The sequence below is a fragment of the Saimiri boliviensis genome, chromosome X (genome assembly GCF_048565385.1).
Source record: "Saimiri boliviensis isolate mSaiBol1 chromosome X, mSaiBol1.pri, whole genome shotgun sequence".
Classification (NCBI taxonomy): Eukaryota; Metazoa; Chordata; class Mammalia; order Primates; family Cebidae; genus Saimiri; species Saimiri boliviensis.
In genome coordinates, this window is record NC_133470.1 from 81,121,264 (window position 1) to 81,265,442 (window position 144,179).

Sequence of the window (144,179 nt, forward strand, 5' to 3'; positions counted from 1 at the left end):
CTCCGGATGTCTAAATTCTAGAATTGTAGAATCATAAGATGTCTGATTCCGAGAATCTGAAAATGTGTGTGTTCTAGAATTGTAGAATGTTAAATTTCCAGAATCTAACGATGTCTGAATTCTAGAATTTTAGCAGGTGTATATTCTAGAATCTTGGAATCCATGCATTCTAGAATCTTAAACGGGTCTGCATTCTACAATGTAAAAATGTCGAAATCCTAGAATCATAACATGTATGAATCCTAGATTCCTAGAATATATGAATTCAAGAATCTGCAAATAGTGTGAATTCTAGAATCCTAGAAGTTCTGAATTCTAGGATCATAAGATGTCTGAATGTGGGAATCATCGAATGTCTGAATGCAAGACTCCTAAAATGTGTGTTGTAGAGGGTCTCAATTCTAGAATCCAACAATGGCTGAATTCTAGAATTTCAGAATGTCTGAATTCTAGAAACAGAAAATGTCTGAATTCTAGAATCATAGAATGTCTGAATTCTAGTATCCTATCATGTATAAATTCTAGAATCCTAACAAGACCTGAATTCTAGAATTTTAGAATGTATGTATTCTAGTGTCTTAAATATGTCTAAATCCTAGAATCCTAGAATGCATGAATTCTACCATTGTAAAAACGTCTGAATTTTGGAATCCTAGAAAGAATGGCTTCTAGGATGTTAAGAAGGCGTGTATTCTAGAATTCTGGAATGTGTGACTTTTATAATTTGAGAATGCATGAATTCCAGAATCCTAGAATGTGTGAGTTCTAGATTCCAAGAATGTATGAATTATAGAATCCCAAATATTTCTGAAATCTAGAATCATCGAATGTCAGATTTCTGGAATCATAAAGGGTCTGAATTCTAGAATCCAAAAATGAAAGGATTGTAGAATCATAAAACGCTGGAATTCCAGAATCTGCACATGTCCAAATTACAGAATTGTAAAACGATAAAACATCTGAATTCTAGAATCAGAAAATGTGTGAGTTCTAGAATTGTAGACAGTTAGAATTCTAGAATCCAAAGATGTCTCAATTCTAGAATTTTAGTATGTGTGAATTCCAGAATCTCGGAATGTATGCATTCTAGAATCTTCAACAGGTCTGAATTCTCCAATGTGAAAATGTCGAAAACCTAGACTCAGCAGATGTCTGAATTATGGATTCCTAGAATGTATGGACTCTAGAATCTTTAAAAGGTCCGAATTCTAGAATCTTCCAATGTCTGAATTCTAGAATCCTAAAACGTCTGAATTCTAGAATCCTAAAATGTCTGAATTCTAGAGTCATAAAATGTTAGAATTCTAGAGTCTCCGGACGTCTAATTTCCGGAATGGTAGAATCAAGAAACGTCTGAGTTCTGGAATCTTAGGACAGTGTGAATTCCAGAATCCCGGAAGGTACGATTCCATGAATCATAGGATATCTGAATGCGAGATTCACAGAATGTCTGAACGCAAGACTACTAAAATGTGTGTTGCAGAATGTCTCCGTTCCAGAAACCCACGATGTCTGAATTCTAGAATTTTAGAACGTCTGAATGCCAGAAACAATGTCTGAATTCTAGACTCACAGAATGGGTGAATTCCAGTATCCCATAATGTATGCATTCTAGAATCCTAACAAGATCTGGGTTCCAGAATTTTAGAATGTATGAATTCTAGAATCTTAAATGTGTCCAAATCCTAGAATCCTAGAATCCTAGAATGTATGAATTCAAGAACTTTAAGAAGGCCTGAATTTTAGAATCCTCGAAAGAATGGATTCCACAATGTTAGAAAGGTGTGTACCCTAGAATTGTAGAATGCATAAAATTTGCAAGTTTAGAACGTATGGATTCCAGAATGCCCAAAAGTATGAATTCTAGAATCCTAACTAGGTCTGAATTCTAGAATCTTAGAATGTATGAATTCTAGAATCCTAAATAGATCTGAATTCTAGAATCTTTTAATGCATGAGTTCTAGAATGAACAAAGTCTGAATTCTGGAATCCTAAAGAGGTCTGAATTCTAGAATCCGAGAAGGTGTGAATTCTAGAATCACCAAATACATGAATTTTAGAATTTTTAAATGCGAGAATGGTATAAATGAAGAAATTCGGAATTCCAGAATTCAAGCAATGTGGAAATTGTAGAATTATAGTATGTCCGAATCCTAGAACCTTAAAAAGTCTGAATTTTAGAATCCTAGAACGTAGGCATTCTAGAATTTTAGAGTGTATGAATTCTAGAATCTTAAACTGGTCTAAATTCCGGAATCTTAGCATGTATGAGTTCTAGAATCCTAAAAAGGTCCGGATTCTAGAATCCTTGAATGAATTAATTCTAGAATCCTATAAAGGTTTGAATTCTGGAATCCTAGAATGTATGAATTCTAGAACCCCAACCTGTATGAATTCCAGAATCCTAGAAGGTACGCATTCTAGAATCCTAAGACAGGATTGAACTTTAGAATCCTGGAATGTGTGAAATTCTGGAAACACAAAATATCTGAGTTCTAGAATTGTAGAAAGTCTGAAATCTGGACTCCAACCATATCTGAATTCTAGAGCTTTAGAATATCTGAATTCTAGAATCACAAAATGTCTAAATTCTAGAATACAGGAACGTTTGAAATTGGGAATTATCATATAGGATGAGTTCCAGAATCCTAGAAGAGATGAATTGTAGAATCATAAGGTCTATGAATGGAAGAATGATAGAATGTCTGAATACTAGAATCCTGAAATGTATGAATTCTAGAATCTTAAAAAGGTCTGAATTCTATAGTGCTAAACTCTATGAATCCTAAAATCATAAAATGTCTGAATTCTAGAATATGAGGATGTCCATATTCTAGAATTCTACAATGATAAAATGTCTCAATTCTAAAACCCTAAAAAATGTTAGTCCTAGAATTGTGGAAAGTCTTAATTTTAGAATCCAACGATGATGTCTGAATTCTAGAATTTTACAGTGACTGAATTCTAGCATCAAGAAATATCTGAATTCTAGAATGCTAGAAAGTGTGAATTCTGGAATCCTACAAGGCACACATTCTAGAATCCTAAAGAAGTCTGAATTCTAGCATCTTTAAAACGTCTAACCTCTAAAATCGTAGAATGTATAAATTTCTGAATCCTAAAAAGTCTGTATTCTAGAATTCCGGAATGTATGAATTCTAGAATCATAAAATGCCTCAATTCTAGAATCCGAAAAATGTATGAATTGTGGAATCGTTAAAATGTCAAAATTTTCGAATTCTAAAATGTGTGAATTCTACCATGGAAGAAATGCTGAATTCTAGAATGCAAGCATGTCGGAACTGTCGAATGGTAGTATGTCTGAATTCTAGGACCCTAAAAAGTCTTAGTTCTAGAATCCTAAAATGAATGAATGCTAGAATCCCAGGGTGTATGAATTCTAGAATCTGAAAAAGGTCTCAATTCCAGAATATAAGAATACATGAATTCTAGAATACTAGAAAAGTCTGAAATCTAGAATCCTAGAATGAATGAACTCCAGAATCCTCTAAAGGTCTGAATTCTGGAATTCCAGAATCCTAGAATGTATGATTTCCAGAAACCTAAAAAGTAGGAAACCTAGGTCCCTAGAATATATGAATTCTGGCATCCAAAAAAAGATCCGGATTTCAGAATCTTCAAATGCATGAATTCTAGAATCCTAAAATGTCTGAATTCTAGAACCAAAAAAAAAAAAAAAAAGGTGAGAATTTAGAAGTTCCGGATGTCTAAATTCTAGAATTGTAGAATCATAACACGTCTGAATTCGAGAATCTGAAAATGTGTGTGTTCTAGAATTGTAGAATGTTAAATTTCCAGAATCCAACGATGTCTGAATTCTAGAATTTTAGCAGGTTTGAATTCTAGAATCTTGGAATGTATGCATTCTAGAATCTTAAACGGCTCTGAATTCTACAATGTAAAAATGTCAAAATCCTAGAATCATAACATGACTGAATCATAGATTCCTTGAATGTATGAATTCTAGAATCTGTAAATAGTGCAAATTCTAGAATCCTAGAAGGTCTGAATTCTAGGATGATAAGATGTCTGAATATGGGAATCATGGAATGTCTGAATGCAAGATTCCTAAAATGTGTGTTGCAGAGGGTCTCAATTCTAGAATCCAACAATGGCTGAATTCCAGAATTTCAGAATGTCTGAATTCTAGAAACATAAAATGTCTGAATTCTAGAATCATAGCATATGTGAATTCTAGTATCCTATCATGTATAAATTCTAGAATCCTAACAAGGCCTGAATTCTAGAATTTTAGAATGTATGTATTCTAGAGTCTTAAATATGTCTATATCCTAGAATCCTAGAACGCATAAATTCTACCATTGTAAAAACGTCTGAATTTTGGAATCCTAGAAAGAATGGCTTCTACAATGTTAAGAAGGCATGTATTCTAGAATTCTGGAATGTGTGACTTTTTTAATTTGAGAATGCATGAATTCCAGAATCCTAGAATGTATGAATTCTAGATTTCAAGAGTGTATGAATTCTAGAATCCCAAATATTTCTGAAATCTAGAATCATCGAATGTCAGATTTCTAGAATCATAAAGGGTCTGAACTCTAGAATCCAAAAATGAATGGAATCTAGAATCATAAAACGCTGGAATCCTGAATCTGCACATGTCCAAATTACAGAATTGTAAAACGATAAGACATCTGAATTCTAGAATCAGAAAATGTATGAGTTCTAGAATTGTAGACAGATACAATTCTAGAATCCAAAGATGTCTCAATTCTAGAATTTTAGTATGTGTGAATTCCAGAATCTCGGAATGTATGCATTCTAGTATCTTCAACAGGTCTGAATTCTCCAATGTGAAAATGTCGAAAACCTAGACTCAGAAGATGTCTGAATTATGGATTCCTAGAATGTATGGACTCTAGAATCTTTAAAAGGTCCGAATTCTAGAATCTTCCAGTGTCTGAATTCTAGAATCCTAAAACGTCTGAGTTCTAGATTCCCAAAATGTCTGAATTCTAGAGTCATAAAATTTTAGAATTCTAGAGTCTCCGGATGTATAATTTCCGGAATGGTAGAATCAAAAAACGTCTGAGTTCTGGAATCTTAGGACAGTGTGAATTCCAAAATCCCGGAAGGAACGATTCCATGAATCATAGGATATCTGAATGAGAGATTCACGGAATGTCTGAACACAAGGTGACTAAAATGTGTGTTGCAGAACGTCTCTGTTCCAGAAACCCACAATGTCTGAATTCTAGAATTTTAGAACGTCTGAATGCCAGAAACAATGTCTGAATTCTAGATTCACAGAATGCGTGAATTCCAGTATCCCATAATGTATGCATTCTAGAATGCTAACAAGATGTGGGTTCCAGAATTTTAGAATGTACGAATTCTAGAATCTTTAATGTGTCCAAATCCTAGAATCCCAGAACCTTAGAATGTATGAATTCAAGAAATTTAAGAAGGCCTGAATTTTAGAATCCTCGAAAAAATGGATTCCACAATGTTAAAAAGGTGTGTACTCCAGAATTGTAGAATGCATGAAATTTGCAAGTTTAGAAAGTATGGATTCCAGAATGCCCAAAAGTATGAATTCTAGAATCCTAACTAGGTCTGAATTCCAGAATCTTAGAGTGTATGATTTCTAGAATCCTAAATAGATCCGAATTCTAGAATCTTTGAATGCATGAGTTCTAGAAGGATAAAAAGTCTGAATTCTGGAATCCTAAAGAGGTCTGAATTCTAGAATCCGAGAAGGTGTGAATTCTAGAATCACCACATACATGAATTTTAGAATTTTTGAATGCGAGAATGGTATAAATGAAGAAATTCGGAATTCCAGAATTCAAGCAATGTGGAAATTGTAGAATTATAGTATGTCCGAATCCTAGAACCTTAAAAAGTCTGAATTTTAGAATCGTAGAACGTAGGAATTCTAGAATTTTAGAGTGCATGATTTCGAGAATCTTAAACTGGTCTAAATTCCGGAATCTTAGCATGTATGAGTTCTAGAATACTAAAAAGGTCCGAATTCTAGAATCCTAGAATGTATGAATTCTAGAATCCTATACAGGTCTGAATTCTGGAATCCTAGAATGTATGAATTCTAAAAGCCTAACCTATATGAATTCTAGAATCCTAGAAGGTACGCATTCTAGAATCCTAAGACAGGATTGGACTTTAGAATCCTGGAATGTGTGAATTTCTGGAATCCCAAAATGTCTGTGTTCTAGAATTGTAGAAAGTCTGAAATCTGTACTCCAACCATATCTGAATTCTAGAGCTTTAGAATATCTGAATTCTAGAATCACAAAATGTCTAAATTCTAGAATACGAGAACGGTTGAATTCGGGAATTACAATAAAGGTTGTATTCCAGAATCCTAGAACAGATGAACTTTAGAATCATAAGGTCTATGAATGGAAGAATGATAGAATGTCTGAATACTAGAATCCTGAAATGTATGAATTCTAGAATCTTAAAAAGGTCTGAATTCTACAGTTCTGAACTGTATGAATCCTAAAATCATAAAATGTCTGAATTCTAGAATATGAGGATGTCCATATTCTAGAATTCTACAATGATAAAATGTCTCAATTCTAAAACCCTAAAAAGTGTTAGTCCTAGAATTGTGGAAAGTGTTAATTTTAGAATCCAACGATGATGTCTGAATTCTAGAATTTTAGAATGACTGAATACTAGCATCAAGAAATGTCTGAATTCTAGAATCCTAGAACGTGTGAATTCTGGAATCCTACAAGGCACACATTCTAGAATCCTAAAGAAGTCTGAATTCTAGCATCTTCAAAACGTCTAAACTCCAGAACCTAGAATGTATAAATTTCCGAATCCTAAAATGTCTGTATTCTAGAATCCCAGAATGTATGAATTCTAGAATCATAAAATGCCTCAATTCTAGAATCCGAAAATGTATGAATTGTGGAATCGTTAAAATGTCAAAATTTTCGAATTCTAAAATGTGTGAATTCTACCATGGAAGAAAGGCTGAATTCTAGAATGCAAGCATGTCGGAACTATCGAATGGTAGTATATCTGAATTCTAGGACCATAAAAAGTCTTAGTTCTAGAATCCTAAAATGAATGAATTCTAGAATCCTAGGGTGTATGAATTCTAGAATCTGAAAAAGGTCTCAATTCCAGAATCTTAGAATGCATGAACTCTAGAATACTAGAAAAGTCTGAATTCTAGAATCCAAGAATGTATGATTTCCAGAATCCTAAAAAGTATGAATTTTAGGTGCCTATAATGTATGAATTCTGGCATCCAAAAAAGATCCGGATTTTGGAATCTTCGAATTCATGAATTCTAGAATCCTAAAATGTCTGAATTCTAAAATTTAAAAAAAAAATGTGAGAATTCTAGAAGCTCCGGATGTCTAAATTCTAGAATTGTAGAATCATAAGATGTCTGATTCCGAGAATCTGAAAATGTGTGTGTTCTAGAATTGTAGAATGTTAAATTTCCAGAATCTAACGATGTCTGAATTCTAGAATTTTAGCAGGTGTATATTCTAGAATCTTGGAATCCATGCATTCTAGAATCTTAAACGGGTCTGCATTCTACAATGTAAAAATGTCGAAATCCTAGAATCATAACATGTATGAATCCTAGATTCCTAGAATATATGAATTCAAGAATCTGCAAATAGTGCGAATTCTAGAATCCTAGAAGGTCTGAATTCTAGGATCATAAGATGTCTGAATGTGGGAATCATCGAATGTCTGAATGCAAGACTCCTAAAATGTGTGTTGTAGAGGGTCTCAATTCTAGAATCCAACAATGGCTGAATTCTAGAATTTCAGAATGTCTGAATTCTAGAAACAGAAAATGTCTGAATTCTAGAATCATAGAATGTCTGAATTCTAGTATCCTATCATGTATAAATTCTAGAATCCTAACAAGACCTGAATTCTAGAATTTTAGAATGTATGTATTCTAGTGTCTTAAATATGTCTAAATCCTAGAATCCTAGAATGCATGAATTCTACCATTGTAAAAACGTCTGAATTTTGGAATCCTAGAAAGAATGGCTTCTACGATGTTAAGAAGGCGTGTATTCTAGAATTCTGGAATGTGTGACTTTTATAATTTGAGAATGCATGAATTCCAGAATCCTAGAATGTGTGAGTTCTAGATTCCAAGAATGTATGAATTATAGAATCCCAAATATTTCTGAAATCTAGAATCATCGAATGTCAGATTTCTGGAATCATAAAGGGTCTGAATTCTAGAATCCAAAAATGAAAGGATTGTAGAATCATAAAACGCTGGAATTCCAGAATCTGCACATGTCCAAATTACAGAATTGTAAAACGATAAAACATCTGAATTCTAGAATCAGAAAATGTGTGAGTTCTAGAATTGTAGACAGTTAGAATTCTAGAATCCAAAGATGTCTCAATTCTAGAATTTTAGTATGTGTGAATTCCAGAATCTCGGAATGTATGCATTCTAGAATCTTCAACAGGTCTGAATTCTCCAATGTGAAAATGTCGAAAACCTAGACTCAGCAGATGTCTGAATTATGGATTCCTAGAATGTATGGACTCTAGAATCTTTAAAAGGTCCGAATTCTAGAATCTTCCAATGTCTGAATTCTAGAATCCTAAAACGTCTGAATTCTAGAATCCTAAAATGTCTGAATTCTAGAGTCATAAAATGTTAGAATTCTAGAGTCTCCGGACGTCTAATTTCCGGAATGGTAGAATCAAGAAACGTCTGAGTTCTGGAATCTTAGGACAGTGTGAATTCCAGAATCCCGGAAGGTACGATTCCATGAATCATAGGATATCTGAATGCGAGATTCACAGAATGTCTGAACGCAAGACTACTAAAATGTGTGTTGCAGAATGTCTCCGTTCCAGAAACCCACGATGTCTGAATTCTAGAATTTTAGAACGTCTGAATGCCAGAAACAATGTCTGAATTCTAGACTCACAGAATGGGTGAATTCCAGTATCCCATAATGTATGCATTCTAGAATCCTAACAAGATCTGGGTTCCAGAATTTTAGAATGTATGAATTCTAGAATCTTAAATGTGTCCAAATCCTAGAATCCTAGAATCCTAGAATGTATGAATTCAAGAACTTTAAGAAGGCCTGAATTTTAGAATCCTCGAAAGAATGGATTCCACAATGTTAGAAAGGTGTGTAGCCTAGAATTGTAGAATGCATAAAATTTGCAAGTTTAGAACGTATGGATTCCAGAATGCCCAAAAGTATGAATTCTAGAATCCTAACTAGGTCTGAATTCTAGAATCTTAGAATGTATGAATTCTAGAATCCTAAATAGATCTGAATTCTAGAATCTTTTAATGCATGAGTTCTAGAATGAACAAAGTCTGAATTCTGGAATCCTAAAGAGGTCTGAATTCTAGAATCCGAGAAGGTGTGAATTCTAGAATCACCAAATACATGAATTTTAGAATTTTTAAATGCGAGAATGGTATAAATGAAGAAATTCGGAATTCCAGAATTCAAGCAATGTGGAAATTGTAGAATTATAGTATGTCCGAATCCTAGAACCTTAAAAAGTCTGAATTTTAGAATCCTAGAACGTAGGCATTCTAGAATTTTAGAGTGTATGAATTCTAGAATCTTAAACTGGTCTAAATTCCGGAATCTTAGCATGTATGAGTTCTAGAATCCTAAAAAGGTCCGGATTCTAGAATCCTTGAATGAATTAATTCTAGAATCCTATAAAGGTTTGAATTCTGGAATCCTAGAATGTATGAATTCTAGAACCCCAACCTGTATGAATTCCAGAATCCTAGAAGGTACGCATTCTAGAATCCTAAGACAGGATTGAACTTTAGAATCCTGGAATGTGTGAAATTCTGGAAACACAAAATATCTGAGTTCTAGAATTGTAGAAAGTCTGAAATCTGGACTCCAACCATATCTGAATTCTAGAGCTTTAGAATATCTGAATTCTAGAATCACAAAATGTCTAAATTCTAGAATACAGGAACGTTTGAAATTGGGAATTATAATATAGGATGAGTTCCAGAATCCTAGAAGAGATGAATTGTAGAATCATAAGGTCTATGAATGGAAGAATGATAGAATGTCTGAATACTAGAATCCTGAAATGTATGAATTCTAGAATCTTAAAAAGGTCTGAATTCTATAGTGCTAAACTGTATGAATCCTAAAATCATAAAATGTCTGAATTCTAGAATATGAGGATGTCCATATTCTAGAATTCTACAATGATAAAATGTCTCAATTCTAAAACCCTAAAAAATGTTAGTCCTAGAATTGTGGAAAGTCTTAATTTTAGAATCCAGCGATGATGTCTGAATTCTAGAATTTTACAATGACTGAATTCTAGCATCAAGAAATAGCTGAATACTAGAATGCTAGAAAGTGTGAATTCTGGAATCCTACAAGGCACAAATTCTAGAATCCTAAAGAAGAATGAATTCTAGCATCTTTAAAACGTCTAACCTCTAAAATCGTAGAATGTATAAATTTCTGAATCCTAAAAAGTCTGTATTCTAGAATTCCGGAATGTATGAATTCTAGAATCATAAAATGCCTCAATTCTAGAATCCGAAAAATGTATGAATTGTGGAATCGTTAAAATGTCAAAATTTTCGAATTCTAAAATGTGTGAATTCTACCATGGAAGAAATGCTGAATTCTAGAATGCAAGCATGTCGGAACTGTCGAATGGTAGTATGTCTGAATTCTAGGACCCTAAAAAGTCTTAGTTCTAGAATCCTAAAATGAATGAATGCTAGAATCCCAGGGTGTATGAATTCTAGAATCTGAAAAAGGTCTCAATTCCAGAATATAAGAATACATGAATTCTAGAATACTAGAAAAGTCTGAAATCTAGAATCCTAGAATGAATGAACTCCAGAATCCTCTAAAGGTCTGAATTCTGGAATTCCAGAATCCTAGAATGTATGATTTCCAGAAACCTAAAAAGTAGGAAACCTAGGTCCCTAGAATATATGAATTCTGGCATCCAAAAAAAGATCCGGATTTCAGAATCTTCAAATGCATGAATTCTAGAATCCTAAAATGTCTGAATTCTAGAACCAAAAAAAAAAAAAGGTGAGAATTTAGAAGTTCCGGATGTCTAAATTCTAGAATTGTAGAATCATAACACGTCTGAATTCGAGAATCTGAAAATGTGTGTGTTCTAGAATTGTAGAATGTTAAATTTCCAGAATCCAATGATGTCTGAATTCTAGAATTTTAGCAGGTTTGAATTCTAGAATCTTGGAATGTATGCATTCTAGAATCTTAAACGGCTCTGAATTCTACAATGTAAAAATGTCAAAATCCTAGAATCATAACATGACTGAATCATAGATTCCTTGAATGTATGAATTCTAGAATCTGTAAATAGTGCAAATTCTAGAATCCTAGAAGGTCTGAATTCTAGGATGATAAGATGTCTGAATATGGGAATCATGGAATGTCTGAATGCAAGACTCCTAAAATGTGTGTTGCAGAGGGTCTCAATTCTAGAATCCAACAATGGCTGAATTCCAGAATTTCAGAATGTCTGAATTCTAGAAACATAAAATGTCTGAATTCTAGAATCATAGCATATGTGAATTCTAGTATCCTATCATGTATAAATTCTAGAATCCTAACAAGACCTGAATTCTAGAATTTTAGAATGTATGTATTCTAGAGTCTTAAATATGTCTATATCCTAGAATCCTAGAACGCATGAATTCTACCATTGTAAAAACGTCTGAATTTTGGAATCCTAGAAAGAATGGCTTCTACAATGTTAAGAAGGCATGTATTCTAGAATTCTGGAATGTGTGACTTTTTTAATTTGAGAATGCATGAATTCCAGAATCCTAGAATGTATGAATTCTAGATTTCAGGAGTGTATGAATTCTAGAATCCCAAATATTTCTGAAATCTAGAATCATCGAATGTCAGATTTCTAGAATCATAAAGGGTCTGAACTCTAGAATCCAAAAATGAATGGAATCTAGAATCATAAAACGCTGGAATCCTGAATCTGCACATGTCCAAATTACAGAATTGTAAAACGATAAGACATCTGAATTCTAGAATCAGAAAATGTATGAGTTCTAGAATTGTAGACAGATACAATTCTAGAATCCAAAGATGTCTCAATTCTAGAATTTTAGTATGTGTGAATTCCAGAATCTCGGAATGTATGCATTCTAGTATCTTCAACAGGTCTGAATTCTCCAATGTGAAAATGTCGAAAACCTAGACTCAGAAGATGTCTGAATTATGGATTCCTAGAATGTATGGACTCTAGAATCTTTAAAAGGTCCGAATTCTAGAATCTTCCAGTGTCTGAATTCTAGAATCCTAAAACGTCTGAGTTCTAGATTCCCAAAATGTCTGAATTCTAGAGTCATAAAATTTTAGAATTCTAGAGTCTCCGGATGTATAATTTCCGGAATGGTAGAATCAAAAAACGTCTGAGTTCTGGAATCTTAGGACAGTGTGAATTCCAAAATCCCGGAACGAACGATTCCATGAATCATAGGATATCTGAATGAGAGATTCACGGAATGTCTGAACACAAGGTGACTAAAATGTGTGTTGCAGAACGTCTCTGTTCCAGAAACCCACAATGTCTGAATTCTAGAATTTTAGAACGTCTGAATGCCAGAAACAATGTCTGAATTCTAGATTCACAGAATGCGTGAATTCCAGTATCCCATAATGTATGCATTCTAGAATGCTAACAAGATGTGGGTTCCAGAATTTTAGAATGTACGTATTCTAGAATCTTTAATGTGTCCAAATCCTAGAATCCCAGAACCTTAGAATGTATGAATTCAAGAAATTTAAGAAGGCCTGAATTTTAGAATCCTCGAAAAAATGGATTCCACAATGTTAAAAAGGTGTGTACTCCAGAACTGTAGAATGCATGAAATTTGCAAGTTTAGAAAGTATGGATTCCAGAATGCCCAAAGGTATGAATTCTAGAATCCTAACTAGGTCTGAATTCCAGAATGTTAGAGTGTATGATTTCTAGAATCCTAAATAGATCCGAATTCTAGAATCTTTGAATGCATGAGTTCTAGAAGGATAAAAAGTCTGAATTCTGGAATCCTAAAGAGGTCTGAATTCTAGAATCCGAGAAAGTGTGAATTCTAGAATCACCACATACATGAATTTTAGAATTTTTGAATGCGAGAATGGTATAAATGAAGAAATTCGGAATTCCAGAATTCAAGCAATGTGGAAATTGTAGAATTATAGTATGTCCGAATCCTAGAACCTTAAAAAGTCTGAATTTTAGAATCGTAGAACGTAGGAATTCTAGAATTTTAGAGTGCATGATTTCGAGAATCTTAAACTGGTCTAAATTCCGGAATCTTAGCATGTATGAGTTCTAGAATACTAAAAAGGTCCGAATTCTAGAATCCTAGAATGTATGAATTCTAGAATCCTATACAGGTCTGAATTCTGGAATCCTAGAATGTATGAATTCTAAAAGCCTAACCTATATGAATTCTAGAATCCTAGAAGGTACGCATTCTAGAATCCTAAGACAGGATTGGACTTTAGAATCCTGGAATGTGTGAATTTCTGGAATCCCAAAATGTCTGTGTTCTAGAATTGTAGAAAGTCTGAAATCTGTACTCCAACCATATCTGAATTCTAGAGCTTTAGAATATCTGAATTCTAGAATCACAAAATGTCTAAATTCTAGAATACGAGAACGGTTGAATTCGGGAATTACAATAAAGGTTGTATTCCAGAATCCTAGAACAGATGAACTTTAGAATCATAAGGTCTATGAATGGAAGAATGATAGAATGTCTGAATACTAGAATCCTGAAATGTATGAATTCTAGAATCTTAAAAAGGTCTGAATTCTACAGTTCTGAACTGTATGAATCCTAAAATCATAAAATGTCTGAATTCTAGAATATGAGGATGTCCATATTCTAGAATTCTACAATGATAAAATGTCTCAATTCTAAAACCCTAAAAAGTGTTAGTCCTAGAATTGTGGAAAGTGTTAATTTTAGAATCCAACGATGATGTCTGAATTCTAGAATTTTAGAATGACTGAATACTAGCATCAAGAAATGTCTGAATTCTAGAATCCTAGAACGTGTGAATTCTGGAATCCTACAAGGCACACATTCTAGAATCCTAAAGAAGTCTGAATTCTAGCATCTTCAAAACGTCTAAACTCCAGAACCTAGAATGTATAAATTTCCGAATCCTAAAATGTCTGTATTCTAGAATCCCAGAATGTATGAATTCTAGAATCATAAAATGCCTCAATTCTAGAATCCGAAAATGTATGAATTGTGGAATCGTTAAAATGTCAAAATTTTCGAATTCTAAAATGTGTGAATTCTACCATGGAAGAAAGGCTGAATTCTAGAATGCAAGCATGTCGGAACTATCGAATGGTAGTATATCTGAATTCTAGGACCATAAAAAGTCTTAGTTCTAGAATCCTAAAATGAATGAATTCTAGAATCCTAGGGTGTATGAATTCTAGAATCTGAAAAAGGTCTCAATTCCAGAATCTTAGAATGCATGAACTCTAGAATACTAGAAAAGTCTGAATTCTAGAATCCAAGAATGTATGATTTCCAGAATCCTAAAAAGTATGAATTTTAGGTGCCTATAATGTATGAATTCTGGCATCCAAAAAAGATCCGGATTTTGGAATCTTCGAATTCATGAATTCTAGAATCCTAAAATGTCTGAATTCTAAAATTTAAAAAAAAAATGTGAGAATTCTAGAAGCTCCGGATGTCTAAATTCTAGAATTGTAGAATCATAAGATGTCTGATTCCGAGAATCTGAAAATGTGTGTGTTCTAGAATTGTAGAATGTTAAATTTCCAGAATCTAACGATGTCTGAATTCTAGAATTTTAGCAGGTGTATATTCTAGAATCTTGGAATCCATGCATTCTAGAATCTTAAACGGGTCTGCATTCTACAATGTAAAAATGTCGAAATCCTAGAATCATAACATGTATGAATCCTAGATTCCTAGAATATATGAATTCAAGAATCTGCAAATAGTGCGAATTCTAGAATCCTAGAAGGTCTGAATTCTAGGATCATAAGATGTCTGAATGTGGGAATCATCGAATGTCTGAATGCAAGACTCCTAAAATGTGTGTTGCAGAGGGTCTCAATTCTAGAATCCAACAATGGCTGAATTCTAGAATTTCAGAATGTCTGAATTCTAGAAACAGAAAATGTCTGAATTCTAGAATCATAGAATGTCTGAATTCTAGTATCCTATCATGTATAAATTCTAGAATCCTAACAAGACCTGAATTCTAGAATTTTAGAATGTATGTATTCTAGTGTCTTAAATATGTCTAAATCCTAGAATCCTAGAATGCATGAATTCTACCATTGTAAAAACGTCTGAATTTTGGAATCCTAGAAAGAATGGCTTCTAGGATGTTAAGAAGGCGTGTATTCTAGAATTCTGGAATGTGTGACTTTTATAATTTGAGAATGCATGAATTCCAGAATCCTAGAATGTGTGAGTTCTAGATTCCAAGAATGTATGAATTATAGAATCCCAAATATTTCTGAAATCTAGAATCATCGAATGTCAGATTTCTGGAATCATAAAGGGTCTGAATTCTAGAATCCAAAAATGAAAGGATTGTAGAATCATAAAATGCTGGAATTCCAGAATCTGCACATGTCCAAATTACAGAATTGTAAAACGATAAAACATCTGAATTCTAGAATCTGAAAATGTGTGAGTTCTAGAATTGTAGACAGTTAGAATTCTAGAATCCAAAGATGTCTCAATTCTAGAATTTTAGTATGTGTGAATTCCAGAATCTCGGAATGTATGCATTCTAGAATCTTCAACAGGTCTGAATTCTCCAATGTGAAAATGTCGAAAACCTAGACTCAGCAGATGTCTGAATTATGGATTCCTAGAATGTATGGACTCTAGAATCTTTAAAAGGTCCGAATTCTAGAATCTTCCAATGTCTGAATTCTAGAATCCTAAAACGTCTGAATTCTAGAATCCTAAAATGTCTGAATTCTAGAGTCATAAAATGTTAGAATTCTAGAGTCTCCGGACGTCTAATTTCCGGAATGGTAGAATCAAGAAACGTCTGAGTTCTGGAATCTTAGGACAGTGTGAATTCCAGAATCCCGGAAGGAACGATTCCATGAATCATAGGATATCTGAATGCGAGATTCACAGAATGTCTGAACGCAAGACTACTAAAATGTGTGTTGCAGAATGTCTCCGTTCCAGAAACCCACGATGTCTGAATTCTAGAATTTTAGAACGTCTGAATGCCAGAAACAATGTCTGAATTCTAGACTCACAGAATGGGTGAATTCCAGTATCCCATAATGTATGCATTCTAGAATCCTAACAAGATCTGGGTTCCAGAATTTTAGAATGTATGAATTCTAGAATCTTAAATGTGTCCAAATCCTAGAATCCTAGAATCCTAGAATGTATGAATTCAAGAACTTTAAGAAGGCCTGAATTTTAGAATCCTCGAAAGAATGGATTCCACAATGTTAGAAAGGTGTGTACCCTAGAATTGTAGAATGCATAAAATTTGCAAGTTTAGAACGTATGGATTCCAGAATGCCCAAAAGTATGAATTCTAGAATCCTAACTAGGTCTGAATTCTAGAATCTTAGAATGTATGAATTCTAGAATCCTAAATAGATCTGAATTCTAGAATCTTTTAATGCATGAGTTCTAGAATGAACAAAGTCTGAATTCTGGAATCCTAAAGAGGTCTGAATTCTAGAATCCGAGAAGGTGTGAATTCTAGAATCACCAAATACATGAATTTTAGAATTTTTAAATGCGAGAATGGTATAAATGAAGAAATTCGGAATTCCAGAATTCAAGCAATGTGGAAATTGTAGAATTATAGTATGTCCGAATCCTAGAACCTTAAAAAGTCTGAATTTTAGAATCCTAGAACGTAGGCATTCTAGAATTTTAGAGTGTATGAATTCTAGAATCTTAAACTGGTCTAAATTCCGGAATCTTAGCATGTATGAGTTCTAGAATCCTAAAAAGGTCCGGATTCTAGAATCCTTGAATGAATTAATTCTAGAATCCTATAAAGGTTTGAATTCTGGAATCCTAGAATGTATGAATTCTAGAACCCCAACCTGTATGAATTCCAGAATCCTAGAAGGTACGCATTCTAGAATCCTAAGACAGGATTGAACTTTAGAATCCTGGAATGTGTGAAATTCTGGAAACACAAAATATATGAGTTCTAGAATTGTAGAAAGTCTGAAATCTGGACTCCAACCATATCTGAATTCTAGAGCTTTAGAATATCTGAATTCTAGAATCACAAAATGTCTAAATTCTAGAATACGGGAACGTTTGAAATTGGGAATTATAATATAGGATGAGTTCCAGAATCCTAGAAGAGATGAATTGTAGAATCATAAGGTCTATGAATGGAAGAATGATAGAATGTCTGAATACTAGAATCCTGAAATGTATGAATTCTAGAATCTTAAAAAGGTCTGAATTCTATAGTGCTAAACTCTATGAATCCTAAAATCATAAAATGTCTGAATTCTAGAATATGAGGATGTCCATATTCTAGAATTCTACAATGATAAAATGTCTCAATTCTAAAACCCTAAAAAATGTTAGTCCTAGAATTGTGGAAAGTCTTAATTTTAGAATCCAACGATGATGTCTGAATTCTAGAATTTTACAGTGACTGAATTCTAGCATCAAGAAATATCTGAATTCTAGAATGCTAGAAAGTGTGAATTCTGGAATCCTACAAGGCACACATTCTAGAATCCTAAAGAAGTCTGAATTCTAGCATCTTTAAAACGTCTAACCTCTAAAATCGTAGAATGTATAAATTTCTGAATCCTAAAAAGTCTGTATTCTAGAATTCCGGAATGTATGAATTCTAGAATCATAAAATGCCTCAATTCTAGAATCCGAAAAATGTATGAATTGTGGAATCGTTAAAATGTCAAAATTTTCGAATTCTAAAATGTGTGAATTCTACCATGGAAGAAATGCTGAATTCTAGAATGCAAGCATGTCGGAACTGTCGAATGGTAGTATGTCTGAATTCTAGGACCCTAAAAAGTCTTAGTTCTAGAATCCTAAAATGAATGAATGCTAGAATCCCAGGGTGTATGAATTCTAGAATCTGAAAAAGGTCTCAATTCCAGAATATAAGAATACATGAATTCTAGAATACTAGAAAAGTCTGAAATCTAGAATCCTAGAATGAATGAACTCCAGAATCCTCAAAAGGTCTGAATTCTGGAATTCCAGAATCCTAGAATGTATGATTTCCAGAAACCTAAAAAGTAGGAAACCTAGGTCCCTAGAATATATGAATTCTGGCATCCAAAAAAAGATCCGGATTTCAGAATCTTCAAATGCATGAATTCTAGAATCCTAAAATGTCTGAATTCTAGAACCAAAAAAAAAAAAAAGGTGAGAATTTAGAAGTTCCGGATGTCTAAATTCTAGAATTGTAGAATCATAACACGTCTGAATTCGAGAATCTGAAAATGTGTGTGTTCTAGAATTGTAGAATGTTAAATTTCCAGAATCCAATGATGTCTGAATTCTAGAATTTTAGCAGGTTTGAATTCTAGAATCTTGGAATGTATGCATTCTAGAATCTTAAACGGCTCTGAATTCTACAATGTAAAAATGTCAAAATCCTAGAATCATAACATGACTGAATCATAGATTCCTTGAATGTATGAATTCTAGAATCTGTAAATAGTGCAAATTCTAGAATCCTAGAAGGTCTGAATTCTAGGATGATAAGATGTCTGAATATGGGAATCATGGAATGTCTGAATGCAAGACTCCTAAAATGTGTGTTGCAGAGGGTCTCAATTCTAGAATCCAACAATGGCTGAATTCCAGAATTTCAGAATGTCTGAATTCTAGAAACATAAAATGTCTGAATTCTAGAATCATAGCATATGTGAATTCTAGTATCCTATCATGTATAAATTCTAGAATCCTAACAAGACCTGAATTCTAGAATTTTAGAATGTATGTATTCTAGAGTCTTAAATATGTCTATATCCTAGAATCCTAGAACGCATGAATTCTACCATTGTAAAAACGTCTGAATTTTGGAATCCTAGAAAGAATGGCTTCTACAATGTTAAGAAGGCATGTATTCTAGAATTCTGGAATGTGTGACTTTTTTAATTTGAGAATGCATGAATTCCAGAATCCTAGAATGTATGAATTCTAGATTTCAGGAGTGTATGAATTCTAGAATCCCAAATATTTCTGAAATCTAGAATCATCGAATGTCAGATTTCTAGAATCATAAAGGGTCTGAACTCTAGAATCCAAAAATGAATGGAATCTAGAATCATAAAACGCTGGAATCCTGAATCTGCACATGTCCAAATTACAGAATTGTAAAACGATAAGACATCTGAATTCTAGAATCAGAAAATGTATGAGTTCTAGAATTGTAGACAGATACAATTCTAGAATCCAAAGATGTCTCAATTCTAGAATTTTAGTATGTGTGAATTCCAGAATCTCGGAATGTATGCATTCTAGTATCTTCAACAGGTCTGAATTCTCCAATGTGAAAATGTCGAAAACCTAGACTCAGAAGATGTCTGAATTATGGATTCCTAGAATGTATGGACTCTAGAATCTTTAAAAGGTCCGAATTCTAGAATCTTCCAGTGTCTGAATTCTAGAATCCTAAAACGTCTGAGTTCTAGATTCCCAAAATGTCTGAATTCTAGAGTCATAAAATTTTAGAATTCTAGAGTCTCCGGATGTATAATTTCCGGAATGGTAGAATCAAAAAACGTCTGAGTTCTGGAATCTTAGGACAGTGTGAATTCCAAAATCCCGGAACGAACGATTCCATGAATCATAGGATATCTGAATGAGAGATTCACGGAATGTCTGAACACAAGGTGACTAAAATGTGTGTTGCAGAACGTCTCTGTTCCAGAAACCCACAATGTCTGAATTCTAGAATTTTAGAACGTCTGAATGCCAGAAACAATGTCTGAATTCTAGATTCACAGAATGCGTGAATTCCAGTATCCCATAATGTATGCATTCTAGAATGCTAACAAGATGTGGGTTCCAGAATTTTAGAATGTACGAATTCTAGAATCTTTAATGTGTCCAAATCCTAGAATCCCAGAACCTTAGAATGTATGAATTCAAGAACTTTAAGAAGGCCTGAATTTTAGAATCCTCGAAAAAATGGATTCCACAATGTTAAAAAGGTGTGTACTCCAGAACTGTAGAATGCATGAAATTTGCAAGTTTAGAAAGTATGGATTCCAGAATGCCCAAAGGTATGAATTCTAGAATCCTAACTAGGTCTGAATTCCAGAATGTTAGAGTGTATGATTTCTAGAATCCTAAATAGATCCGAATTCTAGAATCTTTGAATGCATGAGTTCTAGAAGGATAAAAAGTCTGAATTCTGGAATCCTAAAGAGGTCTGAATTCTAGAATCCGAGAAAGTGTGAATTCTAGAATCACCACATACATGAATTTTAGAATTTTTGAATGCGAGAATGGTATAAATGAAGAAATTCGGAATTCCAGAATTCAAGCAATGTGGAAATTGTAGAATTATAGTATGTCCGAATCCTAGAACCTTAAAAAGTCTGAATTTTAGAATCGTAGAACGTAGGAATTCTAGAATTTTAGAGTGCATGATTTCGAGAATCTTAAACTGGTCTAAATTCCGGAATCTTAGCATGTATGAGTTCTAGAATACTAAAAAGGTCCGAATTCTAGAATCCTAGAATGTATGAATTCTAGAATCCTATACAGGTCTGAATTCTGGAATCCTAGAATGTATGAATTCTAAAAGCCTAACCTATATGAATTCTAGAATCCTAGAAGGTACGCATTCTAGAATCCTAAGACAGGATTGGACTTTAGAATCCTGGAATGTGTGAATTTCTGGAATCCCAAAATGTCTGTGTTCTAGAATTGTAGAAAGTCTGAAATCTGTACTCCAACCATATCTGAATTCTAGAGCTTTAGAATATCTGAATTCTAGAATCACAAAATGTCTAAATTCTAGAATACGAGAACGGTTGAATTCGGGAATTACAATAAAGGTTGTATTCCAGAATCCTAGAACAGATGAACTTTAGAATCATAAGGTCTATGAATGGAAGAATGATAGAATGTCTGAATACTAGAATCCTGAAATGTATGAATTCTAGAATCTTAAAAAGGTCTGAATTCTACAGTTCTGAACTGTATGAATCCTAAAATCATAAAATGTCTGAATTCTAGAATATGAGGATGTCCATATTCTAGAATTCTACAATGATAAAATGTCTCAATTCTAAAACCCTAAAAAGTGTTAGTCCTAGAATTGTGGAAAGTGTTAATTTTAGAATCCAACGATGATGTCTGAATTCTAGAATTTTAGAATGACTGAATACTAGCATCAAGAAATGTCTGAATTCTAGAATCCTAGAACGTGTGAATTCTGGAATCCTACAAGGCACACATTCTAGAATCCTAAAGAAGTCTGAATTCTAGCATCTTCAAAACGTCTAAACTCCAGAACCTAGAATGTATAAATTTCCGAATCCTAAAATGTCTGTATTCTAGAATCCCAGAATGTATGAATTCTAGAATCATAAAATGCCTCAATTCTAGAATCCGAAAATGTATGAATTGTGGAATCGTTAAAATGTCAAAATTTTCGAATTCTAAAATGTGTGAATTCTACCATGGAAGAAAGGCTGAATTCTAGAATGCAAGCATGTCGGAACTATCGAATGGTAGTATATCTGAATTCTAGGACCATAAAAAGTCTTAGTTCTAGAATCCTAAAATGAATGAATTCTAGAATCCTAGGGTGTATGAATTCTAGAATCTGAAAAAGGTCTCAATTCCAGAATCTTAGAATGCATGAACTCTAGAATACTAGAAAAGTCTGAATTCTAGAATCCAAGAATGTATGATTTCCAGAATCCTAAAAAGTATGAATTTTAGGTGCCTATAATGTATGAATTCTGGCATCCAAAAAAGATCCGGATTTTGGAATCTTCGAATTCATGAATTCTAGAATCCTAAAAGGTCTGAATTCTAAAATTTAAAAAAAAAATGTGAGAATTCTAGAAGCTCCGGATGTCTAAATTCTAGAATTGTAGAATCATAAGATGTCTGATTCCGAGAATCTGAAAATGTGTGTGTTCTAGAATTGTAGAATGTTAAATTTCCAGAATCTAACGATGTCTGAATTCTAGAATTTTAGCAGGTGTATATTCTAGAATCTTGGAATCCATGCATTCTAGAATCTTAAACGGGTCTGCATTCTACAATGTAAAAATGTCGAAATCCTAGAATCATAACATGTATGAATCCTAGATTCCTAGAATATATGAATTCAAGAATCTGCAAATAGTGTGAATTCTAGAATCCTAGAAGTTCTGAATTCTAGGATCATAAGATGTCTGAATGTGGGAATCATCGAATGTCTGAATGCAAGACTCCTAAAATGTGTGTTGTAGAGGGTCTCAATTCTAGAATCCAACAATGGCTGAATTCTAGAATTTCAGAATGTCTGAATTCTAGAAACAGAAAATGTCTGAATTCTAGAATCATAGAATGTCTGAATTCTAGTATCCTATCATGTATAAATTCTAGAATCCTAACAAGACCTGAATTCTAGAATTTTAGAATGTATGTATTCTAGTGTCTTAAATATGTCTAAATCCTAGAATCCTAGAATGCATGAATTCTACCATTGTAAAAACGTCTGAATTTTGGAATCCTAGAAAGAATGGCTTCTAGGATGTTAAGAAGGCGTGTATTCTAGAATTCTGGAATGTGTGACTTTTATAATTTGAGAATGCATGAATTCCAGAATCCTAGAATGTGTGAGTTCTAGATTCCAAGAATGTATGAATTATAGAATCCCAAATATTTCTGAAATCTAGAATCATCGAATGTCAGATTTCTGGAATCATAAAGGGTCTGAATTCTAGAATCCAAAAATGAAAGGATTGTAGAATCATAAAACGCTGGAATTCCAGAATCTGCACATGTCCAAATTACAGAATTGTAAAACGATAAAACATCTGAATTCTAGAATCAGAAAATGTGTGAGTTCTAGAATTGTAGACAGTTAGAATTCTAGAATCCAAAGATGTCTCAATTCTAGAATTTTAGTATGTGTGAATTCCAGAATCTCGGAATGTATGCATTCTAGAATCTTCAACAGGTCTGAATTCTCCAATGTGAAAATGTCGAAAACCTAGACTCAGAAGATGTCTGAATTATGGATTCCTAGAATGTATGGACTCTAGAATCTTTAAAAGGTCCGAATTCTAGAATCTTCCAATGTCTGAATTCTAGAATCCTAAAACGTCTGAATTCTAGAATCCTAAAATGTCTGAATTCTAGAGTCATAAAATGTTAGAATTCTAGAGTCTCCGGACGTCTAATTTCCGGAATGGTAGAATCAAGAAACGTCTGAGTTCTGGAATCTTAGGACAGTGTGAATTCCAGAATCCCGGAAGGTACGATTCCATGAATCATAGGATATCTGAATGCGAGATTCACAGAATGTCTGAACGCAAGACTACTAAAATGTGTGTTGCAGAATGTCTCCGTTCCAGAAACCCACGATGTCTGAATTCTAGAATTTTAGAACGTCTGAATGCCAGAAACAATGTCTGAATTCTAGACTCACAGAATGGGTGAATTCCAGTATCCCATAATGTATGCATTCTAGAATCCTAACAAGATCTGGGTTCCAGAATTTTAGAATGTATGAATTCTAGAATCTTAAATGTGTCCAAATCCTAGAATCCTAGAATCCTAGAATGTATGAATTCAAGAACTTTAAGAAGGCCTGAATTTTAGAATCCTCGAAAGAATGGATTCCACAATGTTAGAAAGGTGTGTACCCTAGAATTGTAGAATGCATAAAATTTGCAAGTTTAGAACGTATGGATTCCAGAATGCCCAAAAGTATGAATTCTAGAATCCTAACTAGGTCTGAATTCTAGAATCTTAGAATGTATGAATTCTAGAATCCTAAATAGATCTGAATTCTAGAATCTTTTAATGCATGAGTTCTAGAATGAACAAAGTCTGAATTCTGGAATCCTAAAGAGGTCTGAATTCTAGAATCCGAGAAGGTGTGAATTCTAGAATCACCAAATACATGAATTTTAGAATTTTTAAATGCGAGAATGGTATAAATGAAGAAATTCGGAATTCCAGAATTCAAGCAATGTGGAAATTGTAGAATTATAGTATGTCCGAATCCTAGAACCTTAAAAAGTCTGAATTTTAGAATCCTAGAACGTAGGCATTCTAGAATTTTAGAGTGTATGAATTCTAGAATCTTAAACTGGTCTAAATTCCGGAATCTTAGCATGTATGAGTTCTAGAATCCTAAAAAGGTCCGGATTCTAGAATCCTTGAATGAATTAATTCTAGAATCCTATAAAGGTTTGAATTCTGGAATCCTAGAATGTATGAATTCTAGAACCCCAACCTGTATGAATTCCAGAATCCTAGAAGGTACGCATTCTAGAATCCTAAGACAGGATTGAACTTTAGAATCCTGGAATGTGTGAAATTCTGGAAACACAAAATATCTGAGTTCTAGAATTGTAGAAAGTCTGAAATCTGGACTCCAACCATATCTGAATTCTAGAGCTTTAGAATATCTGAATTCTAGAATCACAAAATGTCTAAATTCTAGAATACAGGAACGTTTGAAATTGGGAATTATAATATAGGATGAGTTCCAGAATCCTAGAAGAGATGAATTGTAGAATCATAAGGTCTATGAATGGAAGAATGATAGAATGTCTGAATACTAGAATCCTGAAATGTATGAATTCTAGAATCTTAAAAAGGTCTGAATTCTATAGTGCTAAACTCTATGAATCCTAAAATCATAAAATGTCTGAATTCTAGAATATGAGGATGTCCATATTCTAGAATTCTACAATGATAAAATGTCTCAATTCTAAAACCCTAAAAAATGTTAGTCCTAGAATTGTGGAAAGTCTTAATTTTAGAATCCAACGATGATGTCTGAATTCTAGAATTTTACAGTGACTGAATTCTAGCATCAAGAAATATCTGAATTCTAGAATGCTAGAAAGTGTGAATTCTGGAATCCTACAAGGCACACATTCTAGAATCCTAAAGAAGTCTGAATTCTAGCATCTTTAAAACGTCTAACCTCTAAAATCGTAGAATGTATAAATTTCTGAATCCTAAAAAGTCTGTATTCTAGAATTCCGGAATGTATGAATTCTAGAATCATAAAATGCCTCAATTCTAGAATCCGAAAAATGTATGAATTGTGGAATCATTAAAATGTCAAAATTTTCGAATTCTAAAATGTGTGAATTCTACCATGGAAGAAATGCTGAATTCTAGAATGCAAGCATGTCGGAACTGTCGAATGGTAGTATGTCTGAATTCTAGGACCCTAAAAAGTCTTAGTTCTAGAATCCTAAAATGAATGAATGCTAGAATCCCAGGGTGTATGAATTCTAGAATCTGAAAAAGGTCTCAATTCCAGAATATAAGAATACATGAATTCTAGAATACTAGAAAAGTCTGAAATCTAGAATCCTAGAATGAATGAACTCCAGAATCCTCTAAAGGTCTGAATTCTGGAATTCCAGAATCCTAGAATGTATGATTTCCAGAAACCTAAAAAGTAGGAAACCTAGGTCCCTAGAATATATGAATTCTGGCATCCAAAAAAAGATCCGGATTTCAGAATCTTCAAATGCATGAATTCTAGAATCCTAAAATGTCTGAATTCTAGAACCAAAAAAAAAAAAAAAAAAGGTGAGAATTTAGAAGTTCCGGATGTCTAAATTCTAGAATTGTAGAATCATAACACGTCTGAATTCGAGAATCTGAAAATGTGTGTGTTCTAGAATTGTAGAATGTTAAATTTCCAGAATCCAACGATGTCTGAATTCTAGAATTTTAGCAGGTTTGAATTCTAGAATCTTGGAATGTATGCATTCTAGAATCTTAAACGGCTCTGAATTCTACAATGTAAAAATGTCAAAATCCTAGAATCATAACATGACTGAATCATAGATTCCTTGAATGTATGAATTCTAGAATCTGTAAATAGTGCAAATTCTAGAATCCTAGAAGGTCTGAATTCTAGGATGATAAGATGTCTGAATATGGGAATCATGGAATGTCTGAATGCAAGACTCCTAAAATGTGTGTTGCAGAGGGTCTCAATTCTAGAATCCAACAATGGCTGAATTCCAGAATTTCAGAATGTCTGAATTCTAGAAACATAAAATGTCTGAATTCTAGAATCATAGCATATGTGAATTCTAGTATCCTATCATGTATAAATTCTAGAATCCTAACAAGACCTGAATTCTAGAATTTTAGAATGTATGTATTCTAGAGTCTTAAATATGTCTATATCCTAGAATCCTAGAACGCATGAATTCTACCATTGCAAAAACATCTGAATTTTGGAATCCTAGAAAGAATGGCTTCTACAATGTTAAGAAGGCATGTATTCTAGAATTCTGGAATGTGTGACTTTTTTAATTTGAGAATGCATGAATTCCAGAATCCTAGAATGTATGAATTCTAGATTTCAGGAGTGTATGAATTCTAGAATCCCAAATATTTCTGAAATCTAGAATCATCGAATGTCAGATTTCTAGAATCATAAAGGGTCTGAACTCTAGAATCCAAAAATGAATGGAATCTAGAATCATAAAACGCTGGAATCCTGAATCTGCACATGTCCAAATTACAGAATTGTAAAACGATAAGACATCTGAATTCTAGAATCAGAAAATGTATGAGTTCTAGAATTGTAGACAGATACAATTCTAGAATCCAAAGATGTCTCAATTCTAGAATTTTAGTATGTGTGAATTCCAGAATCTCGGAATGTATGCATTCTAGTATCTTCAACAGGTCTGAATTCTCCAATGTGAAAATGTCGAAAACCTAGACTCAGAAGATGTCTGAATTATGGATTCCTAGAATGTATGGACTCTAGAATCTTTAAAAGGTCCGAATTCTAGAATCTTCCAGTGTCTGAATTCTAGAATCCTAAAACGTCTGAGTTCTAGATTCCCAAAATGTCTGAATTCTAGAGTCATAAAATTTTAGAATTCTAGAGTCTCCGGATGTATAATTTCCGGAATGGTAGAATCAAAAAACGTCTGAGTTCTGGAATCTTAGGACAGTGTGAATTCCAAAATCCCGGAACGAACGATTCCATGAATCATAGGATATCTGAATGAGAGATTCACGGAATGTCTGAACACAAGGTGACTAAAATGTGTGTTGCAGAACGTCTCTGTTCCAGAAACCCACAATGTCTGAATTCTAGAATTTTAGAACGTCTGAATGCCAGAAACAATGTCTGAATTCTAGATTCACAGAATGCGTGAATTCCAGTATCCCATAATGTATGCATTCTAGAATGCTAACAAGATGTGGGTTCCAGAATTTTAGAATGTACGAATTCTAGAATCTTTAATGTGTCCAAATCCTAGAATCCCAGAACCTTAGAATGTATGAATTCAAGAAATTTAAGAAGGCCTGAATTTTAGAATCCTCGAAAAAATGGATTCCACAATGTTAAAAAGGTGTGTACTCCAGAACTGTAGAATGCATGAAATTTGCAAGTTTAGAAAGTATGGATTCCAGAATGCCCAAAGGTATGAATTCTAGAATCCTAACTAGGTCTGAATTCCAGAATGTTAGAGTGTATGATTTCTAGAATCCTAAATAGATCCGAATTCTAGAATCTTTGAATGCATGAGTTCTAGAAGGATAAAAAGTCTGAATTCTGGAATCCTAAAGAGGTCTGAATTCTAGAATCCGAGAAAGTGTGAATTCTAGAATCACCACATACATGAATTTTAGAATTTTTGAATGCGAGAATGGTATAAATGAAGAAATTCGGAATTCCAGAATTCAAGCAATGTGGAAATTGTAGAATTATAGTATGTCCGAATCCTAGAACCTTAAAAAGTCTGAATTTTAGAATCGTAGAACGTAGGAATTCTAGAATTTTAGAGTGCATGATTTCGAGAATCTTAAACTGGTCTAAATTCCGGAATCTTAGCATGTATGAGTTCTAGAATACTAAAAAGGTCCGAATTCTAGAATCCTAGAATGTATGAATTCTAGAATCCTATACAGGTCTGAATTCTGGAATCCTAGAATGTATGAATTCTAAAAGCCTAACCTATATGAATTCTAGAATCCTAGAAGGTACGCATTCTAGAATCCTAAGACAGGATTGGACTTTAGAATCCTGGAATGTGTGAATTTCTGGAATCCCAAAATGTCTGTGTTCTAGAATTGTAGAAAGTCTGAAATCTGTACTCCAACCATATCTGAATTCTAGAGCTTTAGAATATCTGAATTCTAGAATCACAAAATGTCTAAATTCTAGAATACGAGAACGGTTGAATTCGGGAATTACAATAAAGGTTGTATTCCAGAATCCTAGAACAGATGAACTTTAGAATCATAAGGTCTATGAATGGAAGAATGATAGAATGTCTGAATACTAGAATCCTGAAATGTATGAATTCTAGAATCTTAAAAAGGTCTGAATTCTACAGTTCTGAACTGTATGAATCCTAAAATCATAAAATGTCTGAATTCTAGAATATGAGGATGTCCATATTCTAGAATTCTACAATGATAAAATGTCTCAATTCTAAAACCCTAAAAAGTGTTAGTCCTAGAATTGTGGAAAGTGTTAATTTTAGAATCCAACGATGATGTCTGAATTCTAGAATTTTAGAATGACTGAATACTAGCATCAAGAAATGTCTGAATTCTAGAATCCTAGAACGTGTGAATTCTGGAATCCTACAAGGCACACATTCTAGAATCCTAAAGAAGTCTGAATTCTAGCATCTTCAAAACGTCTAAACTCCAGAACCTAGAATGTATAAATTTCCGAATCCTAAAATGTCTGTATTCTAGAATCCCAGAATGTATGAATTCTAGAATCATAAAATGCCTCAATTCTAGAATCCGAAAATGTATGAATTGTGGAATCGTTAAAATGTCAAAATTTTCGAATTCTAAAATGTGTGAATTCTACCATGGAAGAAAGGCTGAATTCTAGAATGCAAGCATGTCGGAACTATCGAATGGTAGTATATCTGAATTCTAGGACCATAAAAAGTCTTAGTTCTATAATCCTAAAATGAATGAATTCTAGAATCCTAGGGTGTATGAATTCTAGAATCTGAAAAAGGTCTCAATTCCAGAATCTTAGAATGCATGAACTCTAGAATACTAGAAAAGTCTGAATTCTAGAATCCAAGAATGTATGATTTCCAGAATCCTAAAAAGTATGAATTTTAGGTGCCTATAATGTATGAATTCTGGCATCCAAAAAAGATCCGGATTTTGGAATCTTCGAATTCATGAATTCTAGAATCCTAAAATGTCTGAATTCTAAAATTTAAAAAAAAAATGTGAGAATTCTAGAAGCTCCGGATGTCTAAATTCTAGAATTGTAGAATCATAAGATGTCTGATTCCGAGAATCTGAAAATGTGTGTGTTCTAGAATTGTAGAATGTTAAATTTCCAGAATCTAACGATGTCTGAATTCTAGAATTTTAGCAGGTGTATATTCTAGAATCTTGGAATCCATGCATTCTAGAATCTTAAACGGGTCTGCATTCTACAATGTAAAAATGTCGAAATCCTAGAATCATAACATGTATGAATCCTAGATTCCTAGAATATATGAATTCAAGAATCTGCAAATAGTGTGAATTCTAGAATCCTAGAAGGTCTGAATTCTAGGATCATAAGATGTCTGAATGTGGGAATCATCGAATGTCTGAATGCAAGACTCCTAAAATGTGTGTTGTAGAGGGTCTCAATTCTAGAATCCAACAATGGCTGAATTCTAGAATTTCAGAATGTCTGAATTCTAGAAACAGAAAATGTCTGAATTCTAGAATCATAGAATGTCTGAATTCTAGTATCCTATCATGTATAAATTCTAGAATCCTAACAAGACCTGAATTCTAGAATTTTAGAATGTATGTATTCTAGTGTCTTAAATATGTCTAAATCCTAGAATCCTAGAATGCATGAATTCTACCATTGTAAAAACGTCTGAATTTTGGAATCCTAGAAAGAATGGCTTCTAGGATGTTAAGAAGGCGTGTATTCTAGAATTCTGGAATGTGTGACTTTTATAATTTGAGAATGCATGAATTCCAGAATCCTAGAATGTGTGAGTTCTAGATTCCAAGAATGTATGAATTATAGAATCCCAAATATTTCTGAAATCTAGAATCATCGAATGTCAGATTTCTGGAATCATAAAGGGTCTGAATTCTAGAATCCAAAAATGAAAGGATTGTAGAATCATAAAACGCTGGAATTCCAGAATCTGCACATGTCCAAATTACAGAATTGTAAAACGATAAAACATCTGAATTCTAGAATCTGAAAATGTGTGAGTTCTAGAATTGTAGACAGTTAGAATTCTAGAATCCAAAGATGTCTCAATTCTAGAATTTTAGTATGTGTGAATTCCAGAATCTCGGAATGTATGCATTCTAGAATCTTCAACAGGTCTGAATTCTCCAATGTGAAAATGTCGAAAACCTAGACTCAGCAGATGTCTGAATTATGGATTCCTAGAATGTATGGACTCTAGAATCTTTAAAAGGTCCGAATTCTAGAATCTTCCAATGTCTGAATTCTAGAATCCTAAAACGTCTGAATTCTAGAATCCTAAAATGTCTGAATTCTAGAGTCATAAAATGTTAGAATTCTAGAGTCTCCGGACGTCTAATTTCCGGAATGGTAGAATCAAGAAACGTCTGAGTTCTGGAATCTTAGGACAGTGTGAATTCCAGAATCCCGGAAGGAACGATTCCATGAATCATAGGATATCTGAATGCGAGATTCACAGAATGTCTGAACGCAAGACTACTAAAATGTGTGTTGCAGAATGTCTCCGTTCCAGAAACCCACGATGTCTGAATTCTAGAATTTTAGAACGTCTGAATGCCAGAAACAATGTCTGAATTCTAGACTCACAGAATGGGTGAATTCCAGTATCCCATAATGTATGCATTCTAGAATCCTAACAAGATCTGGGTTCCAGAATTTTAGAATGTATGAATTCTAGAATCTTAAATGTGTCCAAATCCTAGAATCCTAGAATCCTAGAATGTATGAATTCAAGAACTTTAAGAAGGCCTGAATTTTAGAATCCTCGAAAGAATGGATTCCACAATGTTAGAAAGGTGTGTACCCTAGAATTGTAGAATGCATAAAATTTGCAAGTTTAGAACGTATGGATTCCAGAATGCCCAAAAGTATGAATTCTAGAATCCTAACTAGGTCTGAATTCTAGAATCTTAGAATGTATGAATTCTAGAATCCTAAATAGATCTGAATTCTAGAATCTTTTAATGCATGAGTTCTAGAATGAACAAAGTCTGAATTCTGGAATCCTAAAGAGGTCTGAATTCTAGAATCCGAGAAGGTGTGAATTCTAGAATCACCAAATACATGAATTTTAGAATTTTTAAATGCGAGAATGGTATAAATGAAGAAATTCGGAATTCCAGAATTCAAGCAATGTGGAAATTGTAGAATTATAGTATGTCCGAATCCTAGAACCTTAAAAAGTCTGAATTTTAGAATCCTAGAACGTAGGCATTCTAGAATTTTAGAGTGTATGAATTCTAGAATCTTAAACTGGTCTAAATTCCGGAATCTTAGCATGTATGAGTTCTAGAATCCTAAAAAGGTCCGGATTCTAGAATCCTTGAATGAATTAATTCTAGAATCCTATAAAGGTTTGAATTCTGGAATCCTAGAATGTATGAATTCTAGAACCCCAACCTGTATGAATTCCAGAATCCTAGAAGGTACGCATTCTAGAATCCTAAGACAGGATTGAACTTTAGAATCCTGGAATGTGTGAAATTCTGGAAACACAAAATATCTGAGTTCTAGAATTGTAGAAAGTCTGAAATCTGGACTCCAACCATATCTGAATTCTAGAGCTTTAGAATATCTGAATTCTAGAATCACAAAATGTCTAAATTCTAGAATACGGGAACGTTTGAAATTGGGAATTATAATATAGGATGAGTTCCAGAATCCTAGAAGAGATGAATTGTAGAATCATAAGGTCTATGAATGGAAGAATGATAGAATGTCTGAATACTAGAATCCTGAAATGTATGAATTCTAGAATCTTAAAAAGGTCTGAATTCTATAGTGCTAAACTCTATGAATCCTAAAATCATAAAATGTCTGAATTCTAGAATATGAGGATGTCCATATTCTAGAATTCTACAATGATAAAATGTCTCAATTCTAAAACCCTAAAAAATGTTAGTCCTAGAATTGTGGAAAGTCTTAATTTTAGAATCCAACGATGATGTCTGAATTCTAGAATTTTACAGTGACTGAATTCTAGCATCAAGAAATATCTGAATTCTAGAATGCTAGAAAGTGTGAATTCTGGAATCCTACAAGGCACACATTCTAGAATCCTAAAGAAGTCTGAATTCTAGCATCTTTAAAACGTCTAACCTCTAAAATCGTAGAATGTATAAATTTCTGAATCCTAAAAAGTCTGTATTCTAGAATTCCGGAATGTATGAATTCTAGAATCATAAAATGCCTCAATTCTAGAATCCGAAAAATGTATGAATTGTGGAATCGTTAAAATGTCAAAATTTTCGAATTCTAAAATGTGTGAATTCTACCATGGAAGAAATGCTGAATTCTAGAATGCAAGCATGTCGGAACTGTCGAATGGTAGTATGTCTGAATTCTAGGACCATAAAAAGTCTTAGTTCTAGAATCCTAAAATGAATGAATGCTAGAATCCCAGGGTGTATGAATTCTAGAATCTGAAAAAGGTCTCAATTCCAGAATATAAGAATACATGAATTCTAGAATACTAGAAAAGTCTGAAATCTAGAATCCTAGAATGAATGAACTCCAGAATCCTCTAAAGGTCTGAATTCTGGAATTCCAGAATCCTAGAATGTATGATTTCCAGAAACCTAAAAAGTAGGAAACCTAGGTCCCTAGAATATATGAATTCTGGCATCCAAAAAAAGATCCGGATTTCAGAATCTTCAAATGCATGAATTCTAGAAACCTAATATGTCTGAATTCTAGAACCAAAAAAAAAAAAAAAAAAGGTGAGAATTTAGAAGTTCCGGATGTCTAAATTCTAGAATTGTAGAATCATAAGATGTCTGAATTCGAGAATCTGAAAATGTGTGTGTTCTAGAATTGTAGAATGTTAAATTTCCAGAATCCAACGATGTCTGAATTCTAGAATTTTAGCAGGTTTGAATTCTAGAATCTTGGAATGTATGCATTCTAGAATCTTAAACGGCTCTGAATTCTACAATGTAAAAATGTCAAAATCCTAGAATCATAACATGACTGAATCATAGATTCCTTGAATGTATGAATTCTAGAATCTGTAAATAGTGCAAATTCTAGAATCCTAGAAGGTCTGAATTCTAGGATGATAAGATGTCTGAATATGGGAATCATGGAATGTCTGAATGCAAGATTCCTAAAATGTGTGTTGCAGAGTGTCTCAATTCTAGAATCCAACAATGGCTGAATTCCAGAATTTCAGAATGTCTGAATTCTAGAAACATAAAATGTCTGAATTCTAGAATCATAGCATATGTGAATTCTAGTATCCTATCATGTATAAATTCTAGAATCCTAACAAGACCTGAATTCTAGAATTTTAGAATGTATGTATTCTAGAGTCTTAAATATGTCTATATCCTAGAATCCTAGAACGCATGAATTCTACCATTGTAAAAACGTCTGAATTTTGGAATCCTAGAAAGAATGGCTTCTACAATGTTAAGAAGGCATGTATTCTAGAATTCTGGAATGTGTGACTTTTTTAATTTGAGAATGCATGAATTCCAGAATCCTAGAATGTATGAATTCTAGATTTCAAGAGTGTATGAATTCTAGAATCCCAAATATTTCTGAAATCTAGAATCATCGAATGTCAGATTTCTAGAATCATAAAGGGTCTGAACTCTAGAATCCAAAAATGAATGGAATCTAGAATCATAAAACGCTGGAATCCTGAATCTGCACATGTCCAAATTACAGAATTGTAAAATGATAAGACATCTGAATTCTAGAATCAGAAAATGTATGAGTTCTAGAATTGTAGACAGATACAATTCTAGAATCCAAAGATGTCTCAATTCTAGAATTTTAGTATGTGTGAATTCCAGAATCTCGGAATGTATGCATTCTAGTATCTTCAACAGGTCTGAATTCTCCAATGTGAAAATGTCGAAAACCTAGACTCAGAAGATGTCTGAATTATGGATTCCTAGAATGTATGGACTCTAGAATCTTTAAAAGGTCCGAATTCTAGAATCTTCCAGTGTCTGAATTCTAGAATCCTAAAACGTCTGAGTTCTAGATTCCCAAAATGTCTGAATTCTAGAGTCATAAAATTTTAGAATTCTAGAGTCTCCGGATGTATAATTTCCGGAATGGTAGAATCAAAAAACGTCTGAGTTCTGGAATCTTAGGACAGTGTGAATTCCAAAATCCCGGAACGAACGATTCCATGAATCATAGGATATCTGAATGAGAGATTCACGGAATGTCTGAACACAAGGTGACTAAAATGTGTGTTGCAGAACGTCTCTGTTCCAGAAACCCACAATGTCTGAATTCTAGAATTTTAGAACGTCTGAATGCCAGAAACAATGTCTGAATTCTAGATTCACAGAATGCGTGAATTCCAGTATCCCATAATGTATGCATTCTAGAATGCTAACAAGATGTGGGTTCCAGAATTTTAGAATGTACGAATTCTAGAATCTTTAATGTGTCCAAATCCTAGAATCCCAGAACCTTAGAATGTATGAATTCAAGAAATTTAAGAAGGCCTGAATTTTAGAATCCTCGAAAAAATGGATTCCACAATGTTAAAAAGGTGTGTACTCCAGAATTGTAGAATGCATGAAATTTGCAAGTTTAGAAAGTATGGATTCCAGAATGCCCAAAAGTATGAATTCTAGAATCCTAACTAGGTCTGAATTCCAGAATCTTAGAGTGTATGATTTCTAGAATCCTAAATAGATCCGAATTCTAGAATCTTTGAATGCATGAGTTCTAGAAGGATAAAAAGTCTGAATTCTGGAATCCTAAAGAGGTCTGAATTCTAGAATCCGAGAAGGTGTGAATTCTAGAATCACCACATACATGAATTTTAGAATTTTTGAATGCGAGAATGGTATAAATGAAGAAATTCGGAATTCCAGAATTCAAGCAATGTGGAAATTGTAGAATTATAGTATGTCCGAATCCTAGAACCTTAAAAAGTCTGAATTTTTGAATCGTAGAACGTAGGAATTCTAGAATTTTAGAGTGCATGATTTCGAGAATCTTAAACTGGTCTAAATTCCGGAATCTTAGCATGTATGAGTTCTAGAATACTAAAAAGGTCCGAATTCTAGAATCCTAGAATGTATGAATTCTAGAATCCTATACAGGTCTGAATTCTGGAATCCTAGAATGTATGAATTCTAAAAGCCTAACCTATATGAATTCTAGAATCCTAGAAGGTACGCATTCTAGAATCCTAAGACAGGATTGGACTTTAGAATCCTGGAATGTGTGAATTTCTGGAATCCCAAAATGTCTGAGTTCTAGAATTGTAGAAAGTCTGAAATCTGTACTCCAACCATATCTGAATTCTAGAGCTTTAGAATATCTGAATTCTAGAATCACAAAATGTCTAAATTCTAGAATACGAGAACGGTTGAATTCGGGAATTACAATAAAGGTTGTATTCCAGAATCCTAGAACAGATGAACTTTAGAATCATAAGGTCTATGAATGGAAGAATGATAGAATGTCTGAATACTAGAATCCTGAAATGTATGAATTCTAGAATCTTAAAAAGGTCTGAATTCTACAGTTCTGAACTGTATGAATCCTAACATCATAAAATGTCTGAATTCTAGAATATGAGGATGTCCATATTCTAGAATTCTACAATGATAAAATGTCTCAATTCTAAAACCCTAAAAAGTGTTAGTCCTAGAATTGTGGAAAGTGTTAATTTTAGAATCCAACGATGATGTCTGAATTCTAGAATTTTAGAATGACTGAATACTAGCATCAAGAAATGTCTGAATTCTAGAATCCTAGAACGTGTGAATTCTGGAATCCTACAAGGCACACATTCTAGAATCCTAAAGAAGTCTGAATTCTAGCATCTTCAAAACGTCTAAACTCCAGAACCTAAAATGTATAAATTTCCGAATCCTAAAATGTCTGTATTCTAGAATCCCAGAATGTATGAATTCTAGAATCATAAAATGCCTCAATTCTAGAATCCGAAAATGTATGAATTGTGGAATCGTTAAAATGTCAAAATTTTCGAATTCTAAAATGTGTGAATTCTACCATGGAAGAAAGGCTGAATTCTAGAATGCAAGCATGTCGGAACTATCGAATGGTAGTATATCTGAATTCTAGGACCATAAAAAGTCTTAGTTCTAGAATCCTAAAATGAATGAATTCTAGAATCCTAGGGTGTATGAATTCTAGAATCTGAAAAAGGTCTCAATTCCAGAATCTTAGAATGCATGAACTCTAGAATACTAGAAAAGTCTGAATTCTAGAATCCAAGAATGTATGATTTCCAGAATCCTAAAAAGTATGAATTTTAGGTGCCTATAATGTATGAATTCTGGCATCCAAAAAAGATCCGGATTTTGGAATCTTCGAATTCATGAATTCTAGAATCCTAAAATGTCTGAATTCTAAAATTTAAAAAAAAAAATGTGAGAATTCTAGAAGCTCCGGATGTCTAAATTCTAGAATTGTAGAATCATAAGATGTCTGAATTCGAGAATCTGAAAATGTGTGTGTTCTAGAATTGTAGAATGTTAAATTTCCAGAATCCAACGATGTCTGAATTCTAGAATTTTAGCAGGTTTGAATTCTAGAATCTTGGAATGTATGCATTCTAGAATCTTAAACGGCTCTGAATTCTACAATGTAAAAATGTCAAAATCCTAGAATCATAACATGACTGAATCATAGATTCCTTGAATGTATGAATTCTAGAATCTGTAAATAGTGCAAATTCTAGAATCCTAGAAGGTCTGAATTCTAGGATGATAAGATGTCTGAATATGGGAATCATGGAATGTCTGAATGCAAGATTCCTAAAATGTGTGTTGCAGAGTGTCTCAATTCTAGAATCCAACAATGGCTGAATTCCAGAATTTCAGAATGTCTGAATTCTAGAAACATAAAATGTCTGAATTCTAGAATCATAGCATATGTGAATTCTAGTATCCTATCATGTATAAATTCTAGAATCCTAACAAGACCTGAATTCTAGAATTTTAGAATGTATGTATTCTAGAGTCTTAAATATGTCTATATCCTAGAATCCTAGAACGCATGAATTCTACCATTGTAAAAACGTCTGAATTTTGGAATCCTAGAAAGAATGGCTTCTACAATGTTAAGAAGGCATGTATTCTAGAATTCTGGAATGTGTGACTTTTTTAATTTGAGAATGCATGAATTCCAGAATCCTAGAATGTATGAATTCTAGATTTCAAGAGTGTATGAATTCTAGAATCCCAAATATTTCTGAAATCTAGAATCATCGAATGTCAGATTTCTAGAATCATAAAGGGTCTGAACTCTAGAATCCAAAAATGAATGGAATCTAGAATCATAAAACGCTGGAATCCTGAATCTGCACATGTCCAAATTACAGAATTGTAAAACGATAAAACATCTGAATTCTAGAATCAGAAAATGTATGAGTTCTAGAATTGTAGACAGATACAATTCTAGAATCCAAAGATGTCTCAATTCTAGAATTTTAGTATGTGTGAATTCCAGAATCTCGGAATGTATGCATTCTAGTATCTTCAACAGGTCTGAATTCTCCAATGTGAAAATGTCGAAAACCTAGACTCAGAAGATGTCTGAATTATGGATTCCTAGAATGTATGGACTCTAGAATCTTTAAAAGGTCCGAATTCTAGAATCTTCCAGTGTCTGAATTCTAGAATCCTAAAACGTCTGAGTTCTAGATTCCCAAAATGTCTGAATTCTAGAGTCATAAAATTTTAGAATTCTAGAGTCTCCGGATGTATAATTTCCGGAATGGTAGAATCAAAAAACGTCTGAGTTCTGGAATCTTAGGACAGTGTGAATTCCAAAATCCCGGAAGGAACGATTCCATGAATCATAGGATATCTGAATGAGAGATTCACGGAATGTCTGAACACAAGGTGACTAAAATGTGTGTTGCAGAACGTCTCTGTTCCAGAAACCCACAATGTCTGAATTCTAGAATTTTAGAACGTCTGAATGCCAGAAACAATGTCTGAATTCTAGATTCACAGAATGCGTGAATTCCAGTATCCCATAATGTATGCATTCTAGAATGCTAACAAGATGTGGGTTCCAGAATTTTAGAATGTACGAATTCTAGAATCTTTAATGTGTCCAAATCCTAGAATCCCAGAACCTTAGAATGTATGAATTCAAGAAATTTAAGAAGGCCTGAATTTTAGAATCCTCGAAAAAATGGATTCCACAATGTTAAAAAGGTGTGTACTCCAGAATTGTAGAATGCATGAAATTTGCAAGTTTAGAAAGTATGGATTCCAGAATGCCCAAAAGTATGAATTCTAGAATCCTAACTAGGTCTGAATTCCAGAATCTTAGAGTGTATGATTTCTAGAATCCTAAATAGATCCGAATTCTAGAATCTTTGAATGCATGAGTTCTAGAAGGATAAAAAGTCTGAATTCTGGAATCCTAAAGAGGTCTGAATTCTAGAATCCGAGAAGGTGTGAATTCTAGAATCACCACATACATGAATTTTAGAATTTTTGAATGCGAGAATGGTATAAATGAAGAAATTCGGAATTCCAGAATTCAAGCAATGTGGAAATTGTAGAATTATAGTATGTCCGAATCCTAGAACCTTAAAAAGTCTGAATTTTAGAATCGTAGAACGTAGGAATTCTAGAATTTTAGAGTGCATGATTTCGAGAATCTTAAACTGGTCTAAATTCCGGAATCTTAGCATGTATGAGTTCTAGAATACTAAAAAGGTCCGAATTCTAGAATCCTAGAATGTATGAATTCTAGAATCCTATACAGGTCTGAATTCTGGAATCCTAGAATGTATGAATTCTAAAAGCCTAACCTATATGAATTCTAGAATCCTAGAAGGTACGCATTCTAGAATCCTAAGACAGGATTGGACTTTAGAATCCTGGAATGTGTGAATTTCTGGAATCCCAAAATGTCTGTGTTCTAGAATTGTAGAAAGTCTGAAATCTGTACTCCAACCATATCTGAATTCTAGAGCTTTAGAATATCTGAATTCTAGAATCACAAAATGTCTAAATTCTAGAATACGAGAACGGTTGAATTCGGGAATTACAATAAAGGTTGTATTCCAGAATCCTAGAACAGATGAACTTTAGAATCATAAGGTCTATGAATGGAAGAATGATAGAATGTCTGAATACTAGAATCCTGAAATGTATGAATTCTAGAATCTTAAAAAGGTCTGAATTCTACAGTTCTGAACTGTATGAATCCTAAAATCATAAAATGTCTGAATTCTAGAATATGAGGATGTCCATATTCTAGAATTCTACAATGATAAAATGTCTCAATTCTAAAACCCTAAAAAGTGTTAGTCCTAGAATTGTGGAAAGTGTTAATTTTAGAATCCAACGATGATGTCTGAATTCTAGAGTTTTAGAATGACTGAATACTAGCATCAAGAAATGTCTGAATTCTAGAATCCTAGAACGTGTGAATTCTGGAATCCTACAAGGCACACATTCTAGAATCCTAAAGAAGTCTGAATTCTAGCATCTTCAAAACGTCTAAACTCCAGAACCTAGAATGTATAAATTTCCGAATCCTAAAATGTCTGTATTCTAGAATCCCAGAATGTATGAATTCTAGAATCATAAAATGCCTCAATTCTAGAATCCGAAAATGTATGAATTGTGGAATCGTTAAAATGTCAAAATTTTCGAATTCTAAAATGTGTGAATTCTACCATGGAAGAAAGGCTGAATTCTAGAATGCAAGCATGTCGGAACTATCGAATGGTAGTATATCTGAATTCTAGGACCATAAAAAGTCTTAGTTCTAGAATCCTAAAATGAATGAATTCTAGAATCCTAGGGTGTATGAATTCTAGAATCTGAAAAAGGTCTCAATTCCAGAATCTTAGAATGCATGAACTCTAGAATACTTGAAAAGTCTGAATTCTAGAATCCAAGAATGTATGATTTCCAGAATCCAAAAAAGTATGAATTTTAGGTGCCTATAATGTATGAATTCTGGCATCCAAAAAAGATCCGGATTTTGGAATCTTCGAATTCAAGAATTCTAGAATCCTAAAATGTCTGAATTCTAAAATTTAAAAAAAAAAATGTGAGAATTCTAGAAGCTCCGGATGTCTAAATTCTAGAATTGTAGAATCATAAGACGTCTGATTCCGAGAATCTGAAAATGTGTGTGTTCTAGAATTGTAGAATGTTAAATTTCCAGAATCTAACGATGTCTGAATTCTAGAATATTAGCAGGTGTATATTCTAGAATCTTGGAATGTATGCATTCTAGAATCTTAAACGGGTCTGCATTCTACAATGTAAAAATGTCGAAATCCTAGAATCATAACATGTCTGAATCCTAGATTCCTAGAATGTATGAATTCTAGAATCTGCAAATAGTGCAAATTCTAGAATCCTAGAAGGTCTGAATTCTAGGATCATAAGATGTCTGAATGTGGGAATCATCGAATGTCTGAATGCAAGTCTCCTAAAATGTGTGTTGTAGACGGTCTCAATTCTAGAATCCAACAATGGCTGAATTCTAGAATTTCAGAATATCTGAATTCTAGAAACAGAAAATGTCTGAATTCTAGAATCATAGAATGTCTGAATTCTAGTATCCTATCATGTATAAATTCTAGAATCCTAACAAGACCTGAATTCTAGAATTTTAGAATGTATGTATTCTAGTGTCTTAAATATGTCTAAATCCTAGAATCCTAGAATGCATGAATTCTACCATTGTAAAAACGTCTGAATTTTGGAATCCTAGAAAGAATGGCTTCTACGATGTTAAGAAGGCGTGTATTCTAGAATTCTGGAATGTGTGACTTTTATAATTTGAGAATGCATGAATTCCAGAATCCTAGAATGTGTGAGTTCTAGATTCCAAGAATGTATGAATTATAGAATCCCAAATATTTCTGAAATCTAGAATCATCGAATGTCAGATTTCTGGAATCATAAAGGGTCTGAATTCTAGAATCCAAAAATGAAAGGATTGTGGAATCATAAAACGCTGGAATTCCAGAATCTGCACATGTCCAAATTACAGAATTGTAAAACGATAAAACATCTGAATTCTAGAATCAGAAAATGTGTGAGTTCTAGAATTGTAGACAGTTAGAATTCTAGAATCCAAAGATGTCTCAATTCTAGAATTTTAGTATGTGTGAATTCCAGAATCTCGGAATGTATGCATTCTAGAATCTTCAACAGGTCTGAATTCTCCAATGTGAAAATGTCGAAAACCTAGACTCAGCAGATGTCTGAATTATGGATTCCTAGAATGTATGGACTCTAGAATCTTTAAAAGGTCCGAATTCTAGAATCTTCCAATGTCTGAATTCTAGAATCCTAAAACGTCTGAATTCTAGAATCTTAAAATGTCTGAATTCTAGAGTCATAAAATGTTAGAATTCTAGAGTCTCCGGACGTCTAATTTCCGGAATGGTAGAATCAAGAAACGTCTGAGTTCTGGAATCTTAGGACAGTGTGAATTCCAGAATCCCGGAAGGTACGATTCCATGAATCATAGGATATCTGAATGCGAGATTCACAGAATGTCTGAACGCAAGACTACTAAAATGTGTGTTGCAGAATGTCTCCGTTCCAGAAACCCACGATGTCTGAATTCTAGAATTTTAGAACGTCTGAATGCCAGAAACAATGTCTGAATTCTAGACTCACAGAATGGGTGAATTCCAGTATCCCATAATGTATGCATTCTAGAATCCTAACAAGATCTGGGTTCCAGAATTTTAGAATGTATGAATTCTAGAATCTTAAATGTGTCCAAATCCTAGAATCCTAGAATCCTAGAATGTATGAAATCAAGAACTTTAAGAAGGCCTGAATTTTAGAATCCTCGAAAGAATGGATTCCACAATGTTAGAAAGGTGTGTACCCTAGAATTGTAGAATGCATAAAATTTGCAAGTTTAGAACGTATGGATTCCAGAATGCCCAAAAGTATGAATTCTAGAATCCTAACTAGGTCTGAATTCTAGAATCTTAGAATGTATGAATTCTAGAATCCTAAATAGATCTGAATTCTAGAATCTTTTAATGCATGAGATCTAGAATGAACAAAGTCTGAATTCTGGAATCCTAAAGAGGTCTGAATTCTAGAATCCGAGAAGGTGTGAATTCTAGAATCACCAAATACATGAATTTTAGAATTTTTAAATGCGAGAATGGTATAAATGAAGAAATTCGGAATTCCAGAATTCAAGCAATGTGGAAATTGTAGAATTATAGTATGTCCGAATCCTAGAACCTTAAAAAGTCTGAATTTTAGAATCCTAGAACGTAGGCATTCTAGAATTTTAGAGTGTATGAATTCTAGAATCTTAAACTGGTCTAAATTCCGGAATCTTAGCATGTATGAGTTCTAGAATCCTAAAAAGGTCCGGATTCTAGAATCCTTGAATGAATTAATTCTAGAATCCTATAAAGGTTTGAATTCTGGAATCCTAGAATGTATGAATTCTAGAACCCCAACCTGTATGAATTCCAGAATCCTAGAAGGTACGCATTCTAGAATCCTAAGACAGGATTGAACTTTAGAATCCTGGAATGTGTGAAATTCTGGAAACACAAAATATCTGAGTTCTAGAATTGTAGAAAGTCTGAAATCTGGACTCCAACCATATCTGAATTCTAGAGCTTTAGAATATCTGAATTCTAGAATCACAAAATGTCTAAATTCTAGAATACAGGAACGTTTGAAATTGGGAATTATAATATAGGATGAGTTCCAGAATCCTAGAAGAGATGAATTGTAGAATCATAAGGTCTATGAATGGAAGAATGATAGAATGTCTGAATACTAGAATCCTGAAATGTATGAATTCTAGAATCTTAAAAAGGTCTGAATTCTATAGTGCTAAACTGTATGAATCCTAAAATCATAAAATGTCTGAATTCTAGAATATGAGGATGTCCATATTCTAGAATTCTACAATGATAAAATGTCTCAATTCTAAAACCCTAAAAAATGTTAGTCCTAGAATTGTGGAAAGTCTTAATTTTAGAATCCAGCGATGATGTCTGAATTCTAGAATTTTACAATGACTGAATTCTAGCATCAAGAAATATCTGAATACTAGAATGCTAGAAAGTGTGAATTCTGGAATCCTACAAGGCACACATTCTAGAATCCTAAAGAAGACTGAATTCTAGCATCTTTAAAACGTCTAACCTCTAAAATCGTAGAATGTATAAATTTCTGAATCCTAAAAAGTCTGTATTCTAGAATTCCGGAATGTATGAATTCTAGAATCATAAAATGCCTCAATTCTAGAATCCGAAAAATGTATGAATTGTGGAATCGTTAAAATGTCAAAATTTTCGAATTCTAAAATGTGTGAATTCTACCATGGAAGAAATGCTGAATTCTAGAATGCAAGCATGTCGGAACTGTCGAATGGTAGTATGTCTGAATTCTAGGACCCTAAAAAGTCTTAGTTCTAGAATCCTAAAATGAATGAATGCTAGAATCCCAGGGTGTATGAATTCTAGAATCTGAAAAAGGTCTCAATTCCAGAATATAAGAATACATGAATTCTAGAATACTAGAAAAGTCTGAAATCTAGAATCCTAGAATGAATGAACTCCAGAATCCTCTAAAGGTCTGAATTCTGGAATTCCAGAATCCTAGAATGTATGATTTCCAGAAACCTAAAAAGTAGGAAACCTAGGTCCCTAGAATATATGAATTCTGGCATCCAAAAAAAGATCCGGATTTCAGAATCTTCAAATGCATGAATTCTAGAATCCTAAAATGTCTGAATTCTAGAACCAAAAAAAAAAAAAAAAGGTGAGAATTTAGAAGTTCCGGATGTCTAAATTCTAGAATTGTAGAATCATAACACGTCTGAATTCGAGAATCTGAAAATGTGTGTGTTCTAGAATTGTAGAATGTTAAATTTCCAGAATCCAATGATGTCTGAATTCTAGAATTTTAGCAGGTTTGAATTCTAGAATCTTGGAATGTATGCATTCTAGAATCTTAAACGGCTCTGAATTCTACAATGTAAAAATGTCAAAATCCTAGAATCATAACATGACTGAATCATAGATTCCTTGAATGTATGAATTCTAGAATCTGTAAATAGTGCAAATTCTAGAATCCTAGAAGGTCTGAATTCTAGGATGATAAGATGTCTGAATATGGGAATCATGGAATGTCTGAATGCAAGATTCCTAAAATGTGTGTTGCAGAGGGTCTCAATTCTAGAATCCAACAATGGCTGAATTCCAGAATTTCAGAATGTCTGAATTCTAGAAACATAAAATGTCTGAATTCTAGAATCATAGCATATGTGAATTCTAGTATCCTATCATGTATAAATTCTAGAATCCTAACAAGACCTGAATTCTAGAATTTTAGAATGTATGTATTCTAGAGTCTTAAATATGTCTATATCCTAGAATCCTAGAACGCATGAATTCTACCATTGTAAAAACGTCTGAATTTTGGAATCCTAGAAAGAATGGCTTCTACAATGTTAAGAAGGCATGTATTCTAGAATTCTGGAATGTGTGACTTTTTTAATTTGAGAATGCATGAATTCCAGAATCCTAGAATGTATGAATTCTAGATTTCAAGAGTGTATGAATTCTAGAATCCCAAATATTTCTGAAATCTAGAATCATCGAATGTCAGATTTCTAGAATCATAAAGGGTCTGAACTCTAGAATCCAAAAATGAATGGAATCTAGAATCATAAAACGCTGGAATCCTGAATCTGCACATGTCCAAATTACAGAATTGTAAAACGATAAGACATCTGAATTCTAGAATCAGAAAATGTATGAGTTCTAGAATTGTAGACAGATACAATTCTAGAATCCAAAGATGTCTCAATTCTAGAATTTTAGTATGTGTGAATTCCAGAATCTCGGAATGTATGCATTCTAGTATCTTCAACAGGTCTGAATTCTCCAATGTGAAAATGTCGAAAACCTAGACTCAGCAGATGTCTGAATTATGGATTCCTAGAATGTATGGACTCTAGAATCTTTAAAAGGTCCGAATTCTAGAATCTTCCAGTGTCTGAATTCTAGAATCCTAAAACGTCTGAGTTCTAGATTCCCAAAATGTCTGAATTCTAGAGTCATAAAATTTTAGAATTCTAGAGTCTCCGGATGTATAATTTCCGGAATGGTAGAATCAAAAAACGTCTGAGTTCTGGAATCTTAGGACAGTGTGAATTCCAAAATCCCGGAAGGAACGATTCCATGAATCATAGGATATCTGAATGAGAGATTCACGGAATGTCTGAACACAAGGTGACTAAAATGTGTGTTGCAGAACGTCTCTGTTCCAGAAACCCACAATGTCTGAATTCTAGAATTTTAGAACGTCTGAATGCCAGAAACAATGTCTGAATTCTAGATTCACAGAATGCGTGAATTCCAGTATCCCATAATGTATGCATTCTAGAATGCTAACAAGATGTGGGTTCCAGAATTTTAGAATGTACGAATTCTAGAATCTTTAATGTGTCCAAATCCTAGAATCCCAGAACCTTAGAATGTATGAATTCAAGAAATTTAAGAAGGCCTGAATTTTAGAATCCTCGAAAAAATGGATTCCACAATGTTAAAAAGGTGTGTACTCCAGAACTGTAGAATGCATGAAATTTGCAAGTTTAGAAAGTATGGATTCCAGAATGCCCAAAGGTATGAATTCTAGAATCCTAACTAGGTCTGAATTCCAGAATCTTAGAGTGTATGATTTCTAGAATCCTAAATAGATCCGAATTCTAGAATCTTTGAATGCATGAGTTCTAGAAGGATAAAAAGTCCGAATTCTGGAATCCTAAAGAGGTCTGAATTCTAGAATCCGAGAAAGTGTGAATTCTAGAATCACCACATACATGAATTTTAGAATTTTTGAATGCGAGAATGGTATAAATGAAGAAATTCGGAATTCCAGAATTCAAGCAATGTGGAAATTGTAGAATTATAGTATGTCCGAATCCTAGAACCTTAAAAAGTCTGAATTTTAGAATCGTAGAACGTAGGAATTCTAGAATTTTAGAGTGCATGATTTCGAGAATCTTAAACTGGTCTAAATTCCGGAATCTTAGCATGTATGAGTTCTAGAATACTAAAAAGGTCCGAATTCTAGAATCCTAGAATGTATGAATTCTAGAATCCTATACAGGTCTGAATTCTGGAATCCTAGAATGTATGAATTCTAAAAGCCTAACCTATATGAATTCTAGAATCCTAGAAGGTACGCATTCTAGAATCCTAAGACAGGATTGGACTTTAGAATCCTGGAATGTGTGAATTTCTGGAATCCCAAAATGTCTGTGTTCTAGAATTGTAGAAAGTCTGAAATCTGTACTCCAACCATATCTGAATTCTAGAGCTTTAGAATATCTGAATTCTAGAATCACAAAATGTCTAAATTCTAGAATACGAGAACGGTTGAATTCGGGAATTACAATAAAGGTTGTATTCCAGAATCCTAGAACAGATGAACTTTAGAATCATAAGGTCTATGAATGGAAGAATGATAGAATGTCTGAATACTAGAATCCTGAAATGTATGAATTCTAGAATCTTAAAAAGGTCTGAATTCTACAGTTCTGAACTGTATGAATCCTAAGATCATAAAATGTCTGAATTCTAGAATATGAGGATGTCCATATTCTAGAATTCTACAATGATAAAATGTCTCAATTCTAAAACCCTAAAAAGTGTTAGTCCTAGAATTGTGGAAAGTGTTAATTTTAGAATCCAACGATGATGTCTGAATTCTAGAATTTTAGAATGACTGAATACTAGCATCAAGAAATGTCTGAATTCTAGAATCCTAGAACGTGTGAATTCTGGAATCCTACAAGGCACACATTCTAGAATCCTAAAGAAGTCTGAATTCTAGCATCTTCAAAACGTCTAAACTCCAGAACCTAGAATGTATAAATTTCCGAATCCTAAAATGTCTGTATTCTAGAATCCCAGAATGTATGAATTCTAGAATCATAAAATGCCTCAATTCTAGAATCCGAAAATGTATGAATTGTGGAATCGTTAAAATGTCAAAATTTTCGAATTCTAAAATGTGTGAATTCTACCATGGAAGAAAGGCTGAATTCTAGAATGCAAGCATGTCGGAACTATCGAATGGTAGTATATCTGAATTCTAGGACCATAAAAAGTCTTAGTTCTAGAATCCTAAAATGAATGAATTCTAGAATCCTAGGGTGTATGAATTCTAGAATCTGAAAAAGGTCTCAATTCCAGAATCTTAGAATGCATGAACTCTAGAATACTAGAAAAGTCTGAATTCTAGAATCCAAGAATGTATGATTTCCAGAATCCAAAAAAGTATGAATTTTAGGTGCCTATAATGTATGAATTCTGGCATCCAAAAAAGATCCGGATTTTGGAATCTTCGAATTCAAGAATTCTAGAATCCTAAAATGTCTGAATTCTAAAATTTAAAAAAAAAAAAATGTGAGAATTCTAGAAGCTCCGGATGTCTAAATTCTAGAATTGTAGAATCATAAGACGTCTGATTCCGAGAATCTGAAAATGTGTGTGTTCTAGAATTGTAGAATGTTAAATTTCCAGAATCTAACGATGTCTGAATTCTAGAATATTAGCAGGTGTATATTCTAGAATCTTGGAATGTATGCATTCTAGAATCTTAAACGGGTCTGCATTCTACAATGTAAAAATGTCAAAATCCTAGAATCATAACATGTCTGAATCCTAGATTCCTAGAATGTATGAATTCTAGAATCTGCAAATAGTGCAAATTCTAGAATCCTAGAAGGTCTGAATTCTAGGATCATAAGATGTCTGAATGTGGGAATCATCGAATGTCTGAATGCAAGTCTCCTAAAATGTGTGTTGTAGAGGGTCTCAATTCTAGAATCCAACAATGGCTGAATTCTAGAATTTCAGAATATCTGAATTCTAGAAACAGAAAATGTCTGAATTCTAGAATCATAGAATGTCTGAATTCTAGTATCCTATCATGTATAAATTCTAGAATCCTAACAAGACCTGAATTCTAGAATTTTAGAATGTATGTATTCTAGTGTCTTAAATATGTCTAAATCCTAGAATCCTAGAATGCATGAATTCTACCATTGTAAAAACGTCTGAATTTTGGAATCCTAGAAAGAATGGCTTCTACGATGTTAAGAAGGCATGTATTCTAGAATTCTGGAATGTGTGACTTTTATAATTTGAGAATGCATGAATTCCAGAATCCTAGAATGTGTGAGTTCTAGATTCCAAGAATGTATGAATTATAGAATCCCAAATATTTCTGAAATCTAGAATCATCGAATGTCAGATTTCTGGAATCATAAAGGGTCTGAATTCTAGAATCCAAAAATGAAAGGATTGTGGAATCATAAAACGCTGGAATTCCAGAATCTGCACATGTCCAAATTACAGAATTGTAAAACGATAAAACATCTGAATTCTAGAATCAGAAAATGTGTGAGTTCTAGAATTGTAGACAGTTAGAATTCTAGAATCCAAAGATGTCTCAATTCTAGAATTTTAGTATGTGTGAATTCCAGAATCTCGGAATGTATGCATTCTAGAATCTTCAACAGGTCTGAATTCTCCAATGTGAAAATGTCGAAAACCTAGACTCAGCAGATGTCTGAATTATGGATTCCTAGAATGTATGGACTCTAGAATCTTTAAAAGGTCCGAATTCTAGAATCTTCCAATGTCTGAATTCTAGAATCCTAAAACGTCTGAATTCTAGAATCCTAAAATGTCTGAATTCTAGAGTCATAAAATGTTAGAATTCTAGAGTCTCCGGACGTCTAATTTCCGGAATGGTAGAATCAAGAAACGTCTGAGTTCTGGAATCTTAGGACAGTGTGAATTCCAGAATCCCGGAAGGAACGATTCCATGAATCATAGGATATCTGAATGCGAGATTCACAGAATGTCTGAACGCAAGACTACTAAAATGTGTGTTGCAGAATGTCTCCGTTCCAGAAACCCACGATGTCTGAATTCTAGAATTTTAGAACGTCTGAATGCCAGAAACAATGTCTGAATTCTAGACTCACAGAATGGGTGAATTCCAGTATCCCATAATGTATGCATTCTAGAATCCTAACAAGATCTGGGTTCCAGAATTTTAGAATGTATGAATTCTAGAATCTTAAATGTGTCCAAATCCTAGAATCCTAGAATCCTAGAATGTATGAATTCAAGAACTTTAAGAAGGCCTGAATTTTAGAATCCTCGAAAGAATGGATTCCACAATGTTAGAAAGGTGTGTAGCCTAGAATTGTAGAATGCATAAAATTTGCAAGTTTAGAACGTATGGATTCCAGAATGCCCAAACGTATGAATTCTAGAATCCTAACTAGTTCTGAATTCTAGAATCTTAGAATGTATGAATTCTAGAATCCTAAATAGATCTGAATTCTAGAATCTTTTAATGCATGAGTTCTAGAATGAACAAAGTCTGAATTCTGGAATCCTAAAGAGGTCTGAATTCTAGAATCCGAGAAGGTGTGAATTCTAGAATCACCAAATACATGAATTTTAGAATTTTTAAATGCGAGAATGGTATAAATGAAGAAATTCGGAATTCCAGAATTCAAGCAATGTGGAAATTGTAGAATTATAGTATGTCCGAATCCTAGAACCTTAAAAAGTCTGAATTTTAGAATCCTAGAACGTAGGCATTCTAGAATTTTAGAGTGTATGAATTCTAGAATCTTAAACTGGTCTAAATTCCGGAATCTTAGCATGTATGAGTTCTAGAATCCTAAAAAGGTCCGGATTCTAGAATCCTTGAATGAATTAATTCTAGAATCCTATAAAGGTTTGAATTCTGGAATCCTAGAATGTATGAATTCTAGAACCCCAACCTGTATGAATTCCAGAATCCTAGAAGGTACGCATTCTAGAATCCTAAGACAGGATTGAACTTTAGAATCCTGGAATGTGTGAAATTCTGGAAACACAAAATATCTGAGTTCTAGAATTGTAGAAAGTCTGAAATCTGGACTCCAACCATATCTGAATTCTAGAGCTTTAGAATATCTGAATTCTAGAATCACAAAATGTCTAAATTCTAGAATACAGGAACGTTTGAAATTGGGAATTATAATATAGGATGAGTTCCAGAATCCTAGAAGAGATGAATTGTAGAATCATAAGGTCTATGAATGGAAGAATGATAGAATGTCTGAATACTAGAATCCTGAAATGTATGAATTCTAGAATCTTAAAAAGGTCTGAATTCTATAGTGCTAAACTGTATGAATCCTAAAATCATAAAATGTCTGAATTCTAGAATATGAGGATGTCCATATTCTAGAATTCTACAATGATAAAATGTCTCAATTCTAAAACCCTAAAAAATGTTAGTCCTAGAATTGTGGAAAGTCTTAATTTTAGAATCCAGCGATGATGTCTGAATTCTAGAATTTTACAATGACTGAATTCTAGCATCAAGAAATATCTGAATACTAGAATGCTAGAAAGTGTGAATTCTGGAATCCTACAAGGCACAAATTCTAGAATCCTAAAGAAGACTGAATTCTAGCATCTTTAAAACGTCTAACCTCTAAAATCGTAGAATGTATAAATTTCTGAATCCTAAAAAGTCTGTATTCTAGAATTCCGGAATGTATGAATTCTAGAATCATAAAATGCCTCAATTCTAGAATCCGAAAAATGTATGAATTGTGGAATCGTTAAAATGTCAAAATTTTCGAATTCTAAAATGTGTGAATTCTACCATGGAAGAAATGCTGAATTCTAGAATGCAAGCATGTCGGAACTGTCGAATGGTAGTATGTCTGAATTCTAGGACCCTAAAAAGTCTTAGTTCTAGAATCCTAAAATGAATGAATGCTAGAATCCCAGGGTGTATGAATTCTAGAATCTGAAAAAGGTCTCAATTACAGAATATAAGAATACATGAATTCTAGAATACTAGAAAAGTCTGAAATCTAGAATCCTAGAATGAATGAACTCCAGAATCCTATAAAGGTCTGAATTCTGGAATTCCAGAATCCTAGAATGTATGATTTCCAGAAACCTAAAAAGTAGGAAACCTAGGTCCCTAGAATATATGAATTCTGGCATCCAAAAAAAGATCCGGATTTCAGAATCTTCAAATGCATGAATTCTAGAATCCTAAAATGTCTGAATTCTAGAACCAAAAAAAAAAAAAAAAAGGTGAGAATTTAGAAGTTCCGGATGTCTAAATTCTAGAATTGTAGAATCATAACACGTCTGAATTCGAGAATCTGAAAATGTGTGTGTTCTAGAATTGTAGAATGTTAAATTTCCAGAATCCAATGATGTCTGAATTCTAGAATTTTAGCAGGTTTGAATTCTAGAATCTTGGAATGTATGCATTCTAGAATCTTAAACGGCTCTGAATTCTACAATGTAAAAATGTCAAAATCCTAGAATCATAACATGACTGAATCATAGATTCCTTGAATGTATGAATTCTAGAATCTGTAAATAGTGCAAATTCTAGAATCCTAGAAGGTCTGAATTCTAGGATGATAAGATGTCTGAATATGGGAATCATGGAATGTCTGAATGCAAGATTCCTAAAATGTGTGTTGCAGAGGGTCTCAATTCTAGAATCCAACAATGGCTGAATTCCAGAATTTCAGAATGTCTGAATTCTAGAAACATAAAATGTCTGAATTCTAGAATCATAGCATATGTGAATTCTAGTATCCTATCATGTATAAATTCTAGAATCCTAACAAGACCTGAATTCTAGAATTTTAGAATGTATGTATTCTAGAGTCTTAAATATGTCTATATCCTAGAATCCTAGAACGCATGAATTCTACCATTGTAAAAACGTCTGAATTTTGGAATCCTAGAAAGAATGGCTTCTACAATGTTAAGAAGGCATGTATTCTAGAATTCTGGAATGTGTGACTTTTTTAATTTGAGAATGCATGAATTCCAGAATCCTAGAATGTATGAATTCTAGATTTCAAGAGTGTATGAATTCTAGAATCCCAAATATTTCTGAAATCTAGAATCATCGAATGTCAGATTTCTAGAATCATAAAGGGTCTGAACTCTAGAATCCAAAAATGAATGGAATCTAGAATCATAAAACGCTGGAATCCTGAATCTGCACATGTCCAAATTACAGAATTGTAAAACGATAAGACATCTGAATTCTAGAATCAGAAAATGTATGAGTTCTAGAATTGTAGACAGATACAATTCTAGAATCCAAAGATGTCTCAATTCTAGAATTTTAGTATGTGTGAATTCCAGAATCTCGGAATGTATGCATTCTAGTATCTTCAACAGGTCTGAATTCTCCAATGTGAAAATGTCGAAAACCTAGACTCAGAAGATGTCTGAATTATGGATTCCTAGAATGTATGGACTCTAGAATCTTTAAAAGGTCCGAATTCTAGAATCTTCCAGTGTCTGAATTCTAGAATCCTAAAACGTCTGAGTTCTAGATTCCCAAAATGTCTGAATTCTAGAGTCATAAAATTTTAGAATTCTAGAGTCTCCGGATGTATAATTTCCGGAATGGTAGAATCAAAAAACGTCTGAGTTCTGGAATCTTAGGACAGTGTGAATTCCAAAATCCCGGAAGGAACGATTCCATGAATCATAGGATATCTGAATGAGAGATTCACGGAATGTCTGAACACAAGGTGACTAAAATGTGTGTTGCAGAACGTCTCTGTTCCAGAAACCCACAATGTCTGAATTCTAGAATTTTAGAACGTCTGAATGCCAGAAACAATGTCTGAATTCTAGATTCACAGAATGCGTGAATTCCAGTATCCCATAATGTATGCATTCTAGAATGCTAACAAGATGTGGGTTCCAGAATTTTAGAATGTACGAATTCTAGAATCTTTAATGTGTCCAAATCCTAGAATCCCAGAACCTTAGAATGTATGAATTCAAGAAATTTAAGAAGGCCTGAATTTTAGAATCCTCGAAAAAATGGATTCCACAATGTTAAAAAGGTGTGTACTCCAGAACTGTAGAATGCATGAAATTTGCAAGTTTAGAAAGTATGGATTCCAGAATGCCCAAAGGTATGAATTCTAGAATCCTAACTAGGTCTGAATTCCAGAATCTTAGAGTGTATGATTTCTAGAATCCTAAATAGATCCGAATTCTAGAATCTTTGAATGCATGAGTTCTAGAAGGATAAAAAGTCCGAATTCTGGAATCCTAAAGAGGTCTGAATTCTAGAATCCGAGAAAGTGTGAATTCTAGAATCACCACATACATGAATTTTAGAATTTTTGAATGCGAGAATGGTATAAATGAAGAAATTCGGAATTCCAGAATTCAAGCAATGTGGAAATTGTAGAATTATAGTATGTCCGAATCCTAGAACCTTAAAAAGTCTGAATTTTAGAATCGTAGAACGTAGGAATTCTAGAATTTTAGAGTGCATGATTTCGAGAATCTTAAACTGGTCTAAATTCCGGAATCTTAGCATGTATGAGTTCTAGAATACTAAAAAGGTCCGAATTCTAGAATCCTAGAATGTATGAATTCTAGAATCCTATACAGGTCTGAATTCTGGAATCCTAGAATGTATGAATTCTAAAAGCCTAACCTATATGAATTCTAGAATCCTAGAAGGTACGCATTCTAGAATCCTAAGACAGGATTGGACTTTAGAATCCTGGAATGTGTGAATTTCTGGAATCCCAAAATGTCTGTGTTCTAGAATTGTAGAAAGTCTGAAATCTGTACTCCAACCATATCTGAATTCTAGAGCTTTAGAATATCTGAATTCTAGAATCACAAAATGTCTAAATTCTAGAATACGAGAACGGTTGAATTCGGGAATTACAATAAAGGTTGTATTCCAGAATCCTAGAACAGATGAACTTTAGAATCATAAGGTCTATGAATGGAAGAATGATAGAATGTCTGAATACTAGAATCCTGAAATGTATGAATTCTAGAATCTTATAAAGGTCTGAATTCTACAGTTCTGAACTGTATGAATCCTAAGATCATAAAATGTCTGAATTCTAGAATATGAGGATGTCCATATTCTAGAATTCTACAATGATAAAATGTCTCAATTCTAAAACCCTAAAAAGTGTTAGTCCTAGAATTGTGGAAAGTGTTAATTTTAGAATCCAACGATGATGTCTGAATTCTAGAATTTTAGAATGACTGAATACTAGCATCAAGAAATGTCTGAATTCTAGAATCCTAGAACGTGTGAATTCTGGAATCCTACAAGGCACACATTCTAGAATCCTAAAGAAGTCTGAATTCTAGCATCTTCAAAACGTCTAAACTCCAGAACCTAGAATGTATAAATTTCCGAATCCTAAAATGTCTGTATTCTAGAATCCCAGAATGTATGAATTCTAGAATCATAAAATGCCTCAATTCTAGAATCCGAAAATGTATGAATTGTGGAATCGTTAAAATGTCAAAATTTTCGAATTCTAAAATGTGTGAATTCTACCATGGAAGAAAGGCTGAATTCTAGAATGCAAGCATGTCGGAACTATCGAATGGTAGTATATCTGAATTCTAGGACCATAAAAAGTCTTAGTTCTAGAATCCTAAAATGAATGAATTCTAGAATCCTAGGGTGTATGAATTCTAGAATCTGAAAAAGGTCTCAATTCCAGAATCTTAGAATGCATGAACTCTAGAATACTAGAAAAGTCTGAATTCTAGAATCCAAGAATGTATGATTTCCAGAATCCAAAAAAGTATGAATTTTAGGTGCCTATAATGTATGAATTCTGGCATCCAAAAAAGATCCGGATTTTGGAATCTTCGAATTCAAGAATTCTAGAATCCTAAAATGTCTGAATTCTAAAATTTAAAAAAAAAAAAATGTGAGAATTCTAGAAGCTCCGGATGTCTAAATTCTAGAATTGTAGAATCATAAGACGTCTGATTCAGAGAATCTGAAAATGTGTGTGTTCTAGAATTGTAGAATGTTAAATTTCCAGAATCTAACGATGTCTGAATTCTAGAATATTAGCAGGTGTATATTCTAGAATCTTGGAATGTATGCATTCTAGAATCTTAAACGGGTCTGCATTCTACAATGTAAAAATGTCAAAATCCTAGAATCATAACATGTCTGAATCCTAGATTCCTAGAATGTATGAATTCTAGAATCTGCAAATAGTGCAAATTCTAGAATCCTAGAAGGTCTGAATTCTAGGATCATAAGATGTCTGAATGTGGGAATCATCGAATGTCTGAATGCAAGTCTCCTAAAATGTGTGTTGTAGAGGGTCTCAATTCTAGAATCCAACAATGGCTGAATTCTAGAATTTCAGAATATCTGAATTCTAGAAACAGAAAATGTCTGAATTCTAGAATCATAGAATGTCTGAATTCTAGTATCCTATCATGTATAAATTCTAGAATCCTAACAAGACCTGAATTCTAGAATTTTAGAATGTATGTATTCTAGTGTCTTAAATATGTCTAAATCCTAGAATCCTAGAATGCATGAATTCTACCATTGTAAAAACGTCTGAATTTTGGAATCCTAGAAAGAATGGCTTCTACGATGTTAAGAAGGCATGTATTCTAGAATTCTGGAATGTGTGACTTTTATAATTTGAGAATGCATGAATTCCAGAATCCTAGAATGTGTGAGTTCTAGATTCCAAGAATGTATGAATTATAGAATCCCAAATATTTCTGAAATCTAGAATCATCGAATGTCAGATTTCTGGAATCATAAAGGGTCTGAATTCTAGAATCCAAAAATGAAAGGATTGTAGAATCATAAAACGCTGGAATTCCAGAATCTGCACATGTCCAAATTACAGAATTGTAAAACGATAAAACATCTGAATTCTAGAATCAGAAAATGTGTGAGTTCTAGAATTGTAGACAGTTAGAATTCTAGAATCCAAAGATGTCTCAATTCTAGAATTTTAGTATGTGTGAATTCCAGAATCTCGGAATGTATGCATTCTAGAATCTTCAACAGGTCTGAATTCTCCAATGTGAAAATGTCGAAAACCTAGACTCAGCAGATGTCTGAATTATGGATTCCTAGAATGTATGGACTCTAGAATCTTTAAAAGGTCCGAATTCTAGAATCTTCCAATGTCTGAATTCTAGAATCCTAAAACGTCTGAATTCTAGAATCCTAAAATGTCTGAATTCTAGAGTCATAAAATGTTAGAATTCTAGAGTCTCCGGACGTCTAATTTCCGGAATGGTAGAATCAAGAAACGTCTGAGTTCTGGAATCTTAGGACAGTGTGAATTCCAGAATCCCGGAAGGAACGATTCCATGAATCATAGGATATCTGAATGCGAGATTCACAGAATGTCTGAACGCAAGACTACTAAAATGTGTGTTGCAGAATGTCTCCGTTCCAGAAACCCACGATGTCTGAATTCTAGAATTTTAGAACGTCTGAATGCCAGAAACAATGTCTGAATTCTAGACTCACAGAATGGGTGAATTCCAGTATCCCATAATGTATGCATTCTAGAATCCTAACAAGATCTGGGTTCCAGAATTTTAGAATGTATGAATTCTAGAATCTTAAATGTGTCCAAATCCTAGAATCCTAGAATCCTAGAATGTATGAATTCAAGAACTTTAAGAAGGCCTGAATTTTAGAATCCTCGAAAGAATGGATTCCACAATGTTAGAAAGGTGTGTACCCTAGAATTGTAGAATGCATAAAATTTGCAAGTTTAGAACGTATGGATTCCAGAATGCCCAAACGTATGAATTCTAGAATCCTAACTAGGTCTGAATTCTAGAATCTTAGAATGTATGAATTCTAGAATCCTAAATAGATCTGAATTCTAGAATCTTTTAATGCATGAGTTCTAGAATGAACAAAGTCTGAATTCTGGAATCCTAAAGAGGTCTGAATTCTAGAATCCGAGAAGGTGTGAATTCTAGAATCACCAAATACATGAATTTTAGAATTTTTAAATGCGAGAATGGCATAAATGAAGAAATTCGGAATTCCAGAATTCAAGCCATGTGGAAATTGTAGAATTATAGTATGTCCGAATCCTAGAACCTTAAAAAGTCTGAATTTTAGAATCCTAGAACGTAGGCATTCTAGAATTTTAGAGTGTATGAATTCTAGAATCTTAAACTGGTCTAAATTCCGGAATCTTAGCATGTATGAGTTCTAGAATCCTAAAAAGGTCCGGATTCTAGAATCCTTGAATGAATTAATTCTAGAATCCTATAAAGGTTTGAATTCTGGAATCCTAGAATGTATGAATTCTAGAACCCCAACCTGTATGAATTCCAGAATCCTAGAAGGTACGCATTCTAGAATCCTAAGACAGGATTGAACTTTAGAATCCTGGAATGTGTGAAATTCTGGAAACACAAAATATCTGAGTTCTAGAATTGTAGAAAGTCTGAAATCTGGACTCCAACCATATCTGAATTCTAGAGCTTTAGAATATCTGAATTCTAGAATCACAAAATGTCTAAATTCTAGAATACAGGAACGTTTGAAATTGGGAATTATAATATAGGATGAGTTCCAGAATCCTAGAAGAGATGAATTGTAGAATCATAAGGTCTATGAATGGAAGAATGATAGAATGTCTGAATACTACAATCCTGAAATGTATGAATTCTAGAATCTTAAAAAGGTCTGAATTCTATAGTGCTAAACTGTATGAATCCTAAAATCATAAAATGTCTGAATTCTAGAATATGAGGATGTCCATATTCTAGAATTCTACAATGATAAAATGTCTCAATTCTAAAACCCTAAAAAATGTTAGTCCTAGAATTGTGGAAAGTCTTAATTTTAGAATCCAACGATGATGTCTGAATTCTAGAATTTTACAGTGACTGAATTCTAGCATCAAGAAATATCTGAATTCTAGAATGCTAGAAAGTGTGAATTCTGGAATCCTACAAGGCACACATTCTAGAATCTTAAAGAAGTCTGAATTCTAGCATCTTTAAAACGTCTAACCTCTAAAATCGTAGAATGTATAAATTTCTGAATCCAAAAAGTCTGTATTCTAGAATTCCGGAATGTATGAATTCTAGAATCATAAAATGCCTCAATTCTAGAATCCGAAAAATGTATGAATTGTGGAATCGTTAAAATGTCAAAATTTTCGAATTCTAAAATGTGTGAATTCTACCATGGAAGAAATGCTGAATTCTAGAATGCAAGCATGTCGGAACTGTCGAATTGTAGTATGTCTGAATTCTAGGACCCTAAAAAGTCTTAGTTCTAGAATCCTAAAATGAATGAATGCTAGAATCCCAGGGTGTATGAATTCTAGAATCATAAAATGCCTCAATTCTAGAATCCGAAAAATGTATGAATTGTGGAATCGTTAAAATGTCAAAATTTTCGAATTCTAAAATGTGTGAATTCTACCATGGAAGAAATGCTGAATTCTAGAATGCAAGCATGTCGGAACTGTCGAATGGTAGTATGTCTGAATTCTAGGACCCTAAAAAGTCTTAGTTCTAGAATCCTAAAATGAATGAATGCTAGAATCCCAGGGTGTATGAATTCTAGAATCTGAAAAAGGTCTCAATTCCAGAATATAAGAATACATGAATTCTAGAATACTAGAAAAGTCTGAAATCTAGAATCCTAGAATGAATGAACTCCAGAATCCTCTAAAGGTCTGAATTCTGGAATTCCAGAATCCTAGAATGTATGATTTCCAGAAACCTAAAAAGTAGGAAACCTAGGTCCCTAGAATTTATGAATTCTGGCATCCAAAAAAAGATCCGGATTTCAGAATCTTCAAATGCATGAATTCTAGAATCCTAAAATGTCTGAATTCTAGAACCAAAAAAAAAAAAAAAGGTGAGAATTTAGAAGTTCCGGATGTCTAAATTCTAGAATTGTAGAATCATAACACGTCTGAATTCGAGAATCTGAAAATGTGTGTGTTCTAGAATTGTAGAATGTTAAATTTCCAGAATCCAACGATGTCTGAATTCTAGAATTTTAGCAGGTTTGAATTCTAGAATCTTGGAATGTATGCATTCTAGAATCTTAAACGGCTCTGAATTCTACAATGTAAAAATGTCAAAATCCTAGAATCATAACATGACTGAATCATAGATTCCTTGAATGTATGAATTCTAGAATCTGTAAATAGTGCAAATTCTAGAATCCTAGAAGGTCTGAATTCTAGGATGATAAGATGTCTGAATATGGGAATCATGGAATGTCTGAATGCAAGACTCCTAAAATGTGTGTTGCAGAGGGTCTCAATTCTAGAATCCAACAATGGCTGAATTCCAGAATTTCAGAATGTCTGAATTCTAGAAACATAAAATGTCTGAATTCTAGAATCATAGCATATGTGAATTCTAGTATCCTATCATGTATAAATTCTAGAATCCTAACAAGACCTGAATTCTAGGATTTTAGAATGTATGTATTCTAGAGTCTTAAATATGTCTATAACCTAGAATCCTAGAACGCATGAATTCTACCATTGTAAAAACGTCTGAATTTTGGAATCCTAGAAAGAATGGCTTCTACAATGTTAAGAAGGCATGTATTCTAGAATTCTGGAATGTGTGACTTTTTTAATTTGAGAATGCATGAATTCCAGAATCCTAGAATGTATGAATTCTAGATTTCAAGAGTGTATGAATTCTAGAATCCCAAATATTTCTGAAATCTAGAATCATCGAATGTCAGATTTCTAGAATCATAAAGGGTCTGAACTCTAGAATCCAAAAATGAATGGAATCTAGAATCATAAAACGCTGGAATCCTGAATCTACACATGTCCAAATTACAGAATTGTAAAACGATAAGACATCTGAATTCTAGAATCAGAAAATGTATGAGTTCTAGAATTGTAGACAGATACAATTCTAGAATCCAAAGATGTCTCAATTCTAGAATTTTAGTATGTGTGAATTCCAGAATCTCGGAATGTATGCATTCTAGTATCTTCAACAGGTCTGAATTCTCCAATGTGAAAATGTCGAAAACCTAGACTCAGAAGATGTCTGAATTATGGATTCCTAGAATGTATGGACTCTAGAATCTTTAAAAGGTCCGAATTCTAGAATCTTCCAGTGTCTGAATTCTAGAATCCTAAAACGTCTGAGTTCTAGATTCCCAAAATGTCTGAATTCTAGAGTCATAAAATTTTAGAATTCTAGAGTCTCCGGATGTATAATTTCCGGAATGGTAGAATCAAAAAACGTCTGAGTTCTGGAATCTTAGGACAGTGTGAATTCCAAAATCCCGGAAGGAACGATTCCATGAATCATAGGATATCTGAATGAGAGATTCACGGAATGTCTGAACACAAGGTGACTAAAATGTGTGTTGCAGAACGTCTCTGTTCCAGAAACCCACAATGTCTGAATTCTAGAATTTTGGAACGTCTGAATGCCAGAAACAATGTCTGAATTCTAGATTCACAGAATGCGTGAATTCCAGTATCCCATAATGTATGCATTCTAGAATGCTAACAAGATGTGGGTTCCAGAATTTTAGAATGTACGAATTCTAGAATCTTTAATGTGTCCAAATCCTAGAATCCCAGAACCTTAGAATGTATGAATTCAAGAAATTTAAGAAGGCCTGAATTTTAGAATCCTCGAAAAAATGGATTCCACAATGTTAAAAAGGTGTGTACTCCAGAACTGTAGAATGCATGAAATTTGCAAGTTTAGAAAGTATGGATTCCAGAATGCCCAAAGGTATGAATTCTAGAATCCTAACTAGGTCTGAATTCCAGAATCTTAGAGTGTATGATTTCTAGAATCCTAAATAGATCCGAATTCTAGAATCTTTGAATGCATGAGTTCTAGAAGGATAAAAAGTCTGAATTCTGGAATCCTAAAGAGGTCTGAATTCTAGAATCCGAGAAGGTGTGAATTCTAGAATCACCACATACATGAATTTTAGAATTTTTGAATGCGAGAATGGTATAAATGAAGAAATTCGGAATTCCAGAATTCAAGCAATGTGGAAATTGTAGAATTATAGTATGTCCGAATCCTAGAACCTTAAAAAGTCTGAATTTTAGAATCGTAGAACGTAGGAATTCTAGAATTTTAGAGTGCATGATTTCGAGAATCTTAAACTGGTCTAAATTCCGGAATCTTAGCATGTATGAGTTCTAGAATACTAAAAAGGTCCGAATTCTAGAATCCTAGAATGTATGAATTCTAGAATCCTATACAGGTCTGAATTCTGGAATCCTAGAATGTATGAATTCTAAAAGCCTAACCTATATGAATTCTAGAATCCTAGAAGGTACGCATTCTAGAATCCTAAGACAGGATTGGACTTTAGAATCCTGGAATGTGTGAATTTCTGGAATCCCAAAATGTCTGTGTTCTAGAATTGTAGAAAGTCTGAAATCTGTACTCCAACCATATCTGAATTCTAGAGCTTTAGAATATCTGAATTCTAGAATCACAAAATGTCTAAATTCTAGAATACGAGAACGGTTGAATTCGGGAATTACAATAAAGGTTGTATTCCAGAATCCTAGAACAGATGAACTTTAGAATCATAAGGTCTATGAATGGAAGAATGATAGAATGTCTGAATACTAGAATCCTGAAATGTATGAATTCTAGAATCTTAAAAAGGTCTGAATTCTACAGTTCTGAACTGTATGAATCCTAAAATCATAAAATGTCTGAATTCTAGAATATGAGGATGTCCATATTCTAGAATTCTACAGTGATAAAATGTCTCAATTCTAAAACCCTAAAAAGTGTTAGTCCTAGAATTGTGGAAAGTGTTAATTTTAGAATCCAACGATGATGTCTGAATTCTAGAATTTTAGAATGACTGAATACTAGCATCAAGAAATGTCTGAATTCTAGAATCCTAGAACGTGTGAATTCTGGAATCCTACAAGGCACACATTCTAGAATCCTAAAGAAGTCTGAATTCTAGCATCTTCAAAACGTCTAAACTCCAGAACCTAGAATGTATAAATTTCCGAATCCTAAAATGTCTGTATTCTAGAATCCCAGAATGTATGAATTCTAGAATCATAAAATGCCTCAATTCTAGAATCCGAAAATGTATGAATTGTGGAATCGTTAAAATGTCAAAATTTTCGAATTCTAAAATGTGTGAATTCTACCATGGAAGAAAGGCTGAATTCTAGAATGCAAGCATGTCGGAACTATCGAATGGTAGTATATCTGAATTCTAGGACCATAAAAAGTCTTAGTTCTAGAATCCTAAAATGAATGAATTCTAGAATCCTAGGGTGTATGAATTCTAGAATCTGAAAAAGGTCTCAATTCCAGAATCTTAGAATGCATGAACTCTAGAATACTAGAAAAGTCTGAATTCTAGAATCCAAGAATGTATGATTTCCAGAATCCTAAAAAGTATGAATTTTAGGTGCCTATAATGTATGAATTCTGGCATCCAAAAAAGATCCGGATTTTGGAATCTTCGAATTCATGAATTCTAGAATCCTAAAATGTCTGAATTCTAAAATTTAAAAAAAAAAAAAATGTCAGAATTCTAGAAGCTCCGGATGTCTAAATTCTAGAATTGTAGAATCATAAGATGTCTGATTCCGAGAATCTGAAAATGTGTGTGTTCTAGAATTGTAGAATGTTAAATTTCCAGAATCTAACGATGTCTGAATTCTAGAATTTTAGCAGGTGTATATTCTAGAATCTTGGAATCCATGCATTCTAGAATCTTAAACGGGTCTGCATTCTACAATGTAAAAATGTCGAAATCCTAGAATCATAACATGTATGAATCCTAGATTCCTAGAATATATGAATTCAAGAATCTGCAAATAGTGCGAATTCTAGAATCCTAGAAGGTCTGAATTCTAGGATCATAAGATGTCTGAATGTGGGAATCATCGAATGTCTGAATGCAAGACTCCTAAAATGTGTGTTGCAGAGGGTCTCAATTCTAGAATCCAACAATGGCTGAATTCTAGAATTTCAGAATGTCTGAATTCTAGAAACAGAAAATGTCTGAATTCTAGAATCATAGAATGTCTGAATTCTAGTATCCTATCATGTATAAATTCTAGAATCCTAACAAGACCTGAATTCTAGAATTTTAGAATGTATGTATTCTAGTGTCTTAAATATGTCTAAATCCTAGAATCCTAGAATGCATGAATTCTACCATTGTAAAAACGTCTGAATTTTGGAATCCTAGAAAGAATGGCTTCTAGGATGTTAAGAAGGCGTGTATTCTAGAATTCTGGAATGTGTGACTTTTATAATTTGAGAATGCATGAATTCCAGAATCCTAGAATGTGTGAGTTCTAGATTCCAAGAATGTATGAATTATAGAATCCCAAATATTTCTGAAATCTAGAATCATCGAATGTCAGATTTCTGGAATCATAAAGGGTCTGAATTCTAGAATCCAAAAATGAAAGGATTGTAGAATCATAAAACGCTGGAATTCCAGAATCTGCACATGTCCAAATTACAGAATTGTAAAACGATAAAACATCTGAATTCTAGAATCAGAAAATGTGTGAGTTCTAGAATTGTAGACAGTTAGAATTCTAGAATCCAAAGATGTCTCAATTCTAGAATTTTAGTATGTGTGAATTCCAGAATCTCGGAATGTATGCATTCTAGAATCTTCAACAGGTCTGAATTCTCCAATGTGAAAATGTCGAAAACCTAGACTCAGCAGATGTCTGAATTATGGATTCCTAGAATGTATGGACTCTAGAATCTTTAAAAGGTCCGAATTCTAGAATCTTCCAATGTCTGAATTCTAGAATCCTAAAACGTCTGAATTCTAGAATCCTAAAATGTCTGAATTCTAGAGTCATAAAATGTTAGAATTCTAGAGTCTCCGGACGTCTAATTTCCGGAATGGTAGAATCAAGAAACGTCTGAGTTCTGGAATCTTAGGACAGTGTGAATTCCAGAATCCCGGAAGGAACGATTCCATGAATCATAGGATATCTGAATGCGAGATTCACAGAATGTCTGAACGCAAGACTACTAAAATGTGTGTTGCAGAATGTCTCCGTTCCAGAAACCCACGATGTCTGAATTCTAGAATTTTAGAACGTCTGAATGCCAGAAACAATGTCTGAATTCTAGACTCACAGAATGGGTGAATTCCAGTATCCCATAATGTATGCATTCTAGAATCCTAACAAGATCTGGGTTCCAGAATTTTAGAATGTATGAATTCTAGAATCTTAAATGTGTCCAAATCCTAGAATCCTGGAATCCTAGAATGTATGAATTCAAGAACTTTAAGAAGGCCTGAATTTTAGAATCCTCGAAAGAATGGATTCCACAATGTTAGAAAGGTGTGTACCCTAGAATTGTAGAATGCATAAAATTTGCAAGTTTAGAACGTATGGATTCCAGAATGCCCAAACGTATGAATTCTAGAATCCTAACTAGGTCTGAATTCTAGAATCTTAGAATGTATGAATTCTAGAATCCTAAATAGATCTGAATTCTAGAATCTTTTAATGCATGAGTTCTAGAATGAACAAAGTCTGAATTCTGGAATCCTAAAGAGGTCTGAATTCTAGAATCCGAGAAGGTGTGAATTCTAGAATCACCAAATACATGAATTTTAGAATTTTTAAATGCGAGAATGGTATAAATGAAGAAATTCGGAATTCCAGAATTCAAGCAGTGTGGAAATTGTAGAATTATAGTATGTCCGAATCCTAGAACCTTAAAAAGTCTGAATTTTAGAATCCTAGAACGTAGGAATTCTAGAATTTTAGAGTGTATGAATTCTAGGATCTTAAACTGGTCTAAATTCCGGAATCTTAGCATGTATGAGTTCTAGAATCCTAAAAAGGTCCGGATTCTAGAATCCTTGAATGAATTAATTCTAGAATCCTATAAAGGTTTGAATTCTGGAGTCCTAGAATGTATGAATTCTAGAACCCCAACCTGTATGAATTCCAGAATCCTAGAAGGTACGCATTCTAGAATCCTAAGACAGGATTGAACTTTAGAATCCTGGAATGTGTGAAATTCTGGAAACACAAAATATCTGAGTTCTAGAATTGTAGAAAGTCTGAAATCTGGACTCCAACCATATCTGAATTCTAGAGCTTTAGAATATCTGAATTCTAGAATCACAAAATGTCTAAATTCTAGAATACAGGAACGTTTGAAATTGGGAATTATAATATAGGATGAGTTCCAGAATCCTAGAAGAGATGAATTGTAGAATCATAAGGTCTATGAATGGAAGAATGATAGAATGTCTGAATACTAGAATCCTGAAATGTATGAATTCTAGAATCTTAAAAAGGTCTGAATTCTATAGTGCTAAACTGTATGAATCCTAAAATCATAAAATGTCTGAATTCTAGAATATGAGGATGTCCATATTCTAGAATTCTACAATGATAAAATGTCTCAATTCTAAAACCCTAAAAAATGTTAGTCCTAGAATTGTGGAAAGTCTTAATTTTAGAATCCAACGATGATGTCTGAATTCTAGAATTTTACAATGACTGAATTCTAGCATCAAGAAATATCTGAATTCTAGAATGCTAGAAAGTGTGAATTCTGGAATCCTACAAGGCACACATTCTAGAATCCTAAAGAAGTCTGAATTCTAGCATCTTTAAAACGTCTAACCTCTAAAATCGTAGAATGTATAAATTTCTGAATCCTAAAAAGTCTGTATTCTAGAATTCCGGAATGTATGAATTCTAGAATCATAAAATGCCTCAATTCTAGAATCCGAAAAATGTATGAATTGTGGAATCGTTAAAATGTCAAAATTTTCGAATTCTAAAATGTGTGAATTCTACCATGGAAGAAATGCTGAATTCTAGAATGCAAGCATGTCGGAACTGTCGAATGGTAGTATGTCTGAATTCTAGGACCCTAAAAAGTCTTAGTTCTAGAATCCTAAAATGAATGAATGCTAGAATCCCAGGGTGTATGAATTCTAGAATCTGAAAAAGGTCTCAATTCCAGAATATAAGAATACATGAATTCTAGAATACTAGAAAAGTCTGAAATCTAGAATCCTAGAATGAATGAACTCCAGAATCCTCTAAAGGTCTGAATTCTGGAATTCCAGAATCCTAGAATGTATGATTTCCAGAAACCTAAAAAGTAGGAAACCTAGGTCCCTAGAATATATGAATTCTGGCATCCAAAAAAAGATCCGGATTTCAGAATCTTCAAATGCATGAATTCTAGAATCCTAAAATGTCTGAATTCTAGAACCAAAAAAAAAAAAAAGGTGAGAATTTAGAAGTTCCGGATGTCTAAATTCTAGAATTGTAGAATCATAACACGTCTGAATTCGAGAATCTGAAAATGTGTGTGTTCTAGAATTGTAGAATGTTAAATTTCCAGAATCCAACGATGTCTGAATTCTAGAATTTTAGCAGGTTTGAATTCTAGAATCTTGGAATGTATGCATTCTAGAATCTTAAACGGGTCTGCATTCTACAATGTAAAAATGTCAAAATCCTAGAATCATAACATGACTGAACCATAGATTCCTTGAATGTATGAATTCTAGAATCTGTAAATAGTGCAAATTCTAGAATCCTAGAAGGTCTGAATTCTAGGATGATAAGATGTCTGAATATGGGAATCATGGAATGTCTGAATGCAAGACTCCTAAAATGTGTGTTGCAGAGGGTCTCAATTCTAGAATCCAACAATGGCTGAATTCCAGAATTTCAGAATGTCTGAATTCTAGAAACATAAAATGTCTGAATTCTAGAATCATAGCATATGTGAATTCTAGTATCCTACCATGTATAAATTCTAGAATCCTAACAAGACCTGAATTCTAGAATTTTAGAATGTATGTATTCTAGAGTCTTAAATATGTCTATATCCTAGAATCCTAGAACGCATGAATTCTACCATTGTAAAAACGTCTGAATTTTGGAATCCTAGAAAGAATGGCTTCTACAATGTTAAGAAGGCATGTATTCTAGAATTCTGGAATGTGTGACTTTTTTAATTTGAGAATGCATGAATTCCAGAATCCTAGAATGTATGAATTCTAGATTTCAAGAGTGTATGAATTCTAGAATCCCAAATATTTCTGAAATCTAGAATCATCGAATGTCAGATTTCTAGAATCATAAAGGGTCTGAACTCTAGAATCCAAAAATGAATGGAATCTAGAATCATAAAACGCTGGAATCCTGAATCTACACATGTCCAAATTACAGAATTGTAAAACGATAAGACATCTGAATTCTAGAATCAGAAAATGTATGAGTTCTAGAATTGTAGACAGATACAATTCTAGAATCCAAAGATGTCTCAATTCTAGAATTTTAGTATGTGTGAATTCCAGAATCTCGGAATGTATGCATTCTAGTATCTTCAACAGGTCTGAATTCTCCAATGTGAAAATGTCGAAAACCTAGACTCAGAAGATGTCTGAATTATGGATTCCTAGAATGTATGGACTCTAGAATCTTTAAAAGGTCCGAATTCTAGAATCTTCCAGTGTCTGAATTCTAGAATCCTAAAACGTCTGAGTTCTAGATTCCCAAAATGTCTGAATTCTAGAGTCATAAAATTTTAGAATTCTAGAGTCTCCGGATGTATAATTTCCGGAATGGTAGAATCAAAAAACGTCTGAGTTCTGGAATCTTAGGACAGTGTGAATTCCAAAATCCCGGAAGGAACGATTCCATGAATCATAGGATATCTGAATGAGAGATTCACGGAATGTCTGAACACAAGGTGATTAAAATGTGTGTTGCAGAACGTCTTTGTTCCAGAAACCCACAATGTCTGAATTCTAGAATTTTAGAACGTCTGAATGCCAGAAACAATGTCTGAATTCTAGATTCACAGAATGCGTGAATTCCAGTATCCCATAATGTATGCATTCTAGAATGCTAACAAGATGTGGGTTCCAGAATTTTAGAATGTACGAATTCTAGAATCTTTAATGTGTCCAAATCCTAGAATCCCAGAACCTTAGAATGTATGAATTCAAGAAATTTAAGAAGGCCTGAATTTTAGAATCCTCGAAAAAATGGATTCCACAATGTTAAAAAGGTGTGTACTCCAGAACTGTAGAATGCATGAAATTTGCAAGTTTAGAAAGTATGGATTCCAGAATGCCCAAAGGTATGAATTCTAGAATCCTAACTAGGTCTGAATTCCAGAATCTTAGAGTGTATGATTTCTAGAATCCTAAATAGATCCGAATTCTAGAATCTTTGAATGCATGAGTTCTAGAAGGATAAAAAGTCTGAATTCTGGAATCCTAAAGAGGTCTGAATTCTAGAATCCGAGAAGGTGTGAATTCTAGAATCACCACATACATGAATTTTAGAATTTTTGAATGCGAGAATGGTATAAATGAAGAAATTCGGAATTCCAGAATTCAAGCAATGTGGAAATTGTAGAATTATAGTATGTCCGAATCCTAGAACCTTAAAAAGTCTGAATTTTAGAATCGTAGAACGTAGGAATTCTAGAATTTTAGAGTGCATGATTTCGAGAATCTTAAACTGGTCTAAATTCCGGAATCTTAGCATGTATGAGTTCTAGAATACTAAAAAGGTCCGAATTCTAGAATCCTAGAATGTATGAATTCTAGAATCCTATACAGGTCTGAATTCTGGAATCCTAGAATGTATGAATTCTAAAAGCCTAACCTATATGAATTCTAGAATCCTAGAAGGTACGCATTGTAGAATCCTAAGACAGGATTGGACTTTAGAATCCTGGAATGTGTGAATTTCTGGAATCCCAAAATGTCTGTGTTCTAGAATTGTAGAAAGTCTGAAATCTGTACTCCAACCATATCTGAATTCTAGAGCTTTAGAATATCTGAATTCTAGAATCACAAAATGTCTAAATTCTAGAATACGAGAACGGTTGAATTCGGGAATTACAATAAAGGTTGTATTCCAGAATCCTAGAACAGATGAACTTTAGAATCATAAGGTCTATGAATGGAAGAATGATAGAATGTCTGAATACTAGAATCCTGAAATGTATGAATTCTAGAATCTTAAAAAGGTCTGAATTCTACAGTTCTGAACTGTATGAATCCTAAAATCATAAAATGTCTGAATTCTAGAATATGAGGATGTCCATATTCTAGAATTCTACAATGATAAAATGTCTCAATTCTAAAACCCTAAAAAGTGTTAGTCCTAGAATTGTGGAAAGTGTTAATTTTAGAATCCAACGATGATGTCTGAATTCTAGAATTTTAGAATGACTGAATACTAGCATCAAGAAATGTCTGAATTCTAGAATCCTAGAACGTGTGAATTCTGGAATCCTACAAGGCACACATTCTAGAATCCTAAAGAAGTCTGAATTCTAGTATCTTCAAAACGTCTAAACTCCAGAACCTAGAATGTATAAATTTCCGAATCCTAAAATGTCTGTATTCTAGAATCCCAGAATGTATGAATTCTAGAATCATAAAATGCCTCAATTCTAGAATCCGAAAATGTATGAATTGTGGAATCGTTAAAATGTCAAAATTTTCGAATTCTAAAATGTGTGAATTCTACCATGGAAGAAAGGCTGAATTCTAGAATGCAAGCATGTCGGAACTATCGAATGGTAGTATATCTGAATTCTAGGACCATAAAAAGTCTTAGTTCTAGAATCCTAAAATGAATGAATTCTAGAATCCTAGGGTGTATGAATTCTAGAATCTGAAAAAGGTCTCAATTCCAGAATCTTAGAATGCATGAACTCTAGAATACTAGAAAAGTCTGAATTCTAGAATCCAAGAATGTATGATTTCCAGAATCCAAAAAAGTATGAATTTTAGGTGCCTATAATGTATGAATTCTGGCATCCAAAAAAGATCCGGATTTTGGAATCTTCGAATTCAAGAATTCTAGAATCCTAAAATTTCTGAATTCTAAAATTTAAAAAAAAAAAATGTGAGAATTCTAGAAGCTCCGGATGTCTAAATTCTAGAATTGTAGAATCATAAGACGTCTGATTCCGAGAATCTGAAAATGTGTGTGTTCTAGAATTGTAGAATGTTAAATTTCCAGAATCTAACGATGTCTGAATTCTAGAATATTAGCAGGTGTATATTCTAGAATCTTGGAATGTATGCATTCTAGAATCTTAAACGGGTCTGCATTCTACAATGTAAAAATGTCGAAATCCTAGAATCATAACATGTCTGAATCCTAGATTCCTAGAATGTATGAATTCTAGAATCTGCAAATAGTGCGAATTCTAGAATCCTAGAAGGTCTGAATTCTAGGATCATAAGATGTCTGAATGTGGGAATCATCGAATGTCTGAATGCAAGTCTCCTAAAATGTGTGTTGTAGAGGGTCTCAATTCTAGAATCCAACAATGGCTGAATTCTAGAATTTCAGAATGTCTGAATTCTAGAAACAGAAAATGTCTGAATTCTAGAATCATAGAATGTCTGAATTCTAGTATCCTATCATGTATAAATTCTAGAATCCTAACAAGACCTGAATTCTAGAATTTTAGAATGTATGTATTCTAGTGTCTTAAATATGTCTAAATCCTAGAATCCTAGAATGCATGAATTCTACCATTGTAAAAACGTCTGAATTTTGGAATCCTAGAAAGAATGGCTTCTACGATGTTAAGAAGGTGTGTATTCTAGAATTCTGGAATGTGTGACTTTTATAATTTGAGAATGCATGAATTCCAGAATCCTAGAATGTGTGAGTTCTAGATTCCAAGAATGTATGAATTATAGAATCCCAAATATTTCTGAAATCTAGAATCATCGAATGTCAGATTTCTGGAATCATAAAGGGTCTGAATTCTAGAATCCAAAAATGAATGGATTGTAGAATCATAAAACGCTGGAATTCCAGAATCTGCACATGTCCAAATTACAGAATTGTAAAACGATAAAACATCTGAATTCTAGAATCAGAAAATGTGTGAGTTCTAGAATTGTAGACAGTTAGAATTCTAGAATCCAAAGATGTCTCATTTCTAGAATTTTAGTATGTGTGAATTCCAGAATCACGGAATGTATGCATTCTAGAATCTTCAACAGGTCTGAATTCTCCAATGTGAAAATGTCGAAAACCTAGACTCAGAAGATGTCTGAATTATGGATACCTAGAATGTATGGACTCTAGAATCTTTAAAAGGTCCGAATTCTAGAATCTTCCAATGTCTGAATTCTAGAATCCTAAAACGTCTGAATTCTAGAATCCTAAAATGTCTGAATTCTAGAGTCATAAAATTTTAGAATTCTAGAGTCTCCGGACGTCTAATTTCCGGAATGGTAGAATCAAGAAACGTCTGAGTTCTGGAATCTTAGGACAGTGTGAATTCCAGAATCCCGGAAGGTACGATTCCATGAATCATAGGATATCTGAATGCGAGATTCACAGAATGTCTGAACGCAAGACTACTAAAATGTGTGTTGCAGAATGTCTCCGTTCCAGAAACCCACGATGTCTGAATTCTAGAATTTTAGAACGTCTGAATGCCAGAAACAATGTCTGAATTCTAGACTCACAGAATGGGTGAATTCCAGTATCCCATAATGTATGCATTCTAGAATCCTAACAAGATCTGGGTTCCAGAATTTTAGAATGTATGAATTCTAGAATCTTAAATGTGTCCAAATCCTAGAATCCTAGAATCCTAGAATGTATGAATTCAAGAACTTTAAGAAGGCCTGAATTTTAGAATCCTCGAAAGAATGGATTCCACAATGTTAGAAAGGTGTGTAGCCTAGAATTGTAGAATGCATAAAATTTGCAAGTTTAGAACGTATGGATTCCAGAATGCCCAAACGTATGAATTCTAGAATCCTAACTAGGTCTGAATTCTAGAATCTTAGAATGTATGAATTCTAGAATCCTAAATAGATCTGAATTCTAGAATCTTTTAATGCATGAGTTCTAGAATGAACAAAGTCTGAATTCTGGAATCCTAAAGAGGTCTGAATTCTAGAATCCGAGAAGGTGTGAATTCTAGAATCACCAAATACATGAATTTTAGAATTTTTAAATGCGAGAATGGCATAAATGAAGAAATTCGGAATTCCAGAATTCAAGCAATGTGGAAATTGTAGAATTATAGTATGTCCGAATCCTAGAACCTTAAAAAGTCTGAATTTTAGAATCCTAGAACGTAGGAATTCTAGAATTTTAGAGTGTATGAATTCTAGAATCTTAAACTGGTCTAAATTCCGGAATCTTAGCATGTATGAGTTCTAGAATCCTAAAAAGGTCCGGATTCTAGAATCCTTGAATGAATTAATTCTAGAATCCTATAAAGGTTTGAATTCTGGAATCCTAGAATGTATGAATTCTAGAACCCCAACCTGTATGAATTCCAGAATCCTAGAAGGTACGCATTCTAGAATCCTAAGACAGGATTGAACTTTAGAATCCTGGAATGTGTGAAATTCTGGAAACACAAAATATCTGAGTTCTAGAATTGTAGAAAGTCTGAAATCTGGACTCCAACCATATCTGAATTCTAGAGCTTTAGAATATCTGAATTCTAGAATCACAAAATGTCTAAATTCTAGAATACAGGAACGTTTGAAATTGGGAATTATAATATAGGATGAGTTCCAGAATCCTAGAAGAGATGAATTGTAGAATCATAAGGTCTATGAATGGAAGAATGATAGAATGTCTGAATACTAGAATCCTGAAATGTATGAATTCTAGAATCTTAAAAAGGTCTGAATTCTATAGTGCTAAACTGTATGAATCCTAAAATCATAAAATGTCTGAATTCTAGAATATGAGGATGTCCATATTCTAGAATTCTACAATGATAAAATGTCTCAATTCTAAAACCCTAAAAAATGTTAGTCCTAGAATTGTGGAAAGTCTTAATTTTAGAATCCAGCGATGATGTCTGAATTCTAGAATTTTACAGTGACTGAATTCTAGCATCAAGAAATATCTGAATTCTAGAATGCTAGAAAGTGTGAATTCTGGAATCCTACAAGGCACACATTCTAGAATCCTAAAGAAGTCTGAATTCTAGCATCTTTAAAACGTCTAACCTCTAAAATCGTAGAATGTATAAATTTCTGAATCCTAAAAAGTCTGTATTCTAGAATTCCGGAATGTATGAATTCTAGAATCATAAAATGCCTCAATTCTAGAATCCGAAAAATGTATGAATTGTGGAATCGTTAAAATGTCAAAATTTTCGAATTCTAAAATGTGTGAATTCTACCATGGAAGAAATGCTGAATTCTAGAATGCAAGCATGTCGGAACTGTCGAATGGTAGTATGTCTGAATTCTAGGACCATAAAAAGTCTTAGTTCTAGAATCCTAAAATGAATGAATGCTAGAATCCCAGGGTGTATGAATTCTAGAATCTGAAAAAGGTCTCAATTCCAGAATATAAGAATACATGAATTCTAGAATACTAGAAAAGTCTGAAATCTAGAATCCTAGAATGAATGAACTCCAGAATCCTCTAAAGGTCTGAATTCTGGAATTCCAGAATCCTAGAATGTATGATTTCCAGAAACCTAAAAAGTAGGAAACCTAGGTCCCTAGAATATATGAATTCTGGCATCCAAAAAAAGATCCGGATTTCAGAATCTTCAAATGCATGAATTCTAGAATCCTAAAATGTCTGAATTCTAGAACCAAAAAAAAAAAAAGGTGAGAATTTAGAAGTTCCGGATGTCTAAATTCTAGAATTGTAGAATCATAACACGTCTGAATTCGAGAATCTGAAAATGTGTGTGTTCTAGAATTGTAGAATGTTAAATTTCCAGAATCCAACGATGTCTGAATTCTAGAATTTTAGCAGGTTTGAATTCTAGAATCTTGGAATGTATGCATTCTAGAATCTTAAACGGCTCTGAATTCTACAATGTAAAAATGTCAAAATCCTAGAATCATAACATGACTGAATCATAGATTCCTTGAATGTATGAATTCTAGAATCTGTAAATAGTGCAAATTCTAGAATCCTAGAAGGTCTGAATTCTAGGATGATAAGATGTCTGAATATGGGAATCATGGAATGTCTGAATGCAAGACTCCTAAAATGTGTGTTGCAGAGGGTCTCAATTCTAGAATCCAACAATGGCTGAATTCCAGAATTTCAGAATGTCTGAATTCTAGAAACATAAAATGTCTGAATTCTAGAATCATAGCATATGTGAATTCTAGTATCCTATCATGTATAAATTCTAGAATCCTAACAAGACCTGAATTCTAGAATTTTAGGATGTATGTATTCTAGAGTCTTAAATATGTCTATATCCTAGAATCCTAGAACGCATGAATTCTACCATTGTAAAAACGTCTGAATTTTGGAATCCTAGAAAGAATGGCTTCTACAATGTTAAGAAGGCATGTATTCTAGAATTCTGGAATGTGTGACTTTTTTAATTTGAGAATGCATGAATTCCAGAATCCTAGAATGTATGAATTCTAGATTTCAAGATGTATGAATTCTAGAATCCCAAATATTTCTGAAATCTAGAATCATCGAATGTCAGATTTCTAGAATCATAAAGGGTCTGAACTCTAGAATCCAAAAATGAATGGAATCTAGAATCATAAAACGCTGGAATCCTGAATCTGCACATGTCCAAATTACAGAATTGTAAAACGATAAGACATCTGAATTCTAGAATCAGAAAATGTATGAGTTCTAGAATTGTAGACAGATACAATTCTAGAATCCAAAGATGTCTCAATTCTAGAATTTTAGTATGTGTGAATTCCAGAATCTCGGAATGTATGCATTCTAGTATCTTCAACAAGTCTGAATTCTCCAATGTGAAAATGTCAAAAACCTAGACTCAGAAGATGTCTGAATTATGGATTCCTAGAATGTATGGACTCTAGAATCTTTAAAAGGTCCGAATTCTAGAATCTTCCAGTGTCTGAATTCTAGAATCCTAAAACGTCTGAATTCTAGATTCCCAAAATGTCTGAATTCTAGAGTCATAAAATTTTAGAATTCTAGAGTCTCCGGATGTATAATTTCCAGAATGGTAGAATCAAGAAACGTCTGAGTTCTGGAATCTTAGGACGGTGTGAATTCCAGAATCCCGGAAGGAACGATTCCATGAATCATAGGATATCTGAATGCGAGATTCACAGAATGTCTGAACGCAAGACTACTAAAATGTGTGTTGCAGAATGTCTCCGTTCCAGAAACCCACGATGTCTGAATTCTAGAATTTTAGAACGTCTGAATGCCAGAAACAATGTCTGAATTCTAGACTCACAGAATGGGTGAATTCCAGTATCCCATAATGTATGCATTCTAGAATCCTAACAAGATCTGGGTTCCAGAATTTTAGAATGTATGAATTCTAGAATCTTAAATGTGTCCAAATCCTAGAATCCTAGAATCCTAGAATGTATGAATTCAAGAACTTTAAGAAGGCCTGAATTTTAGAATCCTCGAAAGAATGGATTCCACAATGTTAGAAAGGTGTGTAGCCTAGAATTGTAGAATGCATAAAATTTGCAAGTTTAGAACGTATGGATTCCAGAATGCCCAAACGTATGAATTCTAGAATCCTAACTAGGTCTGAATTCTAGAATCTTAGAATGTATGAATTCTAGAATCCTAAATAGATCTGAATTCTAGAATCTTTTAATGCATGAGTTCTAGAATGAACAAAGTCTGAATTCTGGAATCCTAAAGAGGTCTGAATTCTAGAATCCGAGAAGGTGTGAATTCTAGAATCACCAAATACATGAATTTTAGAATTTTTAAATGCGAGAATGGCATAAATGAAGAAATTCGGAATTCCAGAATTCAAGCCATGTGGAAATTGTAGAATTATAGTATGTCCGAATCCTAGAACCTTAAAAAGTCTGAATTTTAGAATCCTAGAACGTAGGCATTCTAGAATTTTAGAGTGTATGAATTCTAGAATCTTAAACTGGTCTAAATTCCGGAATCTTAGCATGTATGAGTTCTAGAATCCTAAAAAGGTCCGGATTCTAGAATCCTTGAATGAATTAATTCTAGAATCCTATAAAGGTTTGAATTCTGGAATCCTAGAATGTATGAATTCTAGAACCCCAACCTGTATGAATTCCAGAATCCTAGAAGGTACGCATTCTAGAATCCTAAGACAGGATTGAACTTTAGAATCCTGGAATGTGTGAAATTCTGGAAACACAAAATATCTGAGTTCTAGAATTGTAGAAAGTCTGAAATCTGGACTCCAACCATATCTGAATTCTAGAGCTTTAGAATATCTGAATTCTAGAATCACAAAATGTCTAAATTCTAGAATACAGGAACGTTTGAAATTGGGAATTATAATATAGGATGAGTTCCAGAATCCTAGAAGAGATGAATTGTAGAATCATAAGGTCTATGAATGGAAGAATGATAGAATGTCTGAATACTAGAATCCTGAAATGTATGAATTCTAGAATCTTAAAAAGGTCTGAATTCTATAGTGCTAAACTGTATGAATCCTAAAATCATAAAATGTCTGAATTCTAGAATATGAGGATGTCCATATTCTAGAATTCTACAATGATAAAATGTCTCAATTCTAAAACCCTAAAAAATGTTAGTCCTAGAATTGTGGAAAGTCTTAATTTTAGAATCCAACGATGATGTCTGAATTCTAGAATTTTACAGTGACTGAATTCTAGCATCAAGAAATATCTGAATTCTAGAATGCTAGAAAGTGTGAATTCTGGAATCCTACAAGGCACACATTCTAGAATCCTAAAGAAGTCTGAATTCTAGCATCTTTAAAACGTCTAACCTCTAAAATCGTAGAATGTATAAATTTCTGAATCCTAAAAAGTCTGTATTCTAGAATTCCGGAATGTATGAATTCTAGAATCATAAAATGCCTCAATTCTAGAATCCGAAAAATGTATGAATTGTGGAATCGTTAAAATGTCAAAATTTTCGAATTCTAAAATGTGTGAATTCTACCATGGAAGAAATGCTGAATTCTAGAATGCAAGCATGTCGGAACTGTCGAATGGTAGTATGTCTGAATTCTAGGACCATAAAAAGTCTTAGTTCTAGAATCCTAAAATGAATGAATGCTAGAATCCCAGGGTGTATGAATTCTAGAATCTGAAAAAGGTCTCAATTCCAGAATATAAGAATACATGAATTCTAGAATACTAGAAAAGTCTGAAATCTAGAATCCTAGAATGAATGAACTCCAGAATCCTCTAAAGGTCTGAATTCTGGAATTCCAGAATCCTAGAATGTATGATTTCCAGAAACCTAAAAAGTAGGAAACCTAGGTCCCTAGAATATATGAATTCTGGCATCCAAAAAAAGATCCGGATTTCAGAATCTTCAAATGCATGAATTCTAGAATCCTAAAATGTCTGAATTCTAGAACCAAAAAAAAAAAAAAGGTGAGAATTTAGAAGTTCCGGATGTCTAAATTCTAGAATTGTAGAATCATAACACGTCTGAATTCGAGAATCTGAAAATGTGTGTGTTCTAGAATTGTAGAATGTTAAATTTCCAGAATCCAACGATGTCTGAATTCTAGAATTTTAGCAGGTTTGAATTCTAGAATCTTGGAATGTATGCATTCTAGAATCTTAAACGGCTCTGAATTCTACAATGTAAAAATGTCAAAATCCTAGAATCATAACATGACTGAATCATAGATTCCTTGAATGTATGAATTCTAGAATCTGTAAATAGTGCAAATTCTAGAATCCTAGAAGGTCTGAATTCTAGGATGATAAGATGTCTGAATATGGGAATCATGGAATGTCTGAATGCAAGACTCCTAAAATGTGTGTTGCAGAGGGTCTCAATTCTAGAATCCAACAATGGCTGAATTCCAGAATTTCAGAATGTCTGAATTCTAGAAACATAAAATGTCTGAATTCTAGAATCATAGCATATGTGAATTCTAGTATCCTATCATGTATAAATTCTAGAATCCTAACAAGACCTGAATTCTAGAATTTTAGAATGTATGTATTCTAGAGTCTTAAATATGTCTATATCCTAGAATCCTAGAACGCATGAATTCTACCATTGTAAAAACGTCTGAATTTTGGAATCCTAGAAAGAATGGCTTCTACAATGTTAAGAAGGCATGTATTCTAGTATTCTGGAATGTGTGACTTTTTTAATTTGAGAATGCATGAATTCCAGAATCCTAGAATGTATGAATTCTAGATTTCAAGAGTGTATGAATTCTAGAATCCCAAATATTTCTGAAATCTAGAATCATCGAATGTCAGATTTCTAGAATCCTAAAGGGTCTGAACTCTAGAATCCAAAAATGAATGGAATCTAGAATCATAAAACGCTGGAATCCTGAATCTGCACATGTCCAAATTACAGAATTGTAAAACGATAAGACATCTGAATTCTAGAATCAGAAAATGTATGAGTTCTAGAATTGTAGACAGATACAATTCTAGAATCCAAAGATGTCTCAATTCTAGAATTTTAGTATGTGTGAATTCCAGAATCTCGGAATGTATGCATTCTAGTATCTTCAACAGGTCTGAATTCTCCAATGTGAAAATGTCAAAAACCTAGACTCAGAAGATGTCTGAATTATGGATTCCTAGAATGTATGGACTCTAGAATCTTTAAACGGTCCGAATTCTAGAATCTTCCAGTGTCTGAATTCTAGAATCCTAAAACGTCTGAATTCTAGATTCCCAAAATGTCTGAATTCTAGAGTCATAAAATTTTAGAATTCTAGAGTCTCCGGACGTCTAATTTCCGGAATGGTAGAATCAAAAAACGTCTGAGTTCTGGAATCTTAGGACAGTGTGAATTCCAGAATCCCGGAAGGAACGATTCCATGAATCATAGGATATCTGAATGCGAGATTCACAGAATGTCTGAACGCAAGACTACTAAAATGTTTGTTGCAGAACGTCTCCGTTCCAGAAACCCACGATGTCTGAATTCTAGAATTTTAGAACGTCTGAATGCCAGAAACAATGTCTGAATTCTAGACTCACAGAATGGGTGAATTCCAGTATCCCATAATGTATGCATTCTAGAATCCTAACAAGATCTGGGTTCCAGAATTTTAGAATGTATGAATTCTAGAATCTTAAATGTGTCCAAATCCTAGAATCCTAGAATCCTAGAATGTATGAATTCAAGAACTTTAAGAAGGCCTGAATTTTAGAATCCTCGAAAGAATGGATTCCACAATGTTAAAAAGGTGTGTACTCCAGAATTGTAGAATGCATGAAATTTGCAAGTTTAGAAAGTATGGATTCCAGAATGCCCAAAGGTATGAATTCTAGAATCCTAACTAGGTCTGAATTCCAGAATCTTAGAGTGTATGATTTCTAGAATCCTAAATAGATCCGAATTCTAGAATCTTTGAATGCATGAGTTCTAGAAGGATAAAAAGTCTGAATTCTGGAATCCTAAAGAGGTCTGAATTCTAGAATCCGAGAAGGTGTGAATTCTAGAATCACCACATACATGAATTTTAGAATTTTTGAATGCGAGAATGGTATAAATGAAGAAATTCGGAATTCCAGAATTCAAGCAATGTGGAAATTGTAGAATTATAGTATGTCCGAATCCTAGAACCTTAAAAAGTCTGAATTTTAGAATCGTAGAACGTAGGAATTCTAGAATTTTAGAGTGCATGATTTCTAGAATCTTAAACTGGTCTAAATTCCGGAATCTTAGCACGTATGAGTTCTAGAATACTAAAAAGGTCCGAATTCTAGAATCCTAGAATGTATGAATTCTAGAATCCTATACAGGTCTGAATTCTGGAATCCTAGAATGTATGAATTCTAAAAGCCTAACCTATATGAATTCTAGAATCCTAGAAGGTACGCATTCTAGAATCCTAAGACAGGATTGGACTTTAGAATCCTGGAATGTGTGAATTTCTGGAATCCCAAAATGTCTGTGTTCTAGAATTGTAGAAAGTCTGAAATCTGTACTCCAACCATATCTGAATTCTAGAGCTTTAGAATATCTGAATTCTAGAATCACAAAATGTCTAAATTCTAGAATACAGGAACGTTTGAAATTGGGAATTATAATATAGGATGAGTTCCAGAATCCTAGAAGAGATGAATTGTAGAATCATAAGGTCTGTGAATGGAAGAATGATAGAATGTCTGAATACTAGAATCCTGAAATGTATGAATTCTAGAATCTTAAAAAGGTCTGAATTCTATAGTGCTAAACTGTATGAATCCTAAAATCATAAAATGTCTGAATTCTAGAATATGAGGATGTCCATATTCTAGAATTCTACAATGATAAAATGTCTCAATTCTAAAACCCTAAAAAATGTTAGTCCTAGAATTGTGGAAAGTCTTAATTTTAGAATCCAACGATGATGTCTGAATTCTAGAATTTTACAGTGACTGAATTCTAGCATCAAGAAATATCTGAATTCTAGAATGCTAGAAAGTGTGAATTCTGGAATCCTACAAGGCACACATTCTAGAATCCTAAAGAAGTCTGAATTCTAGCATCTTTAAAACGTCTAACCTCTAAAATCGTAGAATGTATAAATTTCTGAATCCTAAAAAGTCTGTATTCTAGAATTCCGGAATGTATGAATTCTAGAATCATAAAATGCCTCAATTCTAGAATCCGAAAAATGTATGAATTGTGGAATCGTTAAAATGTCAAAATTTTCGAATTCTAAAATGTGTGAATTCTACCATGGAAGAAATGCTGAATTCTAGAATGCAAGCATGTCGGAACTGTCGAATGGTAGTATGTCTGAATTCTAGGACCATAAAAAGTCTTAGTTCTAGAATCCTAAAATGAATGAATGCTAGAATCCCAGGGTGTATGAATTCTAGAATCTGAAAAAGGTCTCAATCCCAGAATATAAGAATACATGAATTCTAGAATACTAGAAAAGTCTGAAATCTAGAATCCTAGAATGAATGAACTCCAGAATCCTCTAAAGGTCTGAATTCTGGAATTCCAGAATCCTAGAATGTATGATTTCCAGAAACCTAAAAAGTAGGAAACCTAGGTCCCTAGAATATATGAATTCTGGCATCCAAAAAAAGATCCGGATTTCAGAATCTTCAAATGCATGAATTCTAGAATCCTAAAATGTCTGAATTCTAGAACCAAAAAAAAAAAAAAAGGTGAGAATTTAGAAGTTCCGGATGTCTAAATTCTAGAATTGTAGAATCATAACACGTCTGAATTCGAGAATCTGAAAATGTGTGTGTTCTAGAATTGTAGAATGTTAAATTTCCAGAATCCAACGATGTCTGAATTCTAGAATTTTAGCAGGTTTGAATTCTAGAATCTTGGAATGTATGCATTCTAGAATCTTAAACGGCTCTGAATTCTACAATGTAAAAATGTCAAAATCCTAGAATCATAACATGACTGAATCATAGATTCCTTGAATGTATGAATTCTAGAATCTGTAAATAGTGCAAATTCTAGAATCCTAGAAGGTCTGAATTCTAGGATGATAAGATGTCTGAATATGGGAATCATGGAATGTCTGAATGCAAGACTCCTAAAATGTGTGTTGCAGAGGGTCTCAATTCTAGAATCCAACAATGGCTGAATTCCAGAATTTCAGAATGTCTGAATTCTAGAAACATAAAATGTCTGAATTCTAGAATCATAGAATATGTGAATTCTAGTATCCTATCATGTATAAATTCTAGAATCCTAACAAGACCTGAATTCTAGAATTTTAGAATGTATGTATTCTAGAGTCTTAAATATGTCTATATCCTAGAATCCTAGAACGCATGAATTCTACCATTGTAAAAACGTCTGAATTTTGGAATCCTAGAAAGAATGGCTTCTACAATGTTAAGAAGGCATGTATTCTAGTATTCTGGAATGTGTGACTTTTTTAATTTGAGAATGCATGAATTCCAGAATCCTAGAATGTATGAATTCTAGATTTCAAGAGTGTATGAATTCTAGAATCCCAAATATTTCTGAAATCTAGAATCATCGAATGTCAGATTTCTAGAATCATAAAGGGTCTGAACTCTAGAATCCAAAAATGAATGGAATCTAGAATCATAAAACGCTGGAATCCTGAATCTGCACATGTCCAAATTACAGAATTGTAAAACGATAAGACATCTGAATTCTAGAATCAGAAAATGTATGAGTTCTAGAATTGTAGACAGATACAATTCTAGAATCCAAAGATGTCTCAATTCTAGAATTTTAGTATGTGTGAATTCCAGAATCTCGGAATGTATGCATTCTAGTATCTTCAACAGGTCTGAATTCTCCAATGTGAAAATGTCAAAAACCTAGACTCAGAAGATGTCTGAATTATGGATTCCTAGAATGTATGGACTCTAGAATCTTTAAAAGGTCCGAATTCTAGAATCTTCCAGTGTCTGAATTCTAGAATCCTAAAACGTCTGAATTCTAGATTCCCAAAATGTCTGAATTCTAGAGTCATAAAATTTTAGAATTCTAGAGTCTCCGGACGTCTAATTTCCGGAATGGTAGAATCAAAAAACGTCTGAGTTCTGGAATCTTAGGACAGTGTGAATTCCAGAATCCCGGAAGGAACGATTCCATGAATCATAGGATATCTGAATGCGAGATTCACAGAATGTCTGAACGCAAGACTACTAAAATGTGTGTTGCAGAACGTCTCCGTTCCAGAAACCCACGATGTCTGAATTCTAGAATTTTAGAACGTCTGAATGCCAGAAACAATGTCTGAATTCTAGACTCACAGAATGGGTGAATTCCAGTATCCCATAATGTATGCATTCTAGAATCCTAACAAGATCTGGGTTCCAGAATTTTAGAATGTATGAATTCTAGAATCTTAAATGTGTCCAAATCCTAGAATCCTAGAATCCTAGAATGTATGAATTCAAGAACTTTAAGAAGGCCTGAATTTTAGAATCCTCGAAAGAATGGATTCCACAATGTTAAAAAGGTGTGTACTCCAGAATTGTAGAATGCATGAAATTTGCAAGTTTAGAAAGTATGGATTCCAGAATGCCCAAAGGTATGAATTCTAGAATCCTAACTAGGTCTGAATTCCAGAATCTTAGAGTGTATGATTTCTAGAATCCTAAATAGATCCGAATTCTAGAATCTTTGAATGCATGAGTTCTAGAAGGATAAAAAGTCTGAATTCTGGAATCCTAAAGAGGTCTGAATTCTAGAATCCGAGAAGGTGTGAATTCTAGAATCACCACATACATGAATTTTAGAATTTTTGAATGCGAGAATGGTATAAATGAAGAAATTCGGAATTCCAGAATTCAAGCAATGTGGAAATTGTAGAATTATAGTATGTCCGAATCCTAGAACCTTAAAAAGTCTGAATTTTAGAATCGTAGAACGTAGGAATTCTAGAATTTTAGAGTGCATGATTTCTAGAATCTTAAACTGGTCTAAATTCCGGAATCTTAGCACGTATGAGTTCTAGAATACTAAAAAGGTCCGAATTCTAGAATCCTAGAATGTATGAATTCTAGAATCCTATACAGGTCTGAATTCTGGAATCCTAGAATGTATGAATTCTAAAAGCCTAACCTATATGAATTCTAGAATCCTAGAAGGTACGCATTCTAGAATCCTAAGACAGGATTGGACTTTAGAATCCTGGAATGTGTGAATTTCTGGAATCCCAAAATGTCTGTGTTCTAGAATTGTAGAAAGTCTGAAATCTGTACTCCAACCATATCTGAATTCTAGAGCTTTAGAATATCTGAATTCTAGAATCACAAAATGTCTAAATTCTAGAATACAGGAACGTTTGAAATTGGGAATTATAATATAGGATGAGTTCCAGAATCCTAGAAGAGATGAATTGTAGAATCATAAGGTCTGTGAATGGAAGAATGATAGAATGTCTGAATACTAGAATCCTGAAATGTATGAATTCTAGAATCTTAAAAAGGTCTGAATTCTATAGTGCTAAACTGTATGAATCCTAAAATCATAAAATGTCTGAATTCTAGAATATGAGGATGTCCATATTCTAGAATTCTACAATGATAAAATGTCTCAATTCTAAAACCCTAAAAAATGTTAGTCCTAGAATTGTGGAAAGTCTTAATTTTAGAATCCAACGATGATGTCTGAATTCTAGAATTTTACAGTGACTGAATTCTAGCATCAAGAAATATCTGAATTCTAGAATGCTAGAAAGTGTGAATTCTGGAATCCTACAAGGCACACATTCTAGAATCCTAAAGAAGTCTGAATTCTAGCATCTTTAAAACGTCTAACCTCTAAAATCGTAGAATGTATAAATTTCTGAATCCTAAAAAGTCTGTATTCTAGAATTCCGGAATGTATGAATTCTAGAATCATAAAATGCCTCAATTCTAGAATCCGAAAAATGTATGAATTGTGGAATCGTTAAAATGTCAAAATTTTCGAATTCTAAAATGTGTGAATTCTACCATGGAAGAAATGCTGAATTCTAGAATGCAAGCATGTCGGAACTGTCGAATGGTAGTATGTCTGAATTCTAGGACCATAAAAAGTCTTAGTTCTAGAATCCTAAAATGAATGAATGCTAGAATCCCAGGGTGTATGAATTCTAGAATCTGAAAAAGGTCTCAATTCCAGAATATAAGAATACATGAATTCTAGAATACTAGAAAAGTCTGAAATCTAGAATCCTAGAATGAATGAACTCCAGAATCCTCTAAAGGTCTGAATTCTGGAATTCCAGAATCCTAGAATGTATGATTTCCAGAAACCTAAAAAGTAGGAAACCTAGGTCCCTAGAATATATGAATTCTGGCATCCAAAAAAAGATCCGGATTTCAGAATCTTCAAATGCATGAATTCTAGAATCCTAAAATGTCTGAATTCTAGAACCAAAAAAAAAAAAAAAAGGTGAGAATTTAGAAGTTCCGGATGTCTAAATTCTAGAATTGTAGAATCATAACACGTCTGAATTCGAGAATCTGAAAATGTGTGTGTTCTAGAATTGTAGAATGTTAAATTTCCAGAATCCAACGATGTCTGAATTCTAGAATTTTAGCAGGTTTGAATTCTAGAATCTTGGAATGTATGCATTCTAGAATCTTAAACGGCTCTGAATTCTACAATGTAAAAATGTCAAAATCCTAGAATCATAACATGACTGAATCATAGATTCCTTGAATGTATGAATTCTAGAATCTGTAAATAGTGCAAATTCTAGAATCCTAGAAGGTCTGAATTCTAGGATGATAAGATGTCTGAATATGGGAATCATGGAATGTCTGAATGCAAGACTCCTGAAATGTGTGTTGCAGAGGGTCTCAATTCTAGAATCCAACAATGGCTGAATTCCAGAATTTCAGAATGTCTGAATTCTAGAAACATAAAATGTCTGAATTCTAGAATCATAGAATATGTGAATTCTAGTATCCTATCATGTATAAATTCTAGAATCCTAACAAGACCTGAATTCTAGAATTTTAGAATGTATGTATTCTGGAGTCTTAAATATGTCTATATCCTAGAATCCTAGAACGCATGAATTCTACCATTGTAAAAACGTCTGAATTTTGGAATCCTAGAAAGAATGGCTTCTACAATGTTAAGAAGGCATGTATTCTAGAATTCTGGAATGTGTCACTTTTTTAATTTGAGAATGCATGAATTCCAGAATCCTAGAATGTATGAATTCTAGATTTCAAGAGTGTATGAATTCTAGAATCCCAAATATTTCTGAAATCTAGAATCATCGAATGTCAGATTTCTGGAATCATAAAGGGTCTGAACTCTAGAATCCAAAAATGAATGGAATCTAGAATCATAAAACGCTGGAATCCTGAATCTGCACATGTCCAAATTACAGAATTGTAAAACGATAAGACATCTGAATTCTAGAATCAGAAAATGTATGAGTTCTAGAATTGTAGACAGATACAATTCTAGAATCCAAAGATGTCTCAATTCTAGAATTTTAGTATGTGTGAATTCCAGAATCTCGGAATGTATGCATTCTAGTATCTTCAACAGGTCTGAATTCTCCAATGTGAAAATGTCAAAAACCTAGACTCAGAAGATGTCTGAATTATGGATTCCTAGAATGTATGGACTCTAGAATCTTTAAAAGGTCCGAATTCTAGAATCTTCCAGTGTCTGAATTCTAGAATCCTAAAACGTCTGAATTCTAGATTCCCAAAATGTCTGAATTCTAGAGTCATAAAATTTTAGAATTCTAGAGTCTCCGGACGTCTAATTTCCGGAATGGTAGAATCAAGAAACGTCTGAGTTCTGGAATCTTAGGACAGTGTGAATTCCAGAATCCCGGAAGGAACGATTCCATGAATCATAGGATATCTGAATGCGAGATTCACAGAATGTCTGAACGCAAGACTACTAAAATGTGTGTTGCAGAATGTCTCCATTCCAGAAACCCACGATGTCTGAATTCTAGAATTTTAGAACGTCTGAATGCCAGAAACAATGTCTGAATTCTAGACTCACAGAATGGGTGAATTCCAGTATCCCATAATGTATGCATTCTAGAATCCTAACAAGATCTGGGTTCCAGAATTTTAGAATGTATGAATTCTAGAATCTTAAATGTGTCCAAATCCTAGAATCCTAGAATCCTAGAATGTATGAATTCAAGAACTTTAAGAAGGCCTGAATTTTAGAATCCTCGAAAGAATGGATTCCACAATGTTAAAAAGGTGTGTACTCCAGAATTGTAGAATGCTTGAAATTTGCAAGTTTAGAAAGTATGGATTCCAGAATGCCCAAAGGTATGAATTCTAGAATCCTAACTAGGTCTGAATTCCAGAATCTTAGAGTGTATGATTTCTAGAATCCTAAATAGATCCGAATTCTAGAATCTTTGAATGCATGAGTTCTAGAAGGATAAAAAGTCTGAATTCTGGAATCCTAAAGAGGTCTGAATTCTAGAATCCGAGAAGGTGTGAATTCTAGAATCACCACATACATGAATTCTAGAATTTTTGAATGCGAGAAAGGTATAAATGAAGAAATTCCGAATTCCAGAATTCAAGCAATGTGGAAATTGTAGAATTATAGTATGTCCGAATCCTAGAACCTTAAAAAGTCTGAATTTTAGAATCGTAGAACGTAGGAATTCTAGAATTTTAGAGTGCATGATTTCTAGAATCTTAAACTGGTCTAAATTCCGGAATCTTAGCACGTATGAGTTCTAGAATACTAAAAAGGTCCGAATTCTAGAATCCTAGAATGTATGAATTCTAGAATCCTATACAGGTCTGAATTCTGGAATCCTAGAATGTATGAATTCTAAAAGCCCAACCTATATGAATTCTAGAATCCTAGAAGGTACGCATTCTAGAATCCTAAGACAGGATTGGACTTTAGAATCCTGGAATGTGTGAATTTCTGGAATCCCAAAATGTCTGTGTTCTAGAATTGTAGAAAGTCTGAAATCTGTACTCCAACCATATCTGAATTCTAGAGCTTTAGAATATCTGAATTCTAGAATCACAAAATGTCTAAATTCTAGAATACAGGAACGTTTGAAATTGGGAATTATAATATAGGATGAGTCCAAGAATCCTAGAAGAGATGAATTGTAGAATCATAAGGTCTGTGAATGGAAGAATGATAGAATGTCTGAATACTAGAATCCTGAAATGTATGAATTCTAGAATCTTAAAATGGTCTGAATTCTATAGTGCTAAACTGTATGAATCCTAAAATCATAAAATGTCTGAATTCTAGAATATGAGGATGTCCATATTCTAGAATTCTACAATGATAAAATGTCTCAATTCTAAAACCCTAAAAAATGTTAGTCCTAGAATTGTGGAAAGTCTTAATTTTAGAATCCAACGATGATGTCTGAATTCTAGAATTTTACAGTGACTGAATTCTAGCATCAAGAAATATCTGAATTCTAGAATGCTAGGAAGTGTGAATTCTGGAATCCTACAAGGCACAAATTCTAGAATCCTAAAGAAGTCTGAATTCTAGCATCTTTAAAACGTCTAACCTCTAAAATCGTAGAATGTATAAATTTCTGAATCCTAAAAAGTCTGTATTCTAGAATTCCGGAATGTATGAATTCTAGAATCATAAAATGCCTCAATTCTAGAATCCGAAAAATGTATGAATTGTGGAATCGTTAAAATGTCAAAATTTTCGAATTCTAAAATGTGTGAATTCTACCATGGAAGAAATGCTGAATTCTAGAATGCAAGCATGTCGGAACTGTCGAATGGTAGTATGTCTGAATTCTAGGACCATAAAAAGTCTTAGTTCTAGAATCCTAAAATGAATGAATGCTAGAATCCCAGGGTGTATGAATTCTAGAATCTGAAAAAGGTCTCAATTCCAGAATATAAGAATACATGAATTCTAGAATACTAGAAAAGTCTGAAATCTAGAATCCTAGAATGAATGAACTCCAGAATCCTCTAAAGGTCTGAATTCTGGAATTCCAGAATCCTAGAATGTATGATTTCCAGAAACCTAAAAAGTAGGAAACCTAGGTCCCTAGAGTATATGAATTCTGGCATCCAAAAAAAGATCCGGATTTCAGAATCTTCAAATGCATGAATTCTAGAATCCTAAAATGTCTGAATTCTAGAACCAAAAAAAAAAAAAAAGGTGAGAATTTAGAAGTTCCGGATGTCTAAATTCTAGAATTGTAGAATCATAACACGTCTGAATTCGAGAATCTGAAAATGTGTGTGTTCTAGAATTGTAGAATATTAAATTTCCAGAATCCAACGATGTCTGAATTCTAGAATTTTAGCAGGTTTGAATTCTAGAATCTTGGAATGTATGCATTCTAGAATCTTAAACGGCTCTGAATTCTACAATGTAAAAATGTCAAAATCCTAGAATCATAACATGACTGAATCATAGATTCCTTGAATGTATGAATTCTAGAATCTGTAAATTGTGCAAATTCTAGAATCCTAGAAGGTCTGAATTCTAGGATGATAAGATGTCTGAATATGGGAATCATGGAATGTCTGAATGCAAGACTCCTAAAATGTGTGTTGCAGAGGGTCTCAATTCTAGAATCCAACAATGGCTGAATTCCAGAATTTCAGAATGTCTGAATTCTAGAAACATAAAATGTCTGAATTCTAGAATCATAGCATATGTGAATTCTAGTATCCTATCATGTATAAATTCTAGAATCCTAACAAGACCTGAATTCTAGAATTTTAGAATGTATGTATTCTAGAGTCTTAAATATGTCTATATCCTAGAATCCTAGAACGCATGAATTCTACCATTGTAAAAACGTCTGAATTTTGGAATCCTAGAAAGAATGGCTTCTACAATGTTAAGAAGGCATGTATTCTAGAATTCTGGAATGTGTGACTTTTTTAATTTGAGAATGCATGAATTCCAGAATCCTAGAATGTATGAATTCTAGATTTCAAGAGTGTATGAATTCTAGAATCCCAAATATTTCTGAAATCTAGAATCATCGAATGTCAGATTTCTAGAATCATAAAGGGTCTGAACTCTAGAATCCAAAAATGAATGGAATCTAGAATCATAAAACGCTGGAATCCTGAATCTGCACATGTCCAAATTACAGAATTGTAAAACGATAAGACATCTGAATTCTAGAATCAGAAAATGTATGAGTTCTAGAATTGTAGACAGATACAATTCTAGAATCCAAAGATGTCTCAATTCTAGAATTTTAGTATGTGTGAATTCCAGAATCTCGGAATGTATGCATTCTAGTATCTTCAACAGGTCTGAATTCTCCAATGTGAAAATGTCGAAAACCTAGACTCAGAAGATGTCTGAATTATGGATTCCTAGAATGTATGGACTCTAGAATCTTTAAAAGGTCCGAATTCTAGAATCTTCCAGTGTCTGAATTCTAGAATCCTAAAACGTCTGAGTTCTAGATTCCCAAAATGTCTGAATTCTAGAGTCATAAAATTTTAGAATTCTAGAGTCTCCGGATGTATAATTTCCGGAATGGTAGAATCAAGAAACGTCTGAGTTCTGGAATCTTAGGACAGTGTGAATTCCAAAATCCCGGAAGGAACGATTCCATGAATCATAGGATATCTGAATGAGAGATTCACGGAATGTCTGAACACAAGGTGACTAAAATGTGTGTTGCAGAACGTCTCTGTTCCAGAAACCCACAATGTCTGAATTCTAGAATTTTAGAACGTCTGAATGCCAGAAACAATGTCTGAATTCTAGATTCACAGAATGCGTGAATTCCAGTATCCCATAATGTATGCATTCTAGAATGCTAACAAGATGTGGGTTCCAGAATTTTAGAATGTACGAATTCTAGAATCTTTAATGTGTCCAAATCCTAGAATCCCAGAACCTTAGAATGTATGAATTCAAGAAATTTAAGAAGGCCTGAATTTTAGAATCCTCGAAAAAATGGATTCCACAATGTTAAAAAGGTGTGTACTCCAGAATTGTAGAATGCATGAAATTTGCAAGTTTAGAAAGTATGGATTCCAGAATGCCCAAAAGTATGAATTCTAGAATCCTAACTAGGTCTGAATTCCAGAATCTTAGAGTGTATGATTTCTAGAATCCTAAATAGATCCGAATTCTAGAATCTTTGAATGCATGAGTTCTAGAAGGATAAAAAGTCTGAATTCTGGAATCCTAAAGAGGTCTGAATTCTAGAATCCGAGAAGGTGTGAATTCTAGAATCACCACATACATGAATTTTAGAATTTTTGAATGCGAGAATGGTATAAATGAAGAAATTCGGAATTCCAGAATTCAAGCAATGTGGAAATTGTAGAATTATAGTATGTCCGAATCCTAGAACCTTAAAAAGTCTGAATTTTAGAATCGTAGAACGTAGGAATTCTAGAATTTTAGAGTGCATGATTTCGAGAATCTTAAACTGGTCTAAATTCCGGAATCTTAGCATGTATGAGTTCTAGAATACTAAAAAGGTCCGAATTCTAGAATCCTAGAATGTATGAATTCTAGAATCCTATACAGGTCTGAATTCTGGAATCCTAGAATGTATGAATTCTAAAAGCCTAACCTATATGAATTCTAGAATCCTAGAAGGTACGCATTCTAGAATCCTAAGACAGGATTGGACTTTAGAATCCTGGAATGTGTGAATTTCTGGAATCCCAAAATGTCTGTGTTCTAGAATTGTAGAAAGTCTGAAATCTGTACTCCAACCATATCTGAATTCTAGAGCTTTAGAATATCTGAATTCTAGAATCACAAAATGTCTAAATTCTAGAATACGAGAACGGTTGAATTCGGGAATTACAATAAAGGTTGTATTCCAGAATCCTAGAACAGATGAACTTTAGAATCATAAGGTCTATGAATGGAAGAATGATAGAATGTCTGAATACTAGAATCCTGAAATGTATGAATTCTAGAATCTTAAAAAGGTCTGAATTCTACAGTTCTGAACTGTATGAATCCTAAAATCATAAAATGTCTGAATTCTAGAATATGAGGATGTCCATATTCTAGAATTCTACAATGATAAAATGTCTCAATTCTAAAACCCTAAAAAGTGTTAGTCCTAGAATTGTGGAAAGTGTTAATTTTAGAATCCAACGATGATGTCTGAATTCTAGAATTTTAGAATGACTGAATACTAGCATCAAGAAATGTCTGAATTCTAGAATCCTAGAACGTGTGAATTCTGGAATCCTACAAGGCACACATTCTAGAATCCTAAAGAAGTCTGAATTCTAGCATCTTCAAAACGTCTAAACTCCAGAACCTAGAATGTATAAATTTCCGAATCCTAAAATGTCTGTATTCTAGAATCCCAGAATGTATGAATTCTAGAATCATAAAATGCCTCAATTCTAGAATCCGAAAATGTATGAATTGTGGAATCGTTAAAATGTCAAAATTTTCGAATTCTAAAATGTGTGAATTCTACCATGGAAGAAAGGCTGAATTCTAGAATGCAAGCATGTCGGAACTATCGAATGGTAGTATATCTGAATTCTAGGACCATAAAAAGTCTTAGTTCTAGAATCCTAAAATGAATGAATTCTAGAATCCTAGGGTGTATGAATTCTAGAATCTGAAAAAGGTCTCAATTCCAGAATCTTAGAATGCATGAACTCTAGAATACTAGAAAAGTCTGAATTCTAGAATCCAAGAATGTATGATTTCCAGAATCCTAAAAAGTATGAATTTTAGGTGCCTATAATGTATGAATTCTGGCATCCAAAAAAGATCCGGATTTTGGAATCTTCGAATTCAAGAATTCTAGAATCCTAAAATGTCTGAATTCTAAAATTTAAAAAAAAAATGTGAGAATTCTAGAAGCTCCGGATGTCTAAATTCTAGAATTGTAGAATCATAAGATGTCTGATTCCGAGAATCTGAAAATGTGTGTGTTCTAGAATTGTAGAATGTTAAATTTCCAGAATCTAACGATGTCTGAATTCTAGAATTTTAGCAGGTGTATATTCTAGAATCTTGGAATCCATGCATTCTAGAATCTTAAACGGGTCTGCATTCTACAATGTAAAAATGTCGAAATCCTAGAATCATAACATGTATGAATCCTAGATTCCTAGAATATATGAATTCAAGAATCTGCAAATAGTGCGAATTCTAGAATCCTAGAAGGTCTGAATTCTAGGATCATAAGATGTCTGAATGTGGGAATCATCGAATGTCTGAATGCAAGACTCCTAAAATGTGTGTTGTAGAGGGTCTCAATTCTAGAATCCAACAATGGCTGAATTCTAGAATTTCAGAATGTCTGAATTCTAGAAACAGAAAATGTCTGAATTCTAGAATCATAGAATGTCTGAATTCTAGTATCCTATCATGTATAAATTCTAGAATCCTAACAAGACCTGAATTCTAGAATTTTAGAATGTATGTATTCTAGTGTCTTAAATATGTCTAAATCCTAGAATCCTAGAATGCATGAATTCTACCATTGTAAAAACGTCTGAATTTTGGAATCCTAGAAAGAATGGCTTCTAGGATGTTAAGAAGGCGTGTATTCTAGAATTCTGGAATGTGTGACTTTTATAATTTGAGAATGCATGAATTCCAGAATCCTAGAATGTGTGAGTTCTAGATTCCAAGAATGTATGAATTATAGAATCCCAAATATTTCTGAAATCTAGAATCATCGAATGTCAGATTTCTGGAATCATAAAGGGTCTGAATTCTAGAATCCAAAAATGAAAGGATTGTAGAATCATAAAACGCTGGAATTCCAGAATCTGCACATGTCCAAATTACAGAATTGTAAAACGATAAAACATCTGAATTCTAGAATCAGAAAATGTGTGAGTTCTAGAATTGTAGACAGATACAATTCTAGAATCCAAAGATGTCTCAATTCTAGAATTTTAGTATGTGTGAATTCCGGAATCTCGGAATGTATGCATTCTAGAATCTTCAACAGGTCTGAATTCTCCAATGTGAAAATGTCGAAAACCTAGACTCAGCAGATGTCTGAATTATGGATTCCTAAAATGTATGGACTCTAGAATCTTTAAAAGGTCCGAATTCTAGAATCTTCCAATGTCTGAATTCTAGAATCCTAAAACGTCTGAATTCTAGAATCCTAAAATGTCTGAATTCTAGAGTCATAAAATGTTAGAATTCTAGAGTCTCCGGACGTCTAATTTCCGGAATGGTAGAATCAAGAAACGTCTGAGTTCTGGAATCTTAGGACAGTGTGAATTCCAGAATCCCGGAAGGTACGATTCCATGAATCATAGGATATCTGAATGCGAGATTCACAGAATGTCTGAACGCAAGACTACTAAAATGTGTGTTGCAGAATGTCTCCGTTCCAGAAACCCACGATGTCTGAATTCTAGAATTTTAGAACGTCTGAATGCCAGAAACAATGTCTGAATTCTAGACTCACAGAATGGGTGAATTCCAGTATCCCATAATGTATACATTCTAGAATCCTAACAAGATCTGGGTTCCAGAATTTTAGAATGTATGAATTCTAGAATCTTAAATGTGTCCAAATCCTAGAATCCTAGAATCCTAGAATGTATGAATTCAAGAACTTTAAGAAGGCCTGAATTTTAGAATCCTCGAAAGAATGGATTCCACAATGTTAGAAAGGTGTGTACCCTAGAATTGTAGAATGCATAAAATTTGCAAGTTTAGAACGTATGGATTCCAGAATGCCCAAACGTATGAATTCTAGAATCCTAACTAGGTCTGAATTCTAGAATCTTAGAATGTATGAATTCTAGAATCCTAAATAGATCTGAATTCTAGAATCTTTTAATGCATGAGTTCTAGAATGAACAAAGTCTGAATTCTGGAATCCTAAAGAGGTCTGAATTCTAGAATCCGAGAAGGTGTGAATTCTAGAATCACCAAATACATGAATTTTAGAATTTTTAAATGCGAGAATGGTATAAATGAAGAAATTCGGAATTCCAGAATTCAAGCAATGTGGAAATTGTAGAATTATAGTATGTCCGAATCCTAGAACCTTAAAAAGTCTGAATTTTAGAATCCTAGAACGTAGGCATTCTAGAATTTTAGAGTGTATGAATTCTAGAATCTTAAACTGGTCTAAATTCCGGAATCTTAGCATGTATGAGTTCTAGAATCCTAAAAAGGTCCGGATTCTAGAATCCTTGAATGAATTAATTCTAGAATCCTATAAAGGTTTGAATTCTGGAATCCTAGAATGTATGAATTCTAGAACCCCAACCTGTATGAATTCCAGAATCCTAGAAGGTACGCATTCTAGAATCCTAAGACAGGATTGAACTTTAGAATCCTGGAATGTGTGAAATTCTGGAAACACAAAATATCTGAGTTCTAGAATTGTAGAAAGTCTGAAATCTGGACTCCAACCATATCTGAATTCTAGAGCTTTAGAATATCTGAATTCTAGAATCACAAAATGTCTAAATTCTAGAATACAGGAACGTTTGAAATTGGGAATTATAATATAGGATGAGTTCCAGAATCCTAGAAGAGATGAATTGTAGAATCATAAGGTCTATGAATGGAAGAATGATAGAATGTCTGAATACTAGAATCCTGAAATGTATGAATTCTAGAATCTTAAAAAGGTCTGAATTCTATAGTGCTAAACTCTATGAATCCTAAAATCATAAAATGTCTGAATTCTAGAATATGAGGATGTCCATATTCTAGAATTCTACAATGATAAAATGTCTCAATTCTAAAACCCTAAAAAATGTTAGTCCTAGAATTGTGGAAAGTCTTAATTTTAGAATCCAACGATGATGTCTGAATTCTAGAATTTTACAGTGACTGAATTCTAGCATCAAGAAATATCTGAATTCTAGAATGCTAGAAAGTGTGAATTCTGGAATCCTACAAGGCACACATTCTAGAATCCTAAAGAAGTCTGAATTCTAGCATCTTTAAAACGTCTAACCTCTAAAATCGTAGAATGTATAAATTTCTGAATCCTAAAAAGTCTGTATTCTAGAATTCCGGAATGTATGAATTCTAGAATCATAAAATGCCTCAATTCTAGAATCCGAAAAATGTATGAATTGTGGAATCGTTAAAATGTCAAAATTTTCGAATTCTAAAATGTGTGAATTCTACCATGGAAGAAATGCTGAATTCTAGAATGCAAGCATGTCGGAACTGTCGAATGGTAGTATGTCTGAATTCTAGGACCATAAAAAGTCTTAGTTCTAGAATCCTAAAATGAATGAATGCTAGAATCCCAGGGTGTATGAATTCTAGAATCTGAAAAAGGTCTCAATTCCAGAATATAAGAATACATGAATTCTAGAATACTAGAAAAGTCTGAAATCTAGAATCCTAGAATGAATGAACTCCAGAATCCTCTAAAGGTCTGAATTCTGGAATTCCAGAATCCTAGAATGTATGATTTCCAGAAACCTAAAAAGTAGGAAACCTAGGTCCCTAGAATATATGAATTCTGGCATCCAAAAAAAGATCCGGATTTCAGAATCTTCAAATGCATGAATTCTAGAATCCTAAAATGTCTGAATTCTAGAACCAAAAAAAAAAAAAAAAAAAGGTGAGAATTTAGAAGTTCCGGATGTCTAAATTCTAGAATTGTAGAATCATAACACGTCTGAATTCGAGAATCTGAAAATGTGTGTGTTCTAGAATTGTAGAATGTTAAATTTCCAGAATCCAACGATGTCTGAATTCTAGAATTTTAGCAGGTGTGAATTCTAGAATCTTGGAATGTATGCATTCTAGAATCTTAAACGGCTCTGAATTCTACAATGTAAAAATGTCAAAATCCTAGAATCATAACATGACTGAATCATAGATTCCTTGAATGTATGAATTCTAGAATCTGTAAATAGTGCAAATTCTAGAATCCTAGAAGGTCTGAATTCTAGGATGATAAGATGTCTGAATATGGGAATCATGGAATGTCTGAATGCAAGACTCCTAAAATGTGTGTTGCAGAGGGTCTCAATTCTAGAATCCAACAATGGCTGAATTCCAGAATTTCAGAATGTCTGAATTCTAGAAACATAAAATGTCTGAATTCTAGAATCATAGCATATGTGAATTCTAGTATCCTATCATGTATAAATTCTAGAATCCTAACAAGACCTGAATTCTAGAATTTTAGAATGTATGTATTCTAGAGTCTTAAATATGTCTATATCCTAGAATCCTAGAACGCATGAATTCTACCATTGTAAAAACGTCTGAATTTTGGAATCCTAGAAAGAATGGCTTCTACAATGTTAAGAAGGCATGTATTGTAGAATTCTGGAATGTGTGACTTTTTTAATTTGAGAATGCATGAATTCCAGAATCCTAGAATGTATGAATTCTAGATTTCAAGAGTGTATGAATTCTAGAATCCCAAATATTTCTGAAATCTAGAATCATCGAATGTCAGATTTCTAGAATCATAAAGGGTCTGAACTCTAGAATCCAAAAATGAATGGAATCTAGAATCATAAAACGCTGGAATCCTGAATCTGCACATGTCCAAATTACAGAATTGTAAAACGATAAGACATCTGAATTCTAGAATCAGAAAATGTATGAGTTCTAGAATTGTAGACAGATACAATTCTAGAATCCAAAGATGTCTCAATTCTAGAATTTTAGTATGTGTGAATTCCAGAATCTCGGAATGTATGCATTCTAGTATCTTCAACAGGTCTGAATTCTCCAATGTGAAAATGTCGAAAACCTAGACTCAGAAGATGTCTGAATTATGGATTCCTAGAATGTATGGACTCTAGAATCTTTAAAAGGTCCGAATTCTAGAATCTTCCAGTGTCTGAATTCTAGAATCCTAAAACGTCTGAGTTCTAGATTCCCAAAATGTCTGAATTCTAGAGTCATAAAATTTTAGAATTCTAGAGTCTCCGGATGTATAATTTCCGGAATGGTAGAATCAAGAAACGTCTGAGTTCTGGAATCTTAGGACAGTGTGAATTCCAAAATCCCGGAAGGAACGATTCCATGAATCATAGGATATCTGAATGAGAGATTCACGGAATGTCTGAACACAAGGTGACTAAAATGTGTGTTGCAGAACGTCTCTGTTCCAGAAACCCACAATGTCTGAATTCTAGAATTTTAGAACGTCTGAATGCCAGAAACAATGTCTGAATTCTAGATTCACAGAATGCGTGAATTCCAGTATCCCATAATGTATGCATTCTAGAATGCTAACAAGATGTGGGTTCCAGAATTTTAGAATGTACGAATTCTAGAATCTTTAATGTGTCCAAATCCTAGAATCCCAGAACCTTAGAATGTATGAATTCAAGAAATTTAAGAAGGCCTGAATTTTAGAATCCTCGAAAAAATGGATTCCACAATGTTAAAAAGGTGTGTACTCCAGAATTGTAGAATGCATGAAATTTGCAAGTTTAGAAAGTATGGATTCCAGAATGCCCAAAAGTATGAATTCTAGAATCCTAACTAGGTCTGAATTCCAGAATCTTAGAGTGTATGATTTCTAGAATCCTAAATAGATCCGAATTCTAGAATCTTTGAATGCATGAGTTCTAGAAGGATAAAAAGTCTGAATTCTGGAATCCTAAAGAGGTCTGAATTCTAGAATCCGAGAAGGTGTGAATTCTAGAATCACCACATACATGAATTTTAGAATTTTTGAATGCGAGAATGGTATAAATGAAGAAATTCGGAATTCCAGAATTCAAGCAATGTGGAAATTGTAGAATTATAGTATGTCCGAATCCTAGAACCTTAAAAAGTCTGAATTTTAGAATCGTAGAACGTAGGAATTCTAGAATTTTAGAGTGCATGATTTCGAGAATCTTAAACTGGTCTAAATTCCGGAATCTTAGCATGTATGAGTTCTAGAATACTAAAAAGGTCCGAATTCTAGAATCCTAGAATGTATGAATTCTAGAATCCTATACAGGTCTGAATTCTGGAATCCTAGAATGTATGAATTCTAAAAGCCTAACCTATATGAATTCTAGAATCCTAGAAGGTACGCATTCTAGAATCCTAAGACAGGATTGGACTTTAGAATCCTGGAATGTGTGAATTTCTGGAATCCCAAAATGTCTGTGTTCTAGAATTGTAGAAAGTCTGAAATCTGTACTCCAACCATATCTGAATTCTAGAGCTTTAGAATATCTGAATTCTAGAATCACAAAATGTCTAAATTCTAGAATACGAGAACGGTTGAATTCGGGAATTACAATAAAGGTTGTATTCCAGAATCCTAGAACAGATGAACTTTAGAATCATAAGGTCTATGAATGGAAGAATGATAGAATGTCTGAATACTAGAATCCTGAAATGTATGAATTCTAGAATCTTAAAAAGGTCTGAATTCTACAGTTCTGAACTGTATGAATCCTAAAATCATAAAATGTCTGAATTCTAGAATATGAGGATGTCCATATTCTAGAATTCTACAATGATAAAATGTCTCAATTCTAAAACCCTAAAAAGTGTTAGTCCTAGAATTGTGGAAAGTGTTAATTTTAGAATCCAACGATGATGTCTGAATTCTAGAATTTTAGAATGACTGAATACTAGCATCAAGAAATGTCTGAATTCTAGAATCCTAGAACGTGTGAATTCTGGAATCCTACAAGGCACACATTCTAGAATCCTAAAGAAGTCTGAATTCTAGCATCTTCAAAACGTCTAAACTCCAGAACCTAGAATGTATAAATTTCCGAATCCTAAAATGTCTGTATTCTAGAATCCCAGAATGTATGAATTCTAGAATCATAAAATGCCTCAATTCTAGAATCCGAAAATGTATGAATTGTGGAATCGTTAAAATGTCAAAATTTTCGAATTCTAAAATGTGTGAATTCTACCATGGAAGAAAGGCTGAATTCTAGAATGCAAGCATGTCGGAACTATCGAATGGTAGTATATCTGAATTCTAGGACCATAAAAAGTCTTAGTTCTAGAATCCTAAAATGAATGAATTCTAGAATCCTAGGGTGTATGAATTCTAGAATCTGAAAAAGGTCTCAATTCCAGAATCTTAGAATGCATGAACTCTAGAATACTAGAAAAGTCTGAATTCTAGAATCCAAGAATGTATGATTTCCAGAATCCTAAAAAGTATGAATTTTAGGTGCCTATAATGTATGAATTCTGGCATCCAAAAAAGATCCGGATTTTGGAATCTTCGAATTCAAGAATTCTAGAATCCTAAAATGTCTGAATTCTAAAATTTAAAAAAAAAAAAAATGTGAGAATTCTAGAAGCTCCGGATGTCTAAATTCTAGAATTGTAGAATCATAACACGTCTGAATTCGAGAATCTGAAAATGTGTGTGTTCTAGAATTGTAGAATGTTAAATTTCCAGAATCCAACGATGTCTGAATTCTAGAATTTTAGCAGGTTTGAATTCTAGAATCTTGGAATGTATGCATTCTAGAATCTTAAACGGGTCTGCATTCTACAATGTAAAAATGTCAAAATCCTAGAATCATAACATGACTGAATCATAGATTCCTTGAATGTATGAATTCTAGAATCTGTAAATAGTGCAAATTCTAGAATCCTAGAAGGTCTGAATTCTAGGATGATAAGATGTCTGAATATGGGAATCATGGAATGTCTGAATGCAAGACTCCTAAAATGTGTGTTGCAGAGGGTCTCAATTCTAGAATCCAACAATGGCTGAATTCCAGAATTTCAGAATGTCTGAATTCTAGAAACATAAAATGTCTGAATTCTAGAATCATAGCATATGTGAATTCTAGTATCCTATCATGTATAAATTCTAGAATCCTAACAAGACCTGAATTCTAGAATTTTAGAATGTATGTATTCTAGAGTCTTAAATATGTCTATATCCTAGAATCCTAGAACGCATGAATTCTACCATTGTAAAAACGTCTGAATTTTGGAATCCTAGAAAGAATGGCTTCTACAATGTTAAGAAGGCATGTATTCTAGAATTCTGGAATGTGTGACTTTTTTAATTTGAGAATGCATGAATTCCAGAATCCTAGAATGTATGAATTCTAGATTTCAACAGTGTATGAATTCTAGAATCCCAAATATTTATGAAATCTAGAATCATCGAATGTCAGATTTCTAGAATCATAAAGGGTCTGAACTCTAGAATCCAAAAATGAATGGAATCTAGAATCATAAAACGCTGGAATCCTGAATCTGCACATGTCCAAATTACAGAATTGTAAAACGATAAGACATCTGAATTCTAGAATCAGAAAATGTATGAGTTCTAGAATTGTAGACAGATACAATTCTAGAATCCAAAGATGTCTCAATTCTAGAAGTTTAGTATGTGTGAATTCCAGAATCTCGGAATGTATGCATTCTAGTATCTTCAACAGGTCTGAATTCTCCAATGTGAAAATGTCGAAAACCTAGACTCAGAAGATGTCTGAATTATGGATTCCTAGAATGTATGGACTCTAGAATCTTTAAAAGGTCCGAATTCTAGAATCTTCCAGTGTCTGAATTCTAGAATCCTAAAACGTCTGAGTTCTAGATTCCCAAAATGTCTGAATTCTAGAGTCATAAAATTTTAGAATTCTAGAGTCTCCGGATGTATAATTTCCGGAATGGTAGAATCAAAAAACGTCTGAGTTCTGGAATCTTAGGACAGTGTGAATTCCAGAATCCCGGAAGGAACGATTCCATGAATCATAGGATATCTGAATGCGAGATTCACAGAATGTCTGAACGCAAGACTACTAAAATGTGTGTTGCAGAATGTCTCCGTTCCAGAAACCCACGATGTCTGAATTCTAGAATTTTAGAACGTCTGAATGCCAGAAACAATGTCTGAATTCTAGACTCACAGAATGGGTGAATTCCAGTATCCCATAATGTATGCATTCTAGAATCCTAACAAGATCTGGGTTCCAGAATTTTAGAATGTATGAATTCTAGAATCTTAAATGTGTCCAAATCCTAGAATCCTAGAATCCTAGAATGTATGAATTCAAGAACTTTAAGAAGGCCTGAATTTTAGAATCCTCGAAAGAATGGATTCCACAATGTTAGAAAGGTGTGTACCCTAGAATTGTAGAATGCATAAAATTTGCAAGTTTAGAACGTATGGATTCCAGAATGCCCAAACGTATGAATTCTAGAATCCTAACTAGGTCTGAATTCTAGAATCTTAGAATGTATGAATTCTAGAATCCTAAATAGATCTGAATTCTAGAATCTTTTAATGCATGAGTTCTAGAATGAACAAAGTCTGAATTCTGGAATCCTAAAGAGGTCTGAATTCTAGAATCCGAGAAGGTGTGAATTCTAGAATCACCAAATACATGAATTTTAGAATTTTTAAATGCGAGAATGGCATAAATGAAGAAATTCGGAATTCCAGAATTCAAGCCATGTGGAAATTGTAGAATTATAGTATGTCCGAATCCTAGAACCTTAAAAAGTCTGAAATTTAGAATCCTAGAACGTAGGCATTCTAGAATTTTAGAGTGTATGAATTCTAGAATCTTAAACTGGTCTAAATTCCGGAATCTTAGCATGTATGAGTTCTAGAATCCTAAAAAGGTCCGGATTCTAGAATCCTTGAATGAATTAATTCTAGAATCCTATAAAGGTTTGAATTCTGGAATCCTAGAATGTATGAATTCTAGAACCCCAACCTGTATGAATTCCAGAATCCTAGAAGGTACGCATTCTAGAATCCTAAGACAGGATTGAACTTTAGAATCCTGGAATGTGTGAAATTCTGGAAACACAAAATATCTGAGTTCTAGAATTGTAGAAAGTCTGAAATCTGGACTCCAACCATATCTGAATTCTAGAGCTTTAGAATATCTGAATTCTAGAATCACAAAATGTCTAAATTCTAGAATACAGGAACGTTTGAAATTGGGAATTATAATATAGGATGAGTTCCAGAATCCTAGAAGAGATGAATTGTAGAATCATAAGGTCTATGAATGGAAGAATGATAGAATGTCTGAATACTACAATCCTGAAATGTATGAATTCTAGAATCTTAAAAAGGTCTGAATTCTATAGTGCTAAACTGTATGAATCCTAAAATCATAAAATGTCTGAATTCTAGAATATGAGGATGTCCATATTCTAGAATTCTACAATGATAAAATGTCTCAATTCTAAAACCCTAAAAAATGTTAGTCCTAGAATTGTGGAAAGTCTTAATTTTAGAATCCAACGATGATGTCTGAATTCTAGAATTTTACAGTGACTGAATTCTAGCATCAAGAAATATCTGAATTCTAGAATGCTAGAAAGTGTGAATTCTGGAATCCTACAAGGCACACATTCTAGAATCCTAAAGAAGTCTGAATTCTAGCATCTTTAAAACGTCTAACCTCTAAAATCGTAGAATGTATAAATTTCTGAATCCTAAAAAGTCTGTATTCTAGAATTCTGGAATGTATGAATTCTAGAATCATAAAATGCCTCAATTCTAGAATCCGAAAAATGTATGAATTGTGGAATCGTTAAAATGTCAAAATTTTCGAATTCTAAAATGTGTGAATTCTACCATGGAAGAAATGCTGAATTCTAGAATGCAAGCATGTCGGAACTGTCGAATGGTAGTATGTCTGAATTCTAGGACCCTAAAAAGTCTTAGTTCTAGAATCCTAAAATGAATGAATGCTAGAATCCCAGGGTGTATGAATTCTAGAATCTGAAAAAGGTCTCAATTCCAGAATATAAGAATACATGAATTCTAGAATACTAGAAAAGTCTGAAATCTAGAATCCTAGAATGAATGAACTCCAGAATCCTCTAAAGGTCTGAATTCTGGAATTCCAGAATCCTAGAATGTATGATTTCCAGAAACCTAAAAAGTAGGAAACCTAGGTCCCTAGAATATATGAATTCTGGCATCCAAAAAAAGATCCGGATTTCAGAATCTTCAAATGCATGAATTCTAGAATCCTAAAATGTCTGAATTCTAGAACCAAAAAAAAAAAAAGGTGAGAATTTAGAAGTTCCGGATGTCTAAATTCTAGAATTGTAGAATCATAACACGTCTGAATTCGAGAATCTGAAAATGTGTGTGTTCTAGAATTGTAGAATGTTAAATTTCCAGAATCCAACGATGTCTGAATTCTAGAATTTTAGCAGGTTTGAATTCTAGAATCTTGGAATGTATGCATTCTAGAATCTTAAACGGCTCTGAATTCTACAATGTAAAAATGTCAAAATCCTAGAATCATAACATAACTGAATCATAGATTCCTTGAATGTACGAATTCTAGAATCTGTAAATAGTGCAAATTCTAGAATCCTAGAAGGTCTGAATTCTAGGATGATAAGATGTCTGAATATGGGAATCATGGAATGTCTGAATGCAAGACTCCTAAAATGTGTGTTGCAGAGGGTCTCAATTCTAGAATCCAACAATGGCTGAATTCCAGAATTTCAGAATGTCTGAATTCTAGAAACATAAAATGTCTGAATTCTAGAATCATAGAATATGTGAATTCTAGTATCCTATCCTGTATAAATTCTAGAATCCTAACAAGACCTGAATTCTAGAATTTTAGAATGTATGTATTCTAGAGTCTTAAATATGTCTATATCCTAGAATCCTAGAACGCATGAATTCTACCATTGTAAAAACGTCTGAATTTTGGAATCCTAGAAAGAATGGCTTCTACAATGTTAAGAAGGCATGTATTCTAGAATTCTGGAATGTGTGACTTTTTTAATTTGAGAATGCATGAATTCCAGAATCCTAGAATGTATGAATTCTAGATTTCAACAGTGTATGAATTCTAGAATCCCAAATATTTCTGAAATCTAGAATCATCGAATGTCAGATTTCTAGAATCATAAAGGGTCTGAACTCTCGAATCCAAAAATGAATGGAATCTAGAATCATAAAACGCTGGAATCCTGAATCTGCACATGTCCAAATTACAGAATTGTAAAACTATAAAACATCTGAATTCTAGAATCAGAAAATGTATGAGTTCTAGAATTGTAGACAGATACAATTCTAGAATCCAAAGATGTCTCAATTCTAGAATTTTAGTATGTGTGAATTCCAGAATCTCGGAATGTATGCATTCTAGTATCTTCAACAGGTCTGAATTCTCCAATGTGAAAATGTCGAAAACCTAGACTCAGAAGATGTCTGAATTATGGATTCCTAGAATGTATGGACTCTAGAATCTTTAAAAGGTCCGAATTCTAGAATCTTCCAGTGTCTGAATTCTAGAATCCTAAAACGTCTGAGTTCTAGATTCCCAAAATGTCTGAATTCTAGAGTCATAAAATTTTAGAATTCTAGAGTCTCCGGATGTATAATTTCCGGAATGGTAGAATCAAAAAACGTCTGAGTTCTGGAATCTTAGGACAGTGTGAATTCCAAAATCCCGGAAGGAACGATTCCATGAATCATAGGATATCTGAATGAGAGATTCACGGAATGTCTGAACACAAGGTGACTAAAATGTGTGTTGCAGAACGTCTCTGTTCCAGAAACCCACAATGTCTGAATTCTAGAATTTTGGAACGTCTGAATGCCAGAAACAATGTCTTAATTCTAGATTCACAGAATACGTGAATTCCAGTATCCCATAATGTATGCATTCTAGAATGCTAACAAGATGTGGGTTCCAGAATTTTAGAATGTACGAATTCTAGAATCTTTAATGTGTCCAAATCCTAGAATCCCAGAACCTTAGAATGTATGAATTCAAGAAATTTAAGAAGGCCTGAATTTTAGAATCCTCGAAAAAATGGATTCCACAATGTTAAAAAGGTGTGTACTCCAGAACTGTAGAATGCATGAAATTTGCAAGTTTAGAAAGTATGGATTCCAGAATGCCCAAAGGTATGAATTCTAGAATCCTAACTAGGTCTGAATTCCAGAATCTTAGAGTGTATGATTTCTAGAATCCTAAATAGATCCGAATTCTAGAATCTTTGAATGCATGAGTTCTAGAAGGATAAAAAGTCTGAATTCTGGAATCCTAAAGAGGTCTGAATTCTAGAATCCGAGAAGGTGTGAATTCTAGAATCACCACATACATGAATTTTAGAATTTTTGAATGCGAGAATGGTATAAATGAAGAAATTCGGAATTCCAGAATTCAAGCAATGTGGAAATTGTAGAATTATAGTATGTCCGAATCCTAGAACCTTAAAAAGTCTGAATTTTAGAATCGTAGAACGTAGGAATTCTAGAATTTTAGAGTGCATGATTTCGAGAATCTTAAACTGGTCTAAATTCCGGAATCTTAGCATGTATGAGTTCTAGAATACTAAAAAGGTCCGAATTCTAGAATCCTAGAATGTATGAATTCTAGAATCCTATACAGGTCTGAATTCTGGAATCCTAGAATGTATGAATTCTAAAAGCCTAACCTATATGAATTCTAGAATCCTAGAAGGTACGCATTCTAGAATCCTAAGACAGGATTGGACTTTAGAATCCTGGAATGTGTGAATTTCTGGAATCCCAAAATGTCTGTGTTCTAGAATTGTAGAAAGTCTGAAATCTGTACTCCAACCATATCTGAATTCTAGAGCTTTAGAATATCTGAATTCTAGAATCACAAAATGTCTAAATTCTAGAATACGAGAACGGTTGAATTCGGGAATTACAATAAAGGTTGTATTCCAGAATCCTAGAACAGATGAACTTTAGAATCATAAGGTCTATGAATGGAAGAATGATAGAATGTCTGAATACTAGAATCCTGAAATGTATGAATTCTAGAATCTTAAAAAGGTCTGAATTCTACAGTTCTGAACTGTATGAATCCTAAAATCATAAAATGTCTGAATTCTAGAATATGAGGATGTCCATATTCTAGAATTCTACAATGATAAAATGTCTCAATTCTAAAACCCTAAAAAGTGTTAGTCCTAGAATTGTGGAAAGTGTTAATTTTAGAATCCAACGATGATGTCTGAATTCTAGAATTTTAGAATGACTGAATACTTGCATCAAGAAATGTCTGAATTCTAGAATCCTAGAACGTGTGAATTCTGGAATCCTACAAGGCACACATTCTAGAATCCTAAAGAAGTCTGAATTCTAGCATCTTCAAAACGTCTAAACTCCAGAACCTAGAATGTATAAATTTCCGAATCCTAAAATGTCTGTATTCTAGAATCCCAGAATGTATGAATTCTAGAATCATAAAATGCCTCAATTCTAGAATCCGAAAATGTATGAATTGTGGAATCGTTAAAATGTCAAAATTTTCGAATTCTAAAATGTGTGAATTCTACCATGGAAGAAAGGCTGAATTCTAGAATGCAAGCATGTCGGAACTATCGAATGGTAGTATATCTGAATTCTAGGACCATAAAAAGTCTTAGTTCTAGAATCCTAAAATGAATGAATTCTAGAATCCTAGGGTGTATGAATTCTAGAATCTGAAAAAGGTCTCAATTCCAGAATCTTAGAATGCATGAACTCTAGAATACTAGAAAAGTCTGAATTCTAGAATCCAAGAATGTATGATTTCCAGAATCCAAAAAAGTATGAATTTTAGGTGCCTATAATGTATGAATTCTGGCATCCAAAAAAGATCCGGATTTTGGAATCTTCGAATTCAAGAATTCTAGAATCCTAAAATGTCTGAATTCTAAAATTTAAAAAAAAAAAATGTGAGAATTCTAGAAGCTCCGGATGTCTAAATTCTAGAATTGTAGAATCATAAGATGTCTGATTCCGAGAATCTGAAAATGTGTGTGTTCTAGAATTGTAGAATGTTAAATTTCCAGAATCTAACGATGTCTGAATTCTAGAATATTAGCAGGTGTATATTCTAGAATCTTGGAATGTATGCATTCTAGAATCTTAAACGGGTCTGCATTCTACAATGTAAAAATGTCGAAATCCTAGAATCATAACATGTCTGAATCCTAGATTCCTAGAATGTATGAATTCTAGAATCTGCAAATAGTGCGAATTCTAGAATCCTAGAAGGTCTGAATTCTAGGATCATAAGATGTCTGAATGTGGGAATCATCGAATGTCTGAATGCAAGTCTCCTAAAATGTGTGTTGTAGAGGGTCTCAATTCTAGAATCCAACAATGGCTGAATTCTAGAATTTCAGAATGTCTGAATTCTAGAAACAGAAAATGTCTGAATTCTAGAGTCATAGAATGTCTGAATTCTAGTATCCTATCATGTATAAATTCTAGAATCCTAACAAGACCTGAATTCTAGAATTTTAGAATGTATGTATTCTAGTGTCTTAAATATGTCTAAATCCTAGAATCCTAGAATGCATGAATTCTACCATTGTAAAAACGTCTGAATTTTGGAATCCTAGAAAGAATGGCTTCTAGGATGTTAAGAAGGCGTGTATTCTAGAATTCTGGAATGTGTGACTTTTATAATTTGAGAATGCATGAATTCCAGAATCCTAGAATGTGTGAGTTCTAGATTCCAAGAATGTATGAATTATAGAATCCCAAATATTTCTGAAATCTAGAATCATCGAATGTCAGATTTCTGGAATCATAAAGGGTCTGAATTCTAGAATCCAAAAATGAATGGATTGTAGAATCATAAAACGCTGGAATTCCAGAATCTGCACATGTCCAAATTACAGAATTGTAAAACGATAAAACATCTGAATTCTAGAATCAGAAAATGTGTGAGTTCTAGAATTGTAGACAGTTAGAATTCTAGAATCCAAAGATGTCTCAATTCTAGAATTTTAGTATGTGTGAATTCCAGAATCACGGAATGTATGCATTCTAGAATCTTCAACAGGTCTGAATTCTCCAATGTGAAAATGTCGAAAACCTAGACTCAGAAGATGTCTGAATTATGGATTCCTAGAATGTATGGACTCTAGAATCTTTAAAAGGTCCGAATTCTAGAATCTTCCAATGTCTGAATTCTAGAATCCTAAAACGTCTGAATTCTAGAATCCTAAAATGTCTGAATTCTAGAGTCATAAAATGTTAGAATTCTAGAGTCTCCGGACGTCTAATTTCCGGAATGGTAGAATCAAGAAACGTCTGAGTTCTGGAATCTTAGGACAGTGTGAATTCCAGAATCCCGGAAGGTACGATTCCATGAATCATAGGATATCTGAATGCGAGATTCACAGAATGTCTGAACGCAAGACTACTAAAATGTGTGTTGCAGAATGTCTCCGTTCCAGAAACCCACGATGTCTGAATTCTAGAATTTTAGAACGTCTGAATGCCAGAAACAATGTCTGAATTCTAGACTCACAGAATGGGTGAATTCCAGTATCCCGTAATGTATGCATTCTAGAATCCTAACAAGATCTGGGTTCCAGAATTTTAGAATGTATGAATTCTAGAATCTTAAATGTGTCCAAATCCTAGAATCCTAGAATCCTAGAATGTATGAATTCAAGAACTTTAAGAAGGCCTGAATTTTAGAATCCTCGAAAGAATGGATTCCACAATGTTAGAAAGGTGTGTAGCCTAGAATTGTAGAATGCATAAAATTTGCAAGTTTAGAACGTATGGATTCCAGAATGCCCAAACGTATGAATTCTAGAATCCTAACTAGGTCTGAATTCTAGAATCTTAGAATGTATGAATTCTAGAATCCTAAATAGATCTGAATTCTAGAATCTATTAATGCATGAGTTCTAGAATGAACAACGTCTGAATTCTGGAATCCTAAAGAGGTCTGAATTCTAGAATCCGAGAAGGTGTGAATTCTAGAATCACCAAATACATGAATTTTAGAATTTTTAAATGCGAGAATGGTATAAATGAAGAAATTCGGAATTCCAGAATTCAAGCAATGTGGAAATTGTAGAATTATAGTATGTCCGAATCCTAGAACCTTAAAAAGTCTGAATTTTAGAATCCTAGAACGTAGGAATTCTAGAATTTTAGAGTGTATGAATTCTAGAATCTTAAACTGGTCTAAATTCCGGAATCTTAGCATGTATGAGTTCTAGAATCCTAAAAAGGTCCGGATTCTAGAATCCTTGAATGAATTAATTCTAGAATCCTATAAAGGTTTGAATTCTGGAGTCCTAGAATGTATGAATTCTAGAACCCCAACCTGTATGAATTCCAGAATCCTAGAAGGTACGCATTCTAGAATCCTAAGACAGGATTGAACTTTAGAATCCTGGAATGTGTGAAATTCTGGAAACACAAAATATCTGAGTTCTAGAATTGTAGAAAGTCTGAAATCTGGACTCCAACCATATCTGAATTCTAGAGCTTTAGAATATCTGAATTCTAGAATCACAAAATGTCTAAATTCTAGAATACAGGAACGTTTGAAATTGGGAATTATAATATAGGGTGAGTTCCAGAATCCTAGAAGAGATGAATTGTAGAATCATAAGGTCTATGAATGGAAGAATGATAGAATGTCTGAATACTAGAATCCTGAAATGTATGAATTCTAGAATCTTAAAAAGGTCTGAATTCTATAGTGCTAAACTGTATGAATACTAAAATCATAAAATGTCTGAATTCTAGAATATGAGGATGTCCATATTCTAGAATTCTACAATGATAAAATGTCTCAATTCTAAAACCCTAAAAAATGTTAGTCCTAGAATTGTGGAAAGTCTTAATTTTAGAATCCAACGATGATGTCTGAATTCTAGAATTTTACAATGACTGAATTCTAGCATCAAGAAATATCTGAATTCTAGAATGCTAGAAAGTGTGAATTCTGGAATCCTACAAGGCACACATTCTAGAATCCTAAAGAAGTCTGAATTCTAGCATCTTTAAAACGTCTAACCTCTAAAATCGTAGAATGTATAAATTTCTGAATCCTAAAATGTCTGTATTCTAGAATTCCGGAATGTATGAATTCTAGAATCATAAAATGCCTCAATTCTAGAATCCGAAAAATGTATGAATTGTGGAATCGTTAAAATGTCAAAATTTTCGAATTCTAAAATGTGTGAATTCTACCATGGAAGAAATGCTGAATTCTAGAATGCAAGCATGTCGGAACTGTCGAATGGTAGTATGTCTGAATTCTAGGACCATAAAAAGTCTTAGTTCTAGAATCCTAAAATGAATGAATGCTAGAATCCCAGGGTGTATGAATTCTAGAATCTGAAAAAGGTCTCAATTCCAGAATATAAGAATACATGAATTCTAGAATACTAGAAAAGTCTGAAATCTAGAATCCTAGAATGAATGAACTCCAGAATCCTCTAAAGGTCTGAATTCTGGAATTCCAGAATCCTAGAATGTATGATTTCCAGAAACCTAAAAAGTAGGAAACCTAGGTCCCTAGAATATATGAATTCTGGCATCCAAAAAAAGATCCGGATTTCAGAATCTTCAAATGCATGAATTCTAGAATCCTAAAATGTCTGAATTCTAGAACCAAAAAAAAAAAAAGGTGAGAATTTAGAAGTTCCGGATGTCTAAATTCTAGAATTGTAGAATCATAACACGTCTGAATTCGAGAATCTGAAAATGTGTGCGTTCTAGAATTGTAGAATGTTAAATTTCCAGAATCCAACGATGTCTGAATTCTAGAATTTTAGCAGGTTTGAATTCTAGAATCTTGGAATGTATGCATTCTAGAATCTTAAACGGCTCTGAATTCTACAATGTAAAAATGTCAAAATCCTAGAATCATAACATGACTGAATCATAGATTCCTTGAATGTATGAATTCTAGAATCTGTAAATAGTGCAAATTCTAGAATCCTAGAAGGTCTGAATTCTAGGATGATAAGATGTCTGAATATGGGAATCATGGAATGTCTGAATGCAAGACTCCTAAAATGTGTGTTGCAGAGGGTCTCAATTCTAGAATCCAACAATGGCTGAATTCCAGAATTTCAGAATGTCTGAATTCTAGAAACATAAAATGTCTGAATTCTAGAATCATAGCATATGTGAATTCTAGTATCCTATCATGTATAAATTCTAGAATCCTAACAAGACCTGAATTCTAGAATTTTAGGATGTATGTATTCTAGAGTCTTAAATATGTCTATATCCTAGAATCCTAGAACGCATGAATTCTACCATTGTAAAAACGTCTGAATTTTGGAATCCTAGCAAGAATGGCTTCTACAATGTTAAGAAGGCATGTATTCTAGAATTCTGGAATGTGTGACTTTTTTAATTTGAGAATGCATGAATTCCAGAATCCTAGAATGTATGAATTCTAGATTTCAAGAGTGTATGAATTCTAGAATCCCAAATATTTCTGAAATCTAGAATCATCGAATGTCAGATTTCTAGAATCATAAAGGGTCTGAACTCTAGAATCCAAAAATGAATGGAATCTAGAATCATAAAACGCTGGAATCCTGAATCTACACATGTCCAAATTACAGAATTGTAAAACGATAAGACATCTGAATTCTAGAATCAGAAAATGTATGAGTTCTAGAATTGTAGACAGATACAATTCTAGAATCCAAAGATGTCTCAATTCTAGAATTTTAGTATGTGTGAATTCCAGAATCTCGGAATGTATGCATTCTAGTATCTTCAACAGGTCTGAATTCTCCAATGTGAAAATGTCGAAAACCTAGACTCAGAAGATGTCTGAATTATGGATTCCTAGAATGTATGGACTCTAGAATCTTTAAAAGGTCCGAATTCTAGAATCTTCCAGTGTCTGAATTCTAGAATCCTAAAACGTCTGAATTCTAGATTCCCAAAATGTCTGAATTCTAGAGTCATAAAATTTTAGAATTCTAGAGTCTCCGGACGTCTAATTTCCGGAATGGTAGAATCAAAAAACGTCTGAGTTCTGGAATCTTAGGACAGTGTGAATTCCAGAATCCCGGAAGGAACGATTCCATGAATCATAGGATATCTGAATGCGAGATTCACAGAATGTCTGAACGCAAGACTACTAAAATGTGTGTTGCAGAATGTCTCCGTTCCAGAAACCCACGATGTCTGAATTCTAGAATTTTAGAACGTCTGAATGCCAGAAACAATGTCTGAATTCTAGACTCACAGAATGGGTGAATTCCAGTATCCCATAATGTATGCATTCTAGAATCCTAACAAGATCTGGGTTCCAGAATTTTAGAATGTATGAATTCTAGAATCTTAAATGTGTCCAAATCCTAGAATCCTAGAATCCTAGAATGTATGAATTCAAGAACTTTAAGAAGGCCTGAATTTTAGAATCCTCGAAAGAATGGATTCCACAATGTTAAAAAGGTGTGTACTCCAGAATTGTAGAATGCATGAAATTTGCAAGTTTAGAAAGTATGGATTCCAGAATGCCCAAACGTATGAATTCTAGAATCCTAACTAGGTCTGAATTCCAGAATCTTAGAGTGTATGATTTCTAGAATCCTAAATAGATCCGAATTCTAGAATCTTTGAATGCATGAGTTCTAGAAGGATAAAAAGTCTGAATTCTGGAATCCTAAAGAGGTCTGAATTCTAGAATCCGAGAAGGTGTGAATTCTAGAATCACCACATACATGAATTTTAGAATTTTTGAATGCGAGAATGGTATAAATGAAGAAATTCGGAATTCCAGAATTCAAGCAATGTGGAAATTGTAGAATTATAGTATGTCCGAATCCTAGAACCTTAAAAAGTCTGAATTTTAGAATCGTAGAACGTAGGAATTCTAGAATTTTAGAGTGCATGATTTCGAGAATCTTAAACTGGTCTAAATTCCGGAATCTTAGCATGTATGAGTTCTAGAATACTAAAAAGGTCCGAATTCTAGAATCCTAGAATGTATGAATTCTAGAATCCTATACAGGTCTGAATTCTGGAATCCTAGAATGTATGAATTCTAAAAGCCTAACCTATATGAATTCTAGAATCCTAGAAGGTACGCATTCTAGAATCCTAAGACAGGATTGGACTTTAGAATCCTGGAATGTGTGAATTTCTGGAATCCCAAAATGTCTGTGTTCTAGAATTGTAGAAAGTCTGAAATCTGTACTCCAACCATATCTGAATTCTAGAGCTTTAGAATATCTGAATTCTAGAATCACAAAATGTCTAAATTCTAGAATACGAGAACGGTTGAATTCGGGAATTACAATAAAGGTTGTATTCCAGAATCCTAGAACAGATGAACTTTAGAATCATAAGGTCTATGAATGGAAGAATGATAGAATGTCTGAATACTAGAATCCTGAAATGTATGAATTCTAGAATCTTAAAAAGGTCTGAATTCTACAGTTCTGAACTGTATGAATCCTAAAATCATAAAATGTCTGAATTCTAGAATATGAGGATGTCCATATTCTAGAATTCTACAATGATAAAATGTCTCAATTCTAAAACCCTAAAAAGTGTTAGTCCTAGAATTGTGGAAAGTGTTAATTTTAGAATCCAACGATGATGTCTGAATTCTAGAATTTTAGAATGACTGAATACTAGCATCAAGAAATGTCTGAATTCTAGAATCCTAGAACGTGTGAATTCTGGAATCCTACAAGGCACACATTCTAGAATCCTAAAGAAGTCTGAATTCTAGCATCTTCAAAACGTCTAAACTCCAGAACCTAGAATGTATAAATTTCCGAATCCTAAAATGTCTGTATTCTAGAATCCCAGAATGTATGAATTCTAGAATCATAAAATGCCTCAATTCTAGAATCCGAAAATGTATGAATTGTGGAATCGTTAAAATGTCAAAATTTTCGAATTCTAAAATGTGTGAATTCTACCATGGAAGAAAGGCTGAATTCTAGAATGCAAGCATGTCGGAACTATCGAATGGTAGTATATCTGAATTCTAGGACCATAAAAAGTCTTAGTTCTAGAATCCTAAAATGAATGAATTCTAGAATCCTAGGGTGTATGAATTCTAGAATCTGAAAAAGGTCTCAATTCCAGAATCTTAGAATGCATGAACTCTAGAATACTAGAAAAGTCTGAATTCTAGAATCCAAGAATGTATGATTTCCAGAATCCAAAAAAGTATGAATTTTAGGTGCCTATAATGTATGAATTCTGGCATCCAAAAAAGATCCGGATTTTGGAATCTTCGAATTCAAGAATTCTAGAATCCTAAAATGTCTGAATTCTAAAATTTAAAAAAAAAAATGTGAGAATTCTAGAAGCTCCGGATGTCTAAATTCTAGAATTGTAGAATCATAAGACGTCTGATTCCGAGAATCTGAAAATGTGTGTGTTCTAGAATTGTAGAATGTTAAATTTCCAGAATCTAACGATGTCTGAATTCTAGAATATTAGCAGGTGTATATTCTAGAATCTTGGAATGTATGCATTCTAGAATCTTAAACGGGTCTGCATTCTACAATGTAAAAATGTCGAAATCCTAGAATCATAACATGTCTGAATCCTAGATTCCTAGAATGTATGAATTCTAGAATCTGCAAATAGTGCGAATTCTAGAATCCTAGAAGGTCTGAATTCTAGGATCATAAGATGTCTGAATGTGGGAATCATCGAATGTCTGAATGCAAGTCTCCTAAAATGTGTGTTGTAGAGGGTCTCAATTCTAGAATCCAACAATGGCTGAATTCTAGAATTTCAGAATGTCTGAATTCTAGAAACAGAAAATGTCTGAATTCTAGAATCATAGAATGTCTGAATTCTAGTATCCTATCATGTATAAATTCTAGAATCCTAACAAGACCTGAATTCTAGAATTTTAGAATGTATGTATTCTAGTGTCTTAAATATGTCTAAATCCTAGAATCCTAGAATGCATGAATTCTACCATTGTAAAAAAGTCTGAATTTTGGAATCCTAGAAAGAATGACTTCTACGATGTTAAGAAGGCATGTATTCTAGAATTCTGGAATGTGTGACTTTTATAATTTGAGAATGCATGAATTCCAGAATCCTAGAATGTGTGAGTTCTAGATTCCAAGAATGTATGAATTCTAGAATCCCAAATATTTCTGAAATCTAGAATCATCGAATGTCAGATTTCTGGAATCATAAAGGGTCTGAATTCTAGAATCCAAAAATGAATGGATTGTAGAATCATAAAACGCTGGAATTCCAGAATCTGCACATGTCCAAATTACAGAATTGTAAAACGATAAAACATCTGAATTCTAGAATCAGAAAATGTGTGAGTTCTAGAATTGTAGACAGTTAGAATTCTAGAATCCAAAGATGTCTCAATTCTAGAATTTTAGTATGTGTGAATTCCAGAATCTCGGAATGTATGCATTCTAGAATCTTCAACAGGTCTGAATTCTCCAATGTGAAAATGTCGAAAACCTAGACTCAGAAGATGTCTGAATTATGGATTCCTAGAATGTATGGACTCTAGAATCTTTAAAAGGTCCGAATTCTAGAATCTTCCAATGTCTGAATTCTAGAATCCTAAAACGTCTGAATTCTAGAATCCTAAAATGTCTGAATTCTAGAGTCATAAAATATTAGAATTCTAGAGTCTCCGGACGTCTAATTTCCGGAATGGTAGAATCAAAAAACGTCTGAGTTCTGGAATCTTAGGACAGTGTGAATTCCAGAATCCCGGAAGGAACGATTCCATGAATCATAGGATATCTGAATGCGAGATTCACAGAATGTCTGAACGCAAGACTACTAAAATGTGTGTTGCAGAATGTCTCCGTTCCAGAAACCCACGATGTCTGAATTCTAGAATTTTAGAACGTCTGAATGCCAGAAACAATGTCTGAATTCTAGACTCACAGAATGGGTGAATTCCAGTATCCCATAATGTATGCATTCTAGAATCCTAACAAGATCTGGGTTCCAGAATTTTAGAATGTACGAATTCTAGAATCTTTAATGTGTCCAAATCCTAGAATCCCAGAACCTTAGAATGTATGAATTCAAGAAATTTAAGAAGGCCTGAATTTTAGAATCCTCGAAAAAATGGATTCCACAATGTTAAAAAGGTGTGTACTCCAGAATTGTAGAATGCATGAAATTTGCAAGTTTAGAAAGTATGGATTCCAGAATGCCCAAACGTATGAATTCTAGAATCCTAACTAGGTCTGAATTCCAGAATCTTAGAGTGTATGATTTCTAGAATCCTAAATAGATCCGAATTCTAGAATCTTTGAATGCATGAGTTCTAGAAGGATAAAAAGTCTGAATTCTGGAATCCTAAAGAGGTCTGAATTCTAGAATCCGAGAAGGTGTGAATTCTAGAATCACCACATACATGAATTTTAGAATTTTTGAATGCGAGAATGGTATAAATGAAGAAATTCGGAATTCCAGAATTCAAGCAATGTGGAAATTGTAGAATTATAGTATGTCCGAATCCTAGAACCTTAAAAAGTCTGAATTTTAGAATCGTAGAACGTAGGAATTCTAGAATTTTAGATTGCATGATTTCGAGAATCTTAAACTGGTCTAAATTCCGGAATCTTAGCATGTATGAGTTCTAGAATACTAAAAAGGTCCGAATTCTAGAATCCTAGAATGTATGAATTCTAGAATCCTATACAGGTCTGAATTCTGGAATCCTAGAATGTATGAATTCTAAAAGCCTAACCTATATGAATTCTAGAATCCTAGAAGGTACGCATTCTAGAATCCTAAGACAGGATTGGACTTTAGAATCCTGGAATGTGTGAATTTCTGGAATCCCAAAATGTCTGTGTTCTAGAATTGTAGAAAGTCTGAAATCTGTACTCCAACCATATCTGAATTCTAGAGCTTTAGAATATCTGAATTCTAGAATCACAAAATGTCTAAATTCTAGAATACGAGAACGGTTGAATTCGGGAATTACAATAAAGGTTGTATTCCAGAATCCTAGAACAGATGAACTTTAGAATCATAAGGTCTATGAATGGAAGAATGATAGAATGTCTGAATACTAGAATCCTGAAATGTATGAATTCTAGAATCTTAAAAAGGTCTGAATTCTACAGTTCTGAACTGTATGAATCCTAAAATCATAAAATGTCTGAATTCTAGAATATGAGGATGTCCATATTCTAGAATTCTACAATGATAAAATGTCTCAATTCTAAAACCCTAAAAAGTGTTAGTCCTAGAATTGTGGAAAGTGTTAATTTTAGAATCCAACGATGATGTCTGAATTCTAGAATTTTAGAATGACTGAATACTAGCATCAAGAAATGTCTGAATTCTAGAATCCTAGAACGTGTGAATTCTGGAATCCTACAAGGCACACATTCTAGAATCCTAAAGAAGTCTGAATTCTAGCATCTTCAAAACGTCTAAACTCCAGAACCTAGAATGTATAAATTTCCGAATCCTAAAATGTCTGTATTCTAGAATCCCAGAATGTATGAATTCTAGAATCATAAAATGCCTCAATTCTAGAATCCGAAAATGTATGAATTGTGGAATCGTTAAAATGTCAAAATTTTCGAATTCTAAAATGTGTGAATTCTACCATGGAAGAAAGGCTGAATTCTAGAATGCAAGCATGTCGGAACTATCGAATGGTAGTATATCTGAATTCTAGGACCATAAAAAGTCTTAGTTCTAGAATCCTAAAATGAATGAATTCTAGAATCCTAGGGTGTATGAATTCTAGAATCTGAAAAAGGTCTCAATTCCAGAATCTTAGAATGCATGAACTCTAGAATACTAGAAAAGTCTGAATTCTAGAATCCAAGAATGTATGATTTCCAGAATCCAAAAAAGTATGAATTTTAGGTGCCTATAATGTATGAATTCTGGCATCCAAAAAAGATCCGGATTTTGGAATCTTCGAATTCAAGAATTCTAGAATCCTAAAATGTCTGAATTCTAAAATTTAAAAAAAAAAATGTGCGAATTCTAGAAGCTCCGGATGTCTAAATTCTAGAATTGTAGAATCATAAGACGTCTGATTCCGAGAATCTGAAAATGTGTGTGTTCTAGAATTGTAGAATGTTAAATTTCCAGAATCTAACGATGTCTGAATTCTAGAATATTAGCAGGTGTATATTCTAGAATCTTGGAATGTATGCATTCTAGAATCTTAAACGGGTCTGCATTCTACAATGTAAAAATGTCGAAATCCTAGAATCATAACATGTCTGAATCCTAGATTCCTAGAATGTATGAATTCTAGAATCTGCAAATAGTGCGAATTCTAGAATCCTAGAAGGTCTGAATTCTAGGATCATAAGATGTCTGAATGTGGGAATCATCGAATGTCTGAATGCAAGTCTCCTAAAATGTGTGTTGTAGAGGGTCTCAATTCTAGAATCCAACAATGGCTGAATTCTAGAATTTCAGAATGTCTGAATTCTAGAAACAGAAAATGTCTGAATTCTAGAATCATAGAATGTCTGAATTCTAGTATCCTATCATGTATAAATTCTAGAATCCTAACAAGACCTGAATTCTAGAATTTTAGAATGTATGTATTCTAGTGTCTTAAATATGTCTAAATCCTAGAATCCTAGAATGCATGAATTCTACCATTGTAAAAACGTCTGAATTTTGGAATCCTAGAAAGAATGACTTCTACGATGTTAAGAAGGCATGTATTCTAGAATTCTGGAATGTGTGACTTTTTTAATTTGAGAATGCATGAATTCCAGAATCCTAGAATGTGTGAGTTCTAGATTCCAAGAATGTATGAATTCTAGAATCCCAAATATTTCTGAAATCTAGAATCATCGAATGTCAGATTTCTGGAATCATAAAGGGTCTGAATTCTAGAATCCAAAAATGAATGGATTGTAGAATCATAAAACGCTGGAATTCCAGAATCTGCACATGTCCAAATTACAGAATTGTAAAACGATAAAACATCTGAATTCTAGAATCAGAAAATGTGTGAGTTCTAGAATTGTAGACAGTTAGAATTCTAGAATCCAAAGATGTCTCAATTCTAGAATTTTAGTATGTGTGAATTCCAGAATCTCGGAATGTATGCATTCTAGAATCTTCAACAGGTCTGAATTCTCCAATGTGAAAATGTCGAAAACCTAGACTCAGAAGATGTCTGAATTATGGATTCCTAGAATGTATGGACTCTAGAATCTTTAAAAGGTCCGAATTCTAGAATCTTCCAATGTCTGAATTCTAGAATCCTAAAACGTCTGAATTCTAGAATCCTAAAATGTCTGAATTCTAGAGTCATAAAATGTTAGAATTCTAGAGTCTCCGGACGTCTAATTTCCGGAATGGTAGAATCAAGAAACGTCTGAGTTCTGGAATCTTAGGACAGTGTGAATTCCAGAATCCCGGAAGGAACGATTCCATGAATCATAGGATATCTGAATGCGAGATTCACAGAATGTCTGAACGCAAGACTACTAAAATGTGTGTTGCAGAATGTCTCCGTTCCAGAAACCCACGATGTCTGAATTCTAGAATTTTAGAACGTCTGAATGCCAGAAACAATGTCTGAATTCTAGACTCACAGAATGGGTGAATTCCAGTATCCCATAATGTATGCATTCTAGAATCCTAACAAGATCTGGGTTCCAGAATTTTAGAATGTATGAATTCTAGAATCTTAAATGTGTCCAAATCCTAGAATCCTAGAATCCTAGAATGTATGAATTCAAGAACTTTAAGAAGGCCTGAATTTTAGAATCCTCGAAAGAATGGATTCCACAATGTTAGAAAGGTGTGTACCCTAGAATTGTAGAATGCATAAAATTTGCAAGTTTAGAACGTATGGATTCCAGAATGCCCAAACGTATGAATTCTAGAATCCTAACTAGGTCTGAATTCTAGAATCTTAGAATGTATGAATTCTAGAATCCTAAATAGATCTGAATTCTAGAATCTTTTAATGCATGAGTTCTAGAATGAACAAAGTCTGAATTCTGGAATCCTAAAGAGGTCTGAATTCTAGAATCCGAGAAGGTGTGAATTCTAGAATCACCAAATACATGAATTTTAGAATTTTTAAATGCGAGAATGGCATAAATGAAGAAATTCGGAATTCCAGAATTCAAGCAATGTGGAAATTGTAGAATTATAGTATGTCCGAATCCTAGAACCTTAAAATGTCTGAATTTTAGAATCCTAGAACGTAGGCATTCTAGAATTTTAGAGTGTATGAATTCTAGAATCTTAAACTGGTCTAAATTCCGGAATCTTAGCATGTATGAGTTCTAGAATCCTAAAAAGGTCCGGATTCTAGAATCCTTGAATGAATTAATTCTAGAATCCTATAAAGGTTTGAATTCTGGAATCCTAGAATGTATGAATTCTAGAACCCCAACCTGTATAAATTCCAGAATCCTAGAAGGTACGCATTCTAGAATCCTAAGACAGGATTGAACTTTAGAATCCTGGAATGTGTGAAATTCTGGAAACACAAAATATCTGAGTTCTAGAATTGTAGAAAGTCTGAAATCTGGACTCCAACCATATCTGAATTCTAGAGCTTTAGAATATCTGAATTCTAGAATCACAAAATGTCTAAATTCTAGAATACAGGAACGTTTGAAATTGGGAATTATAATATAGGATGAGTTCCAGAATCCTAGAAGAGATGAATTGTAGAATCATAAGGTCTATGAATGGAAGAATGATAGAATGTCTGAATACTAGAATCCTGAAATGTATGAATTCTAGAATCTTAAAAAGGTCTGAATTCTATAGTGCTAAACTGTATGAATCCTAAAATCATAAAATGTCTGAATTCTAGAATATGAGGATGTCCATATTCTAGAATTCTACAATGATAAAATGTCTCAATTCTAAAGCCCTAAAAAATGTTAGTCCTAGAATTGTGGAAAGTCTTAATTTTAGAATCCAACGATGATGTCTGAATTCCAGAATTTTACAGTGACTGAATTCTAGCATCAAGAAATATCTGAATTCTAGAATGCTAGAAAGTGTGAATTCTGGAATCCTACAAGGCACACATTCTAGAATCCTAAAGAAGTCTGAATTCTAGCATCTTTAAAACGTCTAACCTCTAAAATCGTAGAATGTATAAATTTCTGAATCCTAAAAAGTCTGTATTCTAGAATTCCGGAATGTATGAATTCTAGAATCATAAAATGCCTCAATTCTAGAATCCGAAAAATGTATGAATTGTGGAATCGTTAAAATGTCAAAATTTTCGAATTCTAAAATGTGTGAATTCTACCATGGAAGAAATGCTGAATTCTAGAATGCAAGCATGTCGGAACTGTCGAATTGTAGTATGTCTGAATTCTAGGACCCTAAAAAGTCTTAGTTCTAGAATCCTAAAATGAATGAATGCTAGAATCCCAGGGTGTATGAATTCTAGAATCATAAAATGCCTCAATTCTAGAATCCGAAAAATGTATGAATTGTGGAATCGTTAAAATGTCAAAATTTTCGAATTCTAAAATGTGTGAATTCTACCATGGAAGAAATGCTGAATTCTAGAATGCAAGCATGTCGGAACTGTCGAATGGTTGTATGTCTGAATTCTAGGACCATAAAAAGTCTTAGTTCTAGAATCCTAAAATGAATGAATGCTAGAATCCCAGGGTGTATGAATTCTAGAATCTGAAAAAGGTCTCAATTCCAGAATATAAGAATACATGAATTCTAGAATACTAGAAAAGTCTGAAATCTAGAATCCTAGAATGAATGAACTCCAGAATCCTCTAAAGGTCTGAATTCTGGAATTCCAGAATCCTAGAATGTATGATTTCCAGAAACCTAAAAAGTAGGAAACCTAGGTCCCTGGAATATATGAATTCTGGCATCCAAAAAAAGATCCGGATTTCAGAATCTTCAAATGCATGAATTCTAGAATCCTAAAATGTCTGAATTCTAGAACCAAAAAAAAAAAAAAAGGTGAGAATTTAGAAGTTCCGGATGTCTAAATTCTAGAATTGTAGAATCATAACACGTCTGAATTCGAGAATCTGAAAATGTGTGTGTTCTAGAATTGTAGAATGTTAAATTTCCAGAATCCAACGATGTCTGAATTCTAGAATTTTAGCAGGTTTGAATTCTAGAATCTTGGAATGTATGCATTCTAGAATCTTAAACGGCTCTGAATTCTACAATGTAAAAATGTCAAAATCCTAGAATCATAACATGACTGAATCATAGATTCCTTGAATGTATGAATTCTAGAATCTGTAAATAGTGCAAATTCTAGAATCCTAGAAGGTCTGAATTCTAGGATGATAAGATGTCTGAATATGGGAATCATGGAATGTCTGAATGCAAGACTCCTAAAATGTGTGTTGCAGAGGGTCTCAATTCTAGAATCCAACAATGGCTGAATTCCAGAATTTCAGAATGTCTGAATTCTAGAAACAGAAAATGTCTGAATTCTAGAATCATAGCATATGTGAATTCTAGTATCCTATCATGTATAAATTCTAGAATCCTAACAAGACCTGAATTCTAGAATTTTAGAATGTATGTATTCTAGAGTCTTAAATATGTCTATATCCTAGAATCCTAGAACGCATGAATTCTACCATTGTAAAAACGTCTGAATTTTGGAATCCTAGAAAGAATGGCTTCTACAATGTTAAGAAGGCATGTATTCTAGAATTCTGGAATGTGTCACTTTTTTAATTTGAGAATGCATGAATTCCAGAATCCTAGAATGTATGAATTCTAGATTTCAAGAGTGTATGAATTCTAGAATCCCAAATATTTCTGAAATCTAGAATCATCGAATGTCAGATTTCTAGAATCATAAAGGGTCTGAACTCTAGAATCCAAAAATGAATGGAATCTAGAATCATAAAACGCTGGAATCCTGAATCTGCACATGTCCAAATTACAGAATTGTAAAACGATAAGACATCTGAATTCTAGAATCAGAAAATGTATGAGTTCTAGAATTGTAGACAGATACAATTCTAGAATCCAAAGATGTCTCAATTCTAGAATTTTAGTATGTGTGAATTCCAGAATCTCGGAATGTATGCATTCTAGTATCTTCAACAGGTCTGAATTCTCCAATGTGAAAATGTCGAAAACCTAGACTCAGAAGATGTCTGAATTATGGATTCCTAGAATGTATGGACTCTAGAATCTTTAAAAGGTCCGAATTCTAGAATCTTCCAGTGTCTGAATTCTAGAATCCTAAAACGTCTGAATTCTAGATTCCCAAAATGTCTGAATTCTAGAGTCATAAAATTTTAGAATTCTAGAGTCTCCGGACGTCTAATTTCCGGAATGGTAGAATCAAGAAACGTCTGAGTTCTGGAATCTTAGGACAGTGTGAATTCCAGAATCCCGGAAGGAACGATTCCATGAATCATAGGATATCTGAATGCGAGATTCACAGAATGTCTGAACGCAAGACTACTAAAATGTGTGTTGCAGAATGTCTCCGTTCCAGAAACCCACGATGTCTGAATTCTAGAATTTTAGAACGTCTGAATGCCAGAAACAATGTCTGAATTCTAGACTCACAGAATGGGTGAATTCCAGTATCCCATAATGTATGCATTCTAGAATCCTAACAAGATCTGGGTTCCAGAATTTTAGAATGTATGAATTCTAGAATCTTAAATGTGTCCAAATCCTAGAATCCTAGAATCCTAGAATGTATGAATTCAAGAACTTTAAGAAGGCCTGAATTTTAGAATCCTCGAAAGAATGGATTCCACAATGTTAAAAAGGTGTGTACTCCAGAATTGTAGAATGCATGAAATTTGCAAGTTTAGAAAGTATGGATTCCAGAATGCCCAAAGGTATGAATTCTAGAATCCTAACTAGGTCTGAATTCCAGAATCTTAGAGTGTATGATTTCTAGAATCCTAAATAGATCCGAATTCTAGAATCTTTGAATGCATGAGTTCTAGAAGGATAAAAAGTCTGAATTCTGGAATCCTAAAGAGGTCTGAATTCTAGAATCCAAGAAGGTGTGAATTCTAGAATCACCACATACATGAATTTTAGAATTTTTGAATGCGAGAATGGTATAAATGAAGAAATTCGGAATTCCAGAATTCAAGCAATGTGGAAATTGTAGAATTATAGTATGTCCGAATCCTAGAACCTTAAAAAGTCTGAATTTTAGAATCGTAGAACGTAGGAATTCTAGAATTTTAGAGTGCATGATTTCTAGAATCTTAAACTGGTCTAAATTCCGGAATCTTAGCATGTATGAGTTCTAGAATACTAAAAAGGTCCGAATTCTAGAATCCTAGAATGTATGAATTCTAGAATCCTATACAGGTCTGAATTCTGGAATCCTAGAATGTATGAATTCTGAAAGCCTAACCTATATGAATTCTAGAATCCTAGAAGGTACGCATTCTAGAATCCTAAGACAGGATTGGACTTTAGAATCCTGGAATGTGTGAATTTCTGGAATCCCAAAATGTCTGTGTTCTAGAATTGTAGAAAGTCTGAAATCTGTACTCCAACCATATCTGAATTCTAGAGCTTTAGAATATCTGAATTCTAGAATCACAAAATGTCTAAATTCTAGAATACGAGAACGGTTGAATTCGGGAATTACAATAAAGGTTGTATTCCAGAATCCTAGAACAGATGAACTTTAGAATCATAAGGTCTATGAATGGAAGAATGATAGAATGTCTGAATACTAGAATCCTGAAATGTATGAATTCTAGAATCTTAAAAAGGTCTGAATTCTACAGTTCTGAACTGTATGAATCCTAAAATCATAAAATGTCTGAATTCTAGAATATGAGGATGTCCATATTCTAGAATTCTACAATGATAAAATGTCTCAATTCTAAAACCCTAAAAAGTGTTAGTCCTAGAATTGTGGAAAGTGTTAATTTTAGAATCCAACGATGATGTCTGAATTCTAGAATTTTAGAATGACTGAATACTAGCATCAAGAAATGTCTGAATTCTAGAATCCTAGAACGTGTAAATTCTGGAATCCTACAAGGCACACATTCTAGAATCCTAAAGAAGTCTGAATTCTAGCATCTTCAAAACGTCTAAACTCCAGAACCTAGAATGTATAAATTTCCGAATCCTAAAATGTCTGTATTCTAGAATCCCAGAATGTATGAATTCTAGAATCATAAAATGCCTCAATTCTAGAATCCGAAAATGTATGAATTGTGGAATCGTTAAAATGTCAAAATTTTCGAATTCTAAAATGTGTGAATTCTACCATGGAAGAAAGGCTGAATTCTAGAATGCAAGCATGTCGGAACTATCGAATGGTAGTATATCTGAATTCTAGGACCATAAAAAGTCTTAGTTCTAGAATCCTAAAATGAATGAATTCTAGAATCCTAGGGTGTATGAATTCTAGAATCTGAAAAAGGTCTCAATTCCAGAATCTTAGAATGCATGAACTCTAGAATACTAGAAAAGTCTGAATTCTAGAATCCAAGAATGTATGATTTCCAGAATCCAAAAAAGTATGAATTTTAGGTGCCTATAATGTATGAATTCTGGCATCCAAAAAAGATCCGGATTTTGGAATCTTCGAATTCAAGAATTCTAGAATCCTAAAATGTCTGAATTCTAAAATTTAAAAAAAAAAAAGTGAGAATTCTAGAAGCTCCGGATGTCTAAATTCTAGAATTGTAGAATCATAAGATGTCTGATTCCGAGAATCTGAAAATGTGTGTGTTCTAGAATTGTAGAATGTTAAATTTCCAGAATCTAACGATGTCTGAATCCTAGAATATTAGCAGGTGTATATTCTAGAATCTTGGAATGTATGCATTCTAGAATCTTAAACGGGTCTGCATTCTACAATGTAAAAATGTCGAAATCCTAGAATCATAACATGTCTGAATCCTAGATTCCTAGAATGTATGAATTCTAGAATCTGCAAATAGTGCGAATTCTAGAATCCTAGAAGGTCTGAATTCTAGGATCATAAGATGTCTGAATGTGGGAATCATCGAATGTCTGAATGCAAGTCTCCTAAAATGTGTGTTGTAGAGGGTCTCAATTCTAGAATCCAACAATGGCTGAATTCTAGAATTTCAGAATGTCTGAATTCTAGAAACATAAAATGTCTGAATTCTAGAATCATAGAATGTCTGAATTCTAGTATCCTATCATGTATAAATTCTAGAATCCTAACAAGACCTGAATTCTAGAATTTTAGAATGTATGTATTCTAGTGTCTTAAATATGTCTAAATCCTAGAATCCTAGAATGCATGAATTCTACCATTGTAAAAACGTCTGAATTTTGGAATCCTAGAAAGAATGGCTTCTACGATGTTAAGAAGGCGTGTATTCTAGAATTCTGGAATGTGTGACTTTTATAATTTGAGAATGCATGAATTCCAGAATCCTAGAATGTGTGAGTTCTAGATTCCAAGAATGTATGAATTATAGAATCCCAAATATTTCTGAAATCTAGAATCATCGAATGTCAGATTTCTGGAATCATAAAGGGTCTGAATTCTAGAATCCAAAAATGAATGGATTGTAGAATCATAAAACGCTGGAATTCCAGAATCTGCACATGTCCAAATTACAGAATTGTAAAACGATAAAACATCTGAATTCTAGAATCAGAAAATGTGTGAGTTCTAGAATTGTAGACAGTTAGAATTCTAGAATCCAAAGATGTCTCAATTCTAGAATTTTAGTATGTGTGAATTCCAGAATCTCGGAATGTATGCATTCTAGAATCTTCAACAGGTCTGAATTCTCCAATGTGAAAATGTCGAAAACCTAGACTCAGAAGATGTCTGAATTATGGATTCCTAGAATGTATGGACTCTAGAATCTTTAAAAGGTCCGAATTCTAGAATCTTCCAATGTCTGAATTCTAGAATCCTAAAACGTCTGAATTCTAGAATCCTAAAATGTCTGAATTCTAGAGTCATAAAATGTTAGAATTCTAGAGTCTCCGGACGTCTAATTTCCGGAATGGTAGAATCAAGAAACGTCTGAGTTCTGGAATCTTAGGACGGTGTGAATTCCAGAATCCAGGAAGGAACGATTCCATGAATCATAGGATATCTGAATGCGAGATTCACAGAATGTCTGAACGCAAGACTACTAAAATGTGTGTTGCAGAATGTCTCCGTTCCAGAAACCCACGATGTCTGAATTCTAGAATTTTAGAACGTCTGAATGCCAGAAACAATGTCTGAATTCTAGACTCACAGAATGGGTGAATTCCAGTATCCCATAATGTATGCATTCTAGAATCCTAACAAGATCTGGGTTCCAGAATTTTAGAATGTATGAATTCTAGAATCTTAAATGTGTCCAAATCCTAGAATCCTAGAATCCTAGAATGTATGAATTCAAGAACTTTAAGAAGGCCTGAATTTTAGAATCCTCGAAAGAATGGATTCCACAATGTTAGAAAGGTGTGTACCCTAGAATTGTAGAATGCATAAAATTTGCAAGTTTAGAACGTATGGATTCCAGAATGCCCAAACGTATGAATTCTAGAATCCTAACTAGGTCTGAATTCTAGAATCTTAGAATGTATGAATTCTAGAATCCTAAATAGATCTGAATTCTAGAATCTTTTAATGCATGAGTTCTAGAATGAACAAAGTCTGAATTCTGGAATCCTAAAGAGGTCTGAATTCTAGAATCCGAGAAGGTGTGAATTCTAGAATCACCAAATACATGAATTTTAGAATTTTTAAATGCGAGAATGGCATAAATGAAGAAATTCGGAATTCCAGAATTCAAGCCATGTGGAAATTGTAGAATTATAGTATGTCCGAATCCTAGAACCTTAAAAAGTCTGAATTTTAGAATCCTAGAACGTAGGCATTCTAGAATTTTAGAGTGTATGAATTCTAGAATCTTAAACTGGTCTAAATTCCGGAATCTTAGCATGTATGAGTTCTAGAATCCTAAAAAGGTCCGGATTCTAGAATCCTTGAATGAATTAATTCTAGAATCCTATAAAGGTTTGAATTCTGGAATCCTAGAATGTATGAATTCTAGAACCCCAACCTGTATGAATTCCAGAATCCTAGAAGGTACGCATTCTAGAATCCTAAGACAGGATTGAACTTTAGAATCCTGGAATGTGTGAAATTCTGGAAACACAAAATATCTGAGTTCTAGAATTGTAGAAAGTCTGAAATCTGGACTCCAACCATATCTGAATTCTAGAGCTTTAGAATATCTGAATTCTAGAATCACAAAATGTCTAAATTCTAGAATACAGGAACGTTTGAAATTGGGAATTATAATATAGGATGAGTTCCAGAATCCTAGAAGAGATGAATTGTAGAATCATAAGGTCTATGAATGGAAGAATGATAGAATGTCTGAATACTAGAATCCTGAAATGTATGAATTCTAGAATCTTAAAAAGGTCTGAATTCTATAGTGCTAAACTGTATGAATCCTAAAATCATAAAATGTCTGAATTCTAGAATATGAGGATGTCCATATTCTAGAATTCTACAATGATAAAATGTCTCAATTCAAAAACCCTAAAAAATGTTAGTCCTAGAATTGTGGAAAGTCTTAATTTTAGAATCCAACGATGATGTCTGAATTCTAGAATTTTACAGTGACTGAATTCTAGCATCAAGAAATATCTGAATTCTAGAATGCTAGAAAGTGTGAATTCTGGAATCCTACAAGGCACAAATTCTAGAATCCTAAAGAAGTCTGAATTCTAGCATCTTTAAAACGTCTAACCTCTAAAATCGTAGAATGTATAAATTTCTGAATCCTAAAAAGTCTGTATTCTAGAATTCCGGAATGTATGAATTCTAGAATCATAAAATGCCTCAATTCTAGAATCCGAAAAATGTATGAATTGTGGAATCGTTAAAATGTCAAAATTTTCGAATTCTAAAATGTGTGAATTCTACCATGGAAGAAATGCTGAATTCTAGAATGCAAGCATGTCGGAACTGTCGAATGGTAGTATGTCTGAATTCTAGGACCATAAAAAGTCTTAGTTCTAGAATCCTAAAATGAATGAATGCTAGAATCCCAGGGTGTATGAATTCTAGAATCTGAAAAAGGTCTCAATTCCAGAATATAAGAATACATGAATTCTAGAATACTAGAAAAGTCTGAAATCTAGAATCCTAGAATGAATGAACTCCAGAATCCTCTAAAGGTCTGAATTCTGGAATTCCAGAATCCTAGAATGTATGATTTCCAGAAACCTAAAAAGTAGGAAACCTAGGTCCCTAGAATATATGAATTCTGGCATCCAAAAAAAGATCCGGATTTCAGAATCTTCAAATGCATGAATTCTAGAATCCTAAAATGTCTGAATTCTAGAACCAAAAAAAAAAAAAGGTGAGAATTTAGAAGTTCCGGATGTCTAAATTCTAGAATTGTAGAATCATAACACGTCTGAATTCGAGAATCTGAAAATGTGTGTGTTCTAGAATTGTAGAATGTTAAATTTCCAGAATCCAACGATGTCTGAATTCTAGAATTTTAGCAGGTTTGAATTCTAGAATCTTGGAATGTATGCATTCTAGAATCTTAAACGGCTCTGAATTCTACAATGTAAAAATGTCAAAATCCTAGAATCATAACATGACTGAATCATAGATTCCTTGAATGTATGAATTCTAGAATCTGTAAATAGTGCAAATTCTAGAATCCTAGAAGGTCTGAATTCTAGGATGATAAGATGTCTGAATATGGGAATCATGGAATGTCTGAATGCAAGACTCCTAAAATGTGTGTTGCAGAGGGTCTCAATTCTAGAATCCAACAATGGCTGAATTCCAGAATTTCAGAATGTCTGAATTCTAGAAACATAAAATGTCTGAATTCTAGAATCATAGAATATGTGAATTCTAGTATCCTATCATGTATAAATTCTAGAATCCTAACAAGACCTGAATTCTAGAATTTTAGAATGTATGTATTCTAGAGTCTTAAATATGTCTATATCCTAGAATCCTAGAACGCATGAATTCTACCATTGTAAAAACGTCTGAATTTTGGAATCCTAGAAAGAATGGCTTCTACAATGTTAAGAAGGCATGTATTCTAGAATTCTGGAATGTGTGACTTTTTTAATTTGAGAATGCATGAATTCCAGAATCCTAGAATGTATGAATTCTAGATTTCAAGAGTGTATGAATTCTAGAATCCCAAATATTTCTGAAATCTAGAATCATCGAATGTCAGATTTCTAGAATCATAAAGGGTCTGAACTCTAGAATCCAAAAATGAATGGAATCTAGAATCATAAAACGCTGGAATCCTGAATCTGCACATGTCCAAATTACAGAATTGTAAAACGATAAGACATCTGAATTCTAGAATCAGAAAATGTATGAGTTCTAGAATTGTAGACAGATACAATTCTAGAATCCAAAGATGTCTCAATTCTAGAATTTTAGTATGTGTGAATTCCAGAATCTCGGAATGTATGCATTCTAGTATCTTCAACAGGTCTGAATTCTCCAATGTGAAAATGTCAAAAACCTAGACTCAGAAGATGTCTGAATTATGGATTCCTAGAATGTATGGACTCTAGAATCTTTAAAAGGTCCGAATTCTAGAATCTTCCAGTGTCTGAATTCTAGAATCCTAAAACGTCTGAATTCTAGATTCCCAAAATGTCTGAATTCTAGAGTCATAAAATTTTAGAATTCTAGAGTCTCCGGACTTCTAATTTCCGGAATGGTAGAATCAAAAAACGTCTGAGTTCTGGAATCTTAGGACAGTGTGAATTCCAGAATCCCGGAAGGAACGATTCCATGAATCATAGGATATCTGAATGCGAGATTCACAGAATGTCTGAACGCAAGACTACTAAAATGTGTGTTGCAGAACGTCTCCGTTCCAGAAACCCACAATGTCTGAATTCTAGAATTTTAGAACGTCTGAATGCCAGAAACAATGTCTGAATTCTAGACTCACAGAATGGGTGAATTCCAGTATCCCATAATGTATGCATTCTAGAATCCTAACAAGATCTGGGTTCCAGAATTTTAGAATGTATGAATTCTAGAATCTTAAATGTGTCCAAATCCTAGAATCCTAGAATCCTAGAATGTATGAATTCAAGAACTTTAAGAAGGCCTGAATTTTAGAATCCTCGAAAGAATGGATTCCACAATGTTAAAAAGGTGTGTACTCCAGAATTGTAGAATGCATGAAATTTGCAAGTTTAGAAAGTATGGATTCCAGAATGCCCAAAGGTATGAATTCTAGAATCCTAACTAGGTCTGAATTCCAGAATCTTAGAGTGTATGATTTCTAGAATCCTAAATAGATCCGAATTCTAGAATCTTTGAATGCATGAGTTCTAGAAGGATAAAAAGTCTGAATTCTGGAATCCTAAAGAGGTCTGAATTCTAGAATCCGAGAAGGTGTGAATTCTAGAATCACCACATACATGAATTTTAGAATTTTTGAATGCGAGAATGGTATAAATGAAGAAATTCGGAATTCCAGAATTCAAGCAATGTGGAAATTGTAGAATTATAGTATGTCCGAATCCTAGAACCTTAAAAAGTCTGAATTTTAGAATCGTAGAACGTAGGAATTCTAGAATTTTAGAGTGCATGATTTCGAGAATCTTAAACTGGTCTAAATTCCGGAATCTTAGCATGTATGAGTTCTAGAATACTAAAAAGGTCCGAATTCTAGAATCCTAGAATGTATGAATTCTAGAATCCTATACAGGTCTGAATTCTGGAATCCTAGAATGTATGAATTCTGAAAGCCTAACCTATATGAATTCTAGAATCCTAGAAGGTACGCATTCTAGAATCCTAAGACAGGATTGGACTTTAGAATCCTGGAATGTGTGAATTTCTGGAATCCCAAAATGTCTGTGTTCTAGAATTGTAGAAAGTCTGAAATCTGTACTCCAACCATATCTGAATTCTAGAGCTTTAGAATATCTGAATTCTAGAATCACAAAATGTCTAAATTCTAGAATACGAGAACGGTTGAATTCGGGAATTACAATAAAGGTTGTATTCCAGAATCCTAGAACAGATGAACTTTAGAATCATAAGGTCTATGAATGGAAGAATGATAGAATGTCTGAATACTAGAATCCTGAAATGTATGAATTCTAGAATCTTAAAAAGGTCTGAATTCTACAGTTCTGAACTGTATGAATCCTAAAATCATAAAATGTCTGAATTCTAGAATATGAGGATGTCCATATTCTAGAATTCTACAATGATAAAATGTCTCAATTCTAAAACCCTAAAAAGTGTTAGTCCTAGAATTGTGGAAAGTGTTAATTTTAGAATCCAACGATGATGTCTGAATTCTAGAATTTTAGAATGACTGAATACTAGCATCAAGAAATGTCTGAATTCTAGAATCCTAGAACGTGTAAATTCTGGAATCCTACAAGGCACACATTCTAGAATCCTAAAGAAGTCTGAATTCTAGCATCTTCAAAACGTCTAAACTCCAGAACCTAGAATGTATAAATTTCCGAATCCTAAAATGTCTGTATTCTAGAATCCCAGAATGTATGAATTCTAGAATCATAAAATGCCTCAATTCTAGAATCCGAAAATGTATGAATTGTGGAATCGTTAAAATGTCAAAATTTTCGAATTCTAAAATGTGTGAATTCTACCATGGAAGAAAGGCTGAATTCTAGAATGCAAGCATGTCGGAACTATCGAATGGTAGTATATCTGAATTCTAGGACCATAAAAAGTCTTAGTTCTAGAATCCTAAAATGAATGAATTCTAGAATCCTAGGGTGTATGAATTCTAGAATCTGAAAAAGGTCTCAATTCCAGAATCTTAGAATGCATGAACTCTAGAATACTAGAAAAGTCTGAATTCTAGAATCCAAGAATGTATGATTTCCAGAATCCAAAAAAGTATGAATTTTAGGTGCCTATAATGTATGAATTCTGGCATCCAAAAAAGATCCGGATTTTGGAATCTTCGAATTCAAGAATTCTAGAATCCTAAAATGTCTGAATTCTAAAATTTAAAAAAAAAAAAGTGAGAATTCTAGAAGCTCCGGATGTCTAAATTCTAGAATTGTAGAATCATAAGATGTCTGATTCCGAGAATCTGAAAATGTGTGTGTTCTAGAATTGTAGAATGTTAAATTTCCAGAATCTAACGATGTCTGAATCCTAGAATATTAGCAGGTGTATATTCTAGAATCTTGGAATGTATGCATTCTAGAATCTTAAACGGGTCTGCATTCTACAATGTAAAAATGTCGAAATCCTAGAATCATAACATGTCTGAATCCTAGATTCCTAGAATGTATGAATTCTAGAATCTGCAAATAGTGCGAATTCTAGAATCCTAGAAGGTCTGAATTCTAGGATCATAAGATGTCTGAATGTGGGAATCATCGAATGTCTGAATGCAAGTCTCCTAAAATGTGTGTTGTAGAGGGTCTCAATTCTAGAATCCAACAATGGCTGAATTCCAGAATTTCAGAATGTCTGAATTCTAGAAACATAAAATGTCTGAATTCTAGAATCATAGAATGTCTGAATTCTAGTATCCCATCATGTATAAATTCTAGAATCCTAACAAGACCTGAATTCTAGAATTTTAGAATGTATGTATTCTAGTGTCTTAAATATGTCTAAATCCTAGAATCCTAGAATGCATGAATTCTACCATTGTAAAAACGTCTGAATTTTGGAATCCTAGAAAGAATGGCTTCTACGATGTTAAGAAGGCGTGTATTCTAGAATTCTGGAATGTGTGACTTTTATAATTTGAGAATGCATGAATTCCAGAATCCTAGAATGTGTGAGTTCTAGATTCCAAGAATGTATGAATTATAGAATCCCAAATATTTCTGAAATCTAGAATCATCGAATGTCAGATTTCTGGAATCATAAAGGGTCTGAATTCTAGAATCCAAAAATGAATGGATTGTAGAATCATAAAACGCTGGAATTCCAGAATCTGCACATGTCCAAATTACAGAATTGTAAAACGATAAAACATCTGAATTCTAGAATCAGAAAATGTGTGAGTTCTAGAATTGTAGACAGTTAGAATTCTAGAATCCAAAGATGTCTCAATTCTAGAATTTTAGTATGTGTGAATTCCAGAATCTCGGAATGTATGCATTCTAGAATCTTCAACAGGTCTGAATTCTCCAATGTGAAAATGTCGAAAACCTAGACTCAGAAGATGTCTGAATTATGGATTCCTAGAATGTATGGACTCTAGAATCTTTAAAAGGTCCGAATTCTAGAATCTTCCAATGTCTGAATTCTAGAATCCTAAAACGTCTGAATTCTAGAATCCTAAAATGTCTGAATTCTAGAGTCATAAAATGTTAGAATTCTAGAGTCTCCGGACGTCTAATTTCCGGAATGGTAGAATCAAGAAACGTCTGAGTTCTGGAATCTTAGGACGGTGTGAATTCCAGAATCCAGGAAGGAACGATTCCATGAATCATAGGATATCTGAATGCGAGATTCACAGAATGTCTGAACGCAAGACTACTAAAATGTGTGTTGCAGAATGTCTCCGTTCCAGAAACCCACGATGTCTGAATTCTAGAATTTTAGAACGTCTGAATGCCAGAAACAATGTCTGAATTCTAGACTCACAGAATGGGTGAATTCCAGTATCCCATAATGTATGCATTCTAGAATCCTAACAAGATCTGGGTTCCAGAATTTTAGAATGTATGAATTCTAGAATCTTAAATGTGTCCAAATCCTAGAATCCTAGAATCCTAGAATGTATGAATTCAAGAACTTTAAGAAGGCCTGAATTTTAGAATCCTCGAAAGAATGGATTCCACAATGTTAGAAAGGTGTGTAGCCTAGAATTGTAGAATGCATAAAATTTGCAAGTTTAGAACGTATGGATTCCAGAATGCCCAAACGTATGAATTCTAGAATCCTAACTAGGTCTGAATTCTAGAATCTTAGAATGTATGAATTCTAGAATCCTAAATAGATCTGAATTCTAGAATCTTTTAATGCATGAGTTCTAGAATGAACAAAGTCTGAATTCTGGAATCCTAAAGAGGTCTGAATTCTAGAATCCGAGAAGGTGTGAATTCTAGAATCACCAAATACATGAATTTTAGAATTTTTAAATGCGAGAATGGCATAAATGAAGAAATTCGGAATTCCAGAATTCAAGCCATGTGGAAATTGTAGAATTATAGTATGTCCGAATCCTAGAACCTTAAAAAGTCTGAATTTTAGAATCCTAGAACGTAGGCATTCTAGAATTTTAGAGTGTATGAATTCTAGAATCTTAAACTGGTCTAAATTCCGGAATCTTAGCATGTATGAGTTCTAGAATCCTAAAAAGGTCCGGATTCTAGAATCCTTGAATGAATTAATTCTAGAATCCTATAAAGGTTTGAATTCTGGAATCCTAGAATGTATGAATTCTAGAACCCCAACCTGTATGAATTCCAGAATCCTAGAAGGTACGCATTCTAGAATCCTAAGACAGGATTGAACTTTAGAATCCTGGAATGTGTGAAATTCTGGAAACACAAAATATCTGAGTTCTAGAATTGTAGAAAGTCTGAAATCTGGACTCCAACCATATCTGAATTCTAGAGCTTTAGAATATCTGAATTCTAGAATCACAAAATGTCTAAATTCTAGAATACAGGAACGTTTGAAATTGGGAATTATAATATAGGATGAGTTCCAGAATCCTAGAAGAGATGAATTGTAGAATCATAAGGTCTATGAATGGAAGAATGATAGAATGTCTGAATACTAGAATCCTGAAATGTATGAATTCTAGAATCTTAAAAAGGTCTGAATTCTATAGTGCTAAACTGTATGAATCCTAAAATCATAAAATGTCTGAATTCTAGAATATGAGGATGTCCATATTCTAGAATTCTACAATGATAAAATGTCTCAATTCAAAAACCCTAAAAAATGTTAGTCCTAGAATTGTGGAAAGTCTTAATTTTAGAATCCAACGATGATGTCTGAATTCTAGAATTTTACAGTGACTGAATTCTAGCATCAAGAAATATCTGAATTCTAGAATGCTAGAAAGTGTGAATTCTGGAATCCTACAAGGCACAAATTCTAGAATCCTAAAGAAGTCTGAATTCTAGCATCTTTAAAACGTCTAACCTCTAAAATCGTAGAATGTATAAATTTCTGAATCCTAAAAAGTCTGTATTCTAGAATTCCGGAATGTATGAATTCTAGAATCATAAAATGCCTCAATTCTAGAATCCGAAAAATGTATGAATTGTGGAATCGTTAAAATGTCAAAATTTTCGAATTCTAAAATGTGTGAATTCTACCATGGAAGAAATGCTGAATTCTAGAATGCAAGCATGTCGGAACTGTCGAATGGTAGTATGTCTGAATTCTAGGACCATAAAAAGTCTTAGTTCTAGAATCCTAAAATGAATGAATGCTAGAATCCCAGGGTGTATGAATTCTAGAATCTGAAAAAGGTCTCAATTCCAGAATATAAGAATACATGAATTCTAGAATACTAGAAAAGTCTGAAATCTAGAATCCTAGAATGAATGAACTCCAGAATCCTCTAAAGGTCTGAATTCTGGAATTCCAGAATCCTAGAATGTATGATTTCCAGAAACCTAAAAAGTAGGAAACGTAGGTCCCTAGAATATATGAATTCTGGCATCCAAAAAAAGATCCGGATTTCAGAATCTTCAAATGCATGAATTCTAGAATCCTAAAATGTCTGAATTCTAGAACCAAAAAAAAAAAAAAAAAAAAAGGTGAGAATTTAGAAGTTCCGGATGTCTAAATTCTAGAATTGTAGAATCATAACACGTCTGAATTCGAGAATCTGAAAATGTGTGTGTTCTAGAATTGTAGAATGTTAAATTTCCAGAATCCAACGATGTCTGAATTCTAGAATTTTAGCAGGTTTGAATTCTAGAATCTTGGAATGTATGCATTCTAGAATCTTAAACGGCTCTGAATTCTACAATGTAAAAATGTCAAAATCCTAGAATCATAACATGACTGAATCATAGATTCCTTGAATGTACGAATTCTAGAATCTGTAAATAGTGCAAATTCTAGAATCCTAGAAGGTCTGAATTCTAGGATGATAAGATGTCTGAATATGGGAATCATGGAATGTCTGAATGCAAGACTCCTAAAATGTGTGTTGCAGAGGGTCTCAATTCTAGAATCCAACAATGGCTGAATTCCAGAATTTCAGAATGTCTGAATTCTAGAAACATAAAATGTCTGAATTCTAGAATCATAGAATATGTGAATTCTAGTATCCTATCATGTATAAATTCTAGAATCCTAACAAGACCTGAATTCTAGAATTTTAGAATGTATGTATTCTAGAGTCTTAAATATGTCTACATCCTAGAATCCTAGAACGCATGAATTCTACCATTGTAAAAACGTCTGAATTTTGGAATCCTAGAAAGAATGGCTTCTACAATGTTAAGAAGGCATGTATTCTAGAATTCTGGAATGTGTGACTTTTTAAATTTGAGAATGCATGAATTCCAGAATCCTAGAATGTATGAATTCTAGATTTCAAGAGTGTATGAATTCTAGAATCCCAAATATTTCTGAAATCTAGAATCATCGAATGTCAGATTTCTAGAATCCTAAAGGGTCTGAACTCTAGAATCCAAAAATGAATGGAATCTAGAATCATAAAACGCTGGAATCCTGAATCTGCACATGTCCAAATTACAGAATTGTAAAACGATAAGACATCTGAATTCTAGAATCAGAAAATGTATGAGTTCTAGAATTGTAGACAGATACAATTCTAGAATCCAAAGATGTCTCAATTCTAGAATTTTAGTATGTGTGAATTCCAGAATCTCGGAATGTATCCATTCTAGTATCTTCAACAGGTCTGAATTCTCCAATGTGAAAATGTCAAAAACCTAGACTCAGAAGATGTCTGAATTATGGATTCCTAGAATGTATGGACTCTAGAATCTTTAAAAGGTCCGAATTCTAGAATCTTCCAGTGTCTGAATTCTAGAATCCTAAAACGTCTGAATTCTAGATTCCCAAAATGTCTGAATTCTAGAGTCATAAAATTTTAGAATTCTAGAGTCTCCGGACGTCTAATTTCCGGAATGGTAGAATCAAAAAACGTCTGAGTTCTGGAATCTTAGGACAGTGTGAATTCCAGAATCCCGGAAGGAACGATTCCATGAATCATAGGATATCTGAATGCGAGATTCACAGAATGTCTGAACGCAAGACTACTAAAATGTGTGTTGCAGAATGTCTCCATTCCAGAAACCCACGATGTCTGAATTCTAGAATTTTAGAACGTCTGAATGCCAGAAACAATGTCTGAATTCTAGACTCACAGAATGGGTGAATTCCAGTATCCCATAATGTATGCATTCTAGAATCCTAACAAGATCTGGGTTCCAGAATTTTAGAATGTATGAATTCTAGAATCTTAAATGTGTCCAAATCCTAGAATCCTAGAATCCTAGAATGTATGAATTCAAGAACTTTAAGAAGGCCTGAATTTTAGAATCCTCGAAAGAATGGATTCCACAATGTTAAAAAGGTGTGTACTCCAGAATTGTAGAATGCATGAAATTTGCAAGTTTAGAAAGTATGGATTCCAGAATGCCCAAAGGTATGAATTCTAGAATCCTAACTAGGTCTGAATTCCAGAATCTTAGAGTGTATGATTTCTAGAATCGTAAATAGATCCGAATTCTAGAATCTTTGAATGCATGAGTTCTAGAAGGATAAAAAGTCTGAATTCTGGAATCCTAAAGAGGTCTGAATTCTAGAATCCGAGAAGGTGTGAATTCTAGAATCACCACATACATGAATTTTAGAATTTTTGAATGCGAGAATGGTATTAATGAAGAAATTCGGAATTCCAGAATTCAAGCAATGTGGAAATTGTAGAATTATAGTATGTCCGAATCCTAGAACCTTAAAAAGTCTGAATTTTAGAATCGTAGAACGTAGGAATTCTAGAATTTTAGAGTGCATGATTTCTAGAATCTTAAACTGGTCTAAATTCCGGAATCTTAGCATGTATGAGTTCTAGAATACTAAAAAGGTCCGAATTCTAGAATCCTAGAATGTATGAATTCTAGAATCCTATACAGGTCTGAATTCTGGAATCCTAGAATGTATGAATTCTAAAAGCCTAACCTATATGAATTCTAGAATCCTAGAAGGTACGCATTCTAGAATACTAAGACAGGATTGGACTTTAGAATCCTGGAATGTGTGAATTTCTGGAATCCCAAAATGTCTGTGTTCTAGAATTGTAGAAAGTCTGAAATCTGTACTCCAACCATATCTGAATTCTAGAGCTTTAGAATATCTGAATTCTAGAATCACAAAATGTCTAAATTCTAGAATACAGGAACGTTTGAAATTGGGAATTATAATATAGGATGAGTTCCAGAATCCTAGAAGAGATGAATTGTAGAATCATAAGGTCTGTGAATGGAAGAATGATAGAATGTCTGAATACTAGAATCCTGAAATGTATGAATTCTAGAATCTTAAAAAGGTCTGAATTCTATAGTGCTAAACTGTATGAATCCTAAAATCATAAAATGTCTGAATTCTAGAATATGAGGATGTCCATATTCTAGAATTCTACAATGATAAAATGTCTCAATTCTAAAACCCTAAAAAATGTTAGTCCTAGAATTGTGGAAAGTCTTAATTTTAGAATCCAACGATGATGTCTGAATTCTAGAATTTTACAGTGACTGAATTCTAGCATCAAGAAATATCTGAATTCTAGAATGCTAGAAAGTGTGAATTCTGGAATCCTACAAGGCACACATTCTAGAATCCTAAAGAAGTCTGAATTCTAGCATCTTTAAAACGTCTAACCTCTAAAATCGTAGAATGTATAAATTTCTGAATCCTAAAAAGTCTGTATTCTAGAATTCCGGAATGTATGAATTCTAGAATCATAAAATGCCTCAATTCTAGAATCCGAAAAATGTATGAATTGTGGAATCGTTAAAATGTCAAAATTTTCGAATTCTAAAATGTGTGAATTCTACCATGGAAGAAATGCTGAATTCTAGAATGCAAGCATGTCGGAACTGTCGAATGGTAGTATGTCTGAATTCTAGGACCATAAAAAGTCTTAGTTCTAGAATCCTAAAATGAATGAATGCTAGAATCCCAGGGTGTATGAATTCTAGAATCTGAAAAAGGTCTCAATTCCAGAATATAAGAATACATGAATTCTAGAATACTAGAAAAGTCTGAAATCTAGAATCCTAGAATGAATGAACTCCAGAATCCTCTAAAGGTCTGAATTCTGGAATTCCAGAATCCTAGAATGTATGATTTCCAGAAACCTAAAAAGTAGGAAACCTAGGTCCCTAGAATATATGAATTCTGGCATCCAAAAAAAGATCCGGATTTCAGAATCTTCAAATGCATGAATTCTAGAATCCTAAAATGTCTGAATTCTAGAACCAAAAAAAAAAAAAAAAAGGTGAGAATTTAGAAGTTCCGGATGTCTAAATTCTAGAATTGTAGAATCATAACACGTCTGAATTCGAGAATCTGAAAATGTGTGTGTTCTAGAATTGTAGAATGTTAAATTTCCAGAATCCAACGATGTCTGAATTCTAGAATTTTAGCAGGTTTGAATTCTAGAATCTTGGAATGTATGCATTCTAGAATCTTAAACGGCTCTGAATTCTACAATGTAAAAATGTCAAAATCCTAGAATCATAACATGACTGAATCATAGATTCCTTGAATGTATGAATTCTAGAATCTGTAAATAGTGCAAATTCTAGAATCCTAGAAGGTCTGAATTCTAGGATGATAAGATGTCTGAATATGGGAATCATGGAATGTCTGAATGCAAGACTCCTAAAATGTGTGTTGCAGAGGGTCTCAATTCTAGAATCCAACAATGGCTGAATTCCAGAATTTCAGAATGTCTGAATTCTAGAAACATAAAATGTCTGAATTCTAGAATCATAGAATATGTGAATTCTAGTATCCTATCATGTATAAATTCTAGAATCCTAACAAGACCTGAATTCTAGAATTTTAGAATGTATGTATTCTAGAGTCTTAAATATGTCTATATCCTAGAATCCTAGAACGCATGAATTCTACCATTGTAAAAACGTCTGAATTTCGGAATCCTAGAAAGAATGGCTTCTACAATGTTAAGAAGGCATGTATTCTAGAATTCTGGAATGTGTCACTTTTTTAATTTGAGAATGCATGAATTCCAGAATCCTAGAATGTATGAATTCTAGATTTCAAGAGTGTATGAATTCTAGAATCCCAAATATTTCTGAAATCTAGAATCATCGAATGTCAGATTTCTGGAATCATAAAGGGTCTGAACTCTAGAATCCAAAAATGAATGGAATCTAGAATCATAAAACGCTGGAATCCTGAATCTGCACATGTCCAAATTACAGAATTGTAAAACGATAAGACATCTGAATTCTAGAATCAGAAAATGTATGAGTTCTAGAATTGTAGACAGATACAATTCTAGAATCCAAAGATGTCTCAATTCTAGAATTTTAGTATGTGTGAATTCCAGAATCTCGGAATGTATGCATTCTAGTATCTTCAACAGGTCTGAATTCTCCAATGTGAAAATGTCAAAAACCTAGACTCAGAAGATGTCTGAATTATGGATTCCTAGAATGTATGGACTCTAGAATCTTTAAAAGGTCCGAATTCTAGAATCTTCCAGTGTCTGAATTCTAGAATCCTAAAACGTCTGAATTCTAGATTCCCAAAATGTCTGAATTCTAGAGTCATAAAATGTTAGAATTCTAGAGTCTCCGGATGTATAATTTCCGGAATGGTAGAATCAAGAAACGTCTGAGTTCTGGAATCTTAGGACAGTGTGAATTCCAGAATCCCGGAAGGAACGATTCCATGAATCATAGGATATCTGAATGCGAGATTCACAGAATGTCTGAACGCAAGACTACTAAAATGTGTGTTGCAGAATGTCTCCGTTCCAGAAACCCACGATGTCTGAATTCTAGAATTTTAGAACGTCTGAATGCCAGAAACAATGTCTGAATTCTAGACTCACAGAATGGGTGAATTCCAGTATCCCATAATGTATGCATTCTAGAATCCTAACAAGATCTGGGTTCCAGAATTTTAGAATGTATGAATTCTAGAATCTTAAATGTGTCCAAATCCTAGAATCCTAGAATCCTAGAATGTATGAATTCAAGAACTTTAAGAAGGCCTGAATTTTAGAATCCTCGAAAGAATGGATTCCACAATGTTAGAAAGGTGTGTACCCTAGAATTGTAGAATGCATAAAATTTGCAAGTTTAGAACGTATGGATTCCAGAATGCCCAAACGTATGAATTCTAGAATCCTAACTAGGTCTGAATTCTAGAATCTTAGAATGTATGAATTCTAGAATCCTAAATAGATCTGAATTCTAGAATCTTTTAATGCATGAGTTCTAGAATGAACAAAGTCTGAATTCTGGAATCCTAAAGAGGTCTGAATTCTAGAATCCGAGAAGGTGTGAATTCTACAATCACCAAATACATGAATTTTAGAATTTTTAAATGCGAGAATGGTATAAATGAAGAAATTCGGAATTCCAGAATTCAAGCAATGTGGAAATTGTAGAATTATAGTATGTCCGAATCCTAGAACCTTAAAAAGTCTGAATTTTAGAATCCTAGAACGTAGGCATTCTAGAATTTTAGAGTGTATGAATTCTAGAATCTTAAACTGGTCTAAATTCCGGAATCTTAGCATGTATGAGTTCTAGAATCCTAAAAATGTCCGGATTCTAGAATCCTTGAATGAATTAATTCTAGAATCCTATAAAGGTTTGAATTCTGGAATCCTAGAATGTATGAATTCTAGAACCCCAACCTGTATGAATTCCAGAATCCTAGAAGGTACGCATTCTAGAATCCTAAGACAGGATTGAACTTTAGAATCCTGGAATGTGTGAAATTCTGGAAACACAAAATATCTGAGTTCTAGAATTGTAGAAAGTCTGAAATCTGGACTCCAACCATATCTGAATTCTAGAGCTTTAGAATATCTGAATTCTAGAATCACAAAATGTCTAAATTCTAGAATACAGGAACGTTTGAAATTGGGAATTATAATATAGGATGAGTTCCAGAATCCTAGAAGAGATGAATTGTAGAATCATAAGGTCTATGAATGGAAGAATGATAGAATGTCTGAATACTAGAATCCTGAAATGTATGAATTCTAGAATCTTAAAAAGGTCTGAATTCTATAGTGCTAAACTGTATGAATCCTAAAATCATAAAATGTCTGAATTCTAGAATATGAGGATGTCCATATTCTAGAATTCTACAATGATAAAATGTCTCAATTCTAAAACCCTAAAAAATGTTAGTCCTAGAATTGTGGAAAGTCTTAATTTCAGAATCCAGCGATGATGTCTGAATTCTAGAATTTTACAATGACTGAATTCTAGCATCAAGAAATATCTGAATTCTAGAATGCTAGAAAGTGTGAATTCTGGAATCCTACAAGGCACACATTCTAGAATCCTAAAGAAGTCTGAATTCTAGCATCTTCAAAACGTCTAAACTCCAGAACCTAGAATGTATAAATTTCCGAATCCTAAAATGTCTGTATTCTAGAATTCCGGAATGTATGAATTCTAGAATCATAAAATGCCTCAATTCTAGAATCCGAAAAATGTATGAATTGTGGAATCGTTAAAATGTCAAAATTTTCGAATTCTAAAATGTGTGAATTCTACCATGGAAGAAATGCTGAATTCTAGAATGCAAGCATGTCGGAACTGTCGAATGGTAGTATGTCTGAATTCTAGGACCATAAAAAGTCTTAGTTCTAGAATCCTAAAATGAATGAATGCTAGAATCCCAGGGTGTATGAATTCTAGAATCTGAAAAAGGTCTCAATTCCAGAATATAAGAATACATGAATTCTAGAATACTAGAAAAGTCTGAAATCTAGAATCCTAGAAT